The sequence below is a fragment of the Channa argus genome, chromosome 16, assembly GCF_033026475.1.
Source record: "Channa argus isolate prfri chromosome 16, Channa argus male v1.0, whole genome shotgun sequence".
Lineage (NCBI taxonomy): Eukaryota > Metazoa > Chordata > Actinopteri > Anabantiformes > Channidae > Channa > Channa argus.
The window spans coordinates 5,479,203-5,623,381 of NC_090212.1; the positions used below are offsets into that span (position 1 = coordinate 5,479,203).

The following is a 144,179-nucleotide window of genomic DNA, read 5'->3' on the forward strand; positions in this document are numbered from 1 at the left end:
CTTTGAATCATATGATGTCAAACTTTTCTTTAACAGATATTGACTGACTGCTGATGAAAAGACCTTAGATGTTAATGGCAACATGATGAGGAAACACAGTAGTCAGTAAATTCCTACAGTTGACAAAAGAAAGGTTGACATTTACACAAATTAGTTGAAAAATAAAGACCTAAAAAAATGTTGAACACCCAAGCGCAGATTTATTGCACTAATCCATTTTCATTATGTTTGTAATGAACAATAATTTCAAAATGCCACTAACATCCTGCTCCACACATTGATACACTCCTTCCTTTGATATCTCCTTTTGGTCCGGAGGCCTGGACCATAGACCTCCCAGTCTCTGCTCCAAAAGACCACCATCAGTCTTATCAGCACTAAGCAGAAACCCCATATCTACACTTTTGTCTGTTACACCACTGAACACTGATAGTCCCCCAGTTGTTACAGAGGCATCCACTCAATAAAAAGCTCCCACCATCTAGTCAGTTGCTGCCTAAACTTGAAAATTCACTTTGCTGTTATGCCAAAGCAACATTTTTCTTAGATTGTTGCTTCAGTGTCCTATTGAAAGAAAACTTAATGCCAGACCTTGTGGTTCACATTTGGATTCACACTTCAGTTTAGTTTTCAAACAACAAAAGTCATATTTCTCAAAGCTTGTTCATTGTTATAATTAGTCTTTTAGACAGTAAAAATGTAGTCCAGTGTTGCCCATTTACAAGTTGTGTGGATTTATTCCTTCCTCCTATCTTCTTTCCTTACCCTCAACCCCTTTAAGAGAGAAAGGTACATAGACAGAGCCAGCAGTGCAACACATCACCCTCCTATTCAAAAGGAGAGGAGAGTAGCATGAGGCGTTATGGTCCTCCAAGCTTGCCAGAAAATGATCCCCTCCATCACAATGGGGTAGGTGGATTCAGAACATGAACAATGTCAAAGACTTACCAGCATTACTTATTTAATAACCCTGTTCATTAAAGTTTATTGTGGGGACATGCACATGAGTGTACTGGGTGAACATACAGGGTGTCGGCTGCCACAGAGGTTTTTCAACAACTTCCATGCAGCAGACTTTATACTGCGTCAAGTCAATTAGGATTATCAAGGCGCAATTCGGAAACAAGGTGCTGTGTCCTTCAAAATAAAAGTGTGGCTGTTATTTATTTTGCAACCTGGTTGAAATGACAAAGGAAACACGTTTATGGGCAAAAAATCCTTTAAAAAAACAATGATTTTGTCCATTTTATTTAAAAATATTATGATTAATATGAATAATATGACTAAATTGACTGTGAGACTGTGACACTGACAGTGGTAGTCTAGAAGTATATTAATCATAGGCTATGCAGACTATTTATTAACTGAGTCTGACAAAAGTCTTTGTTTACTCTACATTCATGTGAATTGTTGCATTGAAATATAAGTGACCTTTTTGATATTTTTAGTAAGTATTTTTTTAAATGATAAAAGCTTAGCTTATATCACGTGGTTTTGACATTTTGTTTTTACATTTACTGTCCCTGTGATATGGGCAGATTGTTTCCCATTGCCCATGGATCAGAGCAAATGTGTGCAATGTCTTACAAATAGCTTGTTTAACTCTAAATCATTACTATCAGGCGTTTAAGCATGTCTGGGTTAACCCAGTAGTGCCAGAAGTGCCCAATTCCCTGGATTTGACCGTCACCACCACCATGGCCATTGATATCATGTCACTGCATACTTTATGACACAGGACTCTTTGCCATGCAGGTCCCATATCAGTTTGAGGACATTATATAATTCTTCAGTGCATCTTCCAAAACATATTCACACTTGATCACACTGTCACATACCATGTAAAAAAATAAAGTTAATGTAGAGCTTTTGTGTCCCCCGAATGGCTGAAACCTGGGAAAAGTTGGAATCACATGTCCCTCTGCTGTAAAATTGATTTAAAAAACGGCTGATTATTGGACTTATTAGACGTGCTTTTATTTTGAAAATGCGCCACAGGAAGGCATGTATGTATATTGTATCAAACCTGGATTAACGGTGCTAGAGACGCGACTGAGAGGATGACGGGGATCAGCGGGACTGTAGCGCTAAGCTGTTCGCTATGAGGGACAGGGCGACTGCTTTACTCGTCTTTTTTGGTTTGGTTCTCATGTTTTCTCTTTTTTCTTCCTTCTAAAGAGTTATTGGAGGGTGAGCGACGTAAAGAGACACTGGGGTACAGAGTGAGGGAGAGGAGAGAGCTAGGAGCTCGCGCCGGTAAAAAAAACCCAAATCTCTTACTGAGAAAGCTATAACGGTCTCCAAAAATACCAAAACAAAGCTGCTAATGTGGATTAGGAGTATCTAACAACTAACAAAGTCCAAGATATTTATTGTTGGATTTATTAGACTTTACCCTCCTTTTGCCTGGGATCTTTGCCTCTTGTGGTGGAATTCTTCCTGTTTCACCTGCGCGAGGACAGCGACCGGCGGGAAACCAGTAAGGAAGAGAACGCGCTGCCGGTAGAGAAGAACAGGGGAAAAGGAGGGGAAAAACAATCAAACAAAACAACAACAACAACAAAAAAAGAAAACAGGCGGTTGAAAGGGAGAGTTCTGGGCGTTTGATCATTTTAGTTCCTTACGGATAGGATTCTTTCCTCAGCCCGCGGATGGAGTGATGAAACCGGGAGAAAAAGACGGGGAGAGAGAGAAAGAGCGAGGAGGGAGAAGAGGAGGATGTAGTCGTCGGGCGCTGTGAGAATGCAAAACGGACGCACCCCTCTGGAAGACGGGATTGAACTATAAACCCATACGGAATTTACAGCCACCCAAGGGATATTACACGTATTTACCTCCATTTAAACATTTATGGGGCATATTCTGCTAACCGGAACCAATTTGTGTGGAGTTACAAGTACAATCGGCACCACCACTCTAATTATGGGATTTGGAAAGATAATTGCGACCTGAACCGCGTCCGGAAAGAGGTAAAGTTTAAACTCTTTATATGTCTTCTGTACACGAGCAGCTCAGTTTCTCCCTCTGTCTCTCTTTGTCTCTCTTTCTTGTTCTTGACGTCTGCTGAAGAAGCATTGTGGATCCCGGAGGGTTAAAAAAAAGGCACTTATTTCTAGGTTTCCTTAGACATTTAATCTGGATGCTGAAATGGGGCGGGTGGTGCATTGAGATGACGGGGTGGGAGGGGTAATAGAGAAAAGGTGATAGTCGGCATAAGAAAACCCGCGGTGAGAACATTGCAAGGTCAAAATAGAGCCCGGAATAAGTTATAGAAGCTCAGTGTGTGTTTGTGTGCGTGCGTGCGGGCGCCCTTGCGTCTAAAATCGTGGTCTGTGCACCCAGACGTTGGCTGGTTTCGGCAGGCTAAATTTCAGCCGCTCTGCACCTAGTTGAGTGTCTTTTGTGTGTGTGTGTGTGTGTGTGTGCGTGCTTAAGCGCGCGCATGCATACACACCAATCAGCGTCGATAAAGAGAAAAATGTGTGTCCGCTGTGTCCGTATATCTTCGTGTAGGCAATGGATAATTTTAGCAGCCTGTAAGGATAGTCATTGAAACACACACACACACACACACGCTAAACACCGCACCTCGGCCTCTTTCTGTACTACACCTGTACGTCGAGCGAAGGGGGGGGAGGGAGGGGGGCATATAGTGTATGATGATTTCTGCATGTGTCTGGTTAGTGAATTAAACTTGAAACGGCACTAAGAGCGTAAGCATAACTGTTCTTCTGTGCAAATTGTGTGTGTGTCATGCACAGCTCAAGCCCCAGCCCTATATCACCTTGTTGACACAAAGCCAGATTATGATGGAGCTTTCTCATTGCCTTTCTGTGCGTGTTTCAGATGATGACAAGTGTGTTTTAGCGTCCGTTTTTACCGTGACACAAGTGAATGGATGTGGGACAATGGTATAGAGTCCAGCCACACTGGGATCCAGTCAAACACTACTGCTGTAATGAAACTACAGCATGGTACCGTCAATCACTGTCAATCATTCAACATCCTTCAAATAAATGTGTACAATTTGCAGTATAGCACATTCATCAAAGATGTGAAGAGAAAAAGCTATGAAGACATTGTATTATTTTGAGTGAATTTAATTTAGTATGAAATTGATCAAATACAACTTAATGGACTTTGAGCTCCCCTGGCCTGTACAAAGTTTACTGCACATTTTCTGTAAGTTTGTCTGTTTGCTTATGCATGAATACCTTTGTATTGGTAGACACTATAACTCTTTGTTATGAATAAAGATTTACTTAAAAGAATATTAATAATTGTATGCTCACATGTCTAAAAAGAGGGGCTAGGGCTTATCTTTTGGGGCTTTCAGAATTCTGGGTTAGTATATTTACTTAAATTATTAAGACTTTGAAGACATTGTACTCTGTTTGTGTTAGTAGAAGCATGTTCTGTGCTGTCCTCGCTGTAAGAGGACCTTGGTTACTCTAAGTGTCCTCTCAGAGCAGAAACATGATGGATTTAGGGTCCAGGAAGACATACTCTATGTTCAAGGTGAAGATCAGTTTAAAACCAAGGCCTGAGTGCTCTGCATGCCAATGAGGGAAATGCAGTGTACCATGTGTCAATATTTGTCATTGGTGGATTTCCCTGACATGTAAATTAGACTGACCAAACATACTGTAACAACCAGACACAAAGATCTCAATGCCTTTAAACCACATGGGAAGTTGGATCCAAAAATTTGAAAAAATCTTTTAGAAACTGAAGATTTAAACAAATTATTAGTTTGATGGATTTCTAGTCAGTGGAGTTAGTTTACTGTATGATGTTGCATTAGTCCAGTGAGTGCGTATTGAAGGTGACTTGAGAAAGTAGTTGAACATTAGTACTGGGTGTTTGCTTCTCAAAAGTAATGCCACCTTACAGCATTTTTTACTGAGTCTTTGCATTGCAGTTAGATATACCAATGTATATTGAAGTAGCTTCTGTTGACAAAGAGGTACTTTCTCTGGAGTCTTCAGCAAATGAGAAGTTATTTAATTGTACTGCAGTGAAAATCAGTAGAAATGATCTCAAATTATCATTTTAATCAAACCTTTTCCCAATGAGGGTGTGTGCAGATTATTATCGGTCTTATTTAGGGCTGTGACATGCCAACATTTTAAAATTTCCTTTTTCTTTCTTTCCTGTGGCTCTATTTTATGCCAGATTGGAGTGTCATCAGTTTGTACCGGTACAGTAGCTTGCATTGATTGATCAAGCTGGCAATAAATTTATGCACACGAGCCACTCATGGTAGTGCTAATGGCCCGTGGATATGGAGGCATTATGCAAATGCCTCCCCGGCTCTAGAAAAAGAGTGTGGGTGAATGAGCGAAGGAGAGAAACTGGTGATTTTCAGTCCATTTTACTTGTGTTTAGCCTCCTATTTATGATGGAAAGGAGTGGTTTGCCATGCCATTAGGTTCAAGATGAATGGCAATGCATTTGTGTTACAGATTGTGTTTTATGTAAGAAAGTGAAGAAGAAAGAGGTGGTATTTTAAAAGCTACTCCTGAGTTTCACTGTGTTTGTATTTTTAAATTGAATTTGCTTTACTGGTATCACAGCTGAATGAGTAGCGTTTGACTTGTGCTGAACTTGTGGATAAACATCTGGTCCACTTGTATGGCCTGCTGAGAGTTTACTATTTTGATGTGTGTTGCATTTTCTAATAAAGCATTACTTCTCGACTCACAATGTAAAGGGTGAGGTGAGGCAGAAGCAACATCTCTCTTATCACACTGTAGTACAGGCGGTAAAGAGGCTGTAGGGTCTGGTCTGTTCTTTATTCTTTTTAGGGCAGGGGGAATTTTTATTATGCCCCTCTTTCTCCTTGCCCTCTGTTTATCTCTCTGCAACTCTCACTCTTCCTCTCTCTGTTTAGCTATCTGACGGAGGGCTGTAGGATCTTTCAGAGTGGGTAGTAGTGCTCTAATTCAATTTATTCTACTCCTCAGAGACAGACATACAGAGAGAGAGAGAGAGAGAGAGAGAGAGAGAGAGAGAGAGAGAGAGAGAGAGAGAGAGAGAGATAAAGCAGCAGTGAGAAGAAAACATGTTATATAGAGAAAGATGGAGACCACAGATGTTGGGGAACAATTCCTATTACTAGTGGAGAGACAGGCCTTAAAGGAAGCTGGCCTGGTGCCACTACATCTGGATTAATTCTGTGGATGACTGGAATTACATGTGCATGCATGTTTGGCCGTTATCAGCTACGATAATGTATTCATAAAATGCCATTAGTCTGTCTAAGGAGAGAAAACAAACAAAAACCCACTTCCTTTGTTGCAACTATTAAATGAAAAACAAATGATTTAAAACTCAGACTGAGGCCTTCAAATGACCTTAAATGGTGAAATATGCTCATGGGTCAAGTCTTCTGGTACATTGTTTTGGTTATTTTGATAGAAATTTCCAATGTTGTATTAAACCATATAACAGTCTCTCCAGGCATTTGCAATGTTGAGATCTCATTAAATTAATCAAACCAATTCTTGGTGAATGTTGTGACCTTGCAATTTAAAATATAAAATCATTGCAACGTGCATCCCAATGTTTTGTAAATGCTGATGCAAAATGAGGCATTTTAGCACATGGGCACAAAGAAGGGTCAGTAGAATCGTGGAGGGACTGATATAATCATATAGCCACTAAGTTTGTTTTACAATAAGAGCACCTGTTGACAACATCACCTATTATAGTGATAGTATAGTTATGATTATACCAAACATATTGTACAGCCCTAGCTTTTATATTATTTGTACATCTTACAGTGTGCGATGATGTTGCAGGTTATACAATGTCAAGTAAGACAAAATTGTCATTGGTTTTATTTTTTATGAATAATCTATTATAAAGTCTGTCTGAAATAACACTTTACACTAATTCAAGGGTATCAGTCGTTAAGTGTTTTGCCCCCAGCTTATTCAGTCGTCAGTTGTGTGCTACTTTCAGATTGTCAGAGACTAGAATTCTGTGATAGTTGGTGGAAACAGTCTTCTTGTGTGAACTGCCCAGTCTTTGCCAGTCTTTGCCAGTCCTTATGTGTGTCCCCATCTTAAGTAGAGGATAAGTTCTGTCAACTGAATGAAATCCAGTGTATAACCTTTCCCTTTGTCCTGCTGAAGCTACCTTTAGATTTCAGGAAGAGTTTGAAGACCTGACATAGATATCAAAGAAGGCATATTCAAATTGGGACTGTTTCACTCCATTTTGTAACATTCACAATTAATTTTGCACTGATCAGAGAGCAGCTTTAACAAAATAAAGAAGTTACCCCTGGGATTATTGAAATTCTGTCATGTGTAGTTCACCTGCATTTGCACCATTTTATTGTGAAATAGGTGTATAAGATTGCATTGTTGACATCAAAAAATAGTGCTGTTGGCACTGTTGAAAAAGAAGTAACTAAATAGTCTGCCATTGCCAGAGCAGTCTTTGGCTGACTGGTAGCTCTCCTGAAATTCCTGTATAAAATTCATTACAAAGTCTTTATTAGTAGTTTGGTAGTCTAATTATATTAGAATACATTTGTACATGGTTATTGTTTGTGTGAACTTGATTTCATCTGTACTGTAATTCCAGCTGCAACAAGTAATGTTTGTAAAATAAATTATCTGGTAAAAAGTGTTAATTGAGTTTTTTTGTATTTTTTAGTAGTCACCCTGAATCTTTCTTTCTGTTAACTAAATCAGTGTCCTACTCACATGATGTAACAATCTGTGACATGTCTAGCACTAGATCTTACTTTAGGAGGCCAGTAGGATGGATATTTGTGTGTTCGTGGGTGTCTGTGTGTGTATGATGGTGTGAGTATGAGGAGTGGATGACATGACAGATGTGAGACATGTTGGGCGATAATGAGCTGTGTTCAGGATAGATAATTGTGGGTGAATGTGACAGTGCAGACAAACGTCTGGCACAACGCGTACAATCCCACTACCCTGCATGTCTGAATATCTTTACGTTATGCTGATCTACAAGCATAAATAAAAATACATTCAGAGCTGATGACATAAATGTTTAATTTATCTGTCTCATAAACAAGACCTTAGCGTTTTGAAATTTAAATGAATGCTTTTCTACCTTTTTTGTGGATGAGTGCTTTATACAAAGCTACTGTATGTCTACTTACAATCTGTCTTCACAGGTTGCATATTTCACCAGGGCAACCAAAGCGTGATTATTTTTTCTCTAGCTGCTTTATTGTATTGCTTGTTCTTTTTATTTATTTATTTTTTGTTGAGGAGATAAAATAATTTTGCAATTAACATGAAAAGGCAAAGACTAGAGGACGATTTGAATTACAAGTGAAGGACTGTTAAATGTCGAAAGAAAACCCAATCAGGACTTGTGGTAGCAAAGATTTATGTATTATTATTTTTGTCACTTTTGTGACCTTGTTAGTATGTCATAACTTTTCAGAGTTATCCTGTAACCTTTCAGGTAGACCCTTGTTTCAATGCTTTAACAAGGAATGTATTGTTAACAGCTCCATTCAAACTGGCACCTCACACCTCAAAAAAAAAAATTGTTCCGCTGATGGTATTCTATCATTCTCTCATTCTCGGACACTTCAACTCTTTAAGGAATTAACAAGCAGTGGTGGTTAGTTTTAACATTGCACTGTTTTTATCCTGAGATTATCTCTGAGATATTAGACCAAGACGGCAACACAAGCACATCGGAAGGCCTTGTGGCCGAATGGCTGGAAGTGCATGCAGGCAGCGTCCAGATAGTGAACAAAGGCAGGAAAGTGCAGAGGGCTAAAAGCAAAGCTAAAGCTAATATTAAAGCTAACGGTAAAGCTAAAGCTTCTTTAACCAGCATTTTCATCGCTAATGTAGAGTTATTAGTAAATAAGATGGACAAAATACGGCTCTGCATCAATAACAGTAAGTGACTTATGGACTGCAATGTCGTGATCTTCACTAGTTCACATAGTTACACGGCAGTAAACCTGCCAATGCTATTGAGCTAATCAGATGCCACACACTCCGGGAAAGGACTTCGGTAAGACCAGAGGCGGAGGTCTGTGCATTTATGTTATGTTAACAAGCTGAAGGTAGAGGAACACTTCTCTAACTCTGACCATCCAGGCCATCGGCGACTACAAGCCCAGCAATTCCACCCCGGTCATCCCCGGTCACATCACCTAAGCAGCTGTGCGTTCAATCCACCTCTATTGTGCCACTGCCAATAAACTCCACCCCAAAAGGCCTGAACGACTACTGCCCTGTAGCACTCACTGTAGCACTGAAGTGCTTTTAGCTACTGGTCCTGGCACACCTTAAGCACAAACTGCCACCCACTCTGGACCCGTATCAATTCGCATACAGCAGCATTAGCAGCATAGAGGACGCGGTCTCAACAGCACTGCACACACATCTGGATAATAACATATGCAATACATATGCAATACATGCATACATATGTTTGTTGACTTTAAGCTCAGCATTCAACACAGTTATACCCTCCATGTTGACCACTAAACTTTGGCATCAGCAATTCCATCTGCAACTGGATACTGGCCTTTCTGACCAGCAGACCACAGCATTTCAGGTCAGGCCACAAGTGCTCCACCACCATCACCATCAACACCAGTGTATCACAGGCCTATGTGCTCAGCCTGTTCCTCTACTTCCCCGTCACAAGACTACAGCCCTTTGCATGGCTCCAACTCCATTATCAAATTTGCAGACATCACTATGGTCCCCAACCACATCAACAAAATGGCTGTTGAACGTGTCACCAGCTTCAAGTTCCTGGGGGCCCACATTTCAGAGGAAGTGTCCTGAAGTGTCCCTTCAGCCATCCTGGTAAATGTCTACCTCTGTGTGATAGAGAGGATCCTCACCAGCAGTATCACAGTCTTGTATGGGAACTGCACTCTCGCTGAACACAAAGCTCTACAGGGACTCCACTTCCAGCCATTGAGTATGTCCAGATGAAATGCTACCTGGGCCGAGCTTGTAGCGTTCTCAAGGACTCCTCTCACCCTTCCCATAGACTGTCTAACCTCCTTCCCTCTGGGAGGCGCTTCAGAAGCCTCCGGACTAAAACCACCAGACTCAGAAACAGTTATTTTCCCACAGCTGTTACATTACTGAACTCTGCCCCCCACTGACATCACTCCCCTACACACTCTCCTCCTCTCCTAGTCTCTCTTGCGCATACAAACATTTAACTGTATCCATCTCACACCTGGGTCCAAGTCCTCATTCATTTAACTCATTCATGTACTAAATGTTATGCATTAGCTTATACACTGCACTGTCAACTGTTGTGTATTTTGTTATGCATTATTCTTAATGTCCATGGCACTAATGGTACTTGTAAATTAGTTTTTATAGCTTCTCCTGAGACTTAACATCTAATAACACACAGATAAACTTGTGTTATTAGATCTCCCATCGGTATATTATATTGTCCATAGCACTTCCACTTGTATATTAATCCATAGTACTTCCAGATGCACAATATGTCCATAATAGTGCCTATCTTGTATATAATGTAGACACTGTATATTTTGCACTGTTTATTGGACTTCTGATGCTAAACTGCATTTCTCTGCCTTGTACTTGTACATATGTAATAATAATAAAGTTGAATCTAATCTAATCTAATCACTGATCCATATTTGCTGTCAGGGAAAAGAAGAGTACAAGCTCATGAGTATTGACCACCTCTTCTCTGAGCAGGCTGAAAAAAGTAGCATGCACATATTTACCGTATACTTGAGAGGGACTTGGTATGCAATCTTTTCATGGCACACAGGACCTGTTTTCACGGTCATAAGACTAATTATAAATATTGTAACAAGGGATTCACCAGACATAAAACACAAAACACAGTTTTATATTAGGGTACACAATCTAACAATGAAAGTCTTGTTATAAATAGACAAATACAAAATTCCCTTTGTAGACAATGATGGATGGATCATAGTGGTGCGCAAGAATTTAAAACGTGACATAACATCTAAACTATGGTAAATTGAATGGGATATGTAATTGCAGAGATATTACTTAAACTTCATAGTTTCACAATTAAAATATTTTAGCTACAAAGCTGCTGACTGACCTAATGAGTTTGTGCAACTCTAGATCCCTTTGAGTTTACAAGTTCTGATAGCGAAGCATGCTGACAATATATGTGGTCTGGTCTTTCTGCAAAGGCTGCATTTGTATGTTGTACTAAACATACAACATATCATGGCCAATGTGCATAATGCTCGGCACATGTCATTGCTTTGTCTACAATTTTGAAAAAAATTAGCAGAAGAGCAAACCACAACAAATGTTTGTGCAAGAAATTAGCACCACTATCTATTGTCAGTGCTGAAGTGCATTTAGTGTTAATATGTACGTGTTAAAAGAATACTTGCAATGCAGTCATGTGCTCCTTCTACTTATTTTAAAACTAAGGGCGGATAATATATCAAATATACTCAAATATACCTGATGTTTGGCAGACATTTAGTATGAATTGACACCTAGCCGTATACCAGCATGAGACTTGAGGAAAAAAAAAAACCCTGATACATAAACCCTCACAATCCACACCGCTCTCCTGGGCGAGTGTGGATTACATATATAGATGAGACGTGTGTTGTGGAGGGAACACAAAAGTACCTGGCAGTATTTTCCCTTATGAATTAAATAGCAGTGTACCACTGCTGCTAAATGAATGAGCACCACTACTGAAATTTCACATAGTTCATTAGTATTCACAATGACATGTGCAGTAACCAACTTTCTACAGTGTATCACCTTTCAAACTCTGAAATATGATCATAGGCTAAAACAGCTTGCCTTTAAAAATTTTAGGAGCACTTTTTTTTTTTTTTTGAACAATACTTACCTGCTTTAGGACCTGTGCTAACCAGGACTTTAAATTAACTATTTTCTGTCAGTGTCCAGAATTACTTTTAACTGTCGCAGACCTAACAAACATGGTCATTAATTAAGTACCATTTGTTTTTTACATTTAACATTTTGTTACAATAGCTCGCATAATCAGTAACTATCATCGGGATCAAAGTTCTACTAGTTATTCCCTGTCTTGCCTGCATAAAAAAAGTTGCAACTGTATTGTCAATTTTCCTTGACATAGCCTGCTGTCTTTAGAACACAATGTTTGGTTAATAAATGCATCGCTGCAAAACTACACTGTAGATTCTGTTAGACTATTTAAACAGATCCACCTGAAATACAGAGTAAACTGTTTAGTATTAACACTAACAGCTAAAATATTATTTTATGAAATTTTTATTTTATTTTTATTTGGTATTCAGCAGATTTCTTAGTCACTTAATCACTTTTGGCTCTGTTTCAGGGTACAGCAGCTGAATACTTACATTGTCCTTTTCCTGCCTTAAGAGAAATAACCCACTTCTGACAGTTTCTGTACCCACGTTTGCAGAGCTGGAATGTTAGCTATATAAACAAGAGCGTAACAAATGGTTATACCAGCGACAGTAGAACCCGATATTAGAAATGCTTAATTAGCTGAAAACTGCATGTCATTAAACTGTTATCTATTATTTTGTCCACCCCATTTCATATATTGCTGAAGACTGGCTATATAACAAAATCTCGAGCACCACAGTTGAATAGTCGCACAAAAAAACAGCGAAAGTCTGAATCTGAACACTGGGTCTGAACAGAAACTGAACATTATCCCTTAATGAACGAGGATTTGCTGCAGTTAATTTTGCACTGCTAATTGCTAAGGCAGGGATGCCCACACTTTTTTGTCTTGTGAGCTACTTATAAAATGACCAAGTCAAAATTATCTACCTACTATAAAAATACAAAACATGTATTTATTTATGAATATATTGAGAGTTCTTTACATGCACAATATATGTTTGGATAGCTTGCATAACTACATGAACCCATATTGCACAATAATGCAAATGTATAGTTCCACAATAAGGAACTCTATATATTTTTCATCATTACCTTACTCTGATGACTTGCACTGAATCGAATCAGACAGGAATGCATGGGAGGCTATCTCGCTGGCTTGCTAGAGTTTTACGCTACTTTGTGCTGTTGTATGCATGTGCGATAAGCTATGTGTCAGAATAAAAATCAGATGTCAGATTGGCTGCCCTGTACGTCAATCAAGTGACAAATTACATACTGAAGACGGATGATCTGCTGACGTCTACTTTGTTAATTCCATGCAATCTAGCTGCACTACCTTTGCGATCGACCGACAGATCGCGATCGACGTATTGGGAATCCCCTGCTGTAAGGTATTTTTTTCTTTCCCATAGTTTTCCCAGTTCTTATATTTTTGTGTCCTAGGTGCTAGTTTTTTTTGTCCCTGTGACAACTGGACAGCATTAATTTTGAGTCCTGCTGTTAACACTATGAACCATATGTTAACATAGTGTGACAATAAATCCACCACTCAAACCCACTATGTGCAAATTATAACGAACCCACTCTTAGTGTCCATGCTCCACAAACTGTCATGACTATAGGGACAGCTGTGATAATAGGAAAGTTTTACGATCACAAAATGGTTAGTTGTGTTAGATTAAATGAAGATACCAGGAGTAAGAAGTGGGGGAGAAAGGTGGTAAACTACAGAAACTTTAAAAGGTAGCCTAAAGAAGGCAAACAGAACTAAGTACTCAAAAAATATTCAGGTTGAAATTACAAAGCCAACGCAAGATGAGAATGTGGTATAAAATGACTGGGAGATTTAACAACAGGGATAAATGCTAAAAAGTGTGTTCAGTTTTTTCAGATTGAGCTCCATAGAACTAGTCTACAGTATGTAGTCTTATGTCATTTTATTATCATTTCACAGCTGTTAACACTCACTTCCTTCTTTTTGTGGAATAGTTTTGGCATGCAAGTTTATAATTGTACAATTGTATTTAACCACAAAAGTTCAGAAGGTTTAATGTAGAGGGACTGTAATTGTATATATCAAAGGATTAAATCCAGCTACAAGAAGTACAAGACATTTGAAATTGTGAGATATTTATCATGTATTTGATCCAAACATATTGCTGTATTAATTATTTGCCACCTCACCTATTTCTGTCTTCACCTATGTTTTTAAAAGATATTTCAATAAAAGATGGAAGGTTCTGAAGGGCTATCAGTTTAATAAGTTAATTACGCAGCTACAGCCTAAAGTAAATATTTAATTACCATGGACATTATTGCTTTTTTTGTTGAAGAGTAAAGTAGCACCATGGAAAGCTACAGTATCTTGTTAAAGTTTGATGTTGACATTTCAGGACCATGGACAGCACAGTTGAAGTAGACATTTAAGGACAATACATAACTCAGTGTGCAGCATCAGCTTCACGTTGACATTTCAAGACCATGGGCAGTTCAGTATGCAGCTACAGGTTGATGTGGACATTTTTGGAACATGGTCAGCTCAAGTAAAGTAGACATTTTAGGAAAATAGGCAACTCAGCATGCAACTACAACTTGAAGCAAACAATCCAGGACCACGGACAGCACCGTATACTGCAGGTACTGTGGATCCTCGTTCCCAGTGATCGTTTCTCCAAAAACACCTGCCTGTACATTGGAGGCTTTCCGCGATTCTAATTTCTTTAGTAGTGTGATGTTGTAATCTGGGACGAGTAGGTCATCAGGGATGAACGGTGTTGTTTTTTGGAGCAGCAGAGGGACTAAATGCTGAGTAGATTAAATGGTGCATTTAATTAAGAAGCTTGGGATCAGGAAGTCAGAGATCAGTGTTGGCCAATGCCAACAGTAGCTACATTTAGCCTAGCTTGTTAGTGCATGCCATCTGTTCACACACAGATTAACACTACATAGCAGGTGCTAGGGTACATTTTCTGGTTCAGTATAATATAGTCTTTTATCACAATGATCCAAAATGAGGAGGTTACATACATTTATAAATTTGTTTGTTGGTTATTCACCTCAATTTGTATTGCATCTACTTTCCATACCGAATTTATGTGAAACTGTGTCTTAATAAACATAACTGTCATATTAGCAGCTAGGGTAGTATATTTTAAAAAGAAATTTATCCTAGAGCAGAATTCTTGTTCACTTGACCATTTCTCGAACATAACAAAATGCTGCCAAAGCAGAAAGCATCATGTTGGGAGCATTGACATCACAGATATGGGTCCTTATCTTTTTTCCTTTTCTTTTCTCCTAGTCTTGATGTAATAGTTTAAAAAATTAAAGCCTTATTGTCAGCATTTCCTCTCATTCTTACATTTTATTGTGATTTTGTTTCCTTGTAATAATTAAATTTAAGGTTAAACATTACACAATAACTCTGTTTTCAAAGTGGCTTTGCTTTTATATTCAGTCTACAATTGGGTGTTGAACTGGCTAGGTAATGTTTGGTAGTTAGGGCCTTCTGCCTTATAAGCAGGGATGACTTTCAAATCACTACTTTTAACTTAGCTAGCTTTTACACCAAATACTATAAATAGCAGAAAGCTAATCCTAGTTGTTGGCTGTGTTTTTATTTATTTTTTATTCTTTCTGGTTGGCAATGGTGTGAGCTCAGCAAGCTGCTACTCACCACCAATATGCCAAAATATGATGGCTGAATGATGTTGCCTTGGTTTAAGGCAGTTGCTGGTAAATTGAGGAACCTTAGAGGATACTCTTTATGATGTACAGAAACCCAGTGAATTATTTTTGAATATAAACATCTCACTGCTGGGGGTACAGAACAGCAAAACTTGAGTTAAGTGGATGAAAGTGAGCAGCTTAGTTGAATATGCATTAAATTATAAATAATGATTACAGCATACTTCATATAGGAGTTGTGATATCAAACTCAAATACTGGTTAAGTCCAGTGATTAATTTCCGTCACTTGGAACAACTAACTATCCTATGGAAACTTGCTTTAGACAACCTAGTTTTTGTCAAGGCCTATGGAATACCTCAGAGGCCCTTGAGTACACACTCAGACACATGATTCGTGAAGATGTCAAACTGGCTTTTTTGTAGTGGCATCTAAAGTAAAGATATTTTTTAAAAAGAATTTGACCAAAGAAATGTCAACAGTTATGTTACAAGACGTACTGTGTACTGAATCACAGCCTTTGCTTTAGGAGTCTTTGAGAGAACTGAAGTGTTAGCGTGTATTTGAAGTAAATGGAGTAAACTAAGGAAAAAACCCTGCCCTCTCAGGAGCAATTAAACTATGATAGCAGCAATTACATTTTTTCATTTCAAAGTTTTTCAATGGCTATGTGCAAGTTCTACTATTCAAGTATAGGATATGTCTCCAGGAATTGAATGTAAATCAGTGTTCTTTGTCCTGTTTTGTTTTCTGGCTATAATATCTCCTCTTGTTCAGGTTATCCAGAAGAATGGAGTGAGTTTTCATTGTTCTGCTGATGATAAATCCTCACATCAGTTGTTGAGTTGTATTGCGTTCAACTAGCAGTGTTCTGAGCTACTATATTTATTTTGCCACATCTGTATCAATGAAGCAATTTGCTAAGTGCAGAAAAACCTCTCTGTATGACACAGTTCAACAGTAGTTTCAAATCAAACTGAACCATTATCAAATTCATTAAGTGACGATTTCTTGTAAGTCTGCTGGGTTAAACTGACTTACCTTTAGGTGTAGGTGTCCCTAATAAACTGACAAATTAGGGAAAATTAATTACTGCCACTGAACCTCTACTACCCTTGACAGAGGAAGGGGTGAATTTGGGTGTGTGGGCCATTGTCAGACAGAAAGTTCACCAGAATTTGCTCAGCTTTAAGATTTGTATTATATTGAAATATCGAAGAATGCAGCCGGTCAAGTCACTGAGGTGATGCGCACAAATATGTTTTTTATTATTCTACAAAATCACGCTCTAATTTTTATATGCAAGTGAAATGCTGGCAGTGTAAAATGCAGATGTGTCTGCAGACATTTTTGTTCAATAGGAGGTGTGGGTGCAGACATTGGCCAATACAAAGTATTTAAAAAGGTCAAAGACTGCGTGTAGAGCGCAAACACACTGACAAATTTCATTTGTGCTGTTATCAATTTAAATCATAGAAATAACCTTACTGAAAGGCGATCTGAGCTGCTGTTTGACAATTTAGTCTACAAATAAGTAGTGTACAGACATGGTAAAGTGTGGAGAAATAGTCCACCAGTTACTTGGATGGTGGATGTTGTCATTCTCTTTGAGAGATCACAAAAATGGTCACATGTCTCTTACACATGTTTTTCTGTTCCTCACTGAAGCTGAGGCATTTATTCCTGCATTTATAACACCTAAGCTGGATTACTGCAGTGTACTGTTGTCTGGTTTATCATATTTGAGCTTTGGAAACCTCTAGAGGGTCCCGAACCCTTCACCTAGCTTCATTAACAGAACCAGGAAGATTGATCGCATTACACCCAACCTTGCATCCCTCTGTTGGCTTCCTATACAGGTTAGTTCCAAATTTAGGATATTGACCCACTAGATTTTAAATGGCACGGCACAAGCATATCTATCAGAGTGGTTTAAGCCAAATGTTTCAACTAAATGCCTTTTATTATTGCAATGTCCCCTGAGGTTATGGAAAACACACTCTGTGTGTGAAAGACATTTAACAGTTAAAATTGATGTGACTCCTAATGTTACTCCTCACAATGTCAGAAGGCCTGTTTTTTAGGCTTAAGGTTAAAAATCTGTTGGGATTGATGGGTGTTAGTTGCGATGATTAAGCTTAGCATAAGGGGTTGGGGAATGTAGTTTTTTATTATAAGTATCTTCTCAATTATAGAAAGAAGTGTGTGTGAGTATATCCATACCCTGAGGGTCTGTTTGTCCCTGATAATGAGCTGCCAGTTTACCAGTCAGGATGGCTTGACCCTTCCCATCCTGCTGACAAACACACACACTCACACACACACACACACACCCACGCACTCAAACACACGCACACTTTAAAGTGTGCACAAACTGCAGTAACAGAGAAAGCAAAACTAACGACAAAAGGGGCTATTCCTTTATTGCCTACTACTTTCCTGGTTAAGTTCAGGCCATACATTAGGTAAAAAATACATAAACATTGTATTTTACACTTAATGTTCTTAATTTTTTAATCTCATTTGGCCTAATTTTATGTTTTCATTTTCTCCCCTCTTCATTACATCTGGTTTGTAATAATTCGGATTTGTAACATATCAATGCTGGTTTATATAAAGAAGTTAAACTTTCAATCTGCACTAAGTGGAAGTTGTTTCTTTGAGCTACATTAGCCTCCACTAATCCTGTGCAGAGATTCGATTGCATCAGAATGCAGACTATTAAGGAAATACATGCATACCATAGCAAAGAGGTTGTGTGAGCTGAGACACATATTTCCATTACATGTTGGAACAATTTGTAAGCAGTGTGTAAGTATGCCATCATGACTTACAGTATCAGCAGTGTACCATGATTAATGGAAAAGGTGAAGTGAGAAAACAGAAACACATACTCATACTGTGAGAGTCTGCAGACACAGCACACACACAATCATCTACTTATGTAGGCAAGTATTTTCACACATATGCACCAAAGTGAGCCGAAAGAAGTGCATTACCAAAGTCAAAACATGACTCAACCACTCTCCAGCACCATATGAGTCAGCACATTTACAAGATGCAGACAAGGCATGTGAAATATTCATTTTACAATGCCTGTGGACACAAAACATCATTAGCCATGTTGTCTCCAGGGTATGGTGGATAATGCATCTTTTTACCGTTTTATTGTAAGGCTGTTATTGTTATGTTATGCTGCAGCTGATAAGAGGGTTAACACACCTATGAATTTTCTGAAAAAGTAATTTTGCATTAAATAGATTCAAACATTTAACTAGTTTGAACCCATGACCTCATCCTTGATCGTGTGGTTTAGAACAGCAGACTAGTGTGGCAATGCACTGTACAGTGCTATATTGTTGCAATACTTAAGCGGCTTAATACCCACTGAAAATCTTGATTTGCTGACCGAGGGTATTAACTCACATTACTGCAGTGATATGAGCACTGTGTTGCTAAACCATCTGCATTGAACTAAAACATAACACAAACGCGAATAATGCTGGACTCTGCATAAAACCACCTGGTGATTTTGATGGTGGACAGGGGTCATCACTGGACAAATGTAACCGGTGTCAGACCACACAGTGCACAACAGCTTGGTGTATATGGGGCCATGGAGCCACAGAGTGACCATACTGCCCCTGTCCACCTCATCCTTAAAACCACCTGGTGATGATAGCTTTGTGGCTATTCAGTGCATGGCCTGTGGAAATCACTAATATTAATTTCAATACTGACAGATCATTTTTGTATATTGAGGAAAAACACCAGCAGATTTGCTAAGCAGTAATAAATGGATAGAACCCCAAATCAGTCAGAGGTCTGTGTCGATGCTAGCTAGCGGTTTGACTGAGTCCAGGTATATTGCAACATACAGTGAGTCAGAGCCTGTGGCCCAGTTGAGTTTTGGCATTCAGCATGACCTCATTCTGACTGCACAGTAAAACAAATCTGAAGCTGCTGTAGCAGAAATGGCAAAATTACTTTGGCCTTTTAGGTATCTTATGCCTAATTTAAATTGGCCTAGACTGTTTTCACTCACATCTTTCAAGGTTGTTTACCAGTGTGTATAATGCACTTAGTCATTCAAATCAGCATAATTTACTGTACAACTTTCCTCAACTAAGGTACGTGAGTATATTAGGACTGAGGCATTGAGTTGCTGTGTCACTGAGTGTGATCTCAGGGGATGGTGAACCTACAGACAAGAGGCTAGTTGGCCTTAATCCTGAATCAGAAACAAGTACAGCTTTGTGTGTGTGTGTGTGGCCATATTAGATGTGTCATATGTAGCATGTTAATCAGCAATCACAACACCGAAGACACACACACACACACACACACACACACACACATACACACACACACACACACACACACACACACACACACACACACGATGAGATAATCTTGTTAGAAAGGCTTCAACTCAAAAGAAATTTCTAATTGTACTTACTGTATGTAGGCAGGATTTGTTTCGTGTGTACATGTTTGGGAAGAAAACAGAAATATACAATTTGATTAGGTTATGTGGAAAAACAGAATAAATGCTGTTCAATTTGTAAACACTATGTGTGTGTATATCTGCATATTTATGTGCGAAATATGTTTAATATCTTATAATATTATGTTTTTCTTAATGGTTTGTGTCCAAACTCCATCTGTACGGACCTGGTTCAAAACCAAAGAAAAGGTATTAGTAGTTGACACTATCAGTTCTCTACCTTCATTATATGGCAGTAATCTTCTTTAATCATATTTTTTCTATCAGCCTACCTTGTACTTTAGGCACTTGGGGAAGGTTTTCTGACTATATCCATGTCAGCTATCCTGGAAGACCAGCTTTAATCTTACAATAAGCCACTTCTGAGTACTGACAACAGACTTGTTAAATACCTGAGGATCATAATTAGAACTATTTACATACCATGACCCCTTTCCAAATGTTAAGTGTGAATGGGTATCTATCTCTAAAATAGCCATCAGCACCCCAGAGACCCTAAAACAGGTTAAGCATTTTGGATAATGGATGGATAGATAGACTTCCTTCTCCTGGCATGCCATCGTGTGTTTGTACAGTGACACATACACACACAAAAGGCTTTTGTCAAATTTTGCCCCCATTTCAAATCGCTCTCCTGTCTCCAATTTGTCTTTATTTTGCACAAGACACATTGAAAGAGAAACCACGTCATTTGTGTTTGTGTGTCTGCTCGTTTCTTCATGAGTGTGTTGTGCATGTGTGTGTGGTTGATCATCATGTCGTGATCTGAAGCCATCTGGGTTGGCTGCCTAATTTGCATATCTAGTGTTAACCATTATAAATATTCATGTCCAGGGCATAAACCGGTATGAATATTTATTTTGCCTCCAGGAAGTAGACGGGTGGAGTGGCTGTGATTCTAATCAGAAAAACAAAATTTGTCAACCTTTTGCATGTTAGATGAGAACACTTAATGACTGCCCTGGGCTCCTTGGTATGCTAAGCCAACTCCACATATATGTGAATTATTATATTTGCTTTAGTCACATGCTGGTCATATTTAATGAACATCATACTTGCGAAACAGTGCCTGCAAGACAGAGGGACAGATGGAAGCAGAAACAAACTCAACTTGTTTTGGAACAAAAGACACTGAAACGACACCAAAAAAAGTGTGTAGAGCTGCAGGACAAAGTATCCACCGAAGTCACAACAACACACAATGATGACATGGATCATAGGGCTAGCTAACAAGTGAGACTGTCAAACAACTAGGCTGAATACGTCATTTCTTCATTTGCACTATTAATTGCTTTTTGCAGTTTACTTGTTAAAGCTGTTTTGTTCATTTGAGCTGTTACAAGTGCCACTGCAGCTGCTAGCTAATGAATATACTATGCAAACTGAATAAGATGTTCAAAGAATAAATTTAACATTAGGACATACAGTACTTACACAGTTGATGCTATGCTTCATTCCTTTTGTTAAGGCTTGTGAATTGGGCATAGACCACTTCTACCTATCATGACAATATCAAAGGACATTGTGGGTCTACTATCTCTTTAATACTGTTAGATTTTTATCCAGTGTGACTGTGGTTTTGTGTTTGATGTGATGACTCTGTTCTCTCCCAGCTTTGGAACTGTGTCACTACTGGCTAAGGGTTTGCCTTTGTTGATAGTGATGATATTTTCATGTGTGAAAAAAAGCAAATGGCAATGCTGCCTGGGTTTTTAATCCTCAGACACGTTTTTATTAGAAGAATAAAAACTATATTTTTAGCAATGTAATAACCCCTTGTAGTAATTACCGAATTCTAAATTAGGTAGGTCTTTATTAGGGGTGGGGATGTTTACAACTTTTGTTAAACAAGTACTGATTGCATGTACATATGTATATTTTACATGACACGGGTTCTTTTTTCTGTCTGCTTTAAAACAGATAAATAGCCTAACATTTACACATTTTTGCAACAATAAATGACAAAACAAATCTAACAAGTTCTATTAATGTTAGTATGGCTGTCCAACTTCATATTTGCTGTCAGTACAGTTTAAGTAATTATTTTGCAGCTGAAGCACATTCATGCATTCATTACAGCCCATTTCATTCTTTTCCTCAATCAAGTTAACAATTAATTAAAAAACTCCAAAACTACAGGTCTTGCCTGATTGTCCTGATCATGAACAGCTTAATCCTACTGATGTATGTAAAATACTTTAGCATGACCTGGCAGATTTGTTTACATTACATAAACATTACACCGTCCCCCCTGCCTTTAACTTAAAGTAAAGCCACATGTGACTTTTTTCTTTAATGTTACTCACTGATAATGACAATTTTACATAGTCATAAGATTGATTAAGGTGGATGAGAGAATGCGGGCAGAGCTAACACTGCATTATTGTTACTCTGAGTAGTACAAAATGAAGAAATGCACTGTACAGTGCAGCCAGCAAGTAATTTGTTCAGCCATATATATAGCCATATACTGTATTAGACTATAGCAATCTATGTCAAAGGTGGAAAGTAGTGTAAGTCCAAAACCATTTTTTTTTACAATAATTCAGAAAATGAGTGGTTATTGGCACTATGCTCTTTGAAATTACTGAAAGACACTATACAGGTAGGTTAAAAATACAAGTTAATATGGAGTCCAGCAGTGGCCAATAAGGAAACTAGTCAGGCAGAGCTTGACACTAGGCAGAGCTCGACACTTGCACTTTAGATGAACTGGTGTCACTAATTGAAATAATAAAATATAATTTTTTTTTTATCTGACCTGAATTGAATAATGTACTCTAGATCGATCAAATGCTTGACCAAAAAATACAAAATAATAATATCAAAAATAATATAGGTTCAGAGGTTCCTGCCCGCTCCTCCCAACCACATTTCAAAATGTTCCTCGGCAAGACAGTGAATCCCCAACAGCCCATCCCCATCCTCAGCCGTGCAGTGCTGGTCCAAAGCCCGGCAGAAATTGGAGAGGATTCAGGAAGGGCATCCGGCGTAACAAAACTTTGCCAGAGCAACATGCGGACAGTTGATCTGCTGTGGCGACCCTGAACGGGATAAGCTGAAAGGACCCAATAAATGAATAAATAAATAAGCAAATAAATAAAAATAAATAAATATATTTCTTATATATTATATTTATTTTTTTTTAATATACAGTATATACACGTGTATATATATTATATGTATGTATATATGTATATATATTTAACAACTTGTCCAAATGGAACAATTCAAATAGCATTATTGTATGCAAAATGACTTGCGGTAAATAGTTAGTGATAGTTAGTGGAACATGTTCCACACGTTAATTTACCATGAGATGCCCTTCCTGTTGCAACAATCCCATTTTATCTGGGGTAGGGACCAGAGGCAAGGTAGCCCCTGATGGCTGGGGGGGCCACACCTGGTGGATTGGGATTTGAGAATGATATTTGGAATTACTTTATTTATCGTAGTAGAGCATGTTTTATTTATTGCGAAAAAAAAACCTCATGCATTTATGTTAACCATGGCACAGCTAATCTGATTTGACAGTTTAATACAAAATAACCTACTTAAGAGAAAAGTTCAGGCAGCTTCTCTCAACTCCTGCAGAGACTGTCTCTGTGTTTGTCGACGCACCTTTCATTTCTGTTTTAAACAGAATTAGCATTAATCGGTGGTAAATGATCAGCAAAATAAGAAAGTGCTCCATGAATATTTTCTAAACTGCCTTAACACAGATAATATGCCAAATTCACACAATATAAATGTGACGGGCGGCTGTAAAGATGTTGAAGGACATGGTGATTTTTCAAAAAGCTGAAAGGTTATAATAATACTGTATGTTGAAACTGGGTGAAAGCTTCGTCTGTAGCGTGGATCCAAATCATTAATTCAAGAAATATTATTAAAGCTTTAAGTTTGTAAACAGGGGTAGGACAGCATCCAATAAAAACTAAAGTGACATCCACTAAAATAAGAGATTATGGACACTTTAAGATTGAGCAGCAATTTGTGGACACACAGAAATCAAACCCCGCAGAGGGTCACATTTATTTATCACTTGCCTGGTCTGGCAACTACAGCCTGCATTTCACTTACCAAATCATAGAGTTTACTTGCCCTGGGTAAGCGGGCAAGTGTTAGGTGTGCTTGTTTTTACTTTATGTACATTTTCATAAGCAAGCCTAATTCTCTCACTCTTGACAGAGTCAGTACAAAAAGAACAAAAAATGATGCAGGAACAATAGGTTGTTTTAGGTAGTAGCAATTGTGGCAGTTGATTTCTGTTTGTGTGTGTGTGTGTGTGTGTGTTTGTGAGCATGTGTGTGAAGAGAGTGACAGTAGAGGAGTACGGAATGTTTTCAGCTTCATTCAACCACACAAATCTGCAAACATACACACACAAATGCTATCCCAAATGCTTTAGAAAACACTTGGGGGGAGAACAAAGAGCCTCCTTGAAGATTTAACATGAATTATTCACTCCATCAGATAAAAGGACAACGAAAAAGCGAGAGACACAGTGGGAAAAATGAATAAAGAGAAGTGGACATGGAGTGTGGGTGATGCAAAGAAAGAGACAGACTGATGGATTGACAAGGGCTGGAGAGTATTATATTGTATTAGCAGTAAATGTGACAATGACATTGCAAACATCCTCAAGAGATTTAGATTAAAAAACACAGCTTGCCATTATGACTTAAAATCACCCAAAATATTAAATAGACTTAATAAATAAAATTCATTGTCAGTACTTTAATTACTTATTATGTTTTTCTTCTGAAGGATTCTTACAGCTAACTGGAGATATATCCACTAAAAATCCACAGAAAGCAGCAGCATCTGTGCAGCTTCTACCCAGATACACGTCTTTTGTTTTCTACTAACACTTGAGTAACATCACACAATCCAGATGTTTAATTGAGTGTGAGTAACTAGTCAGTCCCTCCAGGTAGATAGGATTTTGCGATAGCAATTTATTCAACCAATCCCTGAGAATTCTGTGTGAATTTGCAAATTGAAACATCATACTAACATGGCACCATTTTGTTTTTGAAAAGCTGTAGTGGAATCAGTGGGGGTTCAAAATACTAATCACATAGAGCCTAAAAAGTCCTCACACACACGGCTATTAGCTCCTGATGCCTCAGGATATGGATCACCTACACTGCACTGTTCCGCAACGCCGCTCAGAGAGGACCTGACTACACCAGAGTATTTTCACGCACTCTACGGGGTTAACTTTTAACGTTAAGGCCAAACGCAAAGGCAAATAATAAGTCTATTTAGCCACCTCAAAATTTTTTTTGTCACCACTCCATTACCAAAAACTCTCACTGTTGTTTTTATGTCTACTCTCATAAAATGGATAAGTGATGTTTTTCATTTATTCGGCTTAAAAAGTTGTAGCCCTTTCTATGGTAGAAAAAACCCTATGCACACAACTGGGGCATAAATTTGATTGTTGATAGCAATATGCTCATTTTGGGCAACTCCCAGGGTTTAATATGTCGACCATGAACACCCACATCTCCGGTTCTCTTGGTTGCTTTTTAATCTAGCACTACTCTACATGACTGGCAGCGTGGAATGATGCATCATTTAAATTATATTGTTTAACCTGTAATAATGAGCAACTGAGTGTTAAAAACGGGTTATCGGCTTTGGTCATTGGTCAGCTAGGAATGAGCGAAAAAGTGACTTTGAGAAATTAGAATTGTGTTTTTGATCAATGTAAAAAGTTCCTGCTGGCAGAGTTCCTGTTGTTCCTAATGGCAGAGCCAATTCTCTGGAGCTATGACAGTAATGTCAGCCATCTCCTGACCTTGGAGATGCATGGACATGTGTTGGCCTTGCTAGGCAAATGATTTGCTTGTCAACATAAAATCAATCAACGGTCATGTTACCTCTGTGAAATGTATGACATCACACCTCCTTTCCCTCTCTTTCTTTTGCCTTTGTTCCCAGGTTGTACAATAAAAAAACATTGGGTCTTCATAGATGACATAGCTCTAACCACCTGTTTAGCAAGCCTGTATGCTGCTACTCTGATGCAATCATGGACATTACAGAGTGTAGGTTACCTTTATTTCGGAACCATTTATAGCCCTATATGTAATTACAATAGGTAGGTGTTCAAGTTAATTTGAATTTAAGACCATGGGAAGTCCTAGGAAAGAACATGTAGACAGTCAGCCCCATAGCTGTATTCTTGTAGCAATTAGAGGAGAAACAAAGAGAGAAATAAGTATTATAAAACAGGGGATTACAGGAGAAACGCAGGAGAAACTTTGCAATCTCATTCTCTATTCAATTGCAAAGAATGAAAGACACTATCAGCTGTAACGGAAGGGAAACAAAATGCTGGAGTGATTGCAGAGCCAGATTGAATTTCATAATTTATTCAACAGTTCAGGAGAAAGAGAGATAAAGGCAGGGAGGTAAAGTGAGAGTGAAAGGGTTTAAGAGGCTTTAAAAGAGCCTGTAAGAAGTTTAATATCAGGTTTCCTAATCTTCTTTCTCCATTTCATCCCTCAATGATCAGCTCTACAGCTAGCTGTCAGTCAGTACAATGAGCTCATTTGCATATACTTATGGCATGTCTGCTCCTGGTACCTGATTCTGGTTGGATGACACAAAATAGCCAAATTGCAAAAGGAAGAGTGGCATCAAGTAACAAATATATGTTGTGAGTAAGCTTTCCAAGCAATGATGACAGATTGGGAATGTCACAGGAAGAGTGATCCAGCTTGGTATGTTGTTCTTTTTTAGGTAGCTGATTGAATAAGATAGTGATAATTCGCCAACATGTGGCAATTTGTTTTGGTGTGGGGAGACACGAAAAAAGCCCCGACTGAATAATACAACTGCATTTCTAATTTGTCTGCAAACCTGCGGGGAAGCCAGCTACTTGTATCTGTTAGCATCTGTTCGATTCAGAATTACAAGAACCCTGTACAACAAAGCCTAGACACCTGGTCACCTACACACACACACACACACACACACACAAAACACTGGGCCAGGCTGCCAGATGCTGTCCAGACATGGTTATTGAGAGGAGGAATGGATGGAAAAAAGAGGTAGGAGAGAGTCTGAGAGCGAAGGATCCTCCTTTAGTGACATGGGAGGATAGAGGTGTGAATGCAAAGAGGAGAGGAAGTAGGAAACACAAGAGAATCATATTGTAATTCATGTGAAAGAGAAAAAGGGGATAGAATAGCAGAGAAGAGGAAGTAGTGGTAATGTCACATGGGACAGACTGGATCGATGTAGAGATGGATTGCTCAGCAGAGGTCAAATTAACAGTTATGCAATATGCCACATCACTCAGGAAGAGGGTGAGAGGACAAATGTGTGTTTGTTTGATGCATTTAGGAATAGTACAGAGTCTACTGTAGATCACCTGTGTTTGGAAGCATTGGGAGTTAATCGCAATATGCAGAAGCTTCAGAGAAGCTTTTTTTTATTATTGCACAGTTGCTCCTAATCTTTACAAAATATCAAAATCATTTCTGGGACATATGTGATTGACTCATTGATTAATTCTGAATGAAATCAAACATTCTTTTGGGTTTTTTTGTTGTGTTTGAATTTTGATTTTTTTTAATATCTTCGATATTAAGTGCACTTGCGTGACAACTGATATTTTGTTTTGCTGGAACTCTAATTGACAGAACTTTAATACGCTGTTTGATTGCTTAATTTGTCTTTGCCCAGTCGCAGTGTTGTTTCCCTCCTCCTCTTCCTTTATTCCTCATTCATTTCCTCACTCTCTTTATCTTCTCCCTCAACCTTCAACCGTCTCTAAATCTCTCCCTCATTTTACTCTTCATCCTCTTTACTATTGGATCGACAATACTCAACACTACAATGTCATATTTGTCTCAATTTCAAATACATTAAGCCAACATTCACACATGAATGTACACACACATAGGTGCACGCGCACACACAAACACACACACACACACACACATTAGCCTGACCATTTAAATGCTGTTTGTACAGCTCAATTCAGTTCACAGTGGGCAAGCTGGGAGGAGGTTTAGAAGCCAATTCTCAAAATACTCCCACTGTGCGTGTGCATGTGCATGTGTGTGTTTAAGTGTGTGTGTGTATATGACTGTTTGCTAATGGGAATATGGCAGTGTGTTAACTTTGCCAGAAAGCCTCTTCATTAGGGTTATAATGACGTCAAGAGGGAGACAAAAGAGATGACAGATAAACTGAGTGTATTACTGTCATTGTGTTTTTGTATACAGATCTTTTACTCAGATCACAGTGAAAGTGAGTTAGCAACACACATGCACGCATGCACACACACACACATGCACATTGTGTATGTGTATGTATTTGTGTCTGAGTGAGTGCAAAACATATAAACACATGTCCAGGGAAGCTTTGTAAAATTCCCCCACCTGTTATTTTCATTATGATTATAGGGTAAAATCTGATAGAAAACAACAAGGGGCCTCCCAATAAAATCCCCCAGTTAAGTCTTAGTAAATTTATAACAAAGTGAAGCACAAACACGCACACACACACACACATAAATTTCCTTCTGCATCTTGGCAGTGCACCTTGCCTCTAGTCAAACCATGGGCATCGTGGATTCCAACTGACATCAACACACACAGGCACACACACACACAACACACACAAGTACATGGGCATAATTGAGATGTTATTACGAGACAGACAAAATCAGTGCATAGTTATACACAATGCAAAATTACACAAACAAGTCACACAAAACAAAAAGATGCTTAATATACGCTTCTAGTGGACTTTTACTGAGACTTTTAGAGATTATAACCTTGGGGAAATTTCCAATTAGTTTATGGATGTTTACTCTTTCTCATTATGCTTTAACACAGTTTTTTTCCCATTTCAAGCAAACAGTCAGTATGATTTGTTTTAATCATTACTGTATCATAACCTTAACATAACATCTCTTATAAAGACAGAAAAAACAAAACTGTGCAATGAGTGATTTCTACCATGTTTTTCTCACCCTTGTCACTGGACTGCAACATCAGCTGTAAGTTTGTCATTTGTGCAAAGAAGGTGTTTGCTGAGCTTTGTGTTCTTTTCCAGCAAGTCGTGCCTCACATTCATTCACAGTTACACCCATTCACATTGCAGATTTCTACATTCAGTTACTGGGAACCTCCCAGTAAACTTTTATATAAATCTGCTAATAGAGCATCATCACAGCACTGTGTTAAGATATCATAGCTCTTATCTCTGTCTTTATAGTATATTTTTGTCATTAACTAACACTTATTTTCTTTTTTTACTTGCAGATTAGGCATTTTAAATGTACTTTCATTCCAGACATAGACCCACTTAGAAAACTATATTGTACAACTGGTATAAAAGAGATGGGGTCTACACTGTGTGTTATATTCTTGAACAGGTATAAAGCAAAACTTGACTGATTTAGGTCACCACTCCCCACAGATAAGGTTGAGATAAGAGGAGAGAGAGGACAATGATGGCATGGTGTGACAGCTGTTAGAGTTAAAGGGTCATTACCACCATAATCACCCAGTAATGACACACTAGGAGAAACAGGAACAAAACATCCCTCTCTCTATCTTTTCTCTCTACCTCTCTTCATGTCTCTGTTTGACCTTGCACCAATTAACCAGTATGCAGCCGATTACTCACTGATTGCAAACTGTGTGTGCATTTTTTTTGTAAAATAGGATTAGTTACATGCACAGCTTAGCAGTTGTGGTTTTAAACTGTGTGCTTGTGACCAGTTGGAAGGGGTTGGGAAATCCAGTATGGTGGGTGACCACGTGGGAGAGAAGCACAACACATGCGAACAAGTGCCTGTGACTGTCACTATTGCATTGGAAGCTTTTAGCACTTTTTAGCAAAGCAGTCTTCCTTGAAACTGTGGAAACACAACACAAGACACAGTGAACCTGCACATACAGTGATGTGCTATGGGAAATAGAAACAAATCACACCTTTATGATCAGATCAAAAGGTTTATGGTTTAAAGACCTTTGCTCCATTCAAGCAAAGCGTGACAGAGGTCTTTCTTCTTTGCTGAAACACAGTGCTGTTTGTGGAGTGCTTCCTTTAAACCTTTGCTTTTGAACAGTTTTGGTTTTTGTTATTTTTTTTGGTTAGTTTGGTAAATGTATTTACTATATTATTCCTATAATACATGCACTGTATTATTTTGTCATTGTGAGTCAGTATACTATGTCTCCTATTAGTCTCTTGACCACCTGCACCGAATGACTACTGACAAATAGTCAGACTATTCAGCACATTGTGCATGCACTTGGCCATGATTGGGAAAAAGGAACTCGTGAAAGAATACTTGGTGCTAAATTATAGGAATTGTGACTGATATTGTCAGAGCTGGTGGTTGCAGTGATGATTAAAACAATGCCAATATTTCAGTAGTCATGACAGGCAATGATCACTAGTTTAAAATCAATCAAATGGCTAACAGTTTAAAATCAGAAAATCAGAAAGATTGTGGGTTTGTGCCCCTGCAGGCCGTGGTCTTTCTGTGTGAAGTCTGCATGTTCTCTCCGTGCTTGCGTGGGTTTTCTTCGGGCACTCTGGGATCCTCCCACAGTCCAAAAAGATGCATGTTAGGTTTATTGGTAAATCTAAATTTGCCTGTAAGTGTGAATATAAGTGCGAATGGTTGTTTGTCTGTGTATGTCTTTGTGTGGCCCTGAGATTGAATAGTGACCTGTCCAGGGTGTATCCCACCTCTCGCTCCGTGAGAGCTGGGAATGGCTCCAGACCCCACGACTCAAATAGGATAAGCAGTAACAGATAATGGATAGATGGATGGATGTTCCATCATTTATTTTATTCACATTTTATGTGATCAGGTGGTCACTTACCCTAGTATTTTATTAGTATGTTTTTAGAGTTTTAGACTTTGTTGTTAGACAAATATCACGCATTGCCTACATACTGTAACATTCTGACTCAAGTGTTCTCCAACATCAGATTACATTTGTAACATTACACTGTCCCTGCCAATGCAGTGAAATCAGATTCTCCCGAACATATGACAGCTGTCTCAGTACTCTTTGTATGTTTGTACCATAGAAAACTTGGTTCTTCTTGTTCTTTTGGCACTCAATTATGAAAAGTAACAGTTTTGAAATACTTTATATTTTGATCAGATGGCAAACTTGTGTATCCTATAGTAAATACTGTATGTCCTATAGTAAAGTGATTTAAATGTTTTTCTTACTTTGCCAATTTGTATCTGTTTTCTTGCTACAGACATGCACACTAATTAAATGCACTTTAAAAATAGGAATCATGTTCAATGTTTTATTCTACAAGTGTTTCTGTAATTAATTACTATTCTGCACAAGAGGTGTCTGCTGCAGGGATTACGTGTGGCTGTCACTCTATTATAAAGGTGGAAAATGGCTTAATACCACCTTAGGTGATAGAAACTGATTCATTAAAGTTAAAATCTGGGAAGAGCACAACTGTGGTAGGCTATCATAAGTTTTTATTTACACTAGTGCTTGTTCAGATGACAGTAATGGCTGATAAGGAAAGACGTATGTAGTAAAGTATTGCCCAAGTAACGTGTTTTTAAAGTGTGCTGTAATTCACATATTAAAAAGAAAAGATAAACTTTATATGTAAAAGTAAATGAAGTGGAACATAGTGTGGCTACAAAAACTACTGCTTATTTGTGTTTCTACTCATATTTTTTCATTAAAGCATTGTTTCTTTTAAAATTCTGCACAACCCTCCGTTTGATCTGTGTCATTACAAGCCATCCTTTTAGGATGCTAGAACACAAAAAGTGTGGAGACAGCTTTCTTGATGGACTAACTTTATGTTTTAGACATAGGTGGTTGGTGTGTTTATACGGGATAAATTGTCAACAAAAAGACAACCCCCCCCCCCCCCCCCCCCCCCCCCCCGAAATTGGCTGAGTGAAGTATTCGTGCTAGTTGTAGGGATCATCCAAGCCACCACTGAAGTCAAGAAAGTAGCCTTTAAACACAACAGGTCAGACTGTGGGACCCAGATAAATACTAGCCGTTCTGAAAGTGTGCATGTGTGGGCGTATGTATAAATGTTCTTCAAAGCGGGAGAATGCTTGTCAGCTATGAGCGATTGTCTTTTTGCATGTGTAAAACAAAGAGGGCACAACAGAAAAACTCAGTGTGTGTGTTGGTGTCCATGTGTTCTCACTTGTTCAACAAGGAGCCCCCCTCCAGGGTTAAAGTACAAAGAAACTGTTTCATTTTGCCATTTTGGCATGAAGACAGTGGCAAGTTAGGAATCTGCAGACTGACTCTTTGCTGTGTGATTCTGAGTAAATAAAGCATAAGATATAATGGGTGCTTGCTTGTGTTATTTTATACTGGCTTATTTTTGCATGTTCATGCATGTTTGTGGAACATAAGTGCTGTGACAAATGTTTAGTTATTCGTAAATAATGTAGAAATTATGCTCCAACATTGTTTAGTTTTAAGCAAGCTTGAAAAATGAGTTTGTGTTGTTGCTGGTACTTCATTTGAAGATGCAATAGGATTAGGAGTGCATGTACTTTTGTGTGTGGAGCTCTAAGCTGACATCGCTAAATATTCTGATTAATAACCTATACACACTCTCACACACTCCCACATTCATTAATAGTTCAAGGTTTTTATTGTATGTTATAATGTACATTATAATCTTTTTATCAAGGTTATGGTCCATGTGTCTCTTTATCCATAGGTGACATTGTTTTGGTAAGATAAGGAAGTGTTTGCAGCTTGGGAGCTTTTTGTATGTTTGTGTGTTCTTGAGTGTTCATGCTCACTGTATATCATGTGGAAAGAACTCACACAGATCAAAACCAAGCACAGAATATATAACCTATTCAAAATCGTGGTTTATTTATTATTTAAATTCAAATTAATGTCTTGTCTTCATAGGAAATAAATGCATATATGGAAAAAATAAGTGTGTTATTAAGAGTTCTCTCAAGAGAAAAGCTGGAACATGGTGACCTGCTTTAAAAAGAAAGCATTCTGTCACAAGCGTGTGATTTTTGCTGCTTACTAAAGACACGGATGCAGCTTCCATTGAAGCTACTTTGAAAAATTACCTTAAAGTAGAAGAGACAACAATAAGTGACCACAAAAATGGGATTTCAAAATCCTAACGATCAAAAATACCCACTGCTCTGAAAGATGTCACAGTGGCTTAAATTTTTGAGTGTTAACTGTGAAATAAGCCTGATGATAATATCATCTGTATTTTTACATTTTCATCTCTGAATCTTTCATTTTGTATGACTGAAAATACTGTAAGCCATCACAATCGTTTCAGTCTAACTGGCCTCTCAGTGGGCACCTTATAACACTTTGCTGTTTTCTTTTCAAGGCAATAACCAAGACACTACCGGAGTGGCAGTCTGGTAAAGTGCAGTGCTTTAATGATTGTTGAGTTTTATTCCAACGTTGTTTCATAAAAGAATTATAAACAGCGTTCAAACAGCTTTAAAGTCTTATCATTACTTATTAAAATAAGTTCTCTGGTTGAAAGCACAGGTCTACAGATCACCTGTGTTGGCCAAACTACACAGATACTCGCGGTGGACATTCTGCACACCGTGACAGATTGTGTGTGAATATTGTTAAATGTTGCTTGAATTACTTCGATTAGTTTTGAATAATCATGGTCTGCAGTCATGTTTTACTGTGCTTGGTTTTGGTGTCAGATCAGCTGGAGAGGCTCCTCCTTTCTCATCTCAACATGTACTTCAAGAACTTTTCCACGCACTCACAAATGACATATAGAAAAAATGCTGTTATTTTCCTTATGGTTTAATATTAGAATAGGCTTAAAAGTGTCTCTCTCTTATCCTGAAGTGATCATGGTTCACATGTTGGCCTCTAAAACTGTAGTTCTGACCTGCACTTGCACTAAATTTGATTATATAAGTTTTTAACTAATCCAATTATGAAAATTAATCTGAAGCTGTTTGACAGAATGATCACTGGTTCATAAACTACCAGCATGATCCACTGCCTGTGTTGAACTGTTGAATGATCCCGTGTCAGTAAATAACCAGACACAGAGAATAACTAGCACAACTTTGACAGTGACTTGTTGATTACTAAAGCAAGATAAAGTATTAGACTATTTGTAATGTTAAATGTAAAAATAATAAACAAAAGGTGCATAGTTTGGGACTATGGTTGTTGATTCAGGGACAATTGAAATTAGGATTTGGGACATCTGTAGACCAGTGACACAAAATTATTTTGAGCCCTGCCTATTACACAAACACACTTGATATCCATTAAAGCCAGCCATGTTACATTGTACATGTAGGACAACATGCCCCATTTACATAAACATGTTACCATCACATTTAGCTGAAATAATATAATATAACTGAACTAACTATAATATAACTGAAATATATAGTCAATAATAATGCGAATAAATGCCAAATTATAAATATAACTGAGTTTACTCTCACAGTGCTAAAACATTTTGGTCAGATTAAATGTAGCTTTACACCCCAATTGTAACACATTGGGTATATGCAGAACATGTGGATACTATACATGTAGATTTACCACATTTACCACATATCTCCCGATATTACAACTGACATTTTTCTTTTGTTTCTTACTTTACAAACTGAACACATATTGAATATTGAAACCTCCCACTTGTACTCATCCAAAAATATCTGTTCTTCATTCATTCACCATCTCCTTGACAGTGAAGGACTTTTGTTATCATCCTGCTGAAAAAATAAAGAAAAGGGTTAAGGAAGTGTTTGTATCGCAGAGAAATGGAAAACAAAATGACAGCAGTGACAAAAGGTGGAGACAAATTTAATGTCAGTGAGACAAAGAGATACACAGATAGAGAGGACAGCGGTAAAAGTTACAAGCTTAATGCCTTTTAAACAGAGGCACAGTCACTGTCACCCTCGCAGCCTTCAGTGTCTGCCTCAATGACAGAGCGAGACTGAGAAAGCAAGAGAGAGCAAGGGCGAGCAAGTGTAATGTCATCTCCAAAAGTGAGAGAGGTAAAGGCTGCGACCTGTGTATAGCTCACAGTAGCTGACACAGTGACTGTTAACAATGTAATTACATTACTGCCTGGCTGGCAGGCAGCCCAGCCCTGCCTAACCCAGTACAGTGGCAAGAAGAATTACGTGAACCCTTTTGAGTTATACAGAAAAGTACCTTAAAAAGGGTCAGATTGTCAAGTTTCAACTTTGAATATGCACAATCTGTTAAACATATAGTTTCATTTTTTTTGTCCGTATTTAATACATCATTCAAAAATTCACATTGAAGAAAAACCTTAGTAGACCAGTACACTAAGGCTGTAACCACAGTGTCAAGTCAGTGTTGGGTGATGGAAGCTGTGCAGAGTGAACGTGAAGCTGAGAGATACACATCAAACAAATTTTTGGATTGACTTTAAACAACTTTACAATTCTGGACCTTAGGTCTATACGTTTCTATAATTTCAGATTAAACATTTCTTCAGGATAGTTATGTGACACAATTACACACATTAGTGTCACTGTTTAAAACAACTCTTTTACTGTAAGCATAGAAGCCAATATTTCCACATTTCTACAAAATGTGCCTTTCATATGTCATCCTAATAATGAATTATCTTTTATGGCTTATGCAACGTGGCATGTGTAATATAAATATGTAAACAGGCTCAGATAGTGTGCTGTGTTGCATCAAATACCTTTGGTGAAAACACACAAAAAGGTGGCTGTTACTAATGTTATGGTAACCAGATGGTGGGTATTTCCATCATAACATTATGTAATATACTATTGCATTATTATGCAAAATTCATACATGGATTAAACAGTAATCTCTGACATAATGTGTCATACTGAGGTCTATTAACAAATATGAGATCAGAGGTGTGCAATAAACTGTTTGTCATTTGAGCCAAACATTGGCTCCAATTTATAGACTTAGTTTGGATAAACCGCTGCACTCAATCTTATTGAAGACCTGCAGTGTTCGTGACGACATGCGAATCGTGATCCTTCAGGAGAAGAGAGAGACAATTCTTAAGTGCATTCTAATATTAGGCTATAGGAAAAATAACTGCATAACTAATTGGTTTATCCATTAGTCATTTTGTATGGTAGGTGTTGTTGTTCTGTTCTTTTACGATGAGAGAGGCCACAGAGGAGCTGCTCCTCCTGACCTGACACCAAAATCATGTACAGTAATCCAATCCAATTCACGTAGAATTTAACAATATTTACACAATGTGCTTCTGTGTGCAGAGTTTCTATCCACAACCATTGGTGTAGTTTGTCCACCAAGATGGCGGGGAGCTGTAAACCTGTGGTTACAGCTAAAGGAGAGGAGAACTAATCAAATATATAAACAAAATACTTTTAAGCTGAATTATGGCTGGTTATGGCATAGTACTGAAAAACTCACATCTCTGGTACTGTGTGAGCTCACTACTATACTACAGGGAAATACTTCTCTCTACATTTCCTTAGTGAATTGCAGGTTGGATTTTATGACCCTTTAGTTAAAACAATGCATTCCCGGTGCAATGCCAGGAATGCAGGTTTAGCAAACGTCAGAATATGAATTAAGACAATAAGGGATGCAGTGCTGAGTGGTACTTTGTGTTCAAAAAGTACTGTCAACACCAAATTCATAGAGTGATGCGGCTGCATTCACCTGTAATTCAGCTATTTACAGATAAACTACTAACTTTTTATTTATTTTATACATTTATAAACAACTCTGCAGTGTTACAGGATCTCTTCGTATAACAACACAGTAAGCATTTGAGAACATTTACATTTACATTTACATTTAGTCATTTAGCAGACGCTTTTATCCAAAGCGACTTACAAGTGAAGTACAAGGCAGCAAAAATCTAAGTCAAGGAGAAAACATCAAATCAAAGCCGTATCAGAAAAGTATTTACATTTCCTGAGATGCAAGTGTAAGAAAGGGTAGAAATGACTTTTTTAAAGATAGAATAAATTTGAGTGCATACGAAGGTGTGAGGAGTTTTCAGCAGTTTTTTGAATATTGGGAGTGAGTTTGCTTAGCATGCAGAGTTTAGTAGCTCGTTCAAAAATCGTGTGATCATTGCACTGAAGAGTTGTGCTGGGTGTCTTCTGTGCTGTGCTGGGACCAACAGATGTTGTTCGTTGGCAGACCACAGCTGACGGGTAGGATTGTACCCGAATGAGGGAGTTGAGGTAAGCACGAGCCGTTGAGGTGATCACCCTGTGGACAAGAGACAGAGCTTTGAACCTGATGCGAGCAGCTACAGGAAGCCAGTGTAGAGATCTGAAGAGTAGTGAGAAATGAGACTAGTTGCTTTAGTTTTAAAAGCAAAACGTTTCCCTACTTGCCTGATACAGGATTTTTCATTGTCATATTTTTCTACTCACAATGCACAAAATATCTTCAGTGGGTGATAGAGCTGAACTGCAAGCAGGTCAGTTTAGCACCCAGATTTATTCTACACAGCGATGCCATTGTTATATGTGCAGAATGCAGATTGGCATTGTGTTTCTAAAATAAGAAAGGTCTTCCCAGAAATAGACATCATCTAGATGGCAGCATGTTGCTTTAAAATGTGAATATGTCATTCAGCCTTATGTACAAATTATCAGTGACGTGTGCAATAATGCACCACACACACCACTGTGTGCTGGGAGATGGTTCCTCTCTTCTTTTGGGTCGAGGCCAGAGCCTCCAACATTTCTAAAACAAACAGTTGTTTCTAGATTGTATTTACATATGGTCATTTGTATGCATGCACTATTTCTTTCATTTTTTTATTCATTTCATGTGTGGACGTAGTGGCAAACCCCTTCCACTGACAAAGATTTCAGAGGTGTTCCTGAGCCATGACTTGTGCCTCCAGATTCTCTAAATGTTTTACTGATGATGATTATAACTCAAAGATAATGAATTTCCTGAATTTAATAAAATTTCACATTGAGAAATGTTATTTTCAAAGCATTGAACATTTTTTTTTACAGAGTGATGAACCTCACCACATCCTAACTTGTGAAAGACTCAGCTTCTCTACAACTCTTTTTTTATTCCACCCTTACAAATCTAGCTTCAGCTGTAAACATAAACAGGTCGATCCCCTCCTTACAAAAATGTTGATCCAATTTTACAGAAATGATTATGACCAAAAGAGCACATTCTGGGCTAGGCTTTTTCCCTCTGAATCTTTTAATATGTTTGGGCCCACTGGTTCATCAGATGAGATGCAAATGTGTACAGAAAAGAAACATTTCAACTGCTAATGAGAATTATTTGGGATTAGTTCTGGCCTTATATTTGAGCGTTCCAATTCTCTAGATGCAAAATAAAACATTTTCTAAGTAATGCCACATAGCTCACTGGTTAGCTCTGAGTTACAGAATTGAGTTAATATCAAAGTAATGAGTCAACATTAGAAATAGTCTGCTTGGCTGTTGGATAATTACCAATCAAAAGGACAGTAGATACAGCATTTGCTTCCTTTGAGCTCTGCTTATTGTTGTTAATTGCTAATTGTTAATTTTTTAAAATTATTTTATATTATTATACATGTAAGAGTTCATATCCATCCATCCATTATATTCAGGGTTGCAGGGGGTTATCTATCTATCCCAGCCGTCATTGGTCGAGAAGCAGGTTACACCCTGGACTGGTCCGTTTATATTATCACATGCAGCACCTTTGGCTGGTAAATTCCAAGTAAGGGTAAAACAAAGTAAAACAAAGTGAGATGAAAAGATGTAGTTAGTGAGTGTAAATAATTTATCCTCTATGTCTCACAGAGATGTTCCTCCTCAGGCTGTTCATGCTGAAGGCATGTATGACAGAATATTCCTGCCAGTTATGAAAGATAATAGTTCACTGTGCTATTTTCATAAATAGTGCTTTTTGAAAAAGCTGAATTATAATAATAATAAGTTGAACACTTTTCTAATTAAAACTTTGTTTTAAATTTATTAGGCCAAACCAACAAACTGGAACTTACCATATATCAGATTCAAACTTAAAGATCCCATCATATGTAATTTATTTTTGGTTTAAGACCACAAAATCATATTGTGAGACCCAATATCACTGCTCATGCATCCAACCTGCCGACCAAAGATGCCACGGAGAAGCAGACAATAGAAATGTGCAGTTCAGTTGTGTTCATACAAAGTCCTTCCTGCAGCGTTGTGTGGAGGCGTGAACGTGTTGGTTGTGTTGTAGAACGTAAAGTTGTTCTCACTAACGCCGCTCTCTTTCTTCATTCACTCACTATGTCACTCTACCGCTGCTCTCGCTCTCATCGAGCTGGAGAGGAGGGGACAATTAAGTGGTGTCTTTAAGGAAAGCAACTGACAAATCATACAGCCTTTAGTGAGTCAACAATGGCTGTCTCTTTGCAATGGCTGGTTCTTATTGTAAAAAAGAGATTGGAGTAGATGTAGGTAGGGCAGTGAAATTTGGCCACAACATTAACAAGAACGGCTCTCAGATCCCTTGGTACGTACCCACGAGACATTAAAAAGAAGAGGATTGGTCATGAACATATCACTAGATATAAAAAAATGCCTGTTGTGATGGGGGGTCTCATTGGCATGGCGGGCCACCATGCTTTTACTAATGTAGGGGAAACACTGTTATAATATTATGCATGAATTGATAAGGAAACATACTGCAAAGTAAATAAATTATTTCTCAGTGTGGTGGAAAATGAGGCATATTAGTTTAAGGTGATTGTCAGATGAGAACGCGACTTTAATTCACTGCCTTTGAATTATCCTTAATTGAGAGCATAAGAGTTCAGTATGATTCACTCTTCAGTATGATTTCTGCAGTGGGTACATACCAATTATTAGGGACTGAGCATCTCACGCTGATGTATCTTTCTTCTTTAGTCTATCTAGAGCATATAGATCTTTATTTCCTCATACACCCTCCTATCCAATTTTATCATTTTTCATCTGCTTCTTGCATTCCTCCCCATTCTGGTTTCTGTACAGGAATCTGCAAAATCTGTCCCCGTTGTCGTGGGATTTTATTAGTTGCCCAATGACAGACCTGTTATTGACAAAGCAGAGCTTACATTTGGCTTTGCTTTTCTTACTGTCAATTATCTTAAAACAGCTCTACACCACATTTTGCATGAGTACACAAGGGCAGTACTGGAAACGATGCCTCATTCTGGCATTGCCATCGGGACATTACTACTCTTAGGTATAAGTTGCAAACTTGACTCTAATGAAAACACAATTTCTCCCCCCTGAAACACACAGTATATACACAATATTTTCTGGCCTATCTGCCAAAATAATGGGATATGCAGCCTATGTGTGTGTACTTCTCTGCTGTCTTTTGAAATCCTCTGACATGTGGAGAGATACATAATTATGTACAAACACAGTATATGTATTGAACATATACTGTGTGTGTACATAATTATGTATCTCTCCACGTCAGTGGATTTCAAAAGACAGCATTTACAGCATTACAGCTGCTTTACAGACAGCATTTAAAACTGTATTTACATAAAGTTTGATGAAGCACTTTAATTAGAATTTCAAACCTTTGTTAGGTTTCCAGTGTCTCACGGCTCACTTACAAAAAGTTAGTCCACACCATCCAACCAATCAGAATATCTGAGGTTATAAGTATTCTCAGTGGTTATATTTACAGAACCATACTTTTGAGATATTCTAGTGCAGGGGTCACCAACCTTTTTGAAACTGAGAGCTACTTCTTGGGTACCGATTAATGCGAAGGGCTACCAGTTTAATACGCACTTTTGAAATAACAAATTTGCTCAATTTACTGTTAATTATATTATTAATAATTAATTAAATTAATGATATTCATCTATGTGAAGACACGGATCATGTTAATGATTTCTCACAATAACTTTCAAATGTGATTTAAAAAAAGAATAGCAACAAAAAAATTAGATGCAGCTCATTGGTAAGTGGCGCTATGGTGAGATATTTTTAGAATAGGCCCGCGGGCTACTCATGTTTTATATTTTTGTTGTTAAGTTTTGTTCTTTTTGACATTTCAAAATAAGAGGATCCACTTTTTAGCAACCAGCCAAGACAAACCATTCCTTTATATTTTTCAACCAAGAATTGTCTCTTTAATTATAAAGCACAAACTTTCACATTGTGTATACAAACATTTGTAAATGGCTTAAACAAATGTTCTACATATTTCCTTCACACTGTCATTCTCCTTCTCTTTCTTCTCTTTTTTTGTGGACTAACCATCTGCTTGTCTGGCCTGTGAAAATGGATTCAGCCGACATATCACCGCAGTGCAGCTCAACAGACTTAACAGTCTGGAACAAATAACAGTATTATTGTGATTATTGTGAGTGGATTACACTTACGCATGCCTGGACCATCTGTTTCATGAAATCAAAATGGCATAAACCCCAAATAAAATAGATAAGTTAAAATGAAAAAATGAAGAAGAAAAAAACATTACGTTATTCCACTACGGGAGATTAAGCCTATGTTGACTTAGCAAGTGAATTAACAGAAAATTCTAAACAGCTGTCTGCCTTGGTGCCAGGTTGGCTTTTTCAAAGGAAGGGATGTTTATGTCAGAATAGCTTTTTTACTTTTATAAATATTCACTTCACAAACACTTTGGCATGTTTTTTACGTCAAACATTTGTGTTTGGCCAACAATATGTAAATATAACTATTAAATGCAGAGGTTTGTGTTTCTGTGATTACTCTACAGCTATACTGCACATGTCTTCAGTTTTTAAAATTTATTTGATTACTTTATTTATTTATTTTTAACAATTCAATTGAAAAGTTGGATTTTTCAATTATATTAGCCTTAAAGGACCCACTATGTAGAAACACTATTATGTCTGACTTGCTGTGTTATTGACATAAATGAGGATTAAAATCTCACAAATGAGTAAATATCCTGTAATTAAATAAAATCTGTTAACAATAAGCAAATATAAGTTTGGTGCGGCTTTAAAACTAATTGTTATCATCAATATTCATTTTTTCATTTTTTTGAGAATATAATTTTTCTTTTCCGTGGTGGCTGCCTGTCTTGGGGGTTAGGGTGGGGGGTAACTGCATAGAATTAGCTTATTTAGTTTGAGTATTTCTGCAATGCAGCCACAAGTCAGTGTCTCATTGTGCCAGTTCCAACTCTGGATAAATGCAAAGGTTTGTGTCAAGAAGGGCATCTGACGTAAAACGCCTGCCAAATTAAACATGCAAATCGTAATTTCCACAAACAACGACTGTTGACCTACAGGATGCCAGTGGAAATTTGGCTACTGTTGGTTGAACAAGGAGAGGAGGAAGGCGTGTTTGTAGGCAGAGAGAGAAGAGGAAATCCAAGAGTTTAGAACTGACAGTAGGGACTTTGAATGTTAGGACTACTAGCAGGTTAGGCTTCAGGACAGGAACGCAGAAGGACAGATGGCGGTAGACCTGGAGTGTTGCCAGACAACACAGGATGGTGATGTGTAAAATTACTCTGGTGGTGGTGAGGAAGATGAAGAGGACTAAGGCAGAGGTGGAAGTTGAAAAAGGAAGAATGTTATGTAGTTTTAAGGGAGGAGCTGAGACAGGCTTTGGGTGGTCAGAGGTGCTTCCAGATGACTGGACCTCTACAGCTAATGTGATCAGGGAGACAGGTTGGAGGGTACTCAGGGTGTCATCGGGAAAGTGGACAAGGAGGCTTTGTGCTGGAACGAGGAAGTTCAGGAGTGTATACAGAGAAAGAGGTTAGCTACGAAGAAGTGAGACACTGAGAGGACTGAAGAGAGTAGACAGGAGTACAGGGAGATGCAGCGTAAGGTGAAGGTAGAGAAAGCAAAGGCCAAACAAAAGGCATATGAGGACTTGTATGCTAGGTTGGACACTGGGGGGTGACTTTAGCTCAGTTGGTAAGACAGTCATCCCCAGACCACAGGGTCAGTTGTTTGATCCCCGGAGTGTCTCTCTTTGCAAGACAATAAACCCTTTCATCAACTTTGAAGAGTTGATGAAGGAGGAGAATGAAAGGAACGAATAGTTGAAGAGGTCAGTGGTGTGGAACAGGAAGTAGCAAAGATTAGTAAAAGTTAAGGCAGTTGGTCCTGATGACATACCTGTGGAGGTATGGAAGTGTCTAGGAGAGGTGGCAGTAGAGTTTCTGACTAGTTTGTTTAACAAGATCTTGGAGAGTGAGAGGATGCTGAGGACTGGAGGAGAAGTGTACTGGTGCCCATTTTTAAGAACAAGGGAGATGTGTAGAGCTGTGGGAACTACAGAGGAATAAAGCTGATGAGCTGCACAATGAAGTTGTGGGAAAGAGTTGTGGAAGCTCGGCTAAGGGCAGAGGTGAACATTTGTGAGAGGCAATATGGTTTCATGTCTAAAAAGAGTCCAACAGATGCAGTATTTGCTTTGAGGATGCTGATGGAGAAGTACAGAGAAGGTCATAGGGAGTTGCATTGTGTCTTTGTACATTTAAACAAAGTGTATGACAGGGTGGCGAGGGAGGAGCTGTGGTATTGTATGAGGAAGTCTGGAGCGGCAGAGAAGTATGTTAGAGTGGTGCAGGACATGTATTAGAGCTGTAAGACCGTGGTGAGGTGCTGCAGGTGTGACACAGGAGTTCAAGGTGGAGGTGGGTCTGCATCAATGATCGGCTCTGAGCCCCTTCATGTTTGCTCTCGTGATAGACAGGCTGACAGATGAAGTTAGACAGGAATCCCCATAGAAACGGTGTGGTTACAGGGAACAGAGGTTAAGAAGGTGCAGGACTTACAGTCAACGGTTTAGAGTAATGGAGGCAGAGGCGTGTGCAAGCAGGTTGGAACGGGTGGAGAAAAGTGTCAGGTGTGTTGTGTGATAAAAGAGCATCAGAATGAGAATGAAAGGAAAGGTGTTTAGGACGGTGGTGTTCAAGACATGTTAGATCTTGGAGGTAAAGCCAGAGAGGCCAGATTGAGGTGGTTTGGACATCTTCAGAGGAGAGAGACTGTGAATATATCAGTAGAAGGATGCTGAGGTTGGAGCTGCCAGGCAGGAGGTCTAGAGTAAGACCTAAGAGGAGATTTATTGATGTAAGGAGAGAGGACATGAAGTTTGTTGGTGTGAGAGAAGAGGATGCAGAGGACAGGGTTAGATGGAGGCAAATGATTCCCCCCTGGAGGGGAGCAGCCGAAAGGAAAAGAATTTTGAGTATTTCTGAAAAAGATGCTTTGTTAAAGATGACTTTAGCACACACTATTGTTGAACAGGTACTTGCTTTTAATAAGCTACTGATTTGGATTAACAATTACAATTTGATTTATAGACATGATATGTACATTGATACAGGGATACAGAGGGTTTTGGGGACTAGAGAGAAACACTTAGACCACTCTGGTTGTTCAAAGTTGTTACAGAATTTAAAATACTTTTCAATGTAGAGTAACCTGTTTTTAAATTTTCTCTACAAACATGCACAGAGCACGAACCAACATGTTCATTAATATTGCCTTTTCTCAACCAATTACTGGATAAATTGTTAAAAAAACGTCCATTGTTTGTTCTGAAATATGACATTGAAACCTTTCTAAAATGGCAGAAATCTGAAAAAATTCAGTTTACAATAGTTCGTAAAAAAGGTAATACAATACTTGTTTCAGCACCAGACAGCACAGAGTTTTTGAAATGATTTATTTAAACAAAATATTTGCCACATTTTTTATAGCAAATGGGAAGGTCACAGAAGCCCTAAAAACAGATCGAAGTGACCCTTGCTGCTGAGCCAGGCGCTTCTCTGAGAGCTTTTTCATAGAGAAATTCACTGCAACTTAATGTAATCAACACATGTACAACTAACCTGTTTAAAGCAGAGACTCAGGGATTTGCAGGATGTTGTACTTTTGCTGAGTGGAAACTTATTGTTCCAAAACAGCAGAGAGTATGCATTAGAGAATGAAAAAACAGACGTCTCAGCATTTGGCCAAGAAATTGTTGAGTCACTGGTATTGATCAACATTCCGCCATCCTCCCACAGATTACTGTGGTCATTGTGAGCTATAGGGCATTTTTGAATGTTATGTGCATCTTTTATAGCCAGCATATTGCCGGAATGCAACTGATATAACAAAATATGCTGACTGAATTTGACAGATGACATTTTTTAAATTCGCATCTGGAATCCACTGGTGATGGAATCATGACAGGACTTCAGTTTTCTTGCCACTAATTAGTCCGAGAAAATCATTAAAAAAATGACACATCTGATCTTGTAATTTAAGGAAGATCAGAGAAACAGTACACTGTTTACTTGGAATTCTTTTTTATATTATAGAAAACAATAATTACTTCCAAAGGGGGATTTGGGATCTGTTGAAAAAGAGGTGCCATATGTGGAAAGCCAGAAAACAAAAAACATGAAGGACAATGTATCCTAGGCCAGGAACTCAAAAGACTTCAGAAAACATGAATTCTGTAACAAATGACAAAGATTAAAGTGAAATGAGAAGAATTAGCTGCATGAACCATGCGATCTTGAGTTTGTACAATGGATACTTATTAAACAGCCCCTTGTCTCATAAATTCTGCTCAGAGCATTAAATTTAACCGAAGTAGAAACGTCAAAATGTGTTGGAGGTTTTAGAGTTTTATAGCTCTACTTTAAAAGCGCCACAAACCAAATACACCAGGTTTTATACCATGAGGTGCAGCTGCATTTAATTGTGTCTTTTATTTCAAGAGACTCAGAAGGGCTCACAAACTAGCAAGGTGGCCTTATACAAATTCTCTTTTGCTGCCATTTGCTGCTTCTGTTAGTGTGAAAAGAGCTTAAGTCACTAGCAATGGGATTTTTTACTATGTGTGTGTTGGTACTGAATGTGTAGCCCAGTAGGATTAATGCAAAAGTTTAAAAGTATTTTTCAAACACTGCCCACTTCCTTTGTCCAGCTTTGGTTATTTCGTGCTTACATTTTCAGCTTCTGTGTTTTATAACACTGCTGATGGATCAAGTGCTGTAGTTTGGTGACACCTAAAAAAATCTAAATTAATCACATTAATTTAATTTATCACTCAGCCCTGATATGACTGCAGGGCTTTGGGTGCTCAGTTATAGGGTAACCTTGCTTACCACAGTAGTTTCCATTTTCCATATAGTCTAAGGTTGGAAAAACAGGTAAAAACTGCAGTAACTACGCTGTGTAGTTTTATTATGGCTTTTTATGTCTTTCTTGATAATATGTGGGAGTGAGAACCCTCTATCGATATATTGATATCTGAAAATCAATATTTTAAAGCTCTCCACCCTATTTAAACATTTGTTTTCTTTAAACAATTGTTGTGCCTGATTGGTGTATATTGCTTACCTTGTAAAGGAGCATGGGGGTAGAGTGGTTAGCACTCTTACTAATGTCAGTTGCTCCTCAGTGAATTACAGAGCAGCTAACAGCTAAACACAACACAGCTCTCTCTAAACCCAATACTCACGGCTTTTTAACTGGGGGGTTTTATCTTTTCGTCCACACAAGCACTGTTTTTAAATATTCATCCACATGAAAACGAAAAAACATGCCAACACACCACAACAGGCGTTCATAGGAATTATGACCATCCTGGCCCATCAGAGGCCTGAAAATAATTTGCATAAAATATTTCACACAGGATTGTGCGCTGTTTCAATTTGTCTTTTAGGAACTAAAATATTATTTAATTTCTCTAAGTTGCTGCTTTGTTTTCGCAGTTGACGCTCCCTCTATGCATTGGTCGTTTACCTCACTTCACCGCTGATACGCTCATTGAGCCGGGAAGAGAGGCACACTTTGAATGGTGTGTTCCCAGACTATGAGTATTAAATAACAGCCACCTTAATAAATACATAGTTTTTTCATAATGACGGGGAAGATGAGCTTATAACAGCGTTAAAAATTTCTAGCAATAGCATGACTTACCTAAATGAATGATACCTATGTTGACTGGTTAAAGGCAGATCCATTTCAACGAGCACATTTTACCACTGCTGTTGAGTAAATGGTAAATGTTCTGCACTTATATAGCGCTTTTCTGCCTATTGGTACTCAAAGTGCTTTACGCTGCTTCTAACTCACCCATTCACACTCACACTCACAAACCGATTTATAGACAAGAAGTAAAATTTTGAGTTCTTATACTAATTGGTAGCAAGTGCAGAAATCTGAGAACAGATGTGCAGATGTTTTTTCTCATTAATTTGGATTAGCTGTGTTCTGCCCAGCATTTTTTTAGCTCTATATTATATATAAATATATATTATTAGATATGTCATTATGATGATATAATGTGTTTTTGTGTGATGTTAATGACATGCATCCGGAAAGTTAGGTCTGAATTAATAATGACACTCTGATTTCTGCCCTTTAATATCCGCTCCTCCCTTATTCCCCTCATAGCAGTCACATGCCCAAGCATTCGTAAAAATTATGAAGTTAGTGGAATTAGACTCAGAACTAGAGGTGTAGTGCTGAGGGGTGACAGAGAACTGTGTGTCATCAGCATAATGGTGGTAAAATATCTTGTGTTTATTTGGGCAAAAGGTAGCATGTATTTGCCAAGGAGCAATGGATCAACTGTTGATCCCAGTGGAATCGCACACAGTGTTGAATTAGTTAAAAACTCTGTCCCTTTATGTAGGATACAAAACATGTCATATTATGTATATTATATTATATTATGTTATATATTATTAAATGTAATGGTCAGTTGTATTACATTTTGCATCCTCTGAAGTTAAAGATATTAATACATTTGAAAAGATATCAGATTGCATAAAGGCATTCACTATCCAATTTGAAGCACTTAAAATGTGGTTGGGACTGGGTCAAGAAAGCAGGTTGAGCTGCTTATGTTCTGCACTACCTTTCTTAAAGAGGTGAGGGGTTTGATCCAAGGCAGTTTGGGTTTCCACAGTGACAGCTCTGCTGAGGGGGTGGATCAAGCTAGATGTACTGAAGGCTGATGGGAGCGGAGTGGAAGCTGGGTGGGCAGAGATGGATGGATAGATGGGTAGGTGGAGAGAGACACAGATAGATAGGATGGGTAGCAGTCACAGAGATGTAAGATGAAGTGCAAAACAATGACAGATGCAGAGATGAAAGATTGTCCAGCTGGAGAGACCCCCACCTCACACAAGACACACACACAGGACTCACATTTCATCTGGTGTTTACATTTTTATACTGAACCATGTGATATAAAATAAATTGAAGGCTGTGAAAAATGGAAAATGACTTACATTGCTACTGTATATCTGTTTTTATTTTTTTTGTAATTTTATTGTAGGTGAAAGTATCAGAAATAAAAAGCAGTTTTCCAGTTTTCCACACACAAAGAGAAAAGTAGTTTTTAATACTGCCTTCTTTTATTGTGCACTTAAATTTCTGGTAAACTTTAAAAGTTTTAGAACAGAATTACCTTGAGACTTAGCAGGAACTATTCTTGCAAAGTCAAGTTTGACATTAATGCTGAAATAAGTGCATTGAGTACTTAATCAGGGCTGCGCAATATTGAAGAAAATTACATTGCAAATTTTATTTTTTTTTTATCTGCACTATACAGCCAAAATATTAACAATAATGATGAACAATGGCAAGTATGGCCACTGAGCACCCTTTAGCTATGGTGCCCCCATACACAGCAAAATGTATGCATCAGCATTTATTAGTGCATAATATCCTTTTAAAAACCATATATTCTAAAAAACATTTTTATATTAAAACCACTAGGTGTATATTGCAGTGTGACAAAATACAGAAATCGACACCACATGACCTAAATAATTGGAAATATTTTTAAATTAGTTTGTGTTATTTTGTGTGCTGCATAGATATGCACACTGTGTTTTTTATTCTTAAATATATTATCCCACTATTTTAGAAATGCGATAATGTAGTCACTTAAACAGTGCAGTGTGGCTACAGGTTAGGAGCTGTAGTTACTGCCAAGTTAATTAAACTATGAAGCAATAGATTGACAAACTGAACAGTTAAACCTTTGCTCCTTTTTAAACAACATTTGTGTAGATGCTCAAGAAGTAGGCTGGCTGGTCTCCTCCTTGGGCCAGACTTAAGTATCTTAACAACTCCTGGTTGATTTTCTATGAAATGTACCAATGTTTCCCAGAGGATGAAAGCTACTTCTTTGGTGAACACCTGACACCTTTGGTAGTGTTACCATGAGTTTGACATTAGTCTTTTAGTAAAACCTTGTGTTTATCAACAGATTATGACTTCATGACTTCCTGTTCCTGGTCCCGTCACATTTTTCTCCGCTTAACTAATCACCGGTAATCAGTTTTACCTGCTCCCACCGCTCTGATTATATACCTCCTCCTCCTCACCCAGCTGCCAGATCGTCTGCTTTCTCACCGCAGCTTTCCAGCGTTCATCCAAACCATCTTTGCTATCCATGGTTCGGACCACACTGAGTTTTTTTTGACTCTGCCTGCTACTTTGGTTATGTGAGTGATTGCTCCCTATTGACTCCCTGTTACCAACCTAATGAATGACCAGGATTATGAGTACTATTATCTGCCCATGAGGGATCAAGTTTTTCACAAGCCCTTGTCACCACATGATTATAAGGAGAAGATTTACCACGTCATGTCTATGTTTTGATCATGACATGTTCACGTTTTTACCAAGCTATGTGATTATTTAATACCACTCTAATGCGGAACTCAGACGAGTATCCATCATGTGTTCAAGTTTCCTGTATCAAGGACTTCACCTAGTAAATATCTACTGTAAGAATTCTCATAGCAATGTTAAGAATCATGTTTGTGTCACATAAGAGAATTATGGAATCCAGAGCAATGAGACTATTGCACTAGGGGTCACTAATGGGATTTTGGAGTTCTCTTCACTATCAGGGATTGGAGATTCACCACAGCTACATTCCACACGCTCACTACCAGGTCTACCTCTGTGTTACGGATCCAGACCACTAAATCTTCCCCAGCGTTCCGTCCTCCCCCCTTTTCCCTACCCTATGTTCAAGTTACTCAACCTCGCTGCATCTCATCATTTGTCTACTCTACCAGGACCATACTCCACTCTTCCCCCATGAGAACTTTGCTTTTCCTCTAGACTCCACTCATCACCCTGCTCAACTTCCCACTGACTCTAAGTTTTGTTTTCCTGTTCAGACACCATATTACACAAGTCACTGTCAAGATGCTCATCTTCGTGTCCTCTCTCATAGAGTGGAGTTCAGCACAATCTAACGAGTCGGAGGACTTACTACGTCTCAATCCAGTTTTTGCCAACTATATTTTATAATAAACCGGGTGAATACCCAGTGAATCTGGTGATTTACTCCTTATTTTCTTCTGGGAGCACCATCAAGTTGACGTTTTTTAAATAAAAAAAAAAATTACTGAAAAGACTAAGTATAACACAATAATATAAAAATATGTAAGGCCATAAACCTAAGCAAAACAAAGGTACTAGACCGCACTAATACTAGTTAACCAAGACATAAAATTATTGTAGTGTAACTAATTGTCGCTTGCAACGTTAGTCTTTGAAAACAATTGTTCAGTGAACTATTTGGCTTTGTATGAAAATTTGATTGATTAAATGGCAGTACAATGGTGACTGTAGCAAGATCATACAAGATATTTCAGCATTTTAGGGAAGCCTGGCCAGTTTTTTTTTTTTTTTTTTTGAATTATTTTAGGAATGCAAATAGTCAAATTAGAAATACTGTGAAGCCAGAGATAATATCAGCTTTGCCAAGCCCATGTCTGTCCAAAACTGATTTCTCTTATCTGTTTTCAAAATCCACATTTAACACTTATAGTCTGTCAATATGCAAATCAGCACTTGGTCTAGCTTACAGGGTAACTGAGCTACATTTGAACATAGTCACAGCTTGTGTTTGTTGTGTTTTCTACACTCATGCCATTGTTTTATATGTTAGTGTGTGTTTATCAGTAAGCATGTTGCTTCTCTGCATGGAATCCATAGCTTCACAACAGCGAGCCACATCATACTTACATTTGCTTGTTAAAAAACCTGCATGCTGAGTGTTGTAAAGCCCAGTGACTACACTTCACTTTCAGAGTAACTGGATAGGGTAAAGGAGTAAATGTGTGGAAGTGTCCATTCTTTGCTGTGTTACTACTAAACGTGTAAGTCAAAGTGTTTTTTTTTTTATTTGTGTATATTATTTTCACTTTCTTATAGTCTGTTTTATGCCTTATTGTCTGCTTTTGGTGTGCCTTGTTAACTTCTCTTATTTTTTATTTGTATTTGTTTCTGTGGGCATGCCTTTTCATTAACTTTTCAGTCATCTATAACACACTTTGAATTGCGTTTACCAGCACAAAAGGTGCTCTAAAAATTAAGATTTGTTTGATTAATTGATTGACCGATTGCAATTCTTTCTTGATATGCAAAGATAACTACAATCAAAACTACTGTGACTGAAAGCTAATGTAGCAACAATGAAGATAGAAAAGCTTCAGCTCAGCCATAGCCCTAAGACATCTGCTGTGAAGGGCTCTCTTGAGGTCATTCCAGAGGATCCCTAGGGGTCGGGGCTCTCACTGGGCCACTTCTAAATGTGGATTTTGGGTATCTGAAGCCATTTTTACCATAGATGTACTTCTATCTTTAGATTACTTGTCCGGGTGCATCACCCAGTGTCATCTGAGCTTTAGCTGTATTCATTATACTATAGGATACCTTGACTTCCTACCTAAACTTAGGAATTAACTTTCCCCTCCAAAATGGCAAGCCTTCCACGTCCAAAGGCAGCGAAGCAGCCCCAAATCATGAAACCCCACTGGTGTGGTTTGGAGTTGGGGGTACATGGTACTCTCTTTACACCGTAGTATGTAGTGCTGTGTTATATTCCCTAACAATTCTACTTTTGTTTCATATGTCCACAAGGTTTTCCATTTAGTGTCATGGACTGTCAAAGTTGTCTTTGGCAAACTTCAGGAGTGCTGACGTGTTGTTTTTGGAGAGCACTGACTTCATTGTGTCCTGGCATGGATACTATGCCTGTTCAGTGTTTTGCAAACAAAACAAGAATTATTATGCTGATAATTAAACAATAGCTTCCAGACCAATTTTGGTGAAATTCTAAATGTCTTTCTGAGAAATTGGTAGTCAGTGACAACTGGACTTGGCTAGGGGAGGCAGGTTTATAAACCCTTTAGATCCATTAAGTCAGGATCCCTTTGATGATCACCTGGGAGTTGTTGTTTTGCCCTCCAGTTTTGTTGGAGACACATGCTTTGTTCTGTGAGCTGTCTTGGAAGTGCTGAGAGAACCAGATTGTAAGTGTTAGATAGGTTGTGCCATAGGCCACATCCTCTGTTGAGAGAGGGTCCTTATAGTCTGGCATAAATTGCTTCCTTAACATCTCAAAGTAGTGGTCGTCCCTTTTTGAGAATGCAGACATTGCTGTCTTCAAAGGACTGAACCTTATCATTTAGATGCAAATAGACTTTGGAGTCCTGTCCTGAGGCACTGGCTTTCCTTTGTAGTGCCATGCACCTGTCAAGCAGCTGTTTTGTTCCTCCAGTGAATCAATCTGTGTATTCTTTCTGCATTTGACTACATTGCTCTTCTTATGTCTATGGCTTTAGCTAGTATTGAGGTCCCCGAGGTCTTGACCTCTCTAATTTGAATGAAGTGTGTAGTAACAGTTGCAGAAAACTACTACTACTACAGAGATACTGTAAGCTAGGATAACGTTTTATGTGATAGTACCACCGTCATTGGTTTGTTGTGGGTCGACTGAATGATCTGGTTGTTACCACACAATCTTTATGTCCAATGTTTACATTTTTTAAAAGACAGCAAAAACTTAAAAAGTGGACTATAAAATGTCTATACCAAAGCATTTATAACTTAAACAAAGAAAAAAAACCCAAATCAAAGAGATTTTGCAGTAATCAAAGATGACCAGAGACATTCAGCTGAACCGTTGCGTTGTGCATTCTTACAGCAGTGGGAATGAACGATCTGTGGTACTGCTCCTTCCTAGACTGAGGGTGTGTCCGTCTGCTGCTGAAAGAGCTGTTCCACTATCAGATGCAGTGGGTGAGAGGTATTCTCCATAATGGAGGTCAGGTTGGCTAACATCCTCCTCTCACCCACCTCCCCCACAGAGTCCAGCAGGCAGCCCAGGACAGAGCATGCCATCCTTACCAGCTTGTCCAGTCTCCTTCTGTCCCGTTCAGTGCTGCCAGCAAAAAGGACATTGGTCTCCTCAGAAGGTGGAGGCAACTTTGGCCCTTCTTGTACAGGGCATCGATGTTGTGAGACCAGTCTAGTTCATTGTTGAGGTGTACACCCAGGTACTTAAAATTGTCCATTATCCCAATGTCCAAGCCCTGGATGTTCACCATTGTTGGAGGAAACGTCCTTTTCCAGAAGTCCATCACCATCTCCTTCATCCTACTGGTGTTTACCCAAAGATGGTTGTTCTTACACCAAGTCTATGATGACCTACCTGTACTCCAGCTCATTCCCCTCATGGCTCAGTCATGAGAGAACGTCTGGTCATGGCAACTGCTGGTGTTATCTGTAAAGTCCGAAGTAGAAAGGGTGTAGAGGAATAGTGAGACCAACGTACCCTGAATGGCCGGAGTTCTGCAGCCTAACACCTCAGAAGCACAGTTACGCAGCTTGACGTACTGTGGCCGGTTGGTGAGGTAATCAATTGTCCATGTCACCAGTTGGCTATCCACTCCCGCCCCCTCCAGCTTCCCTCATAGTAGTCTGGAGTCTGGTCTGGTAACAGTCTCTAAGTCTCTCACTGGCCTCATCAGTCCACAGTTTCACAGACTTCTTCTTTGCAGCCTCTCTTCTCACCCTGGCTGTGTATTCAGGGAGCAAAGGTACCAGGTTGTGATCAAAACGACCAGAAGGGGGGAGGGGGACAGAGGTGAATGCTTCTTTGACATTAGCATACAGAAATTCCATCGTCTTGTTCATCCTGCTATGGCACTTCACATACTGGGTGAAAGTATGGAGATTGGAAGAGAATGATGTGTGATTAAAGTCCCCGCTTATCAGGAGGGACTGCGGGTTTTAAGTCTGCATGCGAGTGACCGCTGCGAGCAGGACTTCACACACAGCTGCTGCATCGGGAAAGGGAGGGATGTAAACATTAAATACAATGACGTGTGAAAATTCCCTCGGGATGTACTGTACTAGGGTCTTATACCTATAGCGAGTAACTCAATGTCCTTAGTGCAGAGTTGTTCCTTAATGGAGATTTGGGCTGGGTAGCACCATCTCTCATCAATGAACATCGCTTTCCTTTTTCTTTTTTCTTACTGCACTCTTTCCATCTCCTGTCCACCCATGCAAGTTTAAATCCTTCCAGGAAAACCACAGAGTCCTGTGTTACTTCAGTCAGCCACCACTCCGTAAAACACATGCTGCAGTCGGATCAGTCCTGAAAGCTTGTCGATCTTATTAGAGAGGGAACAGACGTTTCCCATAATAACAGGGGGTAAATATGGTTTGTACCTCCGTTTCCTCTCCTGGTTCTTCCGTTAACCACATTAAAGAAAACCCGTAAGACACCAGTAAACAATAGAAGGGGGGGGCTGCTGTAACTGGCTGCTACTCCTGCAGCGCCATCCTGAAAAAAAAATGGCTAGATATCCCCCTAACCTTTAAATTCTGTTTCTGCCCCATTCGTTTTAAAGGCTTGTTTAGATTAGTTAGATAGAAATGTGCAATAATGTTTCCAAAAAAAGAATAAAAGAAAGCGATTGTTTTCTTTTTCTTTCTAACTGTCAATGAACGTGTGTATACTTTTATTATTACAAAGAGGGGTGTCATCTTCATCAAAGGAACCATGCAGCCATGTGAAGTTTGAAGGGGAAAGTGATTTTACAATATTAGTTACATGTAGTGACATCCTTAAACTTTGTCATTTGCTTTGTTATGATTTAGTCTCGTTGTGTTGATAGTGTGTTGGTGTATGAACACTGGAATGTAGCATTTTGTAACTTAACCTCTGTCAAAATATTCAATCAACTACCAGGCTTAGTTGTTCAAATCTCTTTTGTACAACAATTTGGGCTACATCAGATTGCTTTTTTCTTCTCGTTAATTTACACTTGCAACTGTATTTTCTAATTCAGACATTAGTTGTTAACATCATTTGCTATTTTGACTTATAGCTTCCTTGTATTCAAAGACGATTATTCATTTTTTTCTTTTCACATACAAAAAATCCAATAACTTTTTTTAGCATCTGTTCCACTGGTGTGTTAAATATCACAGCAGCACAGATGAGAAACTCTGCCAGCCATCTTTATATTTTTCTCATTTAGAAACACTGCTTACCCTCGCTATTTATTCTATTGCACCATTTATTGTAGCTCCACTGTTCTGTTGAAGAAAAAAATAAAAACAGATCTGCTACATAAAAGATCAGTTTGAACAAAATAACAAAAAAGCATTTTGCAAACCACAAACTGAGAAGGACTTTTTTGGGAAAATTCATCATCACAGGTTACTGGTTTTCTAATGAGCTCTGTTTTCCGGAAGCCTAGCTATTTAAAACCCAATTAATCCAGTATTTTATTTTTGGACTAATCTATTTGACATGGCTCCTGCTTTCTATTTATAAGCTTAGAAATGAATATAATGCACAGACATTAATTCCTTCCATAGTTTCCTGTGAGAAGAGAAAGCTTAAGCTGTAAATCTGCAGTGCAGTACCATCGAAAGACAGACAACACACATACACATACGGATACTTTTCTTCTCCTGCTTGCTGACCTGTTTCAATAATTCACATGAAGCTGGCAATGGGCTCTATCCATGAACTCGGTAAACCACCACACACAAACTCACATAAAGAAAATGTTTCTTTTGCATTTTTTTACATCTATGTATGCAGTTATACACCCCCCACCAAAAGCTTCATAGATTCCGTTAAGATATGACTTATTTCACATCCAGGGTGTGTGTGAGCCTGTGGGACAGTTTCATCCACTATGTGCTTCTGACAGGCTCTACATTATGTGTATAGACTGTACATGTGCTTGGGTATCTGTATGTTTTTTCCATCTTTACAGACATGGCAGGTCTTACTGTCTAATAAGTAGAATTTAAATATATATGTGTTGCTATCCACACAATAAACATATACACCAGCTTAAACTCACACATTAAATTACCCAGTTGATAAAAAACAGAATATAATCAAAAAGTTTATTGTTATTATAAGCCACTCTTCTTACTAATACGTTTAAGTCTTAAGTGTTTAATAAGAAACACTTTTAAACCTTTAGGAACATGTTTTATTTAGACAAAAAAGAGTCTGAGTCTTGAAATCCAACGTATGGAATTTTTTTGGATCAGTCAACATGGCTGTTCACAGCAGAGATCAAAGACAGCATTGCTGGCAAATTTAAGTGCATATCTGATCAGAAAAAAAATCTGGTTCTAAAAACAGTATCTCATCTATACTTTCTTCTGTCAGAAATCAAAACACTATTTATTCCCTACATAAACAATCCAGCAGTTCAGACATGCACTCAACCACAAAGCCTGTTGCCCTTATTAGATTTGGTTAAGTTGCTGTCAATAAATGAATCCTCTTGCTAGAGCTTTTTTTTAAATTTTATTTATCTAGAAAGTTGTGTGAGGGATTAAAAAAGTACAATCAATTTGACATTTATTTGAAACATTGCTGCCAAACAAATGTGTAGGAAAGCAGCAGTTGTCATTTAGTAAAATAATGTGTGTTGTGTTAACAACCTGCATAACGTATATTACACGGCTAAATGGTAGAGACGTCTTCACTGTAAGTCCATGAAACATAAATATATGATGTCTGTGGAATCTCTATACTATGTCCGTGCTGTGAACTATAAAGTAAAGCTGTAATTCAACAGACTTCCTGCTGCGGTGCAGTCCGGTTATGCCTTTTTTCCTAGCATGAAGTTACATAAGATTGTGAATAATTGAAAGTTATTATTTTTAGGAGACCTTTTTCTGTTGACAGAGTTGGAATTCGTATTTCATGTGGGGATTGTTCAAAGCTTTCATCATCATCAGAAAAACATGCAGAGTAAACTAACTGTGGCATTTCACCCCAGGTGCCCGATGTCATTAAAGAATACATGCACTGTCGCAAAGACTGGACCAAAACTAAGTAAATGTAGTCTCACCCTGGGGACAGAGGCTCATTAGACTGTACATGTTGCCTTTTCACACAGGGAATCTACAAGAAGCTAACCACTGACTCACAGTTTATGTGGCGCTGTTGTCTGGTGCAACTTTAATGCTTTTTGCTGTAATGGATTTCATCAAATTTTAATGTTGCTGCTGCTGCTGCAGTTGTCAAACTGCTAAAACATTGATTTCATAGTGAATGACAGAAAACTTGTGACTAATATTTTAGTATTTATTTTTTAGTAAAGGTAGACATAGATAAGTTAGGTACAGTAGATCAGTTTCATTGTCTGTGTCCAAATAGCTACTGCAATGAACTGGTGTGGAGGGGACTTGGACTAGATTTTGCTGTGCAGGCAAATGGGTGGAATACATTTGACTTTGTAATCCCATAGCTCCGTTTCTTTCAGGGTCATGCTCAGGACGGAACAACTATTACTATGTATATGTTACATTTTCGAGGAGTTTTATAAATAAACGTTTAGAGAAAGTAAAAGGCATCGATTCATTTATGAAAGCAGTCGTTTAGGGATTTTTTATATGGCTGCAAATCATGCAATGGTAGGCTGCTGAATGTGCAGTATATGTTGCACAGTAGGTGCTTTTTAAACACACGCATGCCTGTTTCCCCAGTGGAAGTGAATGAACATGCCTTTCTATGCAGTAGACGGTGTGGTTCTGCAGGTTAACACCAGTCAATCACCATCCCGGCTTTTTGGCAGGTTTGCTGATGACACTGTGTTTTACAAAAAATTAAAATAATTCTTTCGTCCTTTCTGTTATATTAAGATTGGACTATGAATAAATCAAAACCTATCATGCAATTCATGTTATCCATAGTATCTCTGTACTTTACAGAGATACTTTACAGAAATAACTAAATAAATAAGCTGTTATAGACAGTCATACCTGTGATAGTACCCAAATGGCAGCTTTAGGACAAGTACATATTTTACATGGGACAAACCTGAGACATTCTGTGGCACTCTTGGCAGGTTTCCTTGGCTGTCTATAATAGCACACAGTTTGTTTGTGTGTGTGTGGGTGTGTGTGAGAGATCCTGCTGATACCAGAAACCACCGCACTATTGATGTGAGAGCAATTTCTAATGCTCCTCTACATCTTTATCTCCTTCCGCCTTTTTTAACTTTCACATTCATCCACATTTTCCTGTTTTTTATATCTCTCTCCACACTCAATCACTTTTTTGTTACACCTCACTCTGTCTTCAGGTATCACCATTCATCTCTTACCGTTGCCACCCCTCAAGCCCCCTAACAATTTTCTTTTTAGCTGTGTCCTTCTCGCTCTCCCTTCTACCTAACTCTTTGCCCTCATTGTTTTCTTCCATGTCTCATTTGGATCCTTTCCTCCTTCTCTCCCTCCCTTCATCCCTCCATCCTGCTGGCTCAGCTGGTACAGAAGCAGCCTTTGTTTCAGCTGTGTTCTCTATCTTTTGAAGGAGGAAAGCTGAAAAGCAAGAGGGAGGGAGGGATGGAAAGAGGAAAGACATGCAGCATAGACTTTTAAAGATAGAAGACAAATTAAAATTATAAAATTTAAAAAAAGTGAAGAGTGGGAGGATCAAGGCAAACAGGTGTGGTGTGGGGTGGGAAGTGTAAAGGGACAGAAGGGGATATGCTTGGATCAGTGGTCAGGGTTGCTCTAGTCATTGATATCCAGTAGCAACAGCACGTGAAGGCAGATTTCCTGTGTAGTGGCATTCAGTCTATAGGGCATGTTTAAACTCAGCACACTTCCACTCGGTTAAATGATCTCACAGTTACAAGTCTTTAGATCTCAGGTAAAGGCCAACCAAGCACTTTATAGATAATTAGGCTGTTTTTGAACACAGTCAATGAAAGGAAACTTGTACAGTGTTATAAGTCAAATTAAAGTCACTATAAATACGTGTTGAATTACTGATTTCTGAGTTGAGTATTTAATGTCATTTGCCTCTTCTTTTGTTGTTTCTCTCTAGTTGAAAAGAGAGAAGATACTGGACCTGCAGCATCAGCTACGATGTTATAACCGTGGTAACATGTGAGTCCTAAAGCAGAGGTATCGGATTTACATCTCCAAAGGTAATGTGTTGATAGACTTACCACTTTCATTCATTCATTCATAGTAATTTTGATGTAGTGGTGGAATCTGGTTAACACTAAATACTATACTTTAGTACTGGAAAACTGTGAATATTTTTTTGTTAACATCATAAACCTTCTAGAAATAGGCACATAGAAACACATTGGATGCTATTTTGAGAATGCACTTAAAGAGCGACTTTCATAAAACCTCTTTGAAAGCAGTATCTAGTTCCCCTTAATATATTCATGAGCTTCATATTTAACATACATCTTTTAATCTAACTCTTTCCATAAAAGTGAAGTTAGCTTATTTCTTTATATGTTGGTTTCTTTCTTCAATAAGTCTATTGTGGATGTTTTAAATTAGAACCTTTTCTTCTTGCGACTGTTTGCTTAGGAACTATTGTAAGGCACGCTAGTTTCTTTTCTTTGTTAGCAGAAACTAGGCTCGGTCCCTAATTAGCAGAGTTTAAATCAGGGTAGAAATGAGAAGCAGGCTGGATCTGATAACAGGCTTAAGATGTGTCACCTGGACACCAGGTTAGCTTAGTTTGGCCTTAAAGTGGACATTTTTTCAGTGTTTTGTATTTGTCTAACTTTGGTAAAGTGGTGAAAACTTCTATAGCATCATTTAATTCCACTTTGCTGAGAACTTTTCATGTTTTCTCTGATCTCGCCATCTCTTTTTCTGATTGTCCAATGTTTTTAGGGTAGAATACACTACCTTGCCATCTTTATGTCAGCTTTCATTGTCAGAAATTCACCTGTCCTTACCCCTGAAAGTGCGCTGCTGATTCCATCTTTTCCATGCCCCTCTCTCACTCCTTTCTTTATCCTCTCTTCAGCTGCCTGTTAGATCTACATGTCTAACCTCAATATGCCCCTTTAAGATGTAGCTGACTGCTGATCTAGTAAGAAGCAGGAGGGAAAGAAAGAGGGAGAAAGTATGGACAGGAAAGAAAGGGTGGATATAGAGGGCATGGAGAGAAAGTACACTAATTATAACTACATTTGTAATCTTGGTGTATTTTCAACCTTGATGCCATGTTCTTAATAACCAAGTGGAATCAGAGATAGAGGATAGGATACACGTGATATGAATGTGTGGGAGAGTGTTTGAGGTATGCATTTGTATTAATGCCTCAGGCAATGTGAAATGTGCTTGGACCATAACAAATTTCACACACACGCATATTAAAGGTGCTTGATGAGATATAATCATAGCTAGAGGTGGAGGATTCTCACAGAATGTCACCTACTGCTCATGGGTTGGAAAAATGCGTGCACATTTGTCATGTGTCTCCTGGCATCTTCATCATCATCATCCTCCTCAAAATGTAATATGTAAAAGCCGATGATATGTATTTACTTTGGTTTTGTGGTCTAGAAAATCATTATTCAGTCAACACCTTGATCTCTTCATTAAGATATATTTATAGTCTAAACCTGAACAATACCTGAAATTATAAATGGCTGCCATAGATAAGTTGATGCAAATTGTGTAAACAGTCATTTGTATATAATAAATTATCATTACTGTACTGTTTACTCTTTGAGTGGGAAATACTGGAGTCTATTTTCACTTCACTTCAATATTTTTATTTCCTATTTCATTTTAACAACCATCTCTGAGTGGTTAAAGGGTGAGCCTCAGTGAAGAACCTTTAGAAGGGAAGGTTTCTGCATTGCTGCCAGTGCTCTTCTGTAAATATGTCACCAGAGGTGGAGGCAGCACCTCTCCACATTAAGATAAGTTAATGAAGCACATCTTTACTAAAATATTTTCAACAAAGTTACATCCTATAGCTTAAATTAAAAACAAGATTGCAGTATATATTCTGTAGTGACTTCATTGTGATTATGTATTTGCAAAAACTATTAAACTTGGGACAAACCGATATGTGTAACATTAGCGGAAAATTGACTCGTTTCTTTACAACACCTGTCAATTATCTTTTCCAGAGAATGTGCAAGCACATTAAAGGCAAAAAAGAGAGACAGTTTTTCATTTCTTTTTGAAATTTTCTCATTGCTAAAGGGAGAAAGTGTGAGATGTAGAATCAGCTAGGGATGGAGATGAGGGATCAAACAGCAGCTTGTGTTTGTTTTATCATTTTAATGAACAAAGTGCCACACATTTCAGTGCTTTAGAGGTCTATTCATTGGGGGAATTCAACCTGCAACTTTCCAGCTTTTGAAATTAAATTAAACTAATGCTCCCTTTAGAGCTGGATCACGTGTGTGTGTGTGTGTGTAGATGATGTTCGTGCATGACACAAAGCCCTCAACTGCACAGCAAAACACATCAAAGTCAAGTCTTGCTCTGTCCCCTCATCACTTTGATGAATAGAGGCCTGGATGGATGGATAGATGGAGAGAAGAATGAACGAAAGTATAAGGAGTTTGGAATGGATCAACGGATGAGGGGGTTGGGAGAATACGTGAGGTGGATGTAGATGGATGAAAGGGTGGGTGAATAGGTTTGACCTTTCCATTACCCTTTTCAGAGACGGCCCCATATTGTACAGATTTAGTCACAGCTTTTCTTCCCCCTCTTTTCTCTTTCCCTCTCCTTTTAACATTTCCCCTGATCTCCTTTTTTTCCCCATTTCCTGTTACTACCCACATTTCTGTTTTTCTGCTCCCCCTTCTTAAAATGTATAATTTGGTTCCCATTAATTATTCTCTCCTTTCTCAGCTTCTCTTTACTCCTCTCATTTCCTGCTTTCTTCTATTAACTCCTCCTTACCTCCTTCTCTGGCAGCTCGTGAGGGTGAATGTGTGTGATTATCTCACCAAGCTGTGTGACTGAAAGAGAGTATGTGTGTATGTCTCCTAGAGAGTTAAAAGGCTCCTTGGATCCCTGGGGGTAGTCTTGCAGCTGAGTCCTGCCGAGGGCCAGCCAGGCCAGGGTCACCAAGCTAACCACTTTTCCCTGGTTCATCTGTGGCCACTGTGGAATGATAAGAGTGAGGTGCAGAGGAAGAGGAGGTGAGGCGATGCAAGATAAAAGGGGAAAGCAAGGGTAGAAAGATAATCGTAAAGCGAAGAAAATAGAAATATAGGTTACCCACACTAACATATAGTATTTAGTCATGGTTAAAAGTCTCACTTTCCGTCCCTCAGCTTTTGCAAGTGGTTATTGCCATTTGTTTTTTCTCAATCAACAGTAACAGCAGCAGACAAACACACACCAATTAGTGACACCTGTCCATGAGGTTCAATCATTAGCATAATCATTGCTGCTAACATGTTTTGCCATGTAAGGCTGCTTGATTAGTATTGTTTGTGGTCATTTATATTATATTATATGTTTTTTTTGTAATTTATGAAAGACAGTAAAAACTAAACATACAGTAGAATAAAACAAAATAAAAAAAAACACCAAGACATCCACAAATATCAAGCAGTAATTAACCCTTTTTGAGGGCTTCCTGTCAATTATGCAGTATAATATAAAGTATGAGAGGTAACAAATGACATGATGTGTTCCAAGTGCACCTGCTGCACATTTGCAAAATACTGTTCTCTAAGTAGACCTCTACTGTCTACCCTATAAGATGTCAGAGTGTCAGCATTAATACCAGATATTATCCAGGAGTCACAGTCAAGGCTGGCTTGTACCAATATTTTAAGAATCCAACACACACACGGGAATTTAATAGCAAGAGCCGACATGGGACAAGAAGTGCAGCAAACAGATTTATTAACAACACCAGTAAGTAACATTTATGGGGACCAACATCAAAAACTGGACAAACAGCATCTGACATCGAGGGAACCTCAGTGGCAACATGGCCTGGATAGAGGTTTTAAATCTATAATCCAACTTTGTTCTGTCTTGTGAAGTGGGAAAAATTAAGAAATACATTATGATTTAAATGAATAAAAAAATTGGGAGAGATTTATTGATGTTCAGAATAAGGGCACGTGATTGTTTGACTGAATAAAAGGATACTATATCAAGGATACTATATTATTTCCTACCTTGTTTCTGCTGAATTAGTGCCATTCCAGTTTGTTTGTGAGATTTTGACATGAAATAGTAGTTCACAAAGAAAGCCCCTCAGCAGTTTGTTATCTTTTGTATCGGAAGTGAATTTCTGTCCCTATCGCTACCTCATCACATTGCATAGTCACATTAATTCTCACTTCCTCTCTAAAGTTCTTGGCTATTCTCACTATTGCTCTGTTGTTCTCTCACCATAGTCAGCAGCAGAAAATGGAGTGTGTGAAACAGGATGTGAGGGTAGCCATATCTGTTTATTTTATGTCCCCACAGCCTAGCTGGAAACCACTGTTAGATGATCAAAATGGACAGAGACAGTGATGTTAAGGACACAGAGGCTGGTTTTCACTCAGTTATTATTTCAAATTACATAAAGTTAAAGGAAAGGAAATTGTTCATGTAATTAACCACCACTGACAAAACATTCATGCATATTCATGCATTCAAAGTAAACACACACAAACTAAAATAACATTTACTTACTTTTAAAATCTTTTAAAGTGTTTTGTCAGGTAAAGTGATGTACAATTCTAGGCGGTAGTGGAATTTTTACACCCTTTATAATCGATGGATTCTTTTGAATTTGACACGGTCTTCTAAAAAAAATTCAAATTCAATACATGGTGCTTAACAAAGTTTAGATATCAAGAAATACAAAGTACATCCAAGGGAGTCTGGTTAGTTCCAATTTTTTCCCAGTTGAGTGAGGTCAGGTTGATTATAACTGCCAGCAAGCTCAGGTCAGGTCCAGTTCCGCAGTGGATCAGAGTGTTCCCAAGTACACTTGGAATGTACTGAATGAGAACCGTGAATTCAAAACTCACACTAGCTTTGTTCTTACAAGGGAAGTGAAGTCTTATATATTTTAAGAAAATCCGTTGCCATTAAATGTTTTCTAAATGATTCTGAGTCTTCCTGTTTTATGGAAGATTGTTGAACACGTTTATTGTTATTAGACCAATGCATTTTGATGTCTAGCCTTCATCAGTCTCTGTTAGAAGTGCATAATAAACGACATTTAAAATATGAGACATGAGAAAATATTGCATAAACTTTGGCATAATAAAAGATTTCTATATTCATAAATTAAATACAACTAATCATATACAAATGTTTGCATATGGTTTGTTGTTTTTTTAATTTTAATGTTTTTTGAGTGAAGCCATTGGATGGATTTTAACAAATCCTGTCTGTGAACACACAGACCCCAAAAACCCCCAACTGACGCTGGGGTTAGTCAGGATAGAATACAGATGGATGCTGTGCCTGTGTCTGATTTCTGTATGGGATTGATGGTCTGTTGATAGCTCGAGAGAAAATAGGGAAGTGTACGTGTTGGTGTGCATAGGGTGGGGGTGATTGGAGGATGCACTGCTGGAATGTGTGAAGTGATTGAGTACTTAGGATACTGTGGTTTTAATTTGTACTTGTGAAACTGTTTTGATTGCTTGCTGTTTGTTGTGTACTGTGTGTACCTGCCCAGGGACAGCTGATGGAAACCATTAGCTATTTAGCTGTTAGCTGTTGCGAGGCATCTCTTCTCATTGTGTGGAATTAATGTTACTTCTGCAAGATCGCTGAAAAATAAACTGATAAAATACACGAATTACAATTAGATTCCGAATAAAAAACCGAGAGAGTAAAACCTTATGTATCTAATGCTAAATATTTCATATTTTTCATATTATACAATTTCAACCTTCAAGATTTAATATTAATTCCGTTTTTGAGTTTGGAATTTAGTTGATAACATGATTCTAATTCCATTTCCAATTCCATTGAACTTTATTTATATAGCACCAATTCACAAAAAGTAATCTCAAGGCAGTTTACATAATAAAGTTGAGACCATACAGTCCTAGGAGATGGTGGAGAGGAAAAACAACCTTTAATGGAAGAACCCTCCAGCAGAACTAGGCTCAGGTTAAATACCAATCATACATCATTACAGAAAACCAATTCAAATTAGTTGAACTTTAGTATTCTAAACAAGTTATTGATAAATAATTTAATATCACATGATAGCTGCGGGTTAAAAAAATTATATTATTGCTTATTGTAATTTAAAGTGGAGACCTTCTTCATAAATGTAGTTACTCAATAGTTACACCACGCTTTACATTACATTAATATAGCTTTTAATGTATTTTTAGCTTCCTTTGTTTCAACTGAAAAACAATAAACAGTGTTTGCATGCACTTAACACATAGAGTTTAATACAAATTGACTTTATTAATATAATAAACCCTTGATTTTAGCATTTAGGATATACTTCACCCACTCAGTCATTGAGGTGTATAAAATTACAGGTTGAACTCTGACTTGACTCTCTACCATCAAGCAAATTCCAAACATGAATGTTGTCAGACTTTGCCCTCTTGTCTCCCAGTCACTCTTCCTCCTGCCAACTCTGCTTTGTATTCTGTTTCCCTATTTCCCTCAGCTTTTCTCAGCTATCACTTTGTCTTCACCTGTCTGACAATGTGCTGCTGGTGATGTAAGTGCATCTAAATCCATCTATGTATTCCCGTTGCTGCCTGTATGTACGGCGCCTAGCATTAGTGGAGACTTTAAGACCACACCACAATCTTGCTTTGCAACATTAATATGCATAAAACAGTTGAAAGTTAGATTTTGAAGACATGTATTTTGCATTATACAGGATGTATAGCTCATGTATTACACTAGTAAAATATGTGACATAAGTATCTGCTTCTCACCATGTCCATAACTTGTGACATTGCTTGGGTAAATTTCTTATCTGGATATGGAGCCAGGGATTTATTATATTTAAAAAGTGTTAAAGACATTCCCTGTGCTATTTCATTTGTTCACGTCAGAGGCTGCATTTATGTTCCCTCAGATGCACCCTGTTCCCTTTAAAAACTGATGTGTTCAGTTAGACAGTTTGCAGATGCTATCCTTCCTTCCCTAAAGCTAAATGTGTCCCTACCAACATGTCTGCTGCTTTTCATGTTCTGTTGTGGACACCCTTTTTTTTTCTTCTCTTCTCAGATTTCCTCTTATCCACTTCCTGCTAGGTAGAACTTAAATCTTTTCTTCGTAGTTTCAGGCTATGGTCAGGTTCCACTCTACATCTGCTTCCACGTCTTTCTTTCTGCCTCATTTGTTATTAAGCACCTTGGTTCAGCATTGCAAGGTTACATCCTCCTGTTCTTCTTCTGTGTTTTAGCTTGCATGTCAGTATATGGTACAATTCTCTCTCTCTCCATCCCTTTGTGTATACATTCGCCTACCTGTGTTTCCAGTGCTAAAAATAGATGCTTGAGCACATCCTGAATTCCTAACACAAAGCATATGCAGTGTTTGAATGTTTTTATGATTATAATGGGCTATAATGATGATAAACACTTTTTTGGGGTACATTCTCTGGTCATTCTGCTCTAATTAAAGCTGCATTGTATCTTGCATGTTTCATTATCTTTAGTTTATTATTTTTTAAGGAATTTGCAGTTTAGAGCTGTGTTGACATATACTGGTTAAAAAACAAGTCTAGAGTCTTTCCTAAACTGTGAATGTGTGACATTTAATGATATTACCAGATAAGATAATGATATAAAATACTTCATATCCATGTCCCAAAACCAGACCTCAAGATCACACAAACCCTCTTAAGAATGTAAACAAACACCAGCAGAAGAAGAGTGCTTCTGCACAAATACATACCACAGATAACCTTCAAGTAAGAGAACATTAAGATAAAAGTGCTGGTTATTCAATTAAGTGCTCAACCAAACAGACACTGTTCAGCTGTGCATAACTTAGCAAATTAAACACTGGTGGTGCAGTACTATTATGCTTATTCCACACCTTGAGCTAGAAGGGACACGGCAATACTTATTTCTTAATAAAATTCAATATACGTTATGTAGTGTACGATTGGACACATGTACAATATCATTAATTTCAATAACAATAGTGCACCACATGTGCTTTATTCCAGCTGTGCCACCTAGATAGAAGGTTGAGGGTTCGCAGCCAGGCAGACCGTTTTTTTGTGGAGTTTACATGCTGTATGTTGTATTTGCTTGTAGGTGTGAATGGATGTCTGTCTGTGTATGTCTCTCTGTGGTGGCCGTGAGATAGACTACCGACCTGTCCAGGGTGACTCTGCCTCTCACCTTATGACAGCTGGGATAGGCTCCAGCTCCCGCAACCCTAATAGCATAAGTGCTTACAGATAATGGATAGATGGATGTGCTATATTCCTCTTTATTCTTTTCTGGCACTAGTTTGATTCAGTATTAAAAAACAACCATATGAGCATCAAGGTGCAAATGATATTTAAAAAAAAAACATCATATCAAAATAATACTTTAATGAGGAGAGTTAAATAAAATATAAGAAGGATGTTTTTAAACATTTAAAAATCAATAAAAGACAGTCACATATAATGTAACATTTAAAATGTGATTTATTTAAATTGCCGACAATGGATTTGTCTGAGTAATGAGACAGCACACATGTTTTGTGTCCATACAATGTCCTATCACTTAGATAATTTAATTTTAAACATTGAAAACAATGTGTATATAAATAAACATAACTAATACGCTAAATTTTAAATGCTTCAAAATTGCAAGTTTGGTTAATTGCAGATTAAGTACTGTGCCTTATAAAACATCATTTAAACTGCTGTGTCTCCCTATCAGCTCTCAACCCGTCACATTCTGCTGTGAGCTGAACATGACGTGTCTTTATAATGACAATCATTACATCAAAATAAAGATAGATCACAAGTTGTGTACTCCTTAGTTTGTGATTTACAAACATAAATATGATCGTAGATAAACACAAAACCCACAGATGTATGATTAAAACAGTGAGATTCGATTGGTTAATGCTTCACTGCATTTATGAATTCCTCTTTATTCTCTCTGTCCTTTCCTCTCCATGCATCTGTCCCATGATTCCATTGTTACCTGCTGATGTATGTGGAACACTTAGACAGGAAGCGTGCTGCTGTTTTGTCCAAATATGGACATAGATGACTGGGCTCACTGGAGAAATGTGTTTTCAACTCCCACAGCTGGAATTGTGCTTCCTACGCCTACTAAATGACCAGTGGGTTTGTGTGCGTGTGTGTGTGTGTGTGTGTGTGTGTGTGTGTGCGTGGTGTTCTTCTTGAACGACTGTCAGCACAGACAAGAGACTAGTACAATATACAGATAGATTAGTCAGTCAATATGAAAACATTCAGTATAGTCACTAATCAATCTGCACAGAGTACTCTGTATTTCATGTACTATTTATATTACTTTACTGACAACAGTATTGTGGTAGTTGCAGATAAGCAGATAAACATGCAGATTAATCTATAATATAATTATATTATATGATTACTTGATACTTGAGACAAATGAATTCCCCCCAAAAAATGGCATTCCTATTTGGTAAGCTAACAAACTGATATAGTGGGTGGTGAGAGACAAAGTTTAGGTTCTCATTTCTAATTACAGTTAATATCACACTATTTTGTTTTGTAACCGAAAAGCTTCATATGGTACTCATGAATATTAATGAGACCAAAAGCCTGAACTGTCCACAGGCATCTCTGTACTTGGCCTGTTAACTGTTGCCTATTTTAAATTCCTTGTTTGCTTGACATTTATATGGAACACATTTACCAAATTCTTGTTTAAACTTTCTTCTACTGTTAAGAGAGAAAGGGTTTAACGTCTTGGGCGAAAAATGGGCTACAGTGCATTCAGAAAAAGTGCATTTTCAGACCCCCCTCACTTTTTTCAGTTTTGTTATGTTACTGCCTGATACTACAATCCTTCAAATAATTTTTTCTTTTCTCATTAATCCACTCAGTACCCTATAAGTGAAAAGAAATGAATGAATAAAAAAGGAATACCTGAAATATCACTAAGTATTCAGAACCTTTCCAACAAATTGAGAAATGTCTCTTGATTATGGCTGAGATGTTTCTACACCTTGACTGGAATCCACCTGAGGTAGATTAAATTGATTTGAGATAGAAAGGCACCCACCTCTCCATAGAGACCTCATAGAGACTGAGCTTGAGAGGATTTGCAGAGAGGAATGGCATGTGTGCAAACCTTGTCGCGACATACTACATATGTAGAATGTATAGATGTAGTATAATAGACTTGAGGCTGTAATTGCTGCCAAAGGTGGTTCTACAAATACTTCGGCCAATGTGATTTTTTATTTTTTTTTTATTTTATTTTATTTTATTTATTTTTATAGACATTTCTGAAATCTTGTTTTTACTTTGTCATTACGGGGTTTTGAGTGTAGATTAATTAGAGAATAAAGAATTTCAACAACAGTACTAGCAACAGAAGAAAACTCAAAAAGGTGAAAGTAATAACTTTATGAATGCATTGGATTCCTATATAAGATAGTGAAACTCCATTTTCCAATTTTACTAGTACATTTTGAGACTAGAGGTGTTAGAATGTCAGATAGCTGCACATTAAGCACAATGCAGCAGGGCAGTGATTCACTGAATTAATCCTTGGTACATCTTGCCCAGTCCTTGGTGCACTGATTCCTACTATGTTAGGGAGTGATCTGCCAAATGCATATGCATTACTGACTCCACCACATGTTCTCAGCCAGTTTAGTCTGCCCTCTCCCAGGAGTTTTGGGCTAACCCCAATACCTTGGAGGCAACCACCATGGCTTGTAGAGGACAGTTCAAGATGACTCCCAGATCCCAGGAGCATGCTTGCAGTAAATCCACTACTAATGATACCATGAGGCCTGGGAGACAGAGAAATGTGCCTCTTCTGTATCAGCATGAACAGCTTGATCTAGGAATCTACCACTAGGCATCTAAACTACATGCTCTGAAAAGTCTGTAGTCTAATCTTGGGGCTACAGTAGTTCAGTTGAAAGTGGCGGTCTTTAAGTGAGTAACAATCCTGATGGCATTCTGTTGTAGGGAGAGTCAGAACCACATACTGATGCATTCAGGATTCAGCAGTATTTTACATCTGTAGTAGGTTTAGGTTTTTATCCATTCTATTTAAGGCAAAAAATATTTTTAATAATAGTATAAAGTACTATTAGAAGTACATGTACTTGAGTAAATCTACTTAGATGCATTCCAACACCGATCTCCATTGTCCTTCTATATTTGTCTGAACTGAAGAAGAAGATGTGGCTTTTGTAACTTCAGTGGTTACAAAACTGTGCTTAAAGACGAGAAATGTGGAACCGACTGGGGGAATCTACAATGGTCAGAAGAGTGTCGACTATGTCCGGGAATTTGACCGATCAGCTGGACCAGGATCTGGTGAAATGCAGGTGGTTCAGTATCCAGTGTGACGAGTAGTGGACAGCAGCAGTACAGCGCAGCTGATGGTCTTTATCCGGATGGTGTTTGATGATTTCTCAACAAAAGAAGAACTTCTGAAACTACTGCCCCTAAAGACAACTACGAGGGGAGTTGACATCTATTACACCGTGAAGGACTTTTTCGTGGAGAAAAAGGTACCACTGCATCATTCACCAGCAGGCGTTATGTGCAAAGGTGATCGGCTTTGGGCACGTCATGACTCCCGTTGTGAAGATCATCAACATCATCCGCTTCAGAGCTAAACAGCACAGCGCATTCAAGGTGCTATTGGAGGAGCTATCAGCTGAATATGGTGACGTGCTACTACACGTGGAAATCCGATGGCTCAGCAGGGGACAAATTTTGCTTCGTTTTTTTGTCACTTGGGTGGGATCAAAGAGATCATGCAGGCCCAAGGCAAGGACACCTCTCTGGTGGAGGTCACTGGGTGGACACTTGACCTTGCATTTTTAACAGACATTACTGGGAAACTGAACCATTTGAACTGTGAGCTGCAAGGCAAAGGTAAGACTGTTACTGACATGATAAGTGCCTTAAATGCATTTAAAGGCCAGATGAACATTTTTTCTCCGTGCATTTACAGAGAAAAAAGGTGCTGCACTTTCACTCTGTTCAGATGGAGCTGAAAGACAATGCTTCTGCATCTGAGACCTTTGACAAAGTTGCAGAAAAGCACTCTCAAGTCATAAACAGACTTGGGCAAGAGTTTGAGAACAGGTTTTGTGATCTTGATCAGCTTGAGCCTTGTGTGTCATTCATTTCCAAATCCTTTCATGAATGTGGACACAACATGCATTGCTGAGCAACTAAGTGCAACGTTCAGCTTAGAGGCTGGACAGGTGGAAATCGAAATTGTAACACTGCAAAATGACCTCCACCTTAAAGCCTATCAGACTGCACCAAACTTTAAGTGCGTTGTTGACACAGTGGTGTATGCACAGAAGCTATGATGGTTGCCAGCCTGTTTGGTTCAACCTTTGTTAATCAGCCTTTTCTGACATGAACTTCATCAAGTACAAACAGAACACGCCTCACTGATGCACATCTGCAAGACTCGCTCAGAGTTGCAGTTTCAAGTTACACCCCAGATTACAGTACACTGGTGAACAGCATGCAATGCCAGGCTTCCCAATAACAAAGAAACAGATGCCAGATGTTCTCAGTGGCAACATGGCAGTGCCATGGCAAAGCTCAATTCACTTATTGAAAAATCGTTTGTTAAATGTAGGATATGATAATTTTGTTAAAAATGCTGTAGATTTGGTGATAATTTCAGTAAAATCTGAATCTGATTTTGTATGTTACATAATTGATAATTGATCTGTACAAACATGGTGCGATGTAGTGCATGATGTGTTAAAAATTGTTAGTTGCTAGTAAAAATGTTGTAGAAGTGATCATTTGAAAATGTAAATACTTGCAGATATTTATAGAAATAAAGTGGTGCATATTGATATTTATCTGTTTCCTACCTTGTTAAATCATTGTTGATAATTTTTGTGAAAATTGAGCATATTTGTTATTTCAAAAGTGTGTATCAAACTGGTAGCCTTCCGCATTAATTGGTGCCCAAGATGTAGCTCTCAGTTTCAAAAAGGTTGGTGACCCCTGCACCATATGCATTGTTTCATAGCTGGGTAGTTGTAATGCAATAGAAGTTACCTTAAACTCAAGCATTATGACAATCATTGTGCTATAACTTTGTAATACTCACATACTTTGAAGGGATTAATCCAGTTACCAACTTCATACAAACAGTCTACAAATAATTGTGGCGGTTTCAGGTCTACAGAATGAAGTTTCAAATTAGTCTCCGCTAAACATTCTTACACAATACAAGGGCTGTTCATTTTGGCTCCAATTAAAGTCAAATAGTTCACTGGGTTGAATTTGCTATAGCGTGTTTATAGGAAGGAGACAACGGGAGTAAATACTGTCACATACAAATTTGGATGTTAATATTGTATTATAACAATCTTCACAAATACCAAACCTTTCCTTTCAGGAACACACCAGCAGATATGTTATTTTCATTATCACTCTGTTAATAAATAAATTACAAAATTAGAACTTAGAAATGATGGCTTCATAGTACAATAAATGGTCATAAAATAATTTTATTTTATTGTGGGAAAACATTTAAAGAAAACATTAACAGATAGAATCTTATATAATATATCGCAGTGTAACGGCTTTTTTGTAGCTTTTTAATATTTTAAACGTGTCGTCCTTCATTGTAGCCAGGATATGATTCTGACTGTGAGGTGACAAGTAGCTTTTGATGGATAAATTTAGATTAGTCACACTCCTGCACATCATGCAGTGACCACTTATTATATTGTGCAGGTATACAGGGGCTAATCTACACACATGTACAAACACACCATGCACACACACACTAACACAAGCTGTATTTAGCCTACTTATAGTGTGGATGTGTGCACACATGCAAATAGGCAAACACACACACACGCACACAGACACACATTCAATAGTGATCTGTATTTAACCTAGATACTGGTGATTAGCCAATGCCTATATCAATTTAGCAAATGCCTACACGCCACACACACACACACAGACACACACAAAAAACCAACAAACACAAGCACATACTGAAGATGACATAAGTACTTCAAAGACATTTGTAACTAAGTTCCTATATGTGTGGAGTTGACTGTATCAGAACGCACACAGTTGAATACACTCATTTATATAATTTCACTCCTAATGCTGTGAAACTCTCACATCTGCCGCCTGACCCAAACACCACTACAGAAAGAAACGGACATATAATGAGATAAAAACACACACCTCACAAAACAGAACTAAGAAGAAAATAACAAGCTCTATTTTGAGGAAAACCACAAACTCGAATCTTTCCAACTTCAGCTATTCCAGATTTACCATTTGTATTTAATAAAACTTATTTATATTCAATAAGAGCAACAATGAATGATAAATGTTACTCCCCAAAACCCGAAACATGTTTCCCATCTTCATCTTCCTATAGTTTTAGCTAATGAAGACCAACTGCTGAACAGGCTTAGGTCGGCTTGGCCTCGGCCAACAACTGCCACTCAAACACTCTAAAAACAAGAGCCAACAAGCATGTAACATTGCACTTTATGTGCTTGTGTGACAGAAAGAAAAAAATGAAATACCTGCAACCATGTATGCACGGACTGTAAACTGAAGTGACAATAACAGTACAAGCTGTATTGGTGTTGTTAATATGATGGTCTCTACTTGTAAATTGCTTAGTCAAACAGCCAATCAGAGTGGTTTCTTTCACCTACAGGCTGCCAACTACTGATTTAAATAAACATGTTGAATCCATGAAAATGATAGTGGTCCCTGACCCCCCTGACTTGGTGTGGCCTGACCTCTAGGCCAACAAGTTGGGACATTACTTTGCACATATAGGCAAATGTGCATTCAATACCAACACATCATGGTTTCTTGTTTAGCTCATGGTCTTTCTGGCAATATCTGGGTTGGAGAAGCTATGTCTAGTTCATTTCAATTCAAGCCAAGTGCAAAATGGTGCATGATCCAAACAATGTTTTTGTAAAGAAATCATTATGCATAAATGATTTCTTGAGTATCAACAGTGATGTAATATATTGTAGGTCAATTTGCATGTGCCCTATGTGCTTCAGAATGATGTCATCAGGCTTGCTCAGTAGGCTAGATGCAGTGTTTCACATAAACATACTGTACTGCTTCTCTGCAGCAGGCCCTGAAAGGCTTGTAAAGGTAGAAGGTAAATGAACGCAGCAAAATTAGGGGAAATCCTGGAGGAAAATGTAATAGAGTCGGCAAGAGAACTTTCACTAAGGAAAAGATTTGTTTTCCAGCAAGACAATGGCCCCAAGCATACAAACAAAGGTATGCACAAATGGTTTAAAGACGAGATATTACAACAATATTTCAAGGAGGTTGAATATATTTTATATGTACTGTGCATATGTGTTTGTAGCCTTGTTCTCTGTGCTTTGACATAATAGGCCGATGACGATCTACTTGATATAAATTTCCATCAAGATAAGAGTTTGGCATAGAAAATTGCTTGACATAGGTAAGGTTGATGTGTATATTTAAAATATAAAATAAATGTAAAAATTTGCATTAGGTACCACATAACATTTTTACATAATGAATTCACAATTTGACTTATGTAATATATGGAGTTTTGTTTATTTAAGTCACATGAGGGTTTTAGAGATTTGACATAAATATATAAAGGCAAATGTGCATTCAATCCCAGACTCCTTTGGCCCAGTGGAGCAGCCAGGGCCCTTGAGCAAGTCTCTAAATTCTTTTCTCAAGAGTACCTTGACCACAGACTTGCATGGAAGGCAGTGTGGTACATACTTATTTGCATAGGTAGACTGTTGGATTTTATGTAAAAACGTGTTTCCGAGTTCATTTTGCTGAACTATTTTCATTGATATGACAAGATTGGACACTGAGGATCCAGGTAAACACTGAAAACAAGGCGTATGCAATTTTAGCAATATTTTCTTCAAAGTGTAGCTAGTCTTTTTTTTTATGGTCATGTTCTTTACTGTGTTTCTTTTTGACTTTATTTCCTCCTTTGTTTCTGTAAGCTGCCGTCTGCTGTGCATGTGTGTGTGTGTCTGTGTGTTAAATGTATAGCTTTTAAATAATGCAGGACTGTTGCTCATATTTGGATCAGTTTAAATTATTTAACCAAGCCCACTCTCTCATACAAACACACACACATGCATGCACAAATACACCGTTACCTGTGACATAGAGCTTGCATGCGTAGTTGTAGCCTACCATTCTCTTTGGGCAGACCTGGAACCAGCAGCTACCATACTCTGTTTTAAACTTGACCAGCTAAAAAGTACATCCTTCAGCTACATTCACAGAGGAAAAAAAAGATCTAAAAACATTTATTTAGGTGTTTAGATAATGATAGTATGCATTAGGAGCAGGTACCATTGAGGAATCTATTATTAACTTAAGCATAAAATATCCTTCTAGTCTCTGTATTTTGGTGATGCATTTTAATTTATGTTGTAGGCATTTATTTGGTAGCAGTGAAAACACTGCTACCAAAAAGGGGGCTTCTGGGGGATTGAAGGTGCAGTACACAGTGCCTTTTATACACTTTGAAATAAAACTGAAAGCCATCACCTTTTAGCTGTAGGTGTCCTTGATAAACTCACATGTGGCCTGCCAAACTATATTCTATGTTTGGGGAACACATATGGAAATAAACAGTAAATATCTTCACTGTGTGAAATTATAGACTAATGGCTAATTTAGTAGCTAATTGTCTAGCACATGTGCTGTCAGTGTCATGGGACACTGGAAAGTAAGGTTTTTGACAGAATGATTTCATCCCCAGTTCACCAACATTACAAGCATTTAAGTCCAAGGAGTGGATATTGTAGGGGGAGTATTACATAAAGTAGAGTAATTGAGCGAAATACATATGACTTGTTTCAAACCTTTTTATTCCAGATAGTTTCACTGAAAGGCTACATCTTTATTTTTTTACAATTGCTTGATCATACAAGTCACTGACCCCTTTTAAGTCGCTTTTTAAGACACTACTGCTAATCAGCAAAGCTTCTGTCAATAGGAGTCAGTGCTCCATCCTATTGACTGAGCTGTCAATATTGTTTCTGATTGACTTACCCTATAGGCCTTTAAGATAAATTACTGCCCATTAGTTTCAAAGTAATGACTATACATAAAAAAAAATAAAAGCTTTAATTACTATGTTGTGCAAATGAGAAGAATATGGCAGTCTTATCAGGATCACTGTTGTAATGGTAGTCCATTCCTATTTTGCTTTAGTAAAGGAACCGCACAAGGAGGTGCTAATAAGCCAGAACAATGTTGTTAGTTCCAACGTAAGTTCCAATGTAAACGGCTCATTCAAAGGCAACATTTCACTGGGCATAGAAGGAATATGTCTCCCTCACCTTCATATTTTCATGCTGCTGTTCATGCTAAAGTTATCCTTATCTGACTTCCCTTCAGTTACTACCATGCCATCAAAGCAATGGACTTAACATGCAGCAGGTGGTGGTGCAGCAAGTGGTTCGCATGATTTTATTTATTGCATTTTATTAGATTTTTTTTTTTTTATTGCTTTGCCCTAGGTTCGGCTCTTGGGTTACTTATTTTCTTAACTGTATTGGATGAAACTGATGAGCTCCCTGAGAAAGGAACTAAAAATCCCAGAAAAAACTATCTGCAGAAAATAATGGAACACGTAAACTGAAACAATATACTGGAATTGCACATCAAAGATAAAATACATTGTTCCTTGTGAACGGAAAAAGGATTTGGGCTAAATATAGTTGTCTGCCAATGTGGCTTTTTATCTGGTATATCTGAGGTCATTGTCATGCTGCAGAATTAATTTAGGACCAACCAACCCTCTTCCTGATGGAATTGCCCTTGAATGTTGTAAAATGTAATGAGTGCAGTGGGTATAAAATAATGATGCAGTTTAGAAAAGCCAAAAGAGGTTGTATTCTTATTCTATCTGACACCTCCAACAGAGATTTTTATTACGTTTTGTAATGTAAGTTACAACCAAAAGACTTAAATGTCCCTCCTTGCACCAAGCAGTCAGCTTATATGAATGAACTGCACAGTTAGTAATGACATTTTCAATGTCTTGAAAATGATGTACTTGATGTATTTAAGTTCAACATTGCAAGCAGAATTCCTAGATGAACCAGATTAGAAAAAGGTTATTATGTTACATATTGTGAGATGTATGCCATGGTGCTAATAATAAATTTGTTCTCAATATGAAATTTACTATATATATATTACAAGCATTGGTATAGTTGCAACAACGTTGTCTCCTTAAAACCTTTAAACAACTAAAGTGAAAACACTTTGTTTTTGTGTGGAAAGTAATTGCTATGTGATTGGATTTTTTTGTTGTGCCCCAGTATTAAAACATTTTCTTTTAAGAAAGAATCATGATGTGTGCCCAGATCCTCTATTATTGCTCTTGAGCCTGTTTCTGGAATCCTGAAATTCCACAGGGCAGCCGTATGTGAAAAGCAAATGTCCTAGTAAGAGGCTCCTGAGATTATCAGGACTTTTTACTGCGAGTCCACTTGTAAAATGTCTGTATTATTAGAGTGAGCCCAAGTGTGTAGCATACTGCTCTATCCCAAATTGTCAGGAGGATTTAAGGCAAGCAAAGAGGGTCTTGATGACATTTCTATTAGTTGACTGCAATGGTGCCCTTTTTTTTTCTGTTTGCTGTAAACAAAACACCTTCCTGCATCCTACTTTTTATGTTATGTCTCCTGTACTGTATGTGCAGACTCTTTACTGAAATCAAGTCAGGAGTCAAGAGATTCTTTTGTGAAAATGCTACTATGAACTCTGGACAATTTGTTAAATGTCCAGTGTTCCTATATGCTTTACAGCAGCATGTAAAAGAAGCTAGCTCGGTATTGTCAGTATTGGGCACAACATGGCAGAGGGAGCAAAGAGACTGCCTTCTACTCACTGGTAATAAAGTATTTCTAATTCTGATTGTGAAAACCTAAAAGAAATGACAAAAACCTTATTAGCTGGCTTGATGTACAGTATTTTGTTTCTTTGTGCAATAGTCCTGTGGTACTATACTCCCAGAAAACTCTTTCCAACTGGCTTATTCGTTACTAAATGTATTGCTTCCTTCCAAGTGGAAATTAGGCAGGAATATTCCAATACTTCACAATCGAAGTAACATTCAGATGCTGGGTCTGCTGGGGAATGTCCTGCATGGGTCCTAGTTGTTTGATTGCTTCCACACCAGCACAAAAAAGAAGTCAATGGTTAGGATGTGAGGGGCAAGGCAGTGGGCTGGGGAGATGAAGATGGGAGAGCTCCTCCTGTGAGAAATATCCTTTCAGTGAAATTTGCCATTCTCTGGTCCCCATGAGAGAATTCTTGCTGTTTTATTTTAATTGTTTGGAAGATGAAAGATGACTGTTTGTTGGTTAGCATTTCAACTGTAATCAATCCCTTCCTCATCTACTATGTCGGCTGTGAAATGTGCCTGTGCAGTGCAGTAGAAGGAAAGATGAAAGATATATACGTGCATAGATGAGAGACAGAGATTTACCCTTTCACATTCCTTGTTCTTCTCTCTCTCTCCAAATGGCTATTTTCAGACACCACACACAAACACATATGTGAACCAACAATGTATCATTAAAAGCTAATGCTATAATGTGTTTGCCAGGCCCTCCCACAATACTTTGCTGCATAGGCCATCCCCATTTAAAGATCTGCATATAGACAAAAAAAAATGAGGTCTGTGTGTGTGTGTGCATATGTGGAGATGCATATGTGTGCTGATTTTTCTGTGTGTATTCTTATGTAAGCACACATCCTCCTCTTGCCTCGAGGATGATGATGGAAAATGTTTGTCATCCTCCCACCTTTCTCTAGCTCCCTCTTTTCCTGCTCTCTTTTTTCCTCCATTCAAATCAAATGTGATTTATAGGCATGACAGAGACATTCCCAGTGTAACATAACTGTGCTGACATACACAAATGGCTAATTAATTATGAATTTCAAATGCATATCAACTGTGATGTACGCAGTGGGTTTGTTATTTAAACAGTGCCACACAATGTCAGACGTTAAATTCCCCACACGATTGGGCAGGTTTTCAATGGGGTGGCGAGTAACGAGCCCACAGGCCATATGGAGACACTGCAGTGCCTCCACATGGCCACTAGTAAAGAAGAAAAAATGTGGCTGTGAGTGAATGCATTCAGAAAGTGTCTTGGAGTGTTTAGATGTATTATTTATTGTTTCTGTTTGCCCATTTTACAGACATGCTTTGTCTGCATGGGGGTGAATCAGACAGTGTTAGCCATCTTTCTTTTGATTGATCCAGCCTGAGAGGAGGTTAACTTCCAATCGAACAGATCACAACAACCTGACCTATGGCTATGTGTGTGTCTTTATAATCACTGCTCTGCTTCTGATGGTCAGTTACTAAAGATCTTTGTTAGAGCTAAACGTTCTGCTGATGATGTTTCTACTGTAAGATTTTTAATTTGACTTTGGTCTCAAATATGCTACAAAAAACGTTGCAGTTTAGGATAGAACCATATGCACTTATTCAAACTCAAAACTAAAATATTCAGCAGAATGTAACGTGACTAAAATTTAGTTGTTCAGTTGATTATATGTTAGTTGGTCGAGGGGAGGGGGGTTAATGGTTTCCAAAGCTAGTAAAGCTATTGTGTATACAGGAAGTCACATATCTGCAACATTGTGTGCCACCACACTACACACACCACACTAAGGAGAGAAAGGAAAGGAAAATAAGGCATACGTTTTCCTTACTGATCTGTCCAATATTTAGACTGTCAGTGCTAAAACATCTGTGCACATCCTACTTTAAAAATCATTATGCCCTCCATCCCCCCCAAAAAGAAGTGCAAAGGTATAGCTATCAGAAATTATAGCTATCAGAAATTTAAAAAGTAGTGTATTTATGCCACATATGTTTTGATGTGTTATTTAATGTTTTTTGCTGTTAATTTTAATAAGTTTCTATTTGTATCCATTCTACAGAGAGATGTCCCCATAAGGGAGAACCACAGAGCTAACCATCTGTGCTCCGATTGGTCCAGTCTGAGAAAAGATTAGCTTCCAATCAAGCAGATCACACCTGAGTGAGTGTGTTTGTGTCTTTATAATCTCTGTTTTGCTTTGTGGTGCTCAGTTGATCAAGCCTGATGCTTTCGTCAGTAACCATCTGGTTACTGCTAGTTTTCAATAAAAATAAAAAAAAATCAGAATTTCTAATAGACATAAAACTAAACTAAATTTAGAGCTCCTTAACGGCGCTCTAAACTTAAATTAACTTAACTTAAATGATGTAACGGGGTTATTATGTTGATAAAAACTTTTTATGTTAACATGGTAATAACTTCCCTGCTATTTGGCAAACAACAATAGTTAACAATTAGTTTGTGAATAGAGTAAAGGGTTTAACAGCTAAGAAGCCAGATACTTCATTTGGGAGCGGGCAGACAAAAACAGCTACATTTAGTTACCAGGTAGCAAAAAAGATGTCTTCCTATAATACTAGTATAAAGACTAGTATAGCATTTATGTAGTGACCACAGTGAATGGGAAATGATAAATGTTCTGCACTTATATAGCGCTTTTCTACCTATTGGCACTCAATGCACTTTATACTGCTTGTCAGTCACCCATTCGCACTCAGAACCACACACACTCTCACACCGATGGGGGAGCTGCAGCTGGCCAACTCTCAACAGGAGCAACTAAGTCGGGGTTCAGTGTCTTGCTCAAGGACACTTCAGCATGTGACAAGAGGAGCCAGGGATCAAATTAACAAATGGGGCATTAGTGGATGAGCGCTCTACCTTCCTGCACTAGAGTCGCCCACAGAGGAGCATTAAACAGCTTCGTAGTTGGTGGAGACTAAAATGAAGCCAAAAGCATGAATATAGAATATAGAACTTATATTGTGCAGGTGGACAGATACAAACCCCAAAAGGCTAATGTTGCAACACTAGCTCCATCTCTCTTTAGTACGTCAATGTTACTGTATTTTCAACACTGATATCATTGAAGAAATATGACCAGTATCAAGTGATATTGTAAATTATTTGAGAGACATTGCCAACAGGCAAATGTTTTTTACATTTCAAGTCTGTATGGTTAACATACAGTATAAATCAATCCATATGTTGTGGAGTAGCCCTGTGCCAGGATGAGTTTTATCATCCTCAGTGCAGCTAATAATGTAGGTTATATTGTAACATTTCAAAAGTTGTCTTATAAATTTCCTGACACTTGAATTGAGACAATTTTTTTTCTGTTCCTGTCTCTTTTTCTGTCAGTCTTTTTTGATCTATTTTCTATTACTGTACTTCAGTCTATTACTGTCACTATCTGTCTGTCATATTCTAATATAAAACAGCCTGACCCAATTTAGTCTGCTTAAATAAAATATTCATTGCCTCTTCTCACTTCATGATTAATACTTTTTTATCTCTAGAAAAAAAAAATAAACGCCTTGTAGTAGTCTCATAGTATTTTTTCTGATTTTTCTTTTACAGTTTATTTTGTTAGTCACCTTAGTTTAGCCAACTTCTATGGACATTGATTTTTTTTTAGATTTTGTGACATTTTAATGGGTTTCCTTTATTGACTGCAGTAACTTTGCTTGAGAACTACATTCTGACTCTAACATATTTTTGCTATACTTTCTTAAGGTTTTGCATACTTTAAACACCCAGTTTGTTGAACACTGTGTCACTGTGTCGAAGTGTCCTTGGGAAAGACGCTGAACCCCAAGTTGTTCCCGATCTGTCGGGTGAGCACCTTTGCATGGCAGCCACCACCATCGGTGTGTGAGTGTGTATGTTTGAATGAGAACAACCTTGTTAAGCTATATATAAGCATCCATTTACTATAGTTATGTATAAGTCATCATACTCTTAAACACTATTTTAGGCAAATATTTTAGGCAAAACCCAAAGCTAATTTAAGTCTTTGCCAAATATACTACAATAGAGGATATCAAGGTAGAGTTTATATCCTCTAAAACAGTAATCCTGACTTCCTCTAGTGTAAATAAGATTTATAATGACAGGATAGATTAATGGAATTATGGTTTGTTTTGACACGGACATGTATTGCGCCCTCGTCTTTATGCTTCTGGCAGGAGAATGTATCGAAGCACTGTGGCAGTTTGGATGATAGAGTGAAATAAATGGTGTCATTTTATTACCATCAAACACTTCTATGCCTCTGAGAGAATGAAAACACACTACATTAAAGAAAAGCCTTTTTTGGGTTTCATATTTTTAGATAATGCATTGTGTGTCAGATACGAGGAACAATATCTTTTAAGTCATTTTCACACCTTTTTGGTTTGCTGCAGTCATTTTAAACCTGGAGTGGTTTGTTTGGTTGGATAAGAGCAGTGTGATCACAGTGAGACCTTGCTGAGAGCCAGGTTTGTTGATACTTTTACAAACAAACCTTGGACCTTTTTGTTTGGATTAAAAGTGTGATGCACTGCAGCTGCAGAAAGCACATGGGTTAAATAAGCTAATGGGTTAGTTAATGAAACACTTCCTAATTTTTTTATATCACCTATTTTTTCTCATGATGATCTAAGACTAATCAGTACAGGGTAGTGGGTTTGATTTTTATATTTCAGTGTTCTGGCAAATTTTACTAAAGGAGTATTTTCCTACTGCAAACAGCCAATAATTTGCTTTTAACACCACACCTGAACTCTGTGTGTGTGACTGTGTGTGTCTGTACTTTCAGTTTCTGTTTCTCCAGGGCTTCTTACTAAATTCAAGCCGATCTCTGAAACCCTGACCAGGGAAAGCAGGTATCAAAAAATGAATGGCTCAAATTGGACTGGACCTGTCTTTGCTACAGTCCGCATCTTTCTACTGACCTGTTGTGCATTCACACAAACTCTGTCCTGCTTTACATCTGAAAGCACACCTTTAGGCTTCTAGTCATCAATTGATTTGTTTGCGTGTTGCTGTACGTGTTATTTAAACAAATACTTAATGCCAAAATAAAAAACTGCTTTCTATTAAGAGACAGCTGAATTTCAAAAAGGTTCAGTAGTCTTATACTACACTGTAACCTAGGATAGACCTGCAGTGAATGCTGCACCTAAGAATGTATTTTATACAGCCAGTTAAAACACATAAAAACAGCAGACATAAAGCCTGTTGCAAACATTGCACAAGATCATTGTAATTTATTGGGTTTAGTATTTGTAATTAGTACTTATTAGATCATGCAGTCTGAAGTAAACAACAACACAAGAAATGTATGAACAATTTGCCTTGATACTTTTGAGCAAGAACTATATTATTTATGTGGATTTTGACAGTTGTGATGTTTGATAGTCTTGTTTTTTATAACTGATGAATCAAGGCGGAAATATATATTACCAAAAAGCTCACGGCAAAACAGATCAAGGCTTTGATCTGTTTTTTTTTACCTGACATACAGTATACTCTTCTGTCTGTACTGGATAATAGCTAAAATGGCGTAGTGTAGTTGCAGCAGCTTATTGCTCTAGATTTTTACCCAAGCCTATGAAATACGATGAGTTTTACATGATAAAAGATACGCTGTGTGCTTTTATGGCACCACCAGGCCCTGATCCCACATAAAACAATGAGCTGAGAAACCATTTGCATCACATGCTCTTTAGCAGCACTGATGCATTTTTCGAGGGATAGTGATAGTAATGTTATGGCATGGAAAATGTTCTTGTGAACATGATATCAGATAGCCAGTAATGGATATGCTCTGGCATATTTTGAAAAATAGTGCTACTCTGATGTGTTTTGAAAAATAGTGCTGTCAAGTAATGGTACAAAAATAGCATTGTAGACCAGAAATTACACAACAGGACATTGAATCAGACACTTGGAGTATTACTGTTAGGCTCTCACTGCCAAGATCCCAATGTTCCACTTTTTCTTTCTTGCTCTTTCACTGTTTCTCATTCCCAGTCATGTACATCATGTGAAGAAGTGTGTTTATAACAGAATCCAAAGTCAGTTCTCTGCAGGTGCATGTCTTTATATAGCAATACGCCACCACCATTAATAGCACTGGTGGTTTTAATGTTGTGATCAATTGGTATACAGGTTTTAAGCCTGTAGGTGGGTTTATGTCTTCTTTCATTCCACTGCAATCAGACTGACCTCTTATTTCTGGCATATTGTGTACTTTTATAAATCACCCAGCTGACTGTTTCTGCCTTTGATTAGTTTGATTCCATCCAGTTAATCCAATTCCATTATAAAGAGGAAATTGTTTTCAATTCAGTGTGAAGTGCATTGCAGCTAACTGAATCAGAATCACAATTTTTGCTTATTTGACACAGTCACTAGTACACTCTGTAGTATTTCTCAACTATGTAAGGCACTCCAGAAATGTTAGGCCTAGGTTTGCAGCTCTGTCTTGCTCTTTGGAGAACAGAAGTAAACCAGAACTATTTATTTGAAGAATAACCAAAAAAAAAAAAAAAACTTTCAAAACCATAGGCTAGACTACTGAGATTATGCTACTTTAAACACATTTAACCTTGGGTTTCCAGATGTTTCCAGGTCTAGAGATAGTTTCCTTTTTTACATCACCAGCTGCTCCTGGTTGAATCCAGGCAGCTGAGTATCAGACCTAGCTGCTACTTAGTCCGCTAGCTAACATCTAGGTAGCTAGCTCACATCATTAGGCTATGACTTCAAACGTTTTTTGAAAACTTTCCCCTTCAGTTTGTTAGCATAGGTGCTAGCTAGCTTGCCAGCCAACAATGTCATATAAATTAGCACATGCAAATGGCTGTGGGATTTGTTGGGCCATGATGAATTTAGTTGTTGGAGCCTTCGTTGCCAAGTGATTGCCATGTGCAGATGGGCCACATTTGCTGGCTGCATCTGAAGGATCCTTTCACATGGGACAGCCTTGTCACAAAGGTGTATAGCAATTGCTCTATACATGCAGGCTTCGAAGGAAGCAACCCTCTAATTGACACAGCTGCCATTGCACACACAAACCCAAACAATGGAGACAATCTGATGTTGTGATCATGGCATAAAGAAACGTTTTTGCATGCATGATACAAGTAGTTTTGCACAGATGTTGTGTTTTGTATACCTTAGCCGAGCATCTTAAAACCCACCCAATACCCAGCTTCATATTCTCCTTTCAATTCAGGACAGAACAGTGTGCTCCACACACACACTCATGCACATAATACAGACTAGAGGGCTCCCAGGATAAAGTCCGGTTAACCTGGGGAGTGTTTTACTCTGACATTTGCATTCTTACACATACTGCCTCTGACTAAGTCAGGAACATTTTAGAATGCCAGTCCATGTGTGAAAGAGGCTTTAGGCATATATGTGTCTGCACTTTAAGCTTTGTGTGGCTGGGATTTTCATATGACACCCCCTCCCCTTTTGCCCCTCCTGCTTGCATTCTCAGCAGAGTCCTGCTGGCAGGGAGGTACGTTTACCTAATATGTTAACACCCGTGCAGGTTTTAGTTCATTATAGGAGCTTTGGAACCACACAGATTAGTTAACGAGTAAGGTTTTTGTCTTCACTAGTTGACTAGTATGCATTTCTGCTCTAACTAGTGAACTAGTGAACTAGTAAGCGTTTTTGTTAACTTGCAGGACAAAGTTGCACACTAGTGTACAACCATAACTTGTGTGCACAATGTGGGAACTAGTAGAGGAAGTTTAAGTTAGATGTCAGGGATATGTAATAAATGCTGAAACAACTTGCCATACTTGTCTGCACGTGCATAGGCATGTTCAGCATTTCTAGAGCTTGCCTCTGTGTGTGTGTGTGTGTGTGTGCATGTGTGCGTGCATGTGTGTGTGTTTGTGGGCTTGCTCTGTGCAGCAGTCTCAAAGTGCACTAATTGAATAAAGAGTAATTGTGATGTATTTAGGCAGCTGCTGACCTCTGTTGTTCAAGTGGGTAAAGCCATTAGCTTAAGCATAAGGTTTACTCCAGTAGACACAGTGTTTCAGAGCCAAAGAGGGGAAGCAGGAGAACACAAAGGCAGCGGGTTAGTTAAGTGGTTTGGACATTTGGGCTTTTTTGTTATGCATTAGATGCTGGTACAAAAATCTAATGTTATATAATAATAATAATCTCCTCCATGCTTCAAATTAAAATATGTGTCCTGAGTGGTGAAAACACAGGATTTAGACCTGACAGAAATGATTTAACTTAATAAATAGTATGTTGTGCATCATAGATTTAGATAACACATAAATTACATTTGTAAGAATGTGCTTTGAGCCTTGTCTTGTGGAAGAGCATGCAATGAAAAACATAAGCACCAATTCAGTCAAATTAGTAGCTGTTCTAAAGCTTTCAATAAAATTATATTGTCAAAGTAATACAGATGTTCAAATTTCTATTTTACTTTGAAATAATATATTTGTTAATTTATGGAATAAACAATATACAGCTCAGTTTCCATCCCAACCACCACGGCCTGCTCGTGGCTGTGGTGGTGTAAATACTGGTGCAAATACTTATTTTACGCAGGAATTTCTAAATACATTTTTAAAAAATCCTACAATGTGATTTCTTGGATTTTTTCCCACATTTTTCCTTACAGTTGAAGTTTACCTATGATGAAAATTACAGACCTGTCATAATTTTAAGCGGGAGAACTTGCACAATCGGTGGCTGACTAAATACTTTTTTGGCCCATTGTATATTTATAGACACACTATCCAGCCAAGTGGCTCAAGTGGCACAGCCTTTAAGGTTGGAAAAGAAGTCTAAAATAACAGCTAAAGACTTGAGTCAACCATATGCAAAATATTGAACAGGCATGGTATCCATGGCAGCACAGCACAGAAAAGACCATTGATCTTATATAGAACTTTTTTCTAAGGTACTTTACATTGTTTCTTGTCATTCACCCATTCAAGAACACGCTCAGGCTCACTGAGAATGGATGCCATGCAAGGTTCTCACTTGACCCCCTAACTCTGAGTTCAGTGTCTTGCCCAAGGTCACTTCGACTTGTAGAGCCATGGACCCTGTGCCTGAGCCATAGACTGCCTTACGCACTGAGCCACACCTTTTTACAAAAAATATTGCAGCACTCTTGAAGTTTGCCAAAGACCCCCCTGGTACTCCACAATACTACTGAAAAATGTGGATTGACCTTGAGAGCCGTTCACACCAGATGTCCTAAGAATACGGCTGAGCTGACACTTTTCTGTAAAGAAAATTCCTCCTGCATTATGCAAGTATAATCTACAGCTTGTGTTTTATCATCATAGAAGATATTCTGTTTATTGATATTTGTGATTTTGTTGAACATCACATCACATCCCATGACCAAGTTATGCAGAAAGCCACAAAATTGCAAACAATGCCATTACTTTGTAACACATTGTAGGTTTGTTCGTTTTATTTCCAGAACCAAAACTAAACCTGTTATTCTTCCTCTAAATAAGGATGAATGAATAGCAGCAGAGGTTTCACAATGTATTATTTTGTATATGAAGCTATTTAGTTTATTAAAACTAATTATATTGCAATATGCTATAAGTAAAACATGAATACAATGATGAAAAAGCCCTATGGCAAAAATGTAGCCAATTTTAATATATTTGTACAGTTTGATAAACACACACTGTTAAACTTCAAGAATGGAGTAGATTTGTTATGTCACTATACTTCATAAGGCAAATTCACCATGCCAAGTGACTGAAAATTATCCCACATAACAATACTCTTCTGCAGCCAACAGGCCAGCATCTGACAAATGAAGGAGAAATTTAAATAAGCTTCTGCTTTTGTACCACCATCCCAATATCTGTTCTGTAATCTAGAAAGAAATGCTGGGAGAGAGGCTGTTATCACGTCTTTTCTCTGTAATGATCTTATTTTCTCTGTCACTTAAACCTCTTGTGGGTGCCATTTTGTGTAGACTTTTAAGCTGTTTCAACAGTAGTAGGTAGTAGTAAACAATACTGTTCTCCTCAACAAGAGCCCGGCACTCTGAGACTGTCTGAGAACACTTCAACATACAAAGTGTTTTTCTAACTCTGACATGACTAATCTATTTTTGCAACTCAAGTCCCATAGTAAACTACTGACACTCCTCAGCAAAGAACACTGCAAGCCAATGGATAACACTTTAGGATGACAGGGTACCGCCCTATTTCTAATGCCACATTACCCATCATGTAACGAAGGTGGCTACAAGTTCTTAACATGGAAAATACAGCTCACAACAATAGGATATAAATACCATTATAAAATGGACTTTTGTTTACCTTAACTTTCAGTTGTGAATTACTTTTCTTAACTGTGCCCTAGTTAACATCTTAACCCAAAGTTTCCACTAAAATTGCTTTAAGATTGAAAAATTAAACCAATTTTACAGTTTTTAACAGCATATAAGTTTTTCAGCTCTTTATGTGACAAGTTAAGGTTAAATGCAGATAAATGATTGGTAAATTAACCGTTAACCTCTATCAGCCCAATAGGTATTATAAAGCATAGCCCCTGGAGTGTAGCCCCTCTCACACATTAGCTGGAATCCCAAGATTTGCCTAACTTTATCTGGAGGGGTTGTATGTGAGAATGTAAATATCTTCTGACATGGTCTGCAGTTCATATATGAAACAGGCTCATGTGTAAAATTGTAAGAAATAAAAATGGTTTCACTTTTCTGATTTCCTGTTCATTTTACAATACACAATTAAAGGTGCCAAAGAATGAGTAAGCAGTTTTATTGAAACTCAGTATCTCTATTCTTTCTAAGTAGCTTGAATGTGTTCAAGATCAAATGAGTAATGCTGAATGTTCTAATCCTGGATAAGGTTATTCAGCTACAGTGTGTCAGTTCTTCAAACCCACTTAAGAATTGGATAAGAAAGGTTGGATACAGAAAGGTGGAGACAACTGTCTGACAAATTAAATGTAAATCTTTATTGGGACAACACTTCCATCTCTATTGATCTGAATCATTTGTGTAATCTCTATACCCAGAGCAAGTGCAAGCATGAAAAGGACTAGTGCACACACATAGCTCTAGTGATGCGTTTAAGGATAAAACCCAGGTTAAGGCCACAAAAACCACAGATGCAGTTTTAGCAACACAGGAAAATTAAACAACCTTGCTGGATACTTATGCTCTTAAGTTTGAAATTTATGATTCATTACAAAATTTTATTTCGGGTGTATCCTTAGCTACTTTAATCAGCTGTGTTGAAACAGATATTTAGAAGTAACATAAGTCTACAGAAATTTTAAATCACAACTCCTTAAGAGTCTGTGTTCCTTTTAACTGCCAAGTTGTCCCCCCTGTGAGATTTAAATGCCTGTGATCAGTTTTAGTTTACGGAGCATGTAGAGAATCCATTTCAGCTGTCCGGGAAGCCAGTTGTTCATCAAGCCAGGGGTGATACTGGCTTTTTGGAAGACCTTCAGGGAAACTGGATTGTCAGTGTGGAAGGCTTTCAAAGAAGTGGATAAAGCTGGCTGCACACATGTGTGAAGCACAATCGTATTTTACACACCACTACAAACAGAGCTTAATTTGTCTTCCTTGCTCATAATCCCTTTGCTTAATTCACCATTTCATTTGATCCCACTGGTCCTACATGTCACTTCGAGCTAAAGTGAGTTTGTAACTTAAGTGGGGAAAGATGTTTGCGTGAAATTGAGCTTATTTCTGTATTTCTGTTTATCTCTATATATGTGATACAATATAAGGATGATGCGACCTTTCCTATAGCAGCACAGCCAAAGCCAATGCCAATTTCAACATCATCTATCCTACCTACATCTTCTCTTGCTAAATGAAATTTGTTCCCCCCACCCCACTTCACACCTCAGGACTCATTTTAATTAGCTCATTCTCTGATCTCTTTTTTTCCCTCCGTCTCTGATAATTCCCCCTCGTTTCCTTTCCATTTCTCTGTCTCTCTAACTCAGTCACTCTCATTACAGTCATTTCTCAGTGTAATTAATGAGCTGATATCTGCTTTTGTGTCACAAGGGTCATGAGCACTCGCTTTCTCTGTGTGTATGTAGCACGAGTGCATATGAGTCATCTAGTGCTCTGTTTGGCTGCCGCTCTGTCTTTCTGCTCTTCCTTCTTTGCACTCAAATAGAAAGGGAAGGAAAAACAGGGATTGTATGACCTCCGAACATCACAGCAGATTTCAGCTCAGTAATTACACAGACGAATGAAAGAGCTATATAGAGAGAGGACCGCACAACTAGACAAACGTGAACGGCAGACCTGGGCAGTGATTTGATACAATATGAGTATATAGCACTTATACTAACCTGCAGTAGAGTGTTATTGCACAACACAGCTCAGTTTAGATAATGACAGGAAATGTGTCAATTACTGAAACAAATACTACACTTCTCTGATTGCCACTGTAGAAGTCATGGTACTAAGTTCAGACACCTGACACTTATCAAAGCATTAAATCATGACAGGTAATATATTTGTATACCTCATTTATAAGATTAATGCTGGTAATATTTTTCATTTTGGGAATTGATATCATATTTTTAAAAAGCTAAAAATTCCTGTATGTGTATCTGTTTTCTCTTTCTAGTCACGTGGATCTATACGCGTTAGTTTATTTTTAATTTTTTTTATTTACAGGCATAGGGGAAAGATGGTGTATGACATGCAGCAATGGTGCCCAGCTGCACTCGAACGTAGGACATTGTGGTTGATTGGTATGAGCAATTTTTATCGTCCGAGAGCTCGAGACTAGACTCAGAGGTTCCTGAAGAAATGATCAGTGACAATTTTGTCAACTCACTTTGTTCACTCTAAATTCAGGTTGTGCATAAAGATATATTGAAAAATTCTCCCAGGGGCTGGACAAAATTGGATTGAAAGATAGCACAGAGGCTCTAATCCTGGTCACAGGACAAGATTGGGAGATGCTGGGATGTACCATTTCAGGCAGGACTTCAGGTGCAGGCTGTGCAAAGGTGCCCCTGAAACAATCTACCACATAACAGCAGGGTGCAGGATACTAGCAGCCACAAACAAGTGGCTGGCCTGGGGTACAGAAAAATCTGTGTACAGGCTCGAAGTCCCAAAGTCAAAAAGGTAAAGACCTCAAAAGGTGTTTAAGAATCACCAAGCTAGGATCCTGTGGGACTTCCAGATACAAAATGACAGACAGATAACGGCCACCCAATGGGACATAGTGGTGGCCAAACAGAAGAAGAAGGTCATAGTTATATATGTAGCAATCCCAAGTGATCCCAAGCAACATAAGCAAGAAAGAACAAGAGAAGCTTGAGAAATACCAAGGGCTGAAAGAAGAGTTAGAAAAGATGTGGAAGGTGAGGGCACAAGTGGTTTCCAAGTGGTATAAGGGGTAATTGGAACTCTGGGGGCTGTAACCCCCAAACTTTGAGATTAGCTCCAGTATATTCCTTGTGCAACATCTGAGATTTTTGTCCAGAAGTGCAGTCCTAGGAACAGCTAAGATACTGCGCAGGACCGTCAAGTTCCCAGGCCTTGAGTTTGAAGAAATAAAAAAAAGGAATGGGGAATTTATTCTATCTTGCCTGAACAGCATTTAATGACTGATTTAATATCTAGGCTCAGTAAATTTAAACTAAAATTATTTCAAAATTAGTTCAAATTATCTGCAGCCTGTATTCTCTCTCTCTCTCTCTCTCTCTCTCTCTCTCTCTCTCTCTCTCTCTCTCTCTCTCTCTCTCTCTATATATATATATATATATATATATATATATATATATATATATATATATATATATATCTTACCAGTTATTGTGCATCTTTATTGTTAGTTGTGGTTATTATGGGTTTGTTAGTTCAAAGCTTGTAGTTTCTTTTTGCGGCTTTTGCATGTTATTGTGGTCTTTTTTGCGCCACTTTGTTCTCAGTTTTTCCTTTTTAAATCTGCTTTGTTTTTTGTGTTTATTAGTTGTTATATCTTTGTGGTTGTTTTGCATCTCTGTAGTCTTTTTGTGTCTCTTGCAGTGGAAATCAAGTGCAATTTATGGGTATTTTTGTTCCTTTTGTATCATAATTGGTAGGCATGCATAGTCAAGTAAAAAGGTATATGTAAAGCATGATATACCTTATTCTGTTCTGCTTTAGAGCTCTTTTTTTCCCCAATCTGTCAAAAAAATATTTCATTTGGTAGCTTTGGAGGTCATTGTAGTAGAAATTACAACCAGTTTGGAAACTGACAGTGTTTATAGATAATGACAATGGATGTGGAGCCATTATATGAATCAAATGTTGGGATAACATTACACATTGAAATGACTAGCGTTAAGATCACATTGTGCACTGATCTCAGCCATGTGTAACTGCAGTCTATAAAGCCCCTTCAGAATCGTTTGTGATGCTATGATGCAACTATGTGAGGCATTTATAAAGATTTACTGTTTTGGTAGGGAACAAATAGGCTTGGGGTCAGTGACTGAGTAGCTTTTCGTTGAGTTTTGTGACAGTGTAGGTGGCTGTAGCTCAGTTGGTAGAGCAGTTGCTCATGAAACACAGGGTGGTTGGTTTGAATCCTGGTTCGCCCTGGCTATGTTGAAGTGTCCTTTGGCAAGACATTGAAGGTTGCTCCTAGTCAGTCAGTGTGTGAATGGGTGGAAGTTATATAAGCAGACCTTTTCCCACTTAAAGTGGTAAATCCTTATTATTAGCAATAATCTGTCATTTACTGTACACCCACTGAAAAATTGAATGTACAGTAATAAGCAAAATCAGTGGTCTTTAATAAATGGTTTGCATCAGTGCGGATTGTCTTTTGCCATGGTATTAAACTGCTGAACCAATTTTAAAAAGGCAACCTATTTTTTTGGTGAAATATAAAGGTTGACTTTATAAACAGTTTGAAGGTTGAATGTGGAAAGTGTGACATGTGTATTCCCTAGCTCTCCAACTTCAGCTCACCAAAAAAGCTTTTGTTTTTGATATAATAAAAACCTCAACTTTCCTTTTACCCTCACTGAGCTTTATTATGTATATGCCAATGTGAGTGCATGTGCATTGTGATCCTTTTAGTCCAGATTCTCCCATGTCCTTCAAACCCCAATCAAGGTTGTCATTAATGAGCATTAAGAGCATTTTCTTTCTTGTCTTTCCTGTCTCACCCTGCTCTCTCTCTCTCTCTAAACCGTTCCTAATTAACTACAAGATTTACTGCTTACTAATGACAACTGGGTATGTGTGCGTATGTGTGTACATGCACTGCTAAGCAATAAATGACTTTAATAAACACCTCCTGGTTTGATTAGTGATGCCTAAAATTTGGTGATGATTCAAGTGAGAGGTCTTTAGGTTCATCTTGTCATGCCTGTTCCTTAAGAATAACTTCATCATAATCAGATTCCAAGTGTTAAGTTTAGGAGTAATTTTTTTTAGACACATCTTAATGCATACTACATCATTGTACATAGACCTGCACTCAAAGAGTTCTTAGACTTCACCATACTGCACTTTTATCCAACCTATAATATACTAAATGCACTTAGTTCAGTACAACTCTCTACATTCAAAGTGTCAAGCAGTTTAGTTGATTTAGAAGTAAGTGCAATGGTTGTAGTCTATTAGGCCAGTGTAGCATGAGAAAGTTGTATTCAATAAAGTCACAGTGTGTACAGTGTTACACAGTGTAATACACAGGGTTTTCTTTCTACTGCACACTGAAAAATTGGCAGAACATTGGGAAGATGATAAAGTAATTTCTGGTTGTCATGTTCTTGCTTATTTTAAGAGTCAATTTTTACTATGCCTTAGACAATATACTGTCTGGTCAATTGCAATAAACACATTTGTTTAATGTTCAATTTCCTTACATTTTTTTAGGTGTTGTGTCCAGGTGGGGTGGTAACCATGGAGAGGCTGTTGCTCTGTGTGATGCTGGTAGTTGCCATGGCAGTAAAGGCACAGATCTGCCCAAAGCGCTGCATGTGTCAGATCCTGTCACCCAACCTGGCAACCCTCTGTGCCAAGAAAGGTCTACTCTTTGTACCGCCAAACATTGACAGGCATACAGTGGAGCTGCGACTGGCTGACAACTTTGTCACAAGGTAACAGTCACAAAAAAAAAAGAAAATAATGGTATTGAGACTACTAATAGGGCTTACTCACACTAGGCATGTGGTACTGTGCCTTAGCACTTTTGACCCCCAAAGTCTGGTTGGTTTGACTATTGTGATCGCTCCGTGCCGTGCAAGGGCACCGTTTATTGGACTTGGGCACAGTGCTGAGCAAGCATGATTGCAAACACAAAAGACCAGGGAGGGGGTGAAAATTGGGCTCGGGCATGATACAAGGCGACCCTGCATAGTGTGAGTGCCCTCCAAATCAATCCTATACTATAAGTGCTATGATTAAGTTGCTGTTATTAAAATTGCTACTATTACAGTCATCTTAGTAAACAAACATCTGTTTCAAATAAGTATGTAAATATGTTAGTTTATTAGATGTAAATGTTTTAGATTTAGTTCTACCTGAAATCATATATAACTTAATAGAGTTATATATGATACCACTATTACTGACACATAATCAACATCTAGTATTCGGTTGAAGAAGCTGCAATACTAGCAGAATGAACACATTTTCCTGAAAATCGGAAGCAGAAAAACTGATCTATGATGTCATTGGGGGAACAAACCCTGAAGCTTCTCCAGCAATGATGATTAAGATGCTGAAGTTTTGGACGGAGCTGCATCACCCTGGGTACTTTTTATGGGAATACGAGCATATTATCCTCTGGCATCACATTGAAATAAAACTCATTTGGGTGTAAAAAAAAAAAAAATCAAATTTTTTTCAGGCCTCCAAGTAAGTCATAGTCAGTTTGTAGTCAATGGAGCAGCTCAAGGCTGTCTCCTGATAGTATTCCACTTTAGTACCTCAGTCCTCTAGTTTGCAGCCTTTGGAGAGAGCTATTCCCACAAATATTGAGTAAGCTGCAGAGGATCAAAAATATACTATATATGAATTAGAATGAATATTGTTCTTAAATGTACTTCTTTTGCTTAAGAATCTTTTGATAACATATTTTTCAAGTCTGCTGTATTTGACATGCAACATAACCATTTAGAAATATGTAAAAAAATAATAATAATAAATTGTATCTGTAGATTTACGCTGATGGCTTCAATTCCATCATATTTCTTTTTTGATGGAATTGTTTTTGTGACTCAAAAGTTGCTTTATTAAACTAGGCTGGTGTTAGAGGACATGCCATAGGTGACACTGTATAACTGTCTAATCTGTCTTATTTCACTGTTATTTGTTTGCATAGTGTGAAGAGAAAAGATTTTGCAAACATGACACGGCTAGTGGACCTAACATTATCCAGAAACACCATTTCTTACATCACACCTCATGCCTTTGCTGATCTGGAAAACCTCAGAGCCCTACATCTCAACAGGTATGGATCTATTAGCTGAAAAGGGTATGATACATGAATTTAAGGGTTTTGCCTTTTCACCGTAGCTCCAAAAAAGTGAATCCTGAAATGGAGTTCTATATCTTCCACCTCTCACAGCAACCGGTTGACGAGGATAGGCAATGATACATTCAGTGGGATGTCAAAGCTTCACCACCTGATTCTGAACAACAACCAGCTGGTACTAATCCACCAGGGAGCATTCAATGACCTGCTGGCGCTGGAAGAATTAGACCTCAGTTACAATAACTTGGATTCTATTCCATGGGAGGCCATCCAGGTCAGGATGTTTCTGAACTGCAGCAGCCTTTCAAATCTGTTTGGCTAGACTCCTTTGAAAAAAGTAAATTCTTATTACAATACAGAAGCCAGAAAAACATTTTGGCTTTTTTTTAAAAATTAAAATAAAGAGATCTTTATAGGTCTTTGGAGTAATAATATTTATAAATTATTAAGCCTGATACATTTATTAATTTACATTTATTAAAAGTTTTTACTAGTCAACACTCATTGTTTCAGGTGATCTAATTGTCACAGCCAAATCCTGTAATAAGAAAAACCTAGTAACACTTCAGTTGCTGTATGATGACTTTGTTTTCAGTTCAGCTTTACATTCAGAAGATGTTATCAAGTAATTAGACTTTAGCATTTTACAACTTTATATCACCGCTGTACATCAAGGAATGAAGTGACAGATAAAACAGTAGAAAGTAAGGACATTCTGCACCAGCCTAAGAATTAAAACATCCTCATATCTTTTACTTCTCAAGCACACCATCTCACTTATTACAAAGAAAGAGAACATACAATTAAAAAAGCTAATCGATATTTCTATTTATTTTTTTTTGTTATTCCTGCAGAAAATGACTAGTCTCCATACATTGAGTTTAGACCACAATATGTTGGACTTCATTCCAGAGGGGACCTTTTCCCTGCTACAGAAACTCAATCGACTGGATGTTACTTCTAATAAACTCCAAAAGCTACCACCAGACCCTCTTTTTCAGCGAGCACAGGTATTGTTTGACACATTACCACATTAATAAAAATACACTCAAGAACACGAAATCTCTGAAACAAAGTTTTTTTGTAAATTACATTATTTATCTCTTTGGATTTTGCTTAAAATTTAAACTTAATAATGTAGGAGAAGTGAGTGTTACTGGACAGTTACTGGATTTGGTAAATGAACCACTGTCCCGTGTTTTGTCTAAACTACTTCATCCATAAATGGCTTTTGTTGGTCTTTAAACAACACAACCATTTGTCCAATAGATGTTCCCTAATTACAGTAAAAGTGGTAGGTGCAGAAGCATAATTATCGTAATTAACAACTCATAACCGCCATTATATAGACAACAGTCAAAACCGCTGCTTCGACTTAATTATGGAACACATTTTATTTATACATCATGAGACTTTACTTTGACAAAATATATTAAAAGCATCAAACTGCTTCATTCAAAAGATGCTGGTGATATAATGAAGCAAATTCATGCCTACTTTATAGATGACAAAATGTGCACCACTTACCTCTTTAGAGAACAAACATTTACTATTTGGCCACTATATGACTGAAGTTTTATAATGCTTTCATTGTTTCAAATCAGGTCTTGGCCACATCAGGGGTCCTGAGCTCATCTTCCTTTGCACTGTCATTTGGTGGAAACCCTCTACACTGTAACTGTGAGTTACTGTGGCTGCGAAGGCTGAACAGAGAGGACGACCTGGAGACATGCGCCTCACCCCAGCACCTTTCTGGCAGATACTTCTGGTCCATTCCTGAAGAAGAGTTCTTGTGTGAACCCCCCCTCATCACCAGATACTCCCATGAGATGCGGGTGCTTGAAGGACAGAGAGTCGCACTCAGGTACTAACTTCAGTCCTCATGTAACATTGTGAAAATAAAATAAAAATACATGCAGTCAGTAAAGAGTCATAATTAAGTTTTTTTCACCCTGCTCATATCCACACAGATGCTCCTTGTTTTTCTTCCTGCATTATATTTACAAGGCACTCAAGAATACATGACACCCACTACTGGTCAGTGAAGCGCACGACAGGAATATCACTAAAATTTTAGGGACGGCAAAACTAAATCAAGATCACAGGTCTGAGAGATGATTATTACTTCATTTGCATATATATTGGTCACACACTTCCAGTTATAATAGATGTTGTGCTTTCAAATAAGGAATGAATGAATAAATGAATGAATAAACTTATTAGAACGTTATTCTATGTGGCCCATCCCCAGTGATATTGTGAAGGCACTTACACATTGTATGTCAAATTTCAACTACACAGTATTTACTTATAATGAAATTGCCCCCAAATGGCTGTTCATACCATAAACATACATGTACACATACATGTTTATACACATAAACATTCATAGCAGGTCATCTTTGCTGGTCACAAACTATTATGTGCAAACATTCATATGCACCAGCCTTTCCATATATGATTTTGGAGTCTACTTTTTTCTTCTTAGCACCTCTGTACTTCAATAGAACCCAATTTGGCTTCAATGAGATCCAGGCTGTGACCTCTAGTTTTCAGCATTGCTTTGTATTTCTGCCTTCTAGACCAGAAATTATAATGTTTGTAGTTTGCCTTCCAGCTTTATCCATCAATGCTTTCCGCTACCTGATCTCAACATCCTGTCTATTTCCACCTTTAAGACCTCATTGCTCTCATTAAGCAAGCTCATCAGTGAATCTTGGAAGCTGTCCACCTTAATGAATTATTTATTTATTATATTCCTTATAAATAATTTTGCATTTCATGTATACCGCCATTAATCTTCCCTTATTCCTGGATGAAAGTTGGCAAGATCTCTTCAGGTTTCCTATTTTTACTGTTTAAAAGATTTCGATCCCAGGTCCCAGCTATACAGTATGTCAAAGTGTCTCTGGGCAAGACACTAAACCCCCAACAGCCCATTCCCAACCCTAGCTGTGCAGTGCCAGTCTAAACCTGGTAGAAATTGGGGAGGGTTGCATCAGGAAAGGGCATCTGGCGTAAAAACTGTTCCAAATCAACATGCAGACTAATGATCCACTGTGGTGACCCTGAACTCACGGGATAAGATGAAACGACAAAAATAAATAAATAAATACAATTTAAAAAATATACGATTTTTATAAGACATGCTGTCTTCACTTTGGCACAGATGGGCCTTAAAATTATTTTGTTTCTTTTAAAAATAAAGAAACATTTAATAACTACGAAAGTATGTTTCCTGTAATGTCAAAATCAATGTGTTTTTGAGGTTTCAGATTCAGATTTTTCCTATTTATCTGTGCATCACAGACCAACTCAACCAGGACATATGGAAATATTATGACAATGAAATAAAGTAGGATATTTAAAAGAGTCTTATTAACTGTCTCGAGATCTTCAGACATAAGGTATAAATAGACATTAGAAGAGTCAACCCATTTAAGATTTCTCCCATTTTAATGCACAAAATTGCTAAAGGAATTCCAGGGAAGTCTTAGGATACACAATTAGTAATTGATAATGCATTTTTAGGTGGTAATATTGATGAAAGATCAAAGAAATGTAATGAAACAAGGGAATGAACTAGTAAAGGATCACTGTAAGAATGAGTATAAAAAGAAGGGTAATTTGTCTTAAGCTCTTCAGTGTTTAACATCCATTGAGTCATTCTTCTTTTTGTACAACCCACAAAAACAAATTAGTCAAGGAGAGAAAATTGTCATATTTTTGAATCCAGAAGTAATTTAATTACAAAACAATTTTTAAACAATATAGCAATAGAAACTCTGGTTCCAGATCCTACTGTGGATATTTTCTAAATTTTCCTCATTTTCAAAAAAATCTTTAAATTTTGGACTCGTCATTGGACAAAACAAGATATGTAAAACTAATCGGAGACATCCAAATATCCTAACTATAAATGTAATTGTTAAACAAATTCTGATAACTAGGGAAACAAACTATAGTGTGCAAGTGTATTGTTTGTACAGTGATGCACTGCTACTGCTTTTTTCCTTGTCTCTTGCCTTCTTCTCTTCTATCTCTGCTTTAATCTGAGTACTATTTTTTTAACCACTGTATGCACAACAAAATTCTGTCTCATATCAAATGCTGTTTTATAGTTTTTCTAACCTAAATTCAAGGGTGAGGGAAGTTGACATTGGACATTAATTTAGATCAGGGAGGGATGGTAGACAGACACCAACAATAACATCTAGCAATGTCCTTTTGCTGTACAATTATTCTGTTTTTTTGTGTGTTTTTTTTCCTATTCTTTCTATTGTCACTCCTTAAAGGTGTAAGGCAAGAGGTGACCCAGAGCCAGCCATCCACTGGATCTCTCCAGAGGGAAAACTGGTATCTAACACCTCTAGAACTTTGGTGTACAACAATGGGACTCTAGACATTCTTATCAGTACTGTAAAAGACACTGGCTCTTTCACCTGCATCTCCTCCAACCCTGCTGGTGAAGCCCACCAAACAGTGGACCTGGTTATAATAAAACTCCCTCATATCTCTAACAACACAAACAATATCCAGGAGCCTGACCCAGGATCATCAGACATTTCCACGTCAACCCGAGGTGGAGCCAACGGGAGCAACGTCACAGGTGATGTGAAGGGCGGGGTGGATAAGAGGGTGGTGACAGCCGAGGCAACATCATCAACTGCGCTTATCAAGTTCAACTTCCAGAGGACTATTCCAGGCATTAGGATGTTCCAAATACAGTACAATGGCAGCCAGGATGACTCCCTGGTGTACAGGTAAGGCTGACGGTACATGGGACCATGAAGTTTATCACAGTCAGGCAGTTTACACCATGGAAACTGAATCATGATATGAGCAAAGTGGGGGTGGAGAATTACCAAAGTCTGAGCTGTTTAGATTATATTACAGTAGATTAAATGCAACTTTAATGAAAATGTGATCACAGGACACGGAGAATGCAGACAAACCTGGATAGAATAAGGATGCAAGGCAAAAATGTCACTACATAGGTACCTCAAGAGTTTTCCAATTTTAAGATACTATAACTCAAATGAAGGCTACAGTTAAAATATTGCAGCATATCTGCAAGATACAGAATGACATTGGTCAGTGAAGAATATTGAAAGACAACTGATCAAATATTAATTATTTAGGATAATGAAATGTTTGCATGACTTTTTTCTTTCATTGTCATGTCAAGTACATAATCGATGGTAATGTGCAAGACTGCGAGCACTGCTCTTGTCCGAGCATATGTACAGATTACCTATCATTGTTTACGACATTACAGCAAAGACAGACAGTTCATATCAGGGCACATTAGATCAAAACTGAGATGAAACAGGGATGAATGGCAAACATGGCAGGCAAACAGAGACATGAGAAAGTTTATGATCTATATTCAAACCCGACAAAACAACACAGCTCACTCTAGCCTGCTGAGTCACCAGAACGGCCTTGACAGAGAGACCCTCCGCTAGTCTTTCTTGACTTTTGCTGTTTGCTTAAGATTCCATGGATTAGATTGATCTCACAGGGAATGATTGCTATTTGAGATAAATATTTACCTGGTGAAATGGAGGAGAGGGAATTAACAAACACAGAGTTTTCACAGGGAAATCTGCCACTGTTATCTGTCTTTTGTATTGCTGCTAATCCCCACACATACTTTGTCAGAAGCCATAGCCATCAACGGGTAAGGTGGTGTTAGGATAGACTATCAGGGTCACAATTATGAAAATGCCCCAAGCTGTTATAAAATTTATCTCAGAAGACTGATTTGTTTTTGCTTTTTTAACTACAATCTACAAGCTCCTTGATCTCTTACAGTCTTTATCGCTCTGTGACTATACCAATATATAATTAGATCATTTGTATAAGAATCTGCTGATATTATCTGCCTTAAATATTATTCTTAATCTCTATGCATAATTCATAATGCACTTAACCCCATTCAAAGGCTGCATCATTGAGAGTAGGTGCCGATGGGATTTATAGCTGTCTGTCTTATAATGTCATGCTTTTTCCTTTTTGTGTCTTCTTTTTCACTCAAAGCCTTTGCATTTGTTGCACTTTCATTCTACAAAAGCACGCTTTCATAGTGCTAGCCTGAGACTTTAAATAATCATTTAAAAGTATTAAGTTTGAGAACATGACAGCCAGAAAACAAACAGCTTCCTGATGGGGCACCGAGGAGGGGTGATTAGACAACATTTCACCACCCACCATAATCGTTCACCTCTCTGTCATGTCCCTTAAAACATGTCCTTGGTCGTGCCTTTTCATGCTCTCCTATTTCTTTGGCTCCCCCTTCCTCTTCTTTTCCAATATTAAGAGCTAGAGTCATTTGTGTCTCTTTCTCTTGTCTTCAGATAGCAGATTGATTTCCATTCAACACATCTGCAGGCACAAAGCAGCCGGCCATTGATTCTGCTTTTTCATTACCCAAACACAGGAAAGAAGTAGGGGAAGAGGGATGGAGAGATAGAAAGACAATAGAAAAGTGGGGCAAAGTAAAAAGTAAAAACAGAGAGGAAAGGTGGCAACAGTCCAGAGGGAACAGCAAAAGACAGACAAGGGAAGAGCGGTCCTATTGTCACAGACAGAGCACTTACTTTTCAGGTTCAGTGAGAGCTTATTGATTTGTTGCACGCTGACATTTCTGCTCTTTACTCCCCACCTGCTCAACATAATGCTGTTGGGTGTAGGAGGCGTTCTGTATGTTTCCTCCATACTGTGAATTCTGCTCTCTGTGAAAACAGATGGGGAATTGAGTGACAGTTTAAAGCTTTTAAAGCCGTATCCTTGCAGTTTCCTTCCTCATGCACATGCAATACCCTGCATAGTGTATCTGAAATGTAATGCCTGTAAAACTTGATTCTGTATTTAACCCAACAGGAACACCCCACCCACAGCTCCCTCTATGGGGAGGTCAGGGTCAGCTGCAGAACAGCACTCCTGGAGCTAACAAGGATTCAGTGACTTGCTCAAGGACACTTGAGACAAGCAAATGTTTACTGATACAGTACTGGTGTCTTAACACCCACATTACTACTTAAGTATTGTATTTTTATTCTAGACACCTGTTGACTAGTGGGTCACAGGAGTAAATCCCTTCATAATACAAACTCAATGCGATTCAGGTTTCATTTTTAACATATAATGACTTAATATAATTCTTGGGATTATTATTAGATTATTATATGGCTGAAATCTATTTTTTAATCATGGTTTCCTATAGAGACTTCTGGGCTTTGGCAAAAGACCTAAATATGTATTGTTTCATTCCCGCCTTTCTCTTTTAATTGTGCTCATCCAGCTTGGATGTATATATTTTTCTTTTACTTGAAATAGGAAATATAAGCAATTTACACTGACCTTATCCATACCTCAGCTTGGACATCCGTGAAATAATATGCTGTTTTTTAAGCAATAATATGCTGTTTACTTTTGTCTTTGCACCACACTGTTTGATGGATCATTGATGATAGTGAAATTTCCTATCAGCTTTGACATCAACAGCCACAAAGCAGCAAAATTAGAACATGCTCTTATCCTGCACCCTTAATTAAAGGTTGGAATGAATGCAAGGATTTCTGTGATTAGAGAGAGAATTAAATCAACACGATAGGAAGGATAGATCTGTTGTTTAGTCAATAAATTAGTTAAATAATGATATTGGGAATACTACTTCCTGGTAAGATCATTAAATTTAGAATTATAATAGTATGTGTTGGGGAACGCAGCACAGTGGTGGAGTGGTTAGTGCTGCTGCCTTACAGCAATTGCAATTGCTGCAATTGAATAATTAATTCATTTTTCAATTAAACATATTATAAAAATGTTGGAAGTTTTTAATAATACAATCATAATAAAATTTATTGCGCAGGTTTGTCACACTTAATGTGTCCAATAAAATGGAGGTTATTTATAAAAAATACAAAAAAACTGCAAACTGTGACGCCATGGTATTACAAGAAATGCAATAATGTATCCAAATAGTGTAGTGTAAATAGTGTATGTTGGCCTGCTGGGTAAATAGTCTATACTGTTACCTGTATAAACAATATAACATGTCAACATGTCCACAGTGGTCACTGTCTCCCTGGTTAAGATGTGCTGTTCCTTGGTTTAAGGACACTGATAAATGGTAAAATCCAGTGCATCTTGTACCTCTGAAAAACCTGAAGGCTTGTGTTTCATAAAGTATAAGAATGTTGGAATTTTAAGTTATACCAAACTGTGCTTTGAAAATAAATAAACTAATGAATTTCTGTTGAATAGGCATATATCTGTAAACATAAGCCTCAGTGTTGCTCAACTACTGCAGACTCGTAGACACACAGGCTTCAAGATACAGTATCTGCTGAATCTAAGGGTTAACTGTGACATACATTAAGTTACTAAAGAACACATACACAAAACCTGTCTTCTGTCTTTCAAGATGCAGCCCGCATCTTCTCTGACTGTTTGTTTTGTTGTGCTCCTCATTTCCTCTATGTTCTTTCAGCAGTTGTTTTCCACCCCAGCAGATCCATTGAGCTACAGGGGCTGGTTGCCATTTACCAAAAAAAAATACACATCAAGCAAATTGTGTGGCAAGCTTTTTATGAGGCTACACAACAGGAGGGAATGAATCCAGGCTTTTAGAAAGGCCTACTTTGCCTCCCTCTCTCTCACTTTCTCTCTCACACTCTAGCAGGAAGTAGTTTATCCTTCCCAAAAGTCCCCAAGGCACTGTATGACACCTAGCTCAGCTGTGCTTATGGCCTAAAAAACATCCACCGTTACCTTGCCATAATGTTCCAATTCTGATTTTTAAAAACCATAAACATATCACAGGCGTAACATACCAGTGTTAAAGTTGTAACTAGTCTATGGGGTTTTAAATGTGGACAAATACTGTAGTACGGAGGGAACTACCACAGCAGTAAGGATAGTTCTGGAGGATAGGAAGGGATGTTAAAGGCAGCAAAAAGGAAGGAAGGCTGGGAAAGGGCAGAGAAGATAGAGATGTAATGACTGGTAATCAAAAGAAGGTGACTGAAGGGCTTGGATTGAAGAAACTAGGGAGCGAAGAAAGGGTGACTAACAGAAAAGAGGAAAGAAAGTGGAAAAGGGGAAGACTGTAGATTGCACCCAAAAGCATTAAGATTCATGAAAGATGACATAAGTGTAACATATGATTATATGGGCAATGAAGTAAAAAAAAAAATGTGACAATAAAAACAACAGGCTTATAAGCAATGATTTGGAGAATAAATGACATTTTAGAGCAGGAGAACACGGAACAAGAAAACCATAGCACTAAGCAGAGTAGATGACTCAGCTAAAGTGGAAGAATGGAGCTGAGCTGGGCAGATGGAGGTCTACATCCAGCCACAGATAGGGTAGTGCTGAACCATCTTCCCCACACCCGACACAGCTTTCACTGCATGGCACTTTGACATCTACTCTGCTTAGCTTGTGTGCACTGAGCTCAGCAGGAATGAGATCTTGCTCTGCATGGAGCTTCCTTCCTTTTGTTTTCAATTAGAAGCTGATGAAAGTAACTGTAGGCCCTCATGCTGGTATGGTAGCTTTCCTTCAATTTATTTAATTTAGTAATTAATTAGCATAAATTTGATGTATTAATTATATGCATGATTATGTTATATTTATATAGTGTATTTTTCAAACTTTTGTAACTTTTGTGCTTATCAACATTAACATAAAGCTGTTGAAACTGGTGTCCATGTAGTTGAAAGCTTTTTTGCCTGTTTGGCTGGAAACAAGTCTGAAGAGAGTAGTGAGATATAAATAAAACTTTAAGTACAAAAATGTTTAGTATAGCTTAGTGGGATGGCAGAGTTTGCTGAAAAATTTATTATTAAGAGATTAAGGATGAAGAGAAAATGGCCATTGTCTCTGTGATAGTTTTTTTTGTCTGGGTTCTCATTATGTGTGTGTATATTTTATATTGCCCTGTCTCTGTTTGTTGTTTCACTATGGTCTTTTTTCCGAATTGTTTTGCATCTCTTTGTAGTTATTTGCATATTTTAACTGAGCTCTGAAATCAGGCTTAAATTATTTTTGTTTGGAAGTGGAAAACAGAAAATCAGGGGCCTACCAGACACAGGCCCATGGGTATTAAAGGTCAGGGACCCCTGGGCTTATGTTGGCCTGTTTGGTAATCCATCAATGCTTACAAGTGACACCTTTAATATTTTCCAGTATTTATTTGTCCCCACAGATTGTTACTTTACAAGAAATTTCAAAAAAGTTAAGATTTCCAACTTCCTATGTCTTGATTAAAGTTTGATGAAGGCATGTTGAAGGAATAACTTGAAATGTATTACACTGATTACAAAATTACAATTTGTTATTGTTTAGTAACATTTTCACTCTTTGGAAGCAGAACTTTATCAAACCATGTGAGCATTCTGTCCCACCTTGAAAGATTAGGATATTAAAGGAAAACAAATAGCGCCCATATTTGATGTTCCTGCCACAATGTATGTTTTCATTAATAAGAGAGGAGTGGGTACGCGGTGAGGATACTTATGGTCTTTAGATATTGTTGCCACATTCTGGCATTTTTGTCTTTTTGAGAACTGTTCTTATAGTTACTAACGGTTATTGGGAACATATTCTCGTTTTCTAAAGAAAATCAGTGATACATTAATAAAGCTACAATCCCCTAGCTAGGTGGGTATTATTTACCTTTTCAGCAAGTGCAATACTATTCTTCCCAAGTCGTATTTTTAACTGGGTCTAATGAGCAAAAATGGCTGGAGAGGTGTTAAAAGGGCCCACCTCGCCTCAGCTCAAAATCCTGTTCCGCCTCTGAGTACAAGCTGTGTGGGTGCTTGTTAACCATTGGCTCTGGCACCAAGGGCATTATGTATGAGAGTTAAGAAGCTAGCTTCTGCAATGTTTTCTATCTGCCTGAGAGAGTCAGACCTATTAGCATGGCACTATGCCATCTGCTGTGTAAGCCACATTCCCTATGAGGTCACCAGGTGGAGGAGAACTACCATTAATCCTCTTTACTTTGTGCTTAGACACCAGTCTTTTTTAAGTTTAAGTAATGTATGTCTGTGCTTTACAGAAGGCTCTGTAGTCATGTTTTATTTTATTGTAACTGTTTGGTAGTTAAGAAAATTATCATAAATGAATTATGAAAAATTCTTTGTTTAGTGTTGGCATTATGTAATAGCAAAGGAAGCATGTGAAAGTATGGGTGTATTGTAAAGAAAATTTTTTAAAACCCATAACTGCTTTTGCATGCTATTCTGTTGGCTTCTCCACCAAAGTTTTTCACTTTTCGGGCTATTTAATTTATACTAGCTTCCACTGAGGTAGCATGGGAGGCTTTAGCCAGAAGCACTGAATACCATTTTCTAAAATAATTGGACAGCCTACTTTTATATATCCATGACCCACATTTTAGTCCCTGCTCTGTTTGACCAACACTGCTGTGCAAATTTAAAATGTTTTTTTTTTTTTTCCCCACTGTTCAAACATTTCTAATGAGAGTGGGTATAGTGCTAATGTACTGTTGCTTTCCAGGTATATTACTAAGAAAAAGAACATGATGTTATTTTTTTAACAAACGTTGATCCTTGCATATAGTGTAATATAATGTAATCTAATAAATTATAGTATATGATATAGTAAAATATAATAATAAAGTATACCTATTGAAATTATTTTATGTTTAAAACACAAAGATATCACCAAGAAAATTCAGTTTACTAAAGAATCTCACTACAAACTCTATATAGCTAATCTGCCATCAATAGTTAGTCTTTTAAGCACTGTACACTCTTCTTATAAACGTTGGGCTGAAAGCTAGGGGATTCAAAGAATGAGCTTGGCCTTAATACAGATGTTGAATAAACAATTTCAACACAATGTCAATTAAAAAACATTTCTGGAGACTTTGATTGCATTGCATGATACACATCTGCAGAAGCCCTTGGTTTGTTGTCTTAAAGGTCCTCACTACATGATTAAAAGTAGTTGTCAGCAGTCACTGAAAAAAGACATGGGCACTGTTCTTTATTTGCTTTGTTGTAATGCTCATACAAACTCATCTGGAATGACACACCTGTTTTATCTATAAGAAAACAAATTAATCATACTTTCATCATCTGCCCGTCTGCTAAGTGTGAAGGGTCATGACAGACTCTACAGATGTCTTTTGTGTCAGTAAAGACTTTCTGCATTGCCGGTCAAAGAAAGTCAAAACATGTGCCTATTTTATGTGTCGATAATGTATAACATTTATGTCAACTATGGGACTATGAAGTAGATATGCAGTTTAAATTTTTCACTTTTCATGTCGTTTTGACAAATACTAAACACAAAAGAGCCTATGGAACATGGCCGTGTATGCATACCAAATTGCAGGACTGTAGCGCAGAGGCCAAGGGAAAATATGAAAAAAAAAAGATTTTCTTCTGTCCAGGTTCATGAAATTACATTGTTATTATGCTACCACTGATTTACTGTCGTTAGCCTAACTGCTAGGTAAAGACCGCTAAACATCTAAGCATCTGCATTAAATATGGGACAGGTTGAAGGTACCTGTTGGGGCTCTAGTCGAGAGTAAGAGGCAACTACACTGGACCTGTAGTAGGAAGGAAGTAAGTGCAAGTACCATTTTACTGTACTGACAGTAGAAATTTTAGGTATGTTTATTTTACTGACTCCGTACATTTAAAAACACATATCTATACTCACTGGAAAAAGGTTGTTGTTTTGGGGATATGTTTTAGAGTTTAACTTTTTTCAACTGGACAAGTTTAGGGTGCCTCGGCAAAAATGCAAATGTCTATGCACATCACAAAAATTTCAGCTCATAGCTGTGTGTAAAACCAAAACATGTTTGTAGCATTCGGTTTTTTATTTGAACTAGAAACACGGCTTATTGAAAACTCCTTCCAGGGTATAGGAGTGTGTGCTGGTTTCTCCTTTATAGGATGTAAGATTTGACTGCTGTCTGCAAACAGACCATTCAGAGTCTGCTCCCCGGCTCAAAGAGAGAGGAAGAGCAGCAGTGGTTGAGCAAGCTTTAGAGTAAACAAAGAGAGGAAGCACTGATATAAACGAAAAACAAACAAAACATTATTTTCAGTTTGTTTCACATATTAGAAATATTCTAAAAGACAAATACGGCTCTGCATAGCCCTGCAGAAAGGATTTTGTGTGATTGACAGTTAAAGGTACATTGTTGCCTGTTGGTTTAGGATGCTCTTAACTATGATTTTGCTTTTCCATCTAGATGAGCATTTTTTTAAACAGTGCTTGTATGGACATTTTTTTCCCATAATTCTATTTCTAAAAATATCTCTGTGTGGAGTATGTCTGAGTCTATGTTTGGTGGCTTTGCATCTTTTTCTGCGTTTTCTGTGTTACTTATCATTTGATGTTTCTAGTTACTTGATAAACAAGTACACATGTCATGAACGTCTATTTCAAGTCTGTATCAATGTCCCCTGAGTAGCCAGAATGTCCAATTTTTGGACATCTTCTGAACATTGAATGTAGCCATACATTAGACATCTACACAAAGTACCAACATTTTTCATGTTCTTTTTGGACATGTTGTGAATGCTGAATTTACATATGTACAAAAGCTTTTAAATGTTTTCATGAGATGTTTTCCAGATGTCTTGTGAACATCAATTTCAGCTTGTCTTGAAAATGTTGCATTGACACATGTACTTTTTTGGCAAATGTTTTTTCCCAACATGACTTACAAGTGAAGACATAGGGAGCCAGGGATTAAACCGCTGACTCTGTGATTTGTGGACAAGCTGCTGTAACTTCTCAGTTAAAGCCACCCACATCTACACAAGGGGAAATGGAATCCCAAGAAATCATACAGACTGGCTGGAGACCAGTTCTCTCAGGAACAGAGTGGAACATAAGAATTATGACCCTAAAAGCGGTTCTTCTCTTACACAGGCAATTTTAATTCATTCTGGATGTCTAAAATAGATCCTGCAATGACGCCTACATACTGAAACTTTACAACACATCTGGGGCAACTGCGGCGCAGGAGATAGAGCGGTCGTCCAAAAATCTCAAAGTTGTTGGTTCGATCCCCGGTCACATGTCAAAGTGTCCTTGAGCAAGACACAGAAGCCGAACATAATTATATTTAGACTTTTAGATATTCAACCTATTTATTCATTTGTTTGCTGGGTAACTGCTGTAACTTTCTAGGTATTTTACAGATATGAGAGGGGTATCAATCCTATCTATCTATTCTTAGTCCCTTAGTCAGTCCAGGGCAGTGGAAAACCTAAACATCAAGAGGTAATAAATAAGGTGTCATTCTGTCAGTAAAAGGAAACCTCATAATATATTAATATTATTAATTTAATTAATTAATAATTTCAAGCAATAAATAAAAGTTAAATGCATATTACCAAAAGTTGTTCACAACTGGACAATATTCACTCTCCTAATGGAACACTTAACAATATTCCCCTGTTATCACATGAAACCGAGCTATAGTCCACAGCAGTGGATATTTTTTAACATTGGAAGTTGTTCACCCGGTGTGTCACATATGGTCTGACCAGGCTCTGTTGCTTGGGGAGCCAATGACTGAATATCACAGCTGAGTTATAAGAAGCCCTTTATCGCATTGCTTCAGCTCGACCTGGAAGATCTGGACTTGTGTGTTGAATCACTCCCATGCATGCCTTTATTTTTTGTCTTGAAATATTTTGTGTTTGGGCCCTTTAGGCTTTGTCCAATGTTTAATCAAGCGAAATGGCCTGAAATAGAACAATCTGGCATCATTGTTCACTGTTCTTTGCATGGAGACTGTCATTTGTCTTGAGACAAAAAGCTGAGAGCGACTAATGGAGATCACATTGGCCTCCTGGCTTTGTCCCGGCTGGAGTAAAGAACGCTAGAGTTGATTAAGACACGCACAAACACACATGCATGCTCACAGCTGTGCACATTCATACTAAATGTGAGTTTGGGTTTACCAGCATGCAGTGCTTTATCAGTTATGAAAGCTGGCAGAAGGCCAAACACAATGATAGCCACTAGAGTGAGGAGGCTGCCATGGGAGGGGAAGATTATAGTAATGAAACTCACATACATATATAGTGCAGCAAACACATCTATACATACATACATACATACATACAAGTACACAAATACATCCTCATAGAGGAGCATGAACACAGAAGTTTTGTCTTGTGTAATGAAAGTGTAATGAAATCCAGAAACACACACACACACACACGCCCTGGGCTGAGGACTTGGCAGAGCGGAGTAGATAGATTAGTGTAATAGTCTCGGCCAAGGCAATCATCTGCCCACTGTAGGGCTCGAAATACTGGCAGCAAGATCCAGCTCAAACACAAAGAAATTAGCCACAATGAATGAGTCAGTTTGGATGAGTTCACAATGCTAACAGCATAACAAAGTCAAGAAAGAAAACCAACTGACTTACATAAAAAGATCTTTTGTCAGCACAACATGTAGTGGAACTGGATCCAAATTGTCAATATCCTGATTGTTTCTTATATTTATAAATTATAAATGAAGACAGGTCTGTTTACGCAATGATAATAAGGTGTAACTAAATGATTCAAGTAACATTGGCTTCAGTGTCAGGTCAGACAGATGCTTGGAAATGTCCAGGAGTGATGAACCTAATGGTTTCTCATGTAGAGAGAAGAGAAGGTAATTTATTGATTTGATTGCAATAGGTAAAGAAGCAGCAAACATATGACGAAGCAGTGTAAACAATCCGTATTTATCCATTCAATTCGCAGATTTTTTGTGCATTTGCAGACCCTCCATGTCACATTTAAACTGCCTTCATTGTTAACACTAATTACTGATAAAAATATAGATTCCAGTTAGAGTTTTCAACCATACTGACTTTATTATTTTGTGTATGCAGCTTATTCATTCCAGGGTTTGCTTGATGTGCTTGTTCAGCAGAGTTGCACCTCTTCAATCTTTATGTTTGTCATTAAGCATAAAACTGTAGAAACTTCCATACTCATGTTCTAAGTTACTGCTATGATCCAGAGAAAATTATGTAGCTCGCTTTTTTATCTTTTTAATAGGAATACAGTTTTCTGCTGTATCTGCTAAACACTGGCTTTATGATATTTTTATATCAGTATATGGAGATCAGTCTCCGCAGCCAGATACTTTTAATTTTCTTCTTCTTTTTTCATCACATCTTTTACAGTAGCACCAAGCTGGATACAGTGGAAGGGATTCTCTTAACATGTCCACATTAAGATTACCATGCCTGGTGCGAATCAAAAATCACACACAGCTGTATTTCACCAGCTGGTATCACAGTCAAACCTGATGTTTTTTATCAAAATGTTTCCCCCAGTTGTTTGTGTTAGTACTGTAGTTAAAAAGATGATGACTTCAACTGAAGAAGACTGAATATATCTGGTTATACCCCACAACACTTTCTAGTTGATTTATTTAGTCTAGAGTGACTTCAGCTGTAATTATCAGGTGTGGATTTTTGGTTTGGAGTTAAGACATCCTATTCAGACTACAGGCACTTTAAAGACTTTGTTTACAATAAGCATATACTTTACCATCTCTCTGTTTGTATGACACTAAAATGTTCCAGTCAACTAAAAATCAAAAAACTCTGTGAATATCTATAACTGTTCAGTCTGTGTCTCTCTCTGTGTTATGCAGTATAAATTCAGCATTAATGAGTCAGTCATCAGTGGTCTGTGTTTGAGAGTATGACAGTGTTTGGGCTGTCAAATAACACATGAACCCAGAATGTGAAGGCCATGCAGAATTAAAAACAAACAGAGACACACAAATATTAATGCTTTACCAGCTAATGTGAGCCATACACACATTCACGCACAAATGCTGCAGCTCTAATAGTGAGATTAATCTCTGTCTTTGTATCTTTATGTATACAAATGTAGCTGCTTGTGTCTGAGCTTGTAGGTGCCGGTTACATTCGCTACAGTCATTACCCTGCACATTTAAATGTCACTTTATTTGTCCTACCATAGAGGTAATTCCAGGGTGAGCATGTGTGCGAGTGTGTTTGTGGCCAAGGTTCACCACTATAGCGATGGAAACATCCAGAGAAGCAAAGGGGAGAACACTTATGGTCAGCCAACATTCAGATGCTCCTATTAGTATTCATTGAGTCATATAGATGTTCGCGCTCTCTCTCACACACACATACACACACACACACACACTCATGCAGCCTTGTAGTGACACTCCACTGAGGACACACTAATGACCTACCGCTACAGTCATTCCCTTGCTCTTAATACTAACCATTAAACCTTACCACGTCTGCTAACCTTCACTTAACTCCAACTCTATTCCAGATGCTTAACCTGGCCAAAGTAGCCCTTTGCCGCTCTTAGTGCACATGGGGCTGTGAGCTGTGAACTAGCTGCCCTATTCGTTTTTAATGAGGAATTTCATTAGCATTTTAATGAGTAAATCCAAGAAAGCTGACAAGCCATTTTAAGGAAATTAAAGGACAAATGTGCAAATCCTGTAGTCAATGTGACTAGTGTCCTTCAAGTAATAACCAGCCTCTGTGTTTGTTTAGAGGAAAATATCTGATTTAAACGAATCCATTTTATTTTTATAATGATTTTGTTTGTTTAGTTTTTTTGTTTTTTTTCATATGGTACATCTGTGCTTCGGCGACACACAGTTTGAACACTGGGAAAGAGCATCTGGTCAAAATGTCCATGCAAAAATATAGGATTTAATTGGGGTGTCTTGCTGATGATTTGGGTTTTTTATTTTTGAGGATTCAGCACCCATACATTGATTCTTTATCATCTTAGTGTTTGAGTTTTTTCATTATTTATTTCCTACTCAACAGTATTACACAGTATTTTTGCTGGGGTCGATGCTGTTATAAGGTTATTAAGAAATAATATAGGTAAAGCACATCAGTGTGGTTTCCCTGGTCTTTATTTTGACGTTAGTTAAGTCATGAAAATCTAAATTCATGGTGACTAAAACAAAAGATTGTGTTTTTTTTTTAACACCAGCACCGATATCTAGTCATATCTTAGACAATAAAACATGCTTAGTGGAAAAGCTATTATGTTCTTCTTCTCTGCTTCTTCACAGAATGATCCCCCCATCAAGCAAGAACTTCTTGGTCAACAACCTTGCAGCAGGGACCCCGTATGACCTTTGCGTGCTGGCCATCTATGATGATGTCATCACCTCTCTGACAGCCACGCGTGTGGTTGGCTGTGTGCAATTCACCACAGAATCAGAATACATGAGGTGTCATTTTATGCAGTCGCAGTTCCTCGGTGGGACTATGATCATCATCGTTGGAGGGATAATAGTGGCCTCGGTGCTTGTTTTCATTATCATTCTGATGATACGCTACAAGGTGGGTCTCTCTGTCGCTCTTAATCCTGTCTCTGGCCAGATAGGAGAGCGAATTAAAGGAGAGAGCTTTTCATTATGTGGGAAGATATTCACATGGTGGTCATATACTGCCTTGTTGTAAAGCAGATTAACTGACACACATTCATTTTTAGTGTTGTAGCTGTGTCTAAGTAGACCCCTAAGCCAGTCTTCAAATGTACAATTTGGTGTCACTTGTAATATTACTAAGTACATAAAAAAAAAACACTTACTGCACGTTAAGGTAAACCTCAGTGTATGTGTCATTGTGTCTTTGCTGTCAAACGGTGTTCACTACAGTGCATGAATACACGTAAGTCACCTTTAACTAACCATTTAAGATATAACACTGCATCCAACTCAAGGCTTCTGTATATTTCAACATGATTATTGGGCCATTGTGACTGTGCTATGGATGTTTACAGAATGAAAAGAAAAAAGGTGACAAAGTTAAAATGAAGCACATTTTTTACAAAAAAGGTTTGTTTAGGTAATAAGTGTGAGCAGGTAGGATTGGAATTATATGAAAAACTGTTCTGTTTGTTTTTCATCTCTCTCATAAGAATTAAATCATGTCCAACCTTAGGAGAAATGTGGAGCACCAGGTAAAATCCGTTTTAGACAAAAAAACAAAAGAAATGAGGAAGATCTTAGTGCTCATACGTTCCTCCTGAACGACAGCTTTAAAAAAGAAAAGAGTGAAAATTGAGACATACTGGAGTTTTTATTGGACAGCGTTTTACTGCCGTTTTACTCTGAGCAACTAGGGATTCAGTGGACAAGTTCCTGCTGCAATTCGGATTTCAGTTCAAAATGAATGAGATTTAATATGAAACAACAAACAAAATGAGAACTAAAGGAATCTTAGTAAATGCAAATAAAGCTATTCAAAATGGTAAAATATGATTTTTCCATGTTGTTGTTTTTGAATGTGTGTCTCTATTTTCACCTGCTCCATAGAGATGATGAGAGGGTTTGTTCCCATGTGGAAAACCACAGTGTTAACAAGCTCCTCTCTGATTGGTCCAGTCGGAAAGTAGATTGACTTCCAATCAAGCAGATCACAACCGCCTGAGTGATGAGTGTGTTTGTCTTTTTGTATCCCCTGCTTCGCTTTGTGGTGCTCAGTTGCCACTAGCTGATGAACAAATGTGTTAGAGCCAAATGTTTTTCTGTGTAGCTCACAGAGAGCTGTCAGTGTCTGTGCAGTGTGTACTGTAGCTCTTTTTTTGTACAACAAAAAACCTCTTCACTCCTAAATGACTTCTGCTTTAGCAGACTTAAGTGCAAATTCAACAATGGGTAGTACAACTAATTGACATTTCTGAAGATAGCAGTGGAAATATGGAGCTTGGATCTCTCACATGTTTTACTTTAAACTAGATGAACTCCCCAAAATAAGAAAGAATGGAAAGAAATTGGGGAGGATTTTAGTGATAGCTTAAGAGCTAATATCACTCAGACAAAATGTGTATGAAAACAATATAATATTTAAAGAGTTTGGAACAGGAGTGTGAGACAAGAAGAAACTGCATCAAGTTTGAGAAAAGGACAAGGTCTCATACTGGTGTTCAAAAAAACTAACTGAATCTAGAGGAACCGCTGTAGACAATGCAGTCTCTCCATAATTTTGCTGATCTTTTTGTGATTATTGTGGCGTTAAAAGCCTGAATTTTGCACCACCAGGAAATTTTGATAGAAATTGCAATGTAATGAGGATTTAAAGTGCAAAGTCATGCAGAATTTCTGGTGGATTTTCTTTTAATGTAATTAAATGCATTTGCAGATGTTTAAAAAAAATTTTTTTAAAAAGAACTATTGATTTATATAATGACATATAATAAAACTTTATTTCAATCACTGTGAAGAGATAATATGCAAATATTCAGTACTGTGTTTTTAAGGACTTGTCTTTTTTACCTTCAGGTGTGTAACCCTGGTGAGGGTGGCAAAGGCGTTTCATTGTCGATGACCAACGTTCACTCGCAGACCAATGGGCAACAGTCACAGGGCTGCACTGTGACTCCCAGCGCCTCTAAACATGGCTCAATTGGATTAGACGACCTTTCAGGAGGCACAAACAAGAAGAGTGGAGCACCAGCAGGAGGAGGAGGTGCAGGCAAGGATTCGATGATTCAGCCTTCTGAGTCTTCACTGCCTGACTGCTCCACAGCTACGTCGGTCCTCAGCCAAACTTGGGCGGGAAGAAGCCCAACAGCTGGAGCTGAGGAACCGGAGAAAGCAGGCGAAGAACGAGCTCAAGCGGGCGTCTCATCGCCCACCACCGGCTCACTACCCAAGCCAATGCGGAAGCCCGCCCCGAGCAAGCCAGGCTCGGTTTGGTCAAACACCTCGGCTAACCGTGAAAATCTCCCCTCCTCCTCCCCTCGCCCTCCTTCCTCAGCCTCATCTACCGCCTCCTCTGCTCTCCTCCCTCCTTCCACCCCTCTGGACAACCTCAACACCAACCGAAACAACTCCACCTCTCTTAACCAAACCCCGCCACCATTTGCCCCTTCTCCTTTCTCCAGCCCTATAGCTACACCGAGCCCCATGTCCTCCATCCGATTCAGAGAGACACCCATCCTGCGCCGAGCTCCTCGGGCCTCCTCCTCCATCGCCAAGTATCAGACTCTTCCTGTGGAGGAGGGAGGGAGGAGCAGGGCAAGGAGGAGGTACTCTCTCAGTGAAGGAGGCTCTAAGACTTACTCATCCCATCACGGAGGCGGCGGAGGAGGAGGAGCAGCAAAATTAGGGCGCATCATGCGAAGCAAAAGGAGCCAATCAATGAGTGGGATGCTACTCCATAAAGATGGTGATGAAGACTCTGACAAAGGGCGGTGTGATTCAGATTGGATCTTAGAAAGCACAGTTTGAACTGGAATGAGACTGTGACATAAAATAAACTTAGTTTATTCATTATTGTTTATCTTCTGTATGACTGTATGTCTGAGAGTGTGTGTGTGTGTGTGTGTGTGTGTGTTTTTGAACATTTGTAAGGTCTGTTTTGCTGTTTAGAATGTGTTAATGGTAGTTGTGACTGGATGATTGACTGTGTGCATTCTACAAGTATACTGTTTCATTTTTCAACCATTGTTTTTTATTTTTCATACCTTTTCTCCACTGCTCTTTGTATTACGTTTACAACTTTTTCACGTTGGCAGTATCTGTTTTACAAGTCGGTCATTCAGCGAGTGGATAACTTGCCTTGTCTCGTAGCGTCTTCGAGTGGTCTTGTTGGTTCCACTTTATAGCACAAAAGAAAACAAGACAACCCAACCGGCTCGCCACGTCATTTCCCGTATTTTCACCGTATCAGAAAATACCACAAAAGGGAATAATTACAAGAAAAAAGAGGAATTATAATAAACTATAGAAAAACTGAAAAGCACACCACTTAACGTTCACGTGCCCACAGTACGTCTGCATCCATAACCGTGGCAAGAGAATAGCAGTCTGTGCCTTCTTTTGCAGTAACAGACCCCTTGATCTAACCAGACTTTGGACTCTACGCTACAGCTCCACAAAAGAGGGATTAGGATGGAGGGAGCAAACAAAGGAAGAGATTTCTCACACATAGCCTTTCTTACCTGCTGAGGAGTACAGATGTTTTGTTGAAGTGTGGACAGACACAAACTGGGACAAAAGCAACAGATAAAAACTTTAATGGACCTCTTATGAAATTGATATTTTTTAAAGGAAAGAATAAATGAAAAGATAAAAACCTTGAGAGCTTTTCACTGACACTGGTCAAATACAGCCTGTGTTGGTCACAAGCTCCTGGAAAGCTTCTGTACAGAAAAAGACAACATGTACCGTGTTGTTATGTTGTGTAAAATAAAAAAGGATAAAATGAAAACTGGAAATGTTAAGTGTGTTTTATGTGCATAGAGGTTCGAATAATATTTATCAGGAATAAGGAAATGACCGTTTGAGCTTTTGCAAATAGCAAAAGTGCAGCTATTTCTTCTGTGATAGTAACAAAGACATCACTTTTCATCAGACATCATTTGTTTTATCCCTCTGTGTCATTTCATTTGGGAACGACTATTTCCCCGTTGCAAGCCAGAACAGATGTGTGGCGCTTTTTTTTTTTTAATTCAATGCTTGAAGTTTCAATTTTTCATTCATATCTTTTTGTACCTGATATATTACCTTTTGGCTATTTATCTAGATTTTCTTATTTCAAAGTCTTGTGCCGTTCTTAACTGCAAACTAATTTCTAAGCATTTACCATTTGAAGAGAATTCTTCCTGTAAGGCTTTGATGGTGCTCCTGTGGCTACAGCTCACGGGGTATGTTGTTACTGCGTGCTAATGAAGGTAGGTATCATTTTACATTTGTTAAAATGATGTGAAATGGACTGTACATCCCAGAATACATGAATCTTGAACCTGTTGAATAACACAACCACACACAATTGTAATAAAAGCTTGATAGGGGAGGGGGGATGACATGAGCTCACTATGCTGTCACTCTTACACAACACTCTGCTAAAGACCCAGTAACACAACCTGGTACCCACTACTTAAAACTTTTTTTGTGAAAAAGTGGTTGGCTAAGATTTAGAAAGATTTAGAATTTTAACTAAACCAACATGCTTTGACATCATAGTGTAATGTTTAACTCACTTTTTTTTTATTTGAACTTAAAAATCATGATACAATACACATGTATCCACACAATCACAGCTACACAATAACAGCAGGGGCACTATAAGTTCAGACACATTAAAGATCATATATCACAGTACATTTTGTGTCATATCACCCACATTGTACGTGAGCAAACTTGGTTCTGTTGGTTGTATCGGACGGGTACATTCTTGCCACAGAGCTTGAAGTAGCTAGGATGAGAGTCAGCAACTCCGAGTCTGAGATCATGGTTCTTTGCTGGCAACTCATCAGTGATCTCAGCCTGTGACTTGAAAGTCCTGCACTTTGTGTACCGGCCCTCCTTTCCAACCACCTGCCTCTCCCTTAACATTTATAAAAGTACAGGTTCACAAAAATATGTTGCATCCGGACATAATCATTAACTCATTACATTCACTGCAAAGACATAATCAAGTTTGCAGTTTAGTTGTATATGAAATTCTCCGTTTGGGTTTGGTATGAATTGCTGCCCTAAGTGAAGGTTTTACATGTATGGGGCATAGTACACAAGTAAGCACAGAAAGCACAACCTTATTATAACCCCGCTTCTCACAGTGGAAACACAGGGAGATGAACAAAGTTGCACCAAATGTTCCTGGCTCTGGGAGAAGTCCTTTTGGTGGAAACGGGTTTATAGAGTATAGAGGGTGACCCTCCAGAGGGAACTCAGTTTGGAGCTATGTGGTTTTGTTATGGTGTCTTTACCGGATCCTTCCAGGAAACTAACCTGGTGCCGCCACAACCTTAGGTTTTTACAAAGCCAATGTGAAGTAGACCAGAAGTAAAAGTAAACATTTTTCCCCTTGATGTGAACCAACTAGATCAAGCTACAAGCGTGTGCGCATATATACCATGTCGAGCACTAAGTACATAAGTCTTAATTTGTCTTTGTCATTCTATTGTTCTGTGAATAATGCAGTTCCACATACTCACAGTTTGAACAATGTGGTACATAGCACTGACACACATCAAATCATAAACAACTGAAAGTGTGTTTCACAGAGCAGGACCTACAGCAGCAGGGCAACCTGGGGCCCACAGCCAGCATGGGGGAAGTCACTATCTGTTAACTTCAATGCAGGAAATTCATTCCCTTTTCAATTGAATTACTGAACATTGTTTGACATGAAACAGTTCTGACAGGCAGTGGATGGATGTTCTCTCTTCAATTACCGAACATTTCTCTTTTTTTAATGAGGTAAATTGAATTGACTGAATCGACTGTGAATCGTTACTGAATTTTGTGAGGATGTTTTTATCCTGTTTTTTTTTTCACGTTGTCACTGAAAGGCCTTCAGGTTGAATTATTAGTAATAAAGTCACATGTTTACCATGGCAAAGTTCTTTAATTAAAGAGAGTGAGGTACCAATCCAAACCCCTGTGGTGGTAAAGGCAGAATCACCCCCCACCACCAGACTCCTATCACATTCTGGTTCTCTGCTGGGTTTTAAATTTCAATAGCTGATGACGGCAGCAGACATCAGGTGAATGTTTAAGCAGGAACCTGAGTCACTGGAGAGTCATATGAGGAGATGAGAGGGAAAACAAATTACCTCCCCACAATTCCCCTGGTTTAATTTGAGTAAGGAGTCCGTTGCCGTAGCTGTACAGCTGTCACATGCAGCTACAGACACGCACACACACACACACACACACACACACACAATCCTCTGCCTTAAAAGTGTGTCAGTAACTTCCTGGTTCTTCTCGAATGACCTTCTAATGCCTTTCTTAAGCTGTGAATGCTTACAAGTAAGAGGATTTAGAGGAAAAGCCACCCCCCATTTTCTTTCTTCCTCACTTCCTTTCAGTACCTTTTGCCTTCCATCTACCTCTCTTCATCTCTCGCTATATTTAATTTATCTTTTATATTTTAAGGATTTAGCGGCTACTTTTGTACAGCGAGTGAACATGACTGTAATAGTAGAAGCTTAAAGTGATAATCTGTGACAATTACACTGTATTTCAGCTAATACCCAATGTACAAAACTAGTGAATAATGTTCTGAAGAGTGTAGAGATGATGACATGAAGACCTGATTACGGCTGGAGAGCGGAACCAGCCTATTGTTCCATTGTAGGCCCTTGGAGTTTGAGTTGTCTGGTGGAGAAACGAGCTGCAGCAGGCCTGTACAAAATCGCTAATCCTGGAAAGGTTGGTTAAATGAATGAGATATGGAAAACTCAACAAAACTCAACAAAATTATGCTTAAGCAGATTGGCTGATCACACTGTTTTGTTTCTTTTGGGGGGGGATTAGGATGCTACCAGTGCAGTGAACTAAAAAATGAATTTTTCTTATAGGTAAACCTGTGACAGTGAAGAATGGGGTAGAGTGTAATGGTCTAATGATCTAATTGTAGCCGTTCCCATCCTCTTGTTCTAACAGTGTAGGTGAGGAGGCTAACAGCTGGGTCTCTGAAGCTGCCTTTTTCTCTTCAGCTCCTTATTGCAAAGCTGTACTTGCTAAGTCCACTGAGAGAATGATTTACCTTACTCTACGTATTAATATTACACATCATCCTCACAACTACAGCCCCTCCACCTATTCTGTTTCAATCTGTCCTATCACTAAAGATTAATGAGCCCCTACTTGCAGTTTTTATCCCCCAACTGAGCCCCATCACAATATTCGGTCTTTCCAGTGGAATCTTAAATCAGGCAGTTGAATGTTGGTGAACGTTAACAATCAGAACTAGTAGCACTAAAAAGACAAGCTGTCTTCACATGGCTGATGCTTCAGGGCACAAAGTGCCAGAGGCTGTTGGAGCTCATTATGTTTCACCATCTAGTTCATATTAAGCCATCATTCTGGGCCCACGTGGAAGCTGCTGCAAAAAACATATATGGTTCAATAATTGTGACCAGTGGTACAAACTGCGTGCTAGCCTCCTTCCTGTTTCCAGTATCTCTTTGTGGAAGAAAATGAGGTGCAATCCTGCGACAAAATGCCAGATGGAGCAAATGGCCTACTACAGATAAATAGTGTAGCTCAGTGCTATTGTGACTGTGAGTAGAGTTGTACTGGGATGTTCCTGGCTTAGTCTGAATGCACCTTGACATTATCTGTGTTTCCGTTTGTCAATAAAGAGCAGAGAGAGGCAAAGAAACGGGCCAAGTCGGAGTAGTGTTATTATTGAACTACTGTTAAATCTTAATGAATAAATTGGTATTTTGCTGCTCCACAAAATGTGTCACTACTGACTGAACCTCCTCTTTGATTAGGAAAGTGTTCTGCTTGCTGCTCCAACACCTGTGCAGGTATATTACACAAACTGATGTTTCTTCTTGTCTGTGTTACACAAATCAGCATAAAAGTTCCCTGTTTGAAAAAACAAGACTCTCAAGGAAAGTAGATTAAGTTACAGGAATGGTGTGAATTTCTGAATTAAAGTTACATGTGTGACCTCATTGAGGTCCCCACAGGGGGAGAGAAACTTGAGCCATCACATCGTGTTTTGCTGTGGTGACCTTAAACGTTGTAAATCTGGCAGACTGTTTGCTAAGATCAGCCTCAGCATATCCACATTTACAGAGGGGTAATCAAGGGAGGGTGTCTGTAATTTTAAGGTTTCTAAGAGACTGCTGATGTCTGAAAGAATATACTGAAATAACTGCACTTGTATTTCAAATTGACTTATAAACTGTGATTCAAATTTGTATTGTTTTTATTAGTGTTACTGTTAAATTTATTATGAAAAGTTATTTAATATGGCGTGTGTGTGTGTGTGTGTGTGTGTTTGTGTTTGTGTGTGTGTGTGTGTGCGAGATACAAGGAGCCCACAACACATCTGCTTTATGCTCGTAAAAGCAACTGGACAGCAAGCAAGTAAAGGAACCTGACAGTGAGACGACTATCTGATACTGTGGTGGAGAAACTCAACCTGGATTGCTTGTGAACACACACACACACACACACACACACACACAGTGTGTGCAGTACATTTCCCATTCAGAATTATCTGTGCCTTCAAGGGCTGTGGTGTTGTATAATGAACTGAACACTAATTATTCTTATGTGTGCGTGTGTGTGTGCCTTTACTCATGAAGCAAAGAAAGACTCCAGAGGGACTGTCTAATGAGTGTGTCAGCATGTCCTGGCTAACTGTGCTCTTTGCATAGAGGAGAACAAGCTTCAGCATGTACACAAAAAGTGGCAGAAATTGTGACGTTGTTTGAAAGCATGTGTGTCAACATTATCTAAAAAACTGAATCATGTCACTAGACTTTTGATATAAAGGCCTGGGTTCCCTAGCCACTTTATTCAGACGAAAGAAGCTGCTTGGATAAGTAGCGGAAGCACGCAGAGAGTAAATGAAGCTGCACATCTTGTTTTCCTCTGAACAGGAAAACGGGGTTAAGGTCAAGGGGCTCAAACTCTGCAGCAAATCTGAATACTAGTTAATGAACTAATTGTGTAAGAAATCAAAAGTCAGTACAACAAGCCATTTGTGCTGTACAAAACGTTTTTTACTCTATCATTCTTTCCATGCTTTTATTTTCACATTTTGAAATGCACTAAATTAACATCAGAGCAATGAAAGATCCTTGAGATAAGGAAGCTTGTTTAAGTGGACCTGACATCAATAATTCTCAAGGAATGTTACAACAAGTAGCTTTGTGTGATTTCTGCACATATCTCACATATTTTATCCAAGCATCTCTGTTTGACCGGGTGAAAGAAACACTGATGGACAATATGGAAAAAAGTAAATATAAAATATATTTTAAAAAATTTAAAAAAATAAAATTCCTGTGAATGCAGTTGCAATGTTGTCAATATAATTCAGAGTTTAAGTCATTTAGAAAACTACATCTCCTTCAGAATGTCAGTGCAATGTTTAAATGAGTTGCCAATTGATGGCGAGAATTTTACATAACTCTGCCAGATTTATTGTAATTAAATGCACCCCATGACAGTTTTAATGCATATTTTCATTTTGCATGTAGAACACCAGGCATTTAAAAAGACATTTAAAACATTGCCAGTCTGTGCTTATAAGTAAAATATTGCAACAAGTAATGCTCAGCTTAAGTCTTAATGATGATATGAAGGTTAAATGAAGCTTTTGCAGATCTGGAAATACAAACAAATAAATACATAAACAAATAAATAAATGCATGAGACAAGGCTTTAAGCAGACCATAACCTTTGTTAAATATGTCTCTGGCCAAGACACTAAACACCTAACAGCCCATTCCCCTCCCCAGCTGCGCAGTGCCGGTCCAAGCCCGGTAGAAATTGGGGAGGTTTGCGTCAGGAAGAGGATCTGGCGTAAAAACTGTGCCAAATCAACATGCGGACGATGATCCGCCGTGACGACCCTGAACTCATGGGATAAGCCGAAAGGACAAAAAAATAAAATCCTTTGTTAAATACAAATTAAATATGAAAATAAACATTATAGAAACAGAGAGCTTCAGATCTTTTTTAAATCACAGGCAGAATTGCCACCACTATATGTATATGTGAAGAAAACATGCAGACTAATTTTTTTTGACAAATATTGCAAAATGCGCAAAATGTATTCCTTTTTTTCATTTGTTGGTTCAGTTTCTGTGCTTTTTTGTCTGTATAGCAAACCTGATGTATCCTTTTTAATGGAGCTTTAATGGAGCATAAAAAAACAAAAAAATCTCTCTAACTTGATCCTACTGTTTTATCTTTTAGATTATGTAAAGTTTGACCTTTTCTGGATCTGCAGATGAAGAACCTTGGCTAAATGTCTCATTTGGACAAATCAGGACTGTTGTCGTTCACTAGGATGAATGACCAGAGTTATTATTTTTATGTATCGTTTTTGGTTTTATTTTAAAGTGTTTGTGTTATTATTTGAATGACTATGTACAGCATAATCACCTGTGGTTATGTTAAAGTGCTCTATAGATAAAGAAGAGTTGAGGATTAAAGGAGCATCATTCACAGCAGGAAACTTTTGAATATAAAATTCAGGACATAAACAATGAGGTTTCTGAGCTACACAGGTGCATATCATCTGCATAGCAGTGAATATCTATTTAATTTTTAAACACAAAATTGGTTTCAGCAACAGCATATGTGTTTGTTTTTTTTTTCATTTATGCTCCTGCAATGAAGCTGTGCCATAGATCGGGCTTAGGAAGCTCGATGTGCAACTAACCAAAAATGTAACTACATGTTGTGATGAAGCAGACAGCAACAACTATCCAAATGGTCCATCTGTCTTTATTGGTTCAGTCCTCCTAAAGTACAGACCATATTCTCCAGTGTCATTTCTCTTTTTTTTTAATTGCAGTAATTTCAGTAAAAGTAACTGCTGTTCAACATCTTCAACATGACCTCCTCTGTTTCAGTCACACCACAAAACTAGCTATATTGTTGTTTTATGTGATCTGTGATGGTGGGAAAAAGATTCAAGTATTTAACAGTTCCTGTAATCTGAGAAGTTACATTCAGTAAATGAAGCAAACTTACACATATATTTTAATATTTCATTTATTTGGCTGCCTGGAACTGAAAGCCAACTCGTCTTCCTCCTTCCTTCTCCTTCTTATTAAAAAGCTCTGCGAGTGTGATGACACACTGTAGCCAACAACAGGATGACATTATAAAGAAGAAGACTGGCTCAGTTATGTTGAAGCTTTTCTGTAGTGTCTCTGATAACAAAACACATTCTGTTGCTCTGCATTGCTATTACCCCTTGAGTTTGACTTGCCAGCCAATTAGTCATCTGACTCGAGCCTTAAACAGAGCACGAATGGTTGAGACAGGAGAACAAACGCCTTCCTCAAGCGCCATGCTGTGCGGAGGATGTCTGGCTTGCTCATGTAAAACAAAATGTATTAAATCAGAGACGGAGCCATGAGCCAAATACACTTGAGAGGCTTTTGGGTGTGAGGGAATCAGCATAAGGATGAAAGGACAAGGGAGGTGTTTGTACAACCCATGAGCCACCATTTTCACCCACCCTTTCCTCGCAAAACACCTGAAGCCTACGGTCTCGTGCAGCCCTCTTCTGGGGGCTCAGACTGATTTGAATACTCCATGCTGTCTGGGTTCTTATATACTGCTGATCTTTTTCATTTCAAGGAGGAAGAAGGTGAGGAAGGGTTGAAAAAGCCAGAGAGACATGGGAAATGGAGGGATGGTAGTGAGGCAGAAGGCAATGTGATGTGAGGGAGTGAAGGGTTTTCAATCCATATGTATTAACTATGGGAAAGAAGGGCTCAGCTGAGAGTCCTCACAGCTGAAAAGGTGTAATTTCCCACACTTTTCTTGTACTGTAAGTACAGTGTTGTGTCAAAGATCCACTATTACCAATACGTACAAACAAACGCAGCTCTTGCTTTTCCATACTGACTTGAAAAGCTGGTATGAAGCAATAGAATGTGATTATCATGTCTTTCTATAAGGGTATGTGACATTTTCTCAGTGTTTTCAAGACTCTTTGAAGAGATTGATCTAAAGTAATCAGCAGACTGAGGAGTCACATTTTCTTCTAGCTGTATTTGGAGCATCACCTCTGAAGGCATTCAATTCGTACTTAACAGGGACAAGCAGAGAGTTTATCAGGATGAGCATCTGTAAGTCCAGAGCTAATCTGAACAATTTTCCAATACTTCAACATACACATAAAACACAAAGTATACCTAGTCTTATTTTCCTGTTTGACAATGATGCTAATAGACTAGTAGTAGTAGTAGTAGTAGTAGTAGTAGTAATAGTAATAGTAGTCACTGTCACTCATGTGCTGGGGAAAAAAGGCTGTTAAGTTCTTTCGTGTACCTTACAGTACTGAATTCATAGAAATGTTTATATGTGGTAACAAGGAAAATATGGCTCACATTCCAGAGGGTTAAGCAATGTTGAGCATGTGCAAAAGAAAATGGCAAAGTTCTAGTAAATAAGCAGGCGTATATTCGTGCCAAGACTTAGCTGTTTGCTTCAGTAAGTTAGGTATGCAGCTCAAATAACATAGGAAATGTTGGGAGGATTTAAAGCAACACAGCAAGAATAGATGTGTTGCTTGAATGGTAATGTCAGACAACCCAGTAAATATTCTGAAGCTTTTTAAATATTTAATATATTGTATGTACAGTACAATGTGAGAATTGACATCTTCTCAATAACCCTTTGCCTCATATTCTGTCAACACATATTGATTAATCATTAAAAGAAAAAATTCATTGTTGCTTAGTATTAGCTGTAGGTCAAGTTTCCCTTCATTTGTGATATCAAGACTGTCTGGTAAACTTTTTTTTCAATAAATAGAGATGGTGAGTACTTTATTGATGTTGGAAAGTAGCTTAGGGCTGTTTGGGATCTCTCAGAAAAACCTCTAGCTGGCTAAGAAGAGTTTTAAATGTGATGTCAAACTGGATTCGCTGACTGACCTTTTGGACCTACTGCTAAACTGTGCGTTGTGTGGATCAATTATGTCTGTTTACTCCTCTCGTGTTGAGGCTTATTGCAGGACTTCAGTGGAGGGTAACTCACAAACACAGAAAGCGGAGCAAGACAGGAAGAGTGAAGGAAGATGAGATGATTTTCTTTTCTCTAAAAGCCAATTTTAAAAATCTTGGGATGAGATAATTCCGCTTGTTTATAATATGCAGTTTTATGTGTCTGCATGGATCACATTCAGGCTCTAATGCCTCAAAACAGAGCAGTAAAAAGCACCATGGGTTTTAAGAAAATGATCCCCAGTACTGGTAGGATGACAGCTTTTTGCAACATTTATTGTGTGACCTCATGGGGAATTAGTGGAAGAGTTTGAGTGTCCACTATTTAAAAGCTGGAAGAAAGAAACATGTAAACGGGCTACGATCAAACAGAGAGGGAGAAAAATCGATGGAAAGGCTGCAACAAAGGAATAGAAACATAGAGAAGGCAAACACAGGCAGCCTCTCCTTTTCTATTCCATTCTGCTGCAATTTCCTTCCCTCTCCTCCCTGTCCTTCTTCTGCCTCATTCCCCTCATCCATGTAGTGCTGGCAGCATTTGCCTATTTACTCCACTCTGCACTGTGACCATGTTCTTCAATCCCTCTCAGTGGACAGATGGATGAATGACTGAGAGAGAGAGAGAGAGGGGGGCCAGGGAAGGGAGGCTGGTGGCATAGACGGGCAGAGTGAAGGAGAGGGGCGTGAAAAAGATGCATGAATACATGTATTTTGTAAGTACAGGTGACTTTTGAGCAGGAATGGTGGATGTGAGAAGAGGAAGATGAAAGGAAGAATACATGTTTTTTAACCTTGGTGAGAGATGGAGAAGAGGGGAGTACACAGAAAGGAACCGTTTTTCATTTATGGGGGGCATAAGTAACATTTAACTGTCCAACATGGAAAAGATCTTTGGTTGATCGATGATGTCTAGTTGTAGTTTTCTCTTCTACACTAATTAGGTCAGAAGCGTCGCCTTAGCCGAGCTGCTTCTGCATACTGGATATTTGATTGAGCATGCTGAGAAGGTGGATCAGCATCAAGACATGGAAACACAAAAGTAGGCCTGGAACTACCTGTGGACATTTGGAGTTTAGTGGTTTACTTGAGGGCTGGGGGCTTATGTGGGTTTCCTCTTTAAGTCTAAAGATATGCCGTTAGGTTGATTCTAAATAGCCTGTAAATGTGAATGTGAGAGTTTGTTGTCTGTTTTGCCAAGATCTATCTGCAGTTGGCTCGGTCTCTGGCCCAGTGACAGATAAATTAGATAAATTAATTTGAAAATCATGCAAAATTGCATTAGGTTAAGTAAAAAATCCATCAGGAAGACACTTTTCTATGTACAATTATTCTGTGTCTTTCTCGGATTAGAATCTCAATAAGCCAAATCCATGTCCACGTGTATTAACCACCACATTTCTGCCCCGGTCATCATCCTATACCTGTCAAATTTAAATCTGTTGCTTTCTCCACTGTCAGCTGTCAAGTGTGTGATTGTAGCAACCCCCCGATTTACCAGTAGTTTTCATCACATCTGTGTTCCTGTCATCCTTTACCATGTTTATCAAGACTCCTGCTCCGTCATCGTCTTCAGGCATTTCCATAATACACAGTCCGGCTCCAGCTCATCAGGCCAATACCAGCATCTAGACGCCATCGGCGGTTAATCCAGTTCTTTTCTAAACCTGACATCCCCTTAAAAAATTAAGTCTTGATGAGATTTATTCATTGCAAGTCTGTAAACATATAATGATATATACCACAATATAATTGGACAGTCAAATGTTTGGTCAGAGATTCATATGTTATCTTAACATTGGCTAATGTGGCCACTGGTCATGAGGCGACACTAGAGCAACAGGAGCTTGAAGACCTCTTCAGTATATGAGGGCAGAATTCCCAAACCATTTCATTTATAATAGTGTTTATTTACAGTTTAAAGCAGCTCTCCCACAGGATGAGAGGCCTCTGCATGACCTGAAACCAGGGGACTGAAAGCCTCCCACTACAAATGAACTACCACTTAAATGACTCCTCCTCATCAACATGGCTGCGGCTGTACTGTGCTGAACAATTAGTGAAAAGGCAATCATCGTGGGAAGGTATCCCTTGATAGTTCCCCTCCATTGGATCCCGTGGAGGCACCCATTGGTGGGCTTCCCACAAGGGACATGGAGTTGACAGAAGAAGCGACTGTGGTGGTTTTCATGGTCTGTGTACCCCTTATCAGCCACATGCGACAAAGCCTGGAGCTCCTATAACTCAGTTAACAAAGTGTACATCACGTGGAGGATGTCAAGCAAGATAAATTAGATTAATAACATCAGAGTTATTCTTGTTAATCTAATGTTTCAAGTTTATTACATGCTGTAAGTGTTTGTGTTATTCTCTCAGCAACAGAGAAAAACTACAGAGTAAACTGCATGTACACGTCGTCAGTGAAAACAATCAAGGAATTTAATTTCCTTACAAACCCTCACCTATTTGCATAGAATTAATGTGCTACTGTTCCTTAATTTATCATCATTATCATCACTTATAACCATTGGTTTAGTTCAGTGGTTAGTCTGTTTTCTTTGTTTTTTCAGAAGATCCAACTCTGAGTTTAGAAATTTGACAAGCCTTGTGTGTTTGGATTTCATAGGTTGAATATTTCAGCCTTGTTCTTGTTAAACCTTCCAGTCCCTCGTCAATAGACAAGTTTTATCATCTCAAATCACATAAGTCTTTATACAAGTTATTCCCATGTGCAGTAGTGCTCCACTGAAAAACAGAATGTCTAAACGTGGTGAAGTGTCCCTTTAAGCCATCGCCATTCTGCTCACTGTTTTGTGATGATACCTGCTACTAACACTGCTGCTGCCACTTTTGTTCACACACACACACACCTTTGTTTAAAAATGGCCTTTTGACACTTGCAACCACCTGAAGGCTGTGTCTCTCCAGTAGGGGAAGTTATCGCCGTCTCTCCTCACTCCCTGCTGCGCTGAGCTTGGTGGTTCCTTCTGGAGAGCTGCCAAACATCAATGGAGTTCAAGGGAGTTCAACATTACCATAATTCAGGCTGTGTGGGTCTGCAGCTAAACTTACATAAAGCTTCATGGGAGAATTCTTTTTGTTAGATGGCAGTCACTATGTGTATTGCATTCAGTGGTTCACTGGAAGCATATTACCTGTTTATACATGTTAAAGATGCAGTGTGCAAGACAATAAAAGATATTTAATTCCATATGAGTTTATTCATATAACACCAATTCTCAACAAATTAATCTCATAGCATTTTACGTAATAAAGTCATGACCATACAGATGTAAAATAAAAACCTAATAAACCCCCCTTGATCAAGCCCTGCACTACAGTGGAGAAGAAAAGCTCCCTTTAATGGGAAAAAAAACCTCCAGCAGAACCAGGCTCAGGGTGGGCGGCCATCTGCCTTGACACGTTGCAGTCAGTGGAAAGAAAAGTGCAACAAAAAGACAAAAATATGTATAATATATTATTTATAATCGTCTTTTCATTAGTGAAAAGAGAACTGTTACATTTTCTTTAGCTTACAATGAGTCTTTTATATTTATATAAAGAGCGGTTGCCATTGCGGAGGTCGACCTGCTGTGCTACCATGTTTCTACAGTAGAACAGAATGGACAAATTATACACTGGTCCTAAAGAGGAAACATCACATTGAAGCAAGAACTTAAATTTGGTTTAAGTGATCGTAGATGACAACATACACCTGGCGGACATAGTCTGCTTTCTCACACTTGGAAGGAAATGAGTGGGGGGGTCAAATGGCTGCAATTTACAACCTCACATCTACGCCACTCAGTCTTACACACTGCACCTCTAAAATCAAGGATCCAGCCACCAGATATTGTGAGACTGGACCATTTACATCTGTCAAGTCTTAACAGCCAACAGACATCAAGTTAATCCACTGCAGTAACAGGCGGGAGAGTATGAGCCATCTCAGAGACAGACTCAGGTTCTTTTATACATGTCCCTCAGGGTATTTATGCAGAGATTACACTGCTCAGTAAGCCATCTTGCACTTTATAATTCATGGGGTTGCACATTTTGTCTCCACTGACTCATTGTATCCACATGTGAGCACAAAGCAATCATCATCCCACCACCCACTCATGCAAGGTGGAGATAAAACAAAGAGCAAGGTTGATAAATACAGTCCAAACAAGTCCTGCTAAAATCATCACCAGCTGCAGGTCATTCTGCCCACCTCTCACTGAAAAGGAGAAGTGGGAAGACATGGTGTGGACAGAAGTTAACAGCTTCCTGCTAGGAAATGAGAGCATACTTTGGAAAAGTGCATTTCAGGGCTATAAGGTAGGGAAGACAGTCGGAGAGAGTGTGCTGCAAAAACAAGTGTATGTCAATGTTAAGTAAGAAATGGCGAGAAAACAAAAGGGAAACGGAAAAAGAGGAAGTTTTGTGGCAGAAAGAAAGTTACAGCGGCTTAGAGTAGTTTCAAAGATCAAAGTGTGTTGAGTTGGCAGTTTATTTTATCAATCTAATATTTCCTGGGACAGAGCAAGTGAGGGAGGACCAGGATCAAAGTAGGGCTGTTTGTTTACTGTGTGTGTGTGTGTGTGTGTGTGTGTGTGTGTGTGTGTGTGTGCTGGTCTCTGCTGAAGTATGATATGCGGTGATCGGGCAAAAGGAAAATGCTCTAATTGGTGATATTGGATTTCTGTGTCTGTTTGCCCTAACAAACTGTAAAACTGGAAATAACTGCAAAAATGACTTTTCATGTTCTCTCGCATTAATGATCGTAGATTTGTTCTTTTCTATGTGCACCTGACCACCTTATTGTGGACGTATAGATCAGAATAAAAGAAGAGATCATTGACAGGGCAACAGTGGCTCCTTTTAAACCAAAGTCCGTCCAAATAAGTCGCTTTCAACTGCAGATTTTTGCAGACGTGCTAAAATGTCACAGTTTTGTTTACACCTTGTGATGTCATGGTGGCTCCAGGAGGCCAAATATGTACAACATGATGGTAGATATGCAGTATTTAGAAAAGTCATGTAGCATTTAGACTGTTTTCTTCCGTTATTGTGGAGGCAATCCTGTTTAAGAGCCTCGTAAGGATCCCAGTAAAGCAGCCAGAACATTTGCACATTTATCCAATTACCACGTACACTTGTCATTTGAACATAGACCGTCTCTGACAAACTCCTCTTTGCATCACATAAAATACAAATGTTTCAGTAAAGAGAGACATTTTCTCTTCACAGACTCTGTCACGAACAACACGTCCACACACAGCCGCTACAACTATGGAAATAATTGACTTACACTACCTTCATCATCAACATTTAAAAAGTAATACTTGTCTACATTTTTATACCAGAACTGCAATTGAAGTTCACAAATTATAAGAAAAATATATTCTATAGAAAAAGTCAGGGACACGCAGTACTGCAGCCTCGACAACACGATCTATCACTGTAAATTCGATATCTCTGGTTATTCTTCCTACATGAGTGAATGCCACAGTCACTGCATGTGAAGTCTTTCTATTTTACCAGAATTTAATATAACAAATCAATCTGTGTATCTATAAAAGACTTTATTCCCCTCTCATTTCTGCAGCTTACACTCTCACCACATACACAGTATGTAAAAGCAAAGCCTAATCAGAAAAATCTAAAACCAGTTTTACTCGGAGAAAGCAATCAGTGGGGCTGGAAAAGTGCAACACACGCATTGTGTTCATAACATAATTTGTTTTATTAGGACAGTGTTGCACTGTGTCCGAGCTGTTTTGGGGATTTTTGAAAATAATGGGAGTCTATGACGCCTGTGCGGTGAGTTAATCCTGCAGCAGACAGTGGGAGCTCTGCGGGGAGTACAGCAGAGGATTTCGACTCTTCACAGGCTTCATTAGCCGTACGAAAAATGAAAAGTACCAGTGTGATGCTTTAAACCAGGTCATCGTTTTAGAAGCTGTATGTGCTTATTTGTGTGTTTTGGGTTTTGTGTTTTTCGTGAGTGCAGTGACAGTGATGTAATTACTGCTGCTGGCAAAAGAACAGAGAAAGGCTGAGCCCAAATAGATGCAAACACATCAACACACACACGAGAAGAAAGGAGAACGAAGCGAAAACCCATCTTGGCAGAGAAGCTGTCACTAATATGCAGCAAGCACCAAACTCTCCAGCACCTACTGACCCAACACTGAACCCACTGTTTGTGTATACATTCATACACAAGCACACGCATTATGGTTGCCTTCTCATCTGTGAACTCCAATTCTCACACAATATTAAACAGATTAAACTTGAACATAGAAAACATGGTCATCTAAGTTTGTTCTCGTAGTTCTTTTTGTTTCTCTGCCTGTCTTATGGTTTTATTTCAAAAGTCTGAAATGTAAATGACCCTGGAAAACATGCAGACTCTATCTTCAAGAAGATGCACATAAAATATATACATCTGCCCTTGTCCCTTCAGTGTTTTCTATTTATTTTTCATCGCAAAACAGAACGATAACACATTTATAAGAGCACACATTTCAGAATGTATTAAGGCTGCTGGAGGCACAGCTACAAAGCTGCATCAAGGTTTATTCACAGAGTGGGAAGTACTGCTGTTACCCACTCCTCACAACAGGGGAGAGAAGTTGCTGTCCCGCTTTGTAGCAGCAGCACCAACATGAGATGGTTCCCAGTGCAACAGGCACTGCTGTTATATGTGTGGTTGTGCTGGTGACTGGGGAGAAAGTCTTTTTAATTATTCCTGTGTTTACATCTTAGTTCTTTTGGAGATTGTACTTGAATTTCTGCGACTTAGCGTTTAGTTTCAGTCCTGTGTATCTGTTCACAATTTTTCACCAGCAAACCAGAGGGAGGCTTTTATTTTGAAGCCGCTACAGGATGTAAAATGCGACGTATTGTTCCTCAGTAGTAGATAGGCTCTCGCTGGGGCTTCGGGAAAGCAGCACAAGTGCAACACATCATTACAAACAACTTTTTTTTACCCTTTAACAACTGTCCTGTAGAAAACCACTCGTCACAGATGCTCACATCACCCTACAGTGTCAGTATCAACACCTATGTCTAAAAACAGCTCATGCCCCTCTCAACGTCTTCAGATTCGAGGCTTCTATGTGCCAAAATATGTCCAAAAGTAGAAAAACTGCTAGTAGCTACCGTGTGTTGCACTTGTAGAAATTGTGCAGTAGCAAACCCAGGTCACACAATTCATTTGAGTTTTAATAAATGAGATATTTACTGATTGACGCAACACAATAATAAAAGGCAACTCTGGACTTTGAAGTTGATGAATTTGACTTGAAATATGTGTTAAACTCACAATCCCCGAGAAATGATGTGCAACCTTGTCGGTCAAGATCCTCAGTCATCCAGGTTTGGTTATCTTAAGATTGAATCATTACAATTGGACTTTTCCAACCATGGCTAGTTATTATTGCAAATGCCGTGAATCTCAAATCACTTCTTAAAAGGTTTGCAGGCTTCATGACTACACAATTAAACAGGGACAAATAGAACTAAAAATAAAGGGAAACCAAGAGAGTTTTACTTTCTCTGAGAAATACCAGGGAAGGCTTTTGTCCAGCGAGAAGCCTCTGTGATTTCAGATCGCTCTCCCTTTGCACTGTCTTTGGTTTGTGTCTCACTTCCTACAATCAGACATTTGTTGTTTTGCTCTCAGTGCTGTTTATTATGGAGGCTGCTGTACTCAGAGGGGGTTTATGTTCCCTTCAGCTAAAGCCGACGTCTCCACTGTAGGAGCTCTAGTGGCCAGCACTATATCCAAAAACAAGCAGAATAATAGGTTAAGTCACACAGTTCACAGGCTGAAAGACTAACATCCATCTAGAGATCACACACACCCATCCGTCCGTGTAAAAGCCAGAAAAAGGCAGTGCAGAGATGTGCTTGGGTGGGGTATACAGCGTCTTCACATCCATCTATGTTTGTGTTTTTAGGTGCCTGTCATTCCACCTGCTCAGGCTTCCTCCCTCTGAATCACAGTGATGAGCATATACCTGCTTGCCAGCACATGTAAGTGTGTGTGACATGCTCTTATTATCTTGCTGTTTGCCTCTATTTGCTTTGAGTGGTGTAGATAACATGTTTGTTTTCACAGTCAGTCCACAGTCCTATACTCATGCTTTTTCGGGCAGCATTGGAAATATGTCACAATGGATTACAAAATGAGGAATTACAGCAATGCTGATGGACTGGGAACAAGGTCCCATTGTTCAATTTGAAATGAAGACAACCATCACAAAAGAGTGAATGTGTTACAGATTTATTTACAAAAGACTTTACATCGAATAGCATTAAGAGAGAATGGAGATTGCTAATGGTACCTTAATTTAATTAAGCTGAGTCCAAGAAAAAAACCCACTAAACGCATTTTGGCTAAGCAGCACACATGTCGTTAACATGTCATCACTGTTGACCTCTCTTTAGCAGGCTGTCCTGTGGAAAAAACATTTAAAAAACAGGTTGTTGTATTCAAACTTTTTGTGGGGGCTGTACATTAGTTGGTAGAGCATCTACCAGCCTTAATGGTTCAGTTCCCTGTTCCTACTGGACACACGACTGTGGTGTCCCTGGACAGGATACTGAAACCCCTATAGTAGTGCCATCTTCCAAGCACAGCTGTCCAACAACAATTTCCCCATGGAGATCAATAAACATTTCAGTTAATATTATTACATTTACTGAGAAAGCACTAGGTGATGGTGGAGATCAAAAACTCCCAGGAACAGAAACCTCCAAAAGAACCAAGCTCAGGGTCGACGGGATAATAAGACTCTGGGATAATAAATAATGAAGTAGTGCTTTGCAGTAAAGTTGCGTTACAAGTCAGAGTTACTCTTTGAAAAGCCTCTTCCGATCAATAATGATGCAGTTCACGATAAGCTGCTGTGAAAATAATGGTAATAGCAGCTGCACAACTGATTTAAAGTCAAAATAAATTAATAAAGGGAATTTGATTCTGTTCAGCTGAAGATATGATCCACATTTATTCTGTCAATACAGAGTACATAGAAAGTCATTGTTTTATCCTGTTTAGATTTTGCTGTATCAGAAGTCCTAAAAACATAACATTTACTTCAGTTGCCTCAGGTCTTTCACCATGTCATGTATACAATACATTGCAGAACTGTCAGAGAATCCCCAAAGAAAGATGTCAGCAGTGCTCTCTAACAACATAAGTAAATATAGTTTGGATTGTTGATGGTAACATGTTAAGTAGGCAGAAGGTGGGTACACAGCCAAACTGAGGTGGCTGCAATGTACCGTGTGTTCAGAAACCTGTCAAACATGTGCAGTTTAGCATTTTTAAGCAGGTGTTTTATATAGCATGGCTATGGTGGAACAGTCACAATACTGTGAACTCACACATGCTTGTACAGTACACTTATGTGCATCTGATGAAAAACAGCCACACAAATATCACATACTTGAATTTCTATTCATACATTCATATTTATAGTAATAGGGGCCTATGTAGCAATATCTAAGTGTAAAATAGTTCATGGCTCAGACTTGAGCTTGAACTGCGTGGAAATACACACGGAAATGCTGTGGTGAGTTTTACTTGATGTCAGGACCTAAGCCAGCAAGACTCTCAGTAATCCCATTATCACGTATGGACCTAGTTTTCCTCACAGACACATGGTCAGATCACACTAACAGGCATGATAAGTGCCAAGGTGCAGCTAGAACTGCAGTTTAATGATGCTTTTGTTTGTTTCCATTTATCTTTCCGAAGACATTTTTTTTGCAACTTTGAAGAACTTGGAGTGGTCAGGTTTACCTTAAGCAACAGCAGCCGGCGGCACAGTGAATACACACTGTCAGCTGCTGAAGTGTGATGTGTCAGTGCCTGATCAAAACAGCCTGAAACGTGGTAATTGCTCTGCAACCTCAGCTTTTCATTTCGGAGATGGAGTAAGTCAGTGCACATCTTGAATTCAACCCAGGAGAAATGTTGACGAATAATTAACCAATAATTAACTAAATAACTAACCATAGCCATCTAGACAGTGTAGATGTTTGAGGGAAGTTGGACAGTTCAAAATGGATGGAAACCAGTTTATCCTTGCTAACTGTGCGTTATTAAAGGTTTAAAGTGGATGATAATCAAAAATGGAACGGTTTAGTAATTATAGGACAGACTTGGATAGTAAAAATGTAATTAGTCTGAATTGTTCCATTTGCAAACAAGCTGATGAGATGACTAAATGACAGTGAAGATGGTAAATATAAGGTTAGAAAGTTGAAGCAGGTTAAAAAAGCTTTTTTCAATGTTTTCACATATTATTGAAATAAAACAATTTACAGTCCCAAGAGCAAAATCCCTGTGGGTTTGTGCCATATTACTGCCTATACGTTTCACAGTTGTCACTAAGGCTCTTACACCCACTGATGCAAACTTTTCAAACTTTCGCTATATTGAGTGTTTTTGGCAGCAGCGTGTTAAGTTGACCATCAGCCAGACATTGAAATACCTGTACTTTTATGCTGAAAATAGTTCCCAACTGTACCTGCTCTTCCTTTGTCATGAAGATAAATTCCACTGTGCCACTTTCCATTGTGACCGTGGTTTGTCTCACAGAGTGGAAATGCACATCCTATGACAAACTAGAAAGTCATTAAGCTAGCCATAGTTTAGAAGAGTCATTGAGTCATGCAGGTGTGCACAGATTTGATGCACACTGGCAACATGCCCTCCCAATGCAGGAAGTCCTCTTTATACACACTGATAACTGTAGTTTTCCATGCAGATGCATTAACACCACGTTTACTAGAGTTCACACAATCCTTAGTCCTTCATCACCCTTTACCTTCATCAGAAATCGTTGACTTGCCACATGTTTCGCTGAAAGAATCAATATTTGTCACACATCACTCTCTTTTACCTCCTCTGTGTCTCTGGCCTTGACTGATGTCGGCATAGCAACATTTCACTTCCTCTAAATTACGGGGTGGCAGCCAATCAAATACGAGCAGTGACCCTGGAGAGGTAGAGATAACAAATCAGCTTCAGAGAGAAAGTGTGTGTGTGTGTGTGTGTGTTCTGTGTCAGTGCCAGTGCCAGTGCTGGGTGATATGCAGTGCTGGACACTCACGTCCTCACGTCTTGTTGAGCAGAGACCTTTGACTTGAGGCTGTCTGATCTATTTTTCATACTTCTGATGGCCCCCAACCTCTTCCATTTTCCCAACTCCTTTTCTTCACCTCTTTTTGTCCTTGCCACCTTTTTACAGTCTGGTAACATTTTTCTAAGTATCTCTTTTGTACCACTTAGGTTTGATGATAGCTTGACCGTTTTCAGATGTAAAATGGACCCTGAATCTGTGGGCTACGTGAGAGTAGACAACTATCACACACAAAAAATAGAAAACAGGTAACATACAGAAGGCAACATCTGCATGAGGTTTCCTCCATCTACAACTGTATTCAAACAACAGCCATGATAAAAAGAGCTGGATAATGTAGGAAGTTATTAACATTACAGGAACAGTTTAGCTTTTTGGAAAATATAGACTATTGCCGTCTTGGTTTCTGTTTGTGTTTGGTTCACAAAGAAGGAATTTGTTTTCAGTTGGAAATGGGTCATAGCCTGCCCCCTAGTGGGTATAAGTTCCTACCTTCCAAACGTACACAGGAACGTATGGAAGTATTTGAACAATGATGTCTGTGCCTATGCATAGTAAGGAAGTACACATCTGCGCTTATCTATCATATCTACTTTAGCTGGAGCCAGCGGGGGATGATCCTGGGATAAAGATTGAAATCATGGAGAAACAGCTAATCTGAACAGCTAAAGCTCACGTAAATAAGCGTGTTCAAACAGAAAAATGTTGATAACACTAGAAAGCTCATTTCATATTGGATATGTTGTAGCTGCTGTATGTCTTTCTTTTGGATTTAAAGTTTAACAGAAATTTTTCATACTTTTCAGACTAAATGGTGATGATGAATGAGTCAAAAAAGACAGGACTTTTACACGAGAGACCAGAGTTTGAGTCTAGCGTGAAACACATTCTTATCCCACAGCATCAGATAATGATGTGAAATTCTGCCACTTTGTGCATCCTTTGGTGTATCATAGCGACACCACAGGTACCCTTTGTTGACCCTTTGATTATTGGAAACTGCAGGAGCGCCACTTTTTGACACTGCAGGACTGAATTTATATACACACAAAAACTGCGCTAGTGTTAGAGAAAACCACTTCAGGGTAAAGCTAAGTTACAAGATAAACTACAAAAAATGAGACGCTGAAAAGTATGACAACGTGACACAATTACTACAGTAACCATGTGGGCCATATTGTGTAACGATCATCAAGAAGTGCACAACGTCTCTCACAAGAGTGGAATTCCAGTCTTCTGTGGAAGCCTTGTGTCTTGCTGTATCACCCACCTCCCTATATGGCCTTGTTACTTTATATTCTGTGTCATTGCTTTAAGCATTAAATATGTGTCAGGGTTTACATTGTTTTAGACTGAAAGCTCCCAGCATTAATCCAACCCGTTGTCTTTCCCGAGGCTCTAAAACGCGTGTCTTTGCACAGTCCCTTCTGCGTATATTCTGAAGACACCCATTCACGTCGGTGACTGACACTGAGCTTTCAGTGCAGTCTGCTAGAAACCCTGGTGCGTCAGTATTAAATGCGCCAGAATCTAAATTGATGGCGTAAAATGACAAGAGAAAAAGTCTCATGGGAAGAAGGACAGGGGTGGTGGACGGTACAACAAGACACAGGACTTTTCTGTGGGACACCGGGGTTCGACTCTAGTGTTAGACATTGTGCACTTTTTTGTTGATTGTTACAGGAAGCGCGTGTGTTTGTAAGTTTTGTTTTAATGTAATTTCTCTTCTAACTTAAACCTTCCCTGACGTTCTGTTGACTAACCTTAACCGTTGTTGCTTCTTAACGTAATGTTAATGTTGTAGGGGACCTTTGGCATCAATGTGATACACCAAAGGACGTACAAAGCGGCACAATTTGACACATTAGCGTCTATATCGAACACTGTTTGATGAGAACGTGTTGGTCCATCACCTATGTAAACGCAGAAGCGACTGGACAAAGTGACACACATGCTATTGTTGCAACTAATAATATGATGTGAAGATACGAAAGTGCTGATGTGAAAGAAACCACAACTTTCTTACTAACCATAATCAAACTGCTGTGTTTGCACAGTTTAAATTATGCATTTGAGTGTTTAGAGCAAAAAAAAAAAAAAAAAGTTTGTGACTGGCCGTTATTTTGGCTGGACTGTAATGGTACAGTATCTTCCATTTTATTGCCTGCTGCCAAAAGGGGTTCAACTTTGACAGATGCCTGCCAACCTAAATGGTGGTGCTACTTCAACAGTGGGCTGTAAAGAGGGCAAACAGGGCTGAGAACAGGTTGAACAACACATTTAGCTGTTAGACCCAACATGTATTTCAAGCGCTTCAAACTGCAAAATATTCCAATTGAATCTCACTGGAGAAAAAGTATTTCAAACGTGTTTGTACTACAGTAATAGGACATCCTTGTTTCTCTGTTGGCTGACTGTTCTGCATTAAAACTAAAATGGCAGCTTCAAATACAGTTTGAAGCATGAATCTCTCTATCTGTCTCTTTTCGTTGTTCATCGTATTTTAGTCATTGTTGCATTTTCTCTGTCCCATCTGCTCCACACAAACACTTGCAAACAAGAGTAAACCTGCTGGGAATTGACAGCTCCCTTTTTCTCAGCATATTTTATTTTGTTTGCATGTGTGTGTGTTTGTGTGTGCGTGTGTAGCACATAAATGCTTTTTGCAGCTGTAACCTAAAGTGGAAGCCTCAAACAACAGGTTTACAAAATGCTCCATCAGCGTTGCTCTAAAACATAGTAATTAAGAGTGTGCTGGGTAAATATGTTGTGTTCGATGATGATGATGATGGTCCTGTTGCACTTTTGCTTTAATAGATGGCAGCTAGTTTTACTGCCCTTAGCTACTTTCAATACCTCCCCACCTCACTTCTTTCTATTACAGCATTTATCTCCATTTCCTCTTTTGTTGCTCTTCTCCCCTTTTTCTGTTCTCATAAGTCATTTATTTTCTCCAAAGTTCTCTACCCGGCAGATCAATAAGCAAAAAAGGTCATACTGTATTAGGGGAGAGATACAGTTCTGTTTGTGAGTCAGTGGATCTACAACAAATGGAAAGAAAATATATGAAATTTCGAACTGCCATTCATTTTGCCCAGAGGTGGAATCCAAATGACTTTAGTGATCCCCTAACTCCCCATCTCTCACCATCATAAGGTTCACTTTTAGATTGCAGTAAATTATGTCAATACTTGTGGGTTGGCTCCTCGTATGTTTTGGCACAGACGTTCTGACTGAGACTTTTGTTCTTTTAGGGAATCCTGTAGGTGTAATCATATGTTGAAAAGATGAAAGTTGTATGTGATCATCAACATCAAATTCCTTCCTCATCCTCCCTTTAAACCTGCCATGTTTTACCTACAAAAAGATCATCTGGTGTTTATTATCTGGCTGGCACATGTCTGTCAGTGGAGCGGTTCAACATTGTCATTATGTTGGACATCCATTTGTTTATTTTTTCCATTATTTCTCCACTTCCTCTCTTTATGTGTTCTATGATTAATGCACTTATACAATTTTGCATTCCTGTTGTTTATTGCATTTGCCAATGTTTATTAGGTTTCCTTGCAGCCTAGCCTTTCCTGCCTCTGATGTATCCTGGTCATTGCCCCTTACCAATTCCAGACCTCGGCTACATGCCCTATGGCTTTTCAAAGGACAGTGCTGATACCATATTTTTGCTCAGCTCATGACTGAGTGTCGTATGTCTCCCCGAGTTCACCATTCTGCCAGCTCTTCTCCTAACCCCTAGTGGCAGTAATGATTGGCCATGTTTGTCAGGAGTTTCCTCACTATGTTCAGCAACCCAAGCCCATGGGGCAGAACAAAAAGATAACTGGGTGTGTTTGCAGATACCTTCCAGCTCATCCATGCTGAAGAAGGAAGAGGGCGGACATTTGTAATGCATCCATCTGATCATCTGCTAGCAGACTATCTTGCGAAAACTGTCCTTCAGCAAGTACACCTTTGCCTGTTCATGGAAGTCCTCTTAATGGTTTGCTGCCAAAAGACCACAAGTGGCTATCACCCCTTAGACAGAGTACTTGTGGGGCACTGACAGTGTAGAGCACCCTGGAATAAATAATGTCAGCTTGGTGTGTCACATTCCTTAGTCAGTAAGTCACATCTTTGGCGGCTAGGAAAGAATGCTGATAAAACGGTGTAAAAAGGATGGAAACATAATGCACTGTTTTTTTCAAGTTATCAAAAATAAGGTCAATAACGTCAAACCATAACCTTAACCACGTGTTTATACCTCCTTGCAGGGGTTATCAGTGACCAGAGGTTTTACTAAAAGTACATGTCCTAGAAGGAATTTAATTTTGGTGGTCAAAGGCTGAGGTCACTGGGGCCTCACATCCATCCTATTCTTATGAAAGCAATATTTCAGTACTGCCTTGATGGGACTTATTCAAATCTGGTCCAAACATCTACTAATTCAGTTGTGGTGCTCAGAAGTCAAGTTCCATCTGACCTTACTTTTGTCCCATTCATGTCAATGCTATGTCTCAGTAACGCCAGAAAGGCGTTAATATTATGGCTATGATAAGTATTGCTGGCTATGATCCGCATGTGTCAGAACACACAGAGCAATGCACTTCCCTGTATATAAGGCTGTGTACATGCAGACCATTTAGAGGGCTCACACTGTCCCCTGTCCAAGTATTGTGGCCAATCATGGTATGTTATGTGTGTAACCATTAGGGGCAATACTTCATCTTTCACATTCTCACAGTTCAACGCTTTGTACCAATAAAAAAAAAAGTCTTCTGTGAACTCGGGCGGATGTAGGGTAAACACACACAGGATAAACCTCTTCATCATCCTGTCATCTTTAAGGTATGAAGTACAATCGCCCCAACCTGAAATGTTTTCTCCCAGCAGACTGAAGGAGGGTTGATATTGTCTGAAAGGGGCCCTGACAGTCAACGTTAAACAGATTAAAACACACATCCCCAAAAAAATGTTGGAATAGAATTATTTAGCCCTGAAAATAAGTTCCACAGGAAGTTTTAACCCAGCAGTCAATGCACTGAGGAGAGAGCATGCAGGGCATTTTATACAATCAGAAGACAAATTCAAATTTAGTTTAGGCTCAAATTACTTTAGTCAATTATGGAACACATTCATTTCTATAGTTGTGAAGTATGACGCCCACAAAAAAATCCAAGTTCCGACCAAAGTAAAAGGCATCCAATTGAAGTAAAAATATTGTTCAGGTACAGAGGACACTGACTAACAAACCTGCAGAGAACGGTCAATTTCCGCTCTTAATCAAAATCCAGAAATGCTTAGTAGCCCTGCAGTGTCAAAGATGGACAAAGCAAAGTCCCCTCATGCAGGTGGTGTCGATGGTTTGTTCACAAACCCAATAAAAGACAACAAAACCATATTATGACCCAACACAAACTAAATTACCTCAATTACTGGAAGTCAGATCATGCACCAAAAGCAGAAAGTGATGTTAATTGGCATTAAAAAGACAGTACTCTGTTGTAACCTACCTGAGCACAGTAACACAGTAACAGGGCAGACTGAGAGCACACAGCATGGCCACAGAAACAGGCGAGCTGCTGCAGAGAAACAGAGCTACACACTGCCCCAAAATTTACATAAATCTATCTATGAAACACTTCTTCCCGCCGTACAGATATGACAGCAGAAGGTTAGTGACTGCTCAGCCGATAAAAACTTGCAAATTGTTCTGCAGGAAGTAAAAAAAAAGAGATTTGTGTTGTTGGAGAACAGTTGGTCTCTATCTGCCACAACCTGAGGGAATCAGACTA

The 144,179-nt window shown here is 38.4% G+C and overlaps 1 protein-coding gene across 4 annotated transcripts; it reads left to right on the forward strand.

Moving 5' to 3' along the window:
- Positions 1-2,041: 2,041 nt before the first annotated feature.
- Positions 2,042-118,013, forward strand: lrfn5a (leucine rich repeat and fibronectin type III domain containing 5a). 4 transcript variants are annotated; one of them, XM_067480445.1, is made up of 11 exons: positions 2,042-2,969; positions 59,252-59,354; positions 80,315-80,415; positions 94,148-94,371; positions 95,598-95,726; positions 95,844-96,024; positions 96,605-96,760; positions 97,355-97,614; positions 100,046-100,513; positions 113,865-114,138; positions 116,082-118,013. In XM_067480445.1, exons 4-11 carry the CDS (start codon positions 94,175-94,177, stop codon positions 117,030-117,032), a joined length of 2,616 nt encoding a protein of 871 aa, XP_067336546.1. In that variant the 5' UTR covers positions 2,042-2,969; positions 59,252-59,354; positions 80,315-80,415; positions 94,148-94,174; the 3' UTR covers positions 117,033-118,013. The 4 variants fall into 4 exon arrangements, with proteins under 4 accessions (XP_067336546.1, XP_067336547.1, XP_067336549.1 ...); XM_067480446.1 differs by lacking the exon at positions 80,315-80,415; XM_067480448.1 differs by lacking the exons at positions 2,042-2,969; positions 59,252-59,354; positions 80,315-80,415; positions 94,148-94,371; positions 95,844-96,024 and having other exon boundaries at positions 95,596-95,726.
- Positions 118,014-144,179: the final 26,166 nt, after the last annotated feature.

Coding starts and splice junctions, on each gene's coding strand:
- lrfn5a (XM_067480445.1), top strand. CDS start 94,175: ATGGAGAGGCTGTTGCTCTGTGTGATGCTGGTAGTTGCCATGGCAGTA. Junction 94,372..95,597: donor GCTGACAACTTTGTCACAAG/GTAACAGTCACA, acceptor TTGTTTGCATAG/TGTGAAGAGAAAAGATTTTG. Junction 114,139..116,081: donor TTCTGATGATACGCTACAAG/GTGGGTCTCTCT, acceptor TTTTACCTTCAG/GTGTGTAACCCTGGTGAGGG.